Source organism: Amphiprion ocellaris, chromosome 21 (assembly GCF_022539595.1).
Source record: "Amphiprion ocellaris isolate individual 3 ecotype Okinawa chromosome 21, ASM2253959v1, whole genome shotgun sequence".
Taxonomy (NCBI): domain Eukaryota; kingdom Metazoa; phylum Chordata; class Actinopteri; family Pomacentridae; genus Amphiprion; species Amphiprion ocellaris.
The window spans coordinates 27,521,099-27,643,283 of NC_072786.1; the positions used below are offsets into that span (position 1 = coordinate 27,521,099).

Below are 122,185 nucleotides of genomic sequence, written 5' to 3' on the forward strand. Positions count from 1 at the left end.
CTGAAAAGTTGCAAACAGCTAGCTTTTGTGGATAGCTTAGCATAAATACTGGAAACGGGGGAAACAGCTAGCCTTTGCGGTTATCTTAGCTGAACCTAATGGCTGCAAACAGGGTAAAAAAAGCTAGACTTTGTGGCTAGCTTAGCTTAGTGTTAAGACTGGGAACAAGGAAAAGAGCTAGCATCTGTGGTTAGCTTAGCTTCCCATAAACGCTGGACATGGGAGAAACAGCTAGCCTTTTGGTTAGCTAAACTTAGTATAGAGGCTGAGTTAGATTAGCTTAATATAATGGCTGGAAAGGTGCAAACAGCTAGCCTTTATGGGTAGCTTAGCTTAGCATGAGGGTTGGAAACAGGTTTTACAACTAACCTTTAGGGTTAGCTTAGCTTTGTACAAAAGCTGTCCAAAGCTCACTAAATTAACAAAACCTGGAGGGTAAAAAAAGAGTCTTAGTAATGTCTGCTACTGTTGTGCTAGTAGTTTTCCTGTTTACAGTCTTTATGCTAAGCTAGGCTAAGCTAAGCTGATGAGTGCCTGGAGCTTCATCATCATTACACACAAGCACAGTTCCCTCAGATCTTTATTTGTGGCTGTCAGAGTTTGTTGTGGTGTCGCTGCTCAGTGATGTGTTGCTGTTGGAGGTTGGAGCAGATGCAGCAGCTCCTCCTCTTGTCCTTTAGTTGACCCCACCTCGAATAACCTCACAGCAGCAGAAGAAGTCCTCCTCCTTCATCCTGCTGCACCAGACAAACTACCAACATGTGAAGCTGCAGGAGTGAACTGAAAACCCCAAGCCTGCTTTCAGAATAAAACTTCAGTTAGAATTCTGGTGTCCTTCCAGGTTTGTGGAGGAAGTTTTGACATTTACACATATTTTTTTATTAAGCTTAACATAATGAATAGTGATACAAAGGCTGGTGAACCACACAAAATGAACATTAGCATTAAAATGCAGACACAAACCTGTTAATAAGGATTAAATAATAATGTAAATTAAGAACAGGAGTCGATAAGTTTTGTTTATGTTTTATCAAAACTTTGTAGAACAGTCTTTGTTAATTTATATTTTACAAAAAGCATATCCCTCAGTGTTGATAGGCTATAACTAATAATGAGTAACCCAACAAATTTTTATGTTAAACTGTGAATTTTATTTCAATTATTTATACAGTACATAATTAATTATGCCATCTAATCATAGCCACTGCAGATAGAAGGAAGCTGCTGCTACAGAGCCAAAGCGGCATCATTTTAAATTCACCAGTGTTATGTGCAATATATTAAAAATCTAATCCAATGATGAGTTCAGCCCCAATATTAATATTTATATGCAGCGTGAGCAGAATATATGACACATATTTTCAATTTTACCAATTAACTGAATCCACAGTACGGTAGCTACAGGCAGAGGGGCTGCATCACAGTTAAAGTAGCACATTTTAAATTTTATTATTGTATTTGAAATTAGTTTTCAACGATGAAGATAATTGGAAAAATGGTAAATATCAGATCTGACAATCAGCATGTACATAAACCTATTTTGTATTAGTTTTTGAAGGAAATTTAAAATGTATTATACATGTATATATATTGAGCAAGTATTGGATTACACTTTTTTCATTCTCCAAAATTAATAGTTTTTATAGCAAATTTTCCGCAGATGCATTTAATGCAGAATGTTTCACAGATGCTGAAAAACAGTTACAGGAGAAATAAGAAGTGATGGAAAAAACAAAAAATCGAAACTAATAAAACATTAATTCTTTAAAAAAAAAAAAAAAAAAACATATAGAAAAAACACCCAGTAATAATGCCTAATTCATGTACTTCCTCTAAATTTCTCATCAAAAATTACGTTCCTGAAACAAAGCGGCTCTTATTTTGAAGGTGAACATCGGAGGTGTTCGGTTTCACTCGGGTTTGTTTTCGGCGCCGCTTCGTGCCAGCTGAGAGCACATTGATTCAGACTTGTTTGATCCAGCAGGAGGGCGAGACGCTCAGCTGAAACTCAGACATGTAAGTTTGACGTTTAAATTCCACTTTATGTCTCTTTAAATAAACCACTCAGTTCGTCTGTTTAGGATTTCAAACTGTGTGAAAGTTCTCCGCGCTTCGCCAAACTCCCTTCAAAAATCTGAAAGTTTAACTTCACCTGGTTTGTCCTGAACGCAGACGCGTCATAAAAACGAATTTAATGCGTTTTTGGAGCCAGTATGAGTTAAGCTGCCTTTCGGCTTTAATAAAACTTCAATAGCATTTTTAATTTAGCTGCTTTCAATGATCTAAATGCTGCTCCTGCATGTTGAAGTAAAGCAGGAATCGCAGAGCTGTGGGCGTTGCGAAACTGGGGGAAGTTACCTAAACGCACCACCGTGTTCACATAATCACCTAAAGTCTTATAAAACTAACACAATCCAGAACTTACTCGTGCTCTAAGACAGAATAGAGCTTCTAGAATTGTCTGCAAAGGTATCAGATCTCAGGGAATCCTAAAAAGCCAACTTTTTGACTGTGCATTAGAACGGCTTTTCCAGCTGATAAATAAATCATGTTTATGTGCTGCGTTCTGGCTCCCATTTGTGGGTAATTAAGTCCATATTTCTTGTTATTCAGCACTTTAATCTCTTGAACCCACGTTTCCAACCCACGTGTCAGGCTGAATTACTGTCCTCATAATTAAAGCTCCATAGTGAAAACAAGCATGAAAAACACTAAGAAAACAATGTGTGACAGCCATTCATGTAGATTAATGCCTCATAGTTTAACAGTGCATCAGTTTCAATCAGTGAAAACATCATTTAAAGCAGATGGAATCTTAATTTAAAGTGAAAGTTGGTTGAAAATCATGTAAACTGTCGCACAAGTTCCTCAGTTTGTCCTTTTTTTCCCTTGCAAAGCTGTCACAACAGAAACTTAAAAGTTGTGGCTGATTATAGTCACCCGAGTTTATTTCTGATGGGAAAGAACAAAGAACCAGTTTCCTTTTTTCCCCTCAAATTTAAGGGGAGTGGGAGCAGCTTTGTGTAACTCTGACAGTCTGGAACATCTTAAGTCAAAGTTCACTGTGTGATGCAACGCTGCAGATTGTGGCGTTTCATCACTAGAAAGCACAATCAGCTCATTTAAACACACACTTTCTGTCTTAAAGTTGACTTTAAATGTGCATTTTGAAGGTAGTAATGCAAAGTTAAGGCTTTCAGTTTAGTAATGTATATTGAGATTGTAATGTGGTGTGCAACAAATAAAAGACATTATCATTTATTTGCTTTTTTTTGCAGATGTTTGCCTCAATGTGTAAAATTAACCCATTAGTAGTTAATTAAAAATGAATCCCCAACTATTTGTAGTTCTTATTTAAGAAAAATACTTTTCATTCTCTGATTCCAGCTTCTTAAATGTAAATGTTTTCTAATTTCTTTCCTCTTTTATGACACCAAACTGAAAATCTTTGGGTCGTTTTGAGCTTTGTGGAACATTTTTCATTAATTTTCTGACATTTTCTACACCAAGCAACTAATTGTTTCGATGAAAATAATCATGAGTGGCGGCCTTTATTCAAAATCATCATTAGTTTGTTGTTTTTTTCTGTCTTCTCTTGCTCAGGTTGGGAAGGAGGTCTTTGTTCGTGGCTCTGCTGGCTGTAGCCGTTGGACTTTACCTGCTGCCATCTCCAATAGACCCCAAACCACATGTGTGAGTGATTTTGAACCCAATAAACAGCAGGTAGCTGATGTAGTGTTCACTTGTTGTCATGGTTACAGTGACGCCGTGCCGCTATCTGGCAATGATACAGAAATCTTTAACCAATCCGTGGATCCAGTCTATAAGCTGCATCACTGCCAAAATCTAATCACTTGGTCCTGGTGTCATTTCTGACCTTTCCTGGAAATTTCATCCAAATCCGTTGGTCTGTTTTTGAGTAATGTTGCTGACGGACGGACTCTGATCGTCACACAACTCCGCTGTTCCTTGGCGGAGTAATTAGCATGTTGCTAGCTTTTGATTCTTATTTTGGTAAATTAATTGATAATCTAACTGATTCATAAAATAAATTATTGTTAGAATAACTGATAAATAAGTTGTTCGGTGAATCAGCTGATTAAAAAAACAAATGCTCGATTAATTGATAAGTTTTTCCTGTTAGCGTTTTGACAGCTAAACACAGTCAGTATTAAGTATGATGATAATTTGCATTTAGTGGAATCAGTGCAATATCTGAATTTCTACCTATAGAAGAATCTGTGCAATTTCAACAGTACAGGTGTATATTTTTTGTTTATTTTTCTAAAGATGGTCCTGCATTTTTGCTCTATCCCACTTCCTGCTTTAAAACTGTAAATTTCCTCTCTGGGATCAAAAAAAGCCTTATTTTAACTCATCTTACGAAATTTTATTATAATCTTTTGGCAGTTTTCACCTTGAAAAGATTTTCATCCATCAATCATTAAACTAGTTATTTCCACATCTGCACAATATCTGATTTTTTTTGCATTATTTTTCATTTTTCTAGGATCATAGTATGTATATTTATATAATAAATATATGTAAATATGCATAAAAATACTGACTTAATTTACCCTAACTACTTAAGAAGTTATTTCTCTTATTATCTTTGAGCAGTTTTCAACTGGAAAAGATTTGCTATTTATCTTTGATTCAAGCCAAACCATGTCTTCTCTTTCAGGTTCTTCATTCAGAATAGTTTTTGATGTTTCTTTATTTATTTGTACAATAATGCTTTAAAAAAGAGCATAATTACACACAGTAGAAGAAACAACAGCTACTGTAGAGGAGAGGAAATAAGCCCCAAAAGCTCTTTAAACTAATAAAAATATGACTATTCTTTAAAAAACATACTGTACGCTCATTAACTGTGTGTTGGTATTATTTAACGTCATAAAATAATAATCACAGCAGTTTTAAATCCATCAGTATATTAACTTAAAGTGTGAAAGTTGAGTCTTTCAGAGCTACTGCCTCTTCCTCACTGTTTTTATTGTAAAGATTTAAAGCTGGACACTGATATTAATAAACTGCTGTGTAGTTTTACTGCCAGTTTCCTGTCTCCTCAGACTGAAAGGGCCTCCTCCGGCCCTCGAGGGCCCGCTGGCCCTAAACACTCGTCTGCAGAAAGGTCGGAGGCTGTTCTCTGGGAAACTACACGGACCAGAATCCTTCACTGCTGATGAGGACGGTGAGTCGGGTAGATTTTATGTCTCCTCGGCTCTAATTTAACCTCAGAATCATCCATAAAGGTGTATTAATTAGCTTTTTGTTGCTCTGAAGAGAAAAGAACCAGCTTCACATGCATTTCTTCTTTATTCAGGTAATGTTTCATCCTGAGGCCTGTTTCAAGATGAACAATCTTATAAAGACGCTGCTGTTATACAGGCTCCACCTTTAGAACATATCTGATGGTGTTTAGATAATCATCTTCCACCACCGTGGTTAGAAAAAAACTGGTAATACGAGATGTTGATTAGTATCAGCTCACATCAGAGACACATGCAGTTCATCTGAGGGTCTTTCTGTAGATTAAGAGTGGAAATAATGCATTCAGTGGAGCTTTTAAAGTTCACCGTTCCAGTAAAATACTTTCTTTTATAGCATTTTGTTGTGACTTTTTATCTAATTTCTGAAGGTGGCACAAACCGTTCCATAGACTTTCAGGTGTGACTTTTAAGATACAGACAGAAAAGTTTAAAATTAAGGTTCAGGATCCTTATTTATACATAATAGACTATTTTCTGCTCCTCTTATGGGTCATGTAATATGTTAATTATATTATATTATATTATATTATATTATATTATATTATATTATATTATACTCATATTGTAACTTTTCAAAAATATTTGTACAAAATAAATAGACATAATACATAATAAATACAATTCTTTGGTATTTTGTTTTTTATTTTATTTTATATTTACATTTTTTGGTAATATTTCTTTTACATGCACAGTAATACAATGTAATAATAATGATAATATAATAATAATTATAATAATAATAATAATAATAATAATAATAATAATAATAATTATTATTATTATTATTATACTGATGATTATAATAATATTATTTATTGTTATTATTAGTATTAATAATTACAACAGTAATAGTAATAATGAGAATAATTGTTAATATAATTATAATCAGCATTATAATTATATAATAATAATAATAATAATAATAATAATAATTATTATTATTATTATTATTATTATTATTATTATTATTATTAATAATAATAATAATAATAATAATAATAATAATAATAATAATAATAATAATAATAATAATAATAATAATAATAATAATAAAATAATTGTATAATTATTATTCATATGTTATTATTGTCATGCAAACATTGATGATGATGATGATGATGATGATGATGATTATCATTGTTGTTTCCAAACTGGTGTTGCAAAGTGCTTTACAATATATTAAAATACACAAATCAATAAATAAAAGTTTAAAAGAAATTAAACATTACTACATTTTACAAAATGCAATCTTAAAAAAGACAAAGCTTTGGAGACGGAATAAAAATTATATTACTGCTTTTCTGTACAGGTGAATATTTAAAATCACTAGTTCAGAGTCTTCAGTTTTTACTTTTACGTGATCTTAATGCTGTTTCTGGATATTTTTCTCTTCTGAAAAACACAACATTTAAGCCGAAAAATGAAAAACCAGCAGCAGATCTGTGTGGAAGCTGTTTTTTTATCGTGTTTTCTTGTATTTCAGGTAACGTTTACACAGGAACGGTGGACGGGAAGCTGTGGAGGATCGGACCTGACGACAGCCTCACCCTCATCACACACATGGGACAGAATCTACCAGAATGTGGTTCGTAGGTTGTTTTCTGCTTCATCTTCTCTGTTTGTTCAGGGTCCTTCCTTCTGTCCTCTTTGTTCCACACTTTTTTGTGCTTTTCACAACTTCATGGTGTTAAAATCTTCAAAAGAAGCTCAGAATCCAAAGTTCATCTTGTTTTTGTGCTTATTTAGCTAAGAAGCTCAATAAATGGGATCTTAACATTTATTAGTTTATTCCTTTTGAGCACTAAATACAGTTTCAACTGATTTTACTGGAATAATTCCAACAGATGAGGATCAGTTTGAGACTAAAGCTGCATTTTCTGGGTCTCTCAGCACGTTAATAGTTCTTCTGCTCCATTGTTCCCTCTGTTTGGTTAATTACAGCATCTTTAAGGTAAAACTAGAGTCTAGAAACGTGTTTTGTGTCTTCAGGAAGTAGCACAGACTATGAGCCGGTGTGCGGTCGTCCTCACGGAGTTCGTCTGGATCGTCACGGTCAGCTGATCGTTGCCGATTCTTACTTGGGGCTGCACAGCGTCGACCCCAGAACCGGAGAAAAGACGCTGCTGGTGGCTAATGCAGAAGGTAAAGTGTGTTTGTTGAGGCGCTGAATGTGAAAATAAAGATCTGATCTGAAGACAGTTTGGTGTTTTGTTTCTCCTCAGGCGCTGATGGCGTTCCCTTTGCTTTTCTAAACGGCCTGGAGATTTGCCCTGAAACCGGGATCATCTACTTCACCGACTCCTCCAGCCGATGGGGACGGAGACACGTCAAACTGGAGGTGAATTGCTGCTAATCAGCTGCATATCTGAGCTGTAAAGTAGTCTGCTTTTAGTTTAGAAGCTTCCTAAGGAGTTGAGACGAGGGTCCAGTGAAGCATTTGTGTGACTCAGTTTGTTCGTCAGGAAAAAGGAAAGCTGATGAAAGCAGTCTTCGTTCAGGTTTTTCAGCGTTGCTTGGTAACCGTAGGCCTCCAAAAACACACAAGACGACACTCAGGCTTGTTCTTCAAACCGTCCAGGCACTTTGCTAAGAAACAAAAAAAAAAAGTCCATTGATCGCCACCTGTGAGGCTCCAGGATGTCGGTTAACATCACAAACGTTTCAGCAGGACAGATTTAAAAAAGTGACATGGAAATGAGAAATCTGACTTCCTGGTTAAAGCAGGTGAGTCAGATGTTTAAAGAGGAAAGACAGTGAAGATATTAAGATATGGAAATTCAAAACCAACCCAGGAAAGCTGATCAGATCCTCTGACAGGCTGCTGGATTTTCATGTGACTTGTTTTGACATTTTGGCAACTGGATTCATTTCAGAAGTGGCTGAAAAGGTTTGTTTTCATGTGTGGGGTTGTATAGAACTTTCTCTTCAGTTTTGTTTTTTTCCTTGTTAGATCAGCTTTTCCTGAGCAAAAATATTTAGTTATAGGTGGCTCGGTGAGTAACTTTGTTGGTTTCAGATGCTACTGAATGATCACAGAAACGACCTAAAAACTGATTATATTGTATGAAAACTACAGACAGCTGCGTTTCTGTGATCCTCTTCCACTTATCTGTAAGTTTCTGCTGCTACTGGTCACTTATAAATTACAGTCTGAGTTAGGGATCGACCAATTATTGGAGCCAATATTTTGCATTTCGTCAATAATCTGTATTATCGGTTATCTTTATAAACCAATTCTTGATTTTAAAAAAACTGCTTAAAGGTGCTACTTTGGTTCTCTTTCTCTCTCTGTAGTCACTTAGTGGTCTTAAGCTATTTCTATAGCCATAGCTCAATCCTTTAGGTTAGTTTTGGCAGAAAATGTTGCATTTTCATGTTATTTCTGACCATTTAATTCACAAAAATGTCTATTACACTTGCTGCCAATAGCAAACGTGGCTAAAAACGGGTTGACAAAATTCCTCTGTGCAAGAAAAACCTTAAAGACTCGGTTCTGTTAAAATGAGTCAAACAGGTTTCTGAGCAACTTCAGCTGAGCCGTACTGTGTTTAAACCAAATTATCCTGAACTCTTGGATGTTTCAGGTGATCGAGCTGAACCGCCTCGGCCGTCTCCTCTCCTACGATCCCCGGACAGGGAGTGTGAAGGTTCTGCTGGATTCTCTCTACATGCCCAACGGTATCGTTCTGTCGCCCGATCAAAGCTTCCTGCTGCTGGCCGAGACCAGCATCGGACGCGTACTGAGGTAAACGTCATGTTTCCACCACTGTAGAGTCCAGTTTACACCACTGTACAAAAGTTTGGGGTCATCCAGACAATTTCATGTTTTCCATGAAAACTCCCACTTTTATCCATGTGCTAACATAACTGCACAAGGGTTTTCTAATCATCAATGAGCCTTTCAACACCATTAGCTAACACAATGTAGCATTAGAACACAGGAGTGATGGTTGCTGGAAATGTTCCTCTGTACCTCTATGGAGATATTCCATTAAAAATCAGCTGTTTCCAGCTACAATAGTCATTTACCACATTAACCTTGTCTAGGCTGGATTTATCATTCATTTAATGTTGTCATTGAAAAAAACTACTTTACTTTCAAACATAAGTACATTTCTATGTGAACCTAGACTTTTGAACAGTAGTGTGTTCATACAGTGCATTTAAAACAGCTGTAGTTGAACCAAAGCATTAGTAGTTGTTGTTTTCCAGACACTGTTTAATGGTAATCTGTCACTGGCTGCTAGCTCTTAGCCTCGCCTTAAGTACAGTGAAAGAGGCCATTTCCTCATTTGTGGCAATAGATGTGCTTTATGTTCAGTTTCTGCAGGTTGTGTCTCTGCTAGACACAGATGTTTGTCAGTTAGAACAGACTTATAAAGTTCATTTTGCTTTGGAAAGATGTTAGAGTACTCTAGATAGTGCTAGCTGCAAGCTAAGAGGCACAGCAAACCTCTTAGTGATAGCTTTAGCCTAGCACCATCAGAAAAATATGTTCTAGCAGCACTGATATTTTCAGCGTAACAGGGAAACTACACATGCTTGTGGATTATTGTGGTGTTATTACAAGTTCAGCAACATCTGCTACCTCACAGCTGAAGAACAGTTCTGCTAATTCACCCGAGCTACTGCTCTGCTCTGTCTGTAAACAGGAGCTTTTTGTTAGTAATAAAACAACATTACCGTTGGAGAAATTTATGTCCGTACAACATGAATAATGCAGTTACAATCACATACAATAGGACAGATACTGAGTTTAATCTCTGCTCTCAGATTTTGGCTAAAGGGTCCGAAGGCTGGCACCAAAGAGATCATCCTGGACAACATGATCGGTTACCCCGACAACATCCGCCTCAGTGACCACGGAACGTTCCTGGTCGGCATAACAACGCCTCGCTTCTGGAAGTTCCTGCCTCCCTTCCTGGATATGATTGCTCCGTACCCAGCGGTCAAACGCTTCTTGGCCAAGGTGATTATGTTCACCATCAGCACGCTCTCACCTGTCAGGTGTTTTAATCTCACCTTAGATAAATTACAAGACCATCAAAAATGTCAGAGTATAGTATATCATGGAAAACGTCATCAAAAATGCCATACTTTAGTATGTTGTCAAGTTTCACATCAAAAACGTTATAGTATAGTAGGTTGTGAAATTTCTCATATATATATATATATATATATATATATATATATATATATACACGACATACTATACAACGTTTTTGATGTGAAACAACATACTATACTATGATGTTTTTGATGTGAAACTTAACATACTATGACGATTTTGACCAAAAATTAGACGACATACTATACTATGACGATTTAACCAAAAATTTGACCACATGCTATACTATGACATTTTTGATGTGAAACTTAACATACTATACTATGATGTTTTTGACCAAAAATTTGACCACATGCTATACCAGGACTACTCAACTTACCATTGCTCATGGGCCACATAGAAAAATATCTCTGTTTGTGTGGGCCGCAACCTAAAAGTACTAATTTAATATGACTGAATTATGTAAAAGACATTTAAATAATCAAGGTAATATTCAATAACAAAATATTTTAAATGCACTACAATATAAAGACAATTTCATTAGGCTTTTGTAAAAGTAAAATAAGATTTTGTTGAAAATATATTATACTTTGCCTTATAGATCTATTTGTGGCTGTTTTCTGCATTTCCAGTAAAAGCAAAAAGGCCAAATGTCATGACAAAAAAATTGTCATATATATCAAATTACAAAATGGGGCTTTATTCACAAAATATTAACAAAATACATACTTACTCCATATTAGCACTTTTTTGTAACAAACAAAAGTACTGTTTCAAAGTTTTAAAAATATTTTTCAAGCAATGCTTTTTTGAGAAATTAACTAAATTACATCAAAAAACTAAGTAGGCTTTATTCCAAAAGTAAATAAATTAAGAGATTGCTTATAAAAATTAATTGGCCTACTACTCCAAAAAATAAAGTAAAAATTAAATCTTGCACATCACAAAAAAGTTCATCTGTGGCCAAAAACCAACCATTGTAAAACATAGGAGCATAGCTCTTTAGGTGACCTACTTCTTTGAGCAATGAGGTATTACCAAATGAAATAAAAAAACATATAGGTGTGCATTTTTCACAGAAAGTGTGCATCAATAGGCAGCCCTGACAGAAGAGGTCAAAGCTAAAACAATTACACTCAGTTGAAATCAGGACATTGTGTCACATTTCTTAGCATGGAGAAGCAAAGTCAAATTCACGCAGGATTTAAAATAAGAAAAAAAACTTTGTGAAGTGTCTCAGTAACAAAATAGTGGCAGTGTAGATGTTGCCACTGGCAAGTTCACCCAACTACTGAACACAGATAGCAGGTTTAAATAAGACACTGTGCAACTGACTGACCTGTGAACGTAGGTTTGGGAAGTGTGTGAAGTCATTGTCACCATGGTCTTGATAAGGAGAGAGCTTCTCCATGGAAGCAGAAACGTTACTCACCAAGGCAGGCAGCAATTTGTTGTTTCCCTGGAGCTTCAAATTTACGGAGTTCAGGTGCTTGGTTGTGTCAGCCAGAAAAGCTGCTTCCAGTGCAAACTTCTCATCGTTGACATGATACAGATCAGCATGCTTTCTCTGTGCAATGATAGAATCACCATCAGTAAATCCACCAACTTCTCCAGTACAATGCTTCTGCTCAGCCATCGCACTGCGGCCTGCAGCATCAGGTCTTCATATTGTGTGTCATATTCTTCTACTAAGGTGCGGAACTGTCTGTGCTTCAGAGCATCGCCTCTAATGTACCTAACAACTTTCACCACTTTACCCATCGTTGTTTTCAGTTCACCACCTGTGAGTTTGCAGCAGAGCTGTTCTTGGTGAAGAATACAATGGTTGGAAAAAAAAGTGTGGAAATGCGTCTTCTTTTCTCATTAATGCAACAAGTCCTCTTTCTTTTCCAACCATCGACGGTGCACCATCTGTGGTAACTGACACCAATTTCCCCAAATCAATCTCTCTCCCTGGTCCCTGGAAAAAGTCGGCGAGTACCAAACAAATTTCCTCTCCTCTTGTTTGGCCAGTCAGTGGCAACAGAGCAAACATTTCCTCCATGAATGCGTCGCCATTAAAAAACTGAGCCCATATCATAAGTTGCGCCGTATCCGACACATCAGTGGACTCGTCAATGGCCAGGCTGAAGTGCTGCGTTTTCTTTAGATCGTCGATCAATTTTATGAACAAATCATCCGAAATGTTTTCCACAAGTCTATTGAGAGTTGAATCTGAAAGCTGCAGTTTGGATATCTGTCGGGTGATCTCAGCTTTGTTTTTAAACTCGGCAAAAAGGGACTCTATGCAGTCCAGAAAACACTGTTTTTTATCAGCTCTCCCTCAGTGAAAGGCCGCTGACTCCTTGCTACATTCCACGCTACTTTAAATGATGACTCCGTGATTCTGTCACTTTCTTTACAGCTGAATCTCAAAACAGCTTGTTGACCACGAAGATTTCCAATGAGACTGCATATTCTGTCTTTTCTTATATTACTGCCTGGTGGAAAGTCAGCTTTGAAGTCTTTGTGGCAGTTGTGGTCGCGCTGGAGATTCGTTCGTTTTGGAATGGACCGTTTCAGGCAAAGAAGACACACTGGCTTGTTATTTACCTCCACAAAAGCAAATTCTTCCTCCCATGACCGTTGAAATGTCCTGTGTTCATCACATAACTTGTGCTTAACTTTACTGGCGGCAGCCATGAACTCCACTTCCATTAGTCTTCTTTTGAGCCTTTTTTTGGCGGTTAGCAAACTACCTATTGATGCATTACCGCCACCAACTGGTACAGTCCTACAATTGCAACACTTACCTGCCTGTTGTCAGTAGGTCAAACATGTTGCCCTCTGGTGTCAGCATATCAAACTTTTTGTCCTCATTAAAAATAGAAAAAAATATATTTACTGCTAACAGTAAGCCGTGGGCCGCGGGTTGAGTGGCGCAGTGCTATACTATGATGTTTTTGATCAAAAATTCGACGACATGCTATGCTATGATGTTTTTGATATGAAATTTGACAACATACTATACTATGATGTTCTTGATATGAAATTTGACAACATACTATACTATGATGTTTCTGAACAAAACTTGGACTACATACTATACATCATAATGACATCATGATGTTTTTGAAGTGATATTTGACATCAAATTTTAAGTTAAAAAAAACGTATATTATGTAGTCAAATTTCACATCAGACACGCCATAGTATAGTATTTTGTCAACAATTTCGTCGAAAACATCACAGTATGCCATGCAAAAACTTCATAGTTGATTAACTAACAAATCCAGGTGATCAAAGCTTTTTATCACCTTTCATTTGCATGCATTTGCTCCATATGAACACAGTTCTTTATACTGAGTCGGTCAGGAAGCGAGGCTTTGTTCCAGGCTGCTCTGAGATCAGATAGAGTGAAATCTGACAGGACAGGATCAGGACCTTTTAATAGCATCCATACAAACCTGAAGAAATTCATCCAAATGCACAATGTAACCCATAAATGCGTCTGCAGGTGATTCCTCTGAGCGCGTACAACCTCCTGCTGCCTCGTTACGCTCTGGTTCTGGAGCTCGGTTTGGAGGGCGACATCGTGGCGACGCTTCACGACCCGGAAGGCCGACTGACGTGGGCCATCAGCGACGTCTTCCAGCACCGAGGCAGAACCTACCTGGGCAGCACCGACCTGCCATTTCTGCCCGTCCTGGAGAGCTGATCCTGGACCACGGCCGAGGGAACACTGAAGACTCAACATAGGATAGAACACTTTTTTAAATTTTAGATTTTTTTTTTGACATCTGGAGGCTGCGTACATCATTTTGTGGTTTCTGGAGACAGTTTGTGTCCCATCAACCTCTTTTGGAAGCAGAAAATAGTGATAAAAAGTGACTTTTTAGAGCAAAAAACATGAAAATAATGAGCTAAAACTGTATTATATTCAAAACATACAATGCAGTTTAATCATAGAAAGCAGGACATGGATCTGCTTTTACGTAAGAACAAAAAGTGTCACTTTTTCCTGGAAGTGAGCTTCAATTAAATAAAAACTTAAGATGAACTGGTGATAAAATAACTCCATCTAACTGGCTTCACAAGCTGCTTCTGCACTGGATGCTTGCAGACAAGCTGCAGAAGAAGAAACTGGAATAAAAGTTAAAATCTTCAATCATCCTGTGACTTATATATCTAATAATAGTTTAGTTTCAAAGCTACCGCTGAGATTCTGGCCTTTATTGTGAAAATCTACTAACTTTCTTCCTGTAAAATTTAATACTAACACTGGAAATTTTAACTGTAAACTATATAAATGCACACTTAATATCATGTTTGAAGGTGAGACTTGAAAATAAATATTTTCTATTATAAACACGTTTTGAGCCTCAATCCTGGCTAAGAATTTGGGTGCAAATTGAGAAGAAAGTGGTAATTAACTGGTCAAAATGTGAGGATTTTTTGATTTTTGCTGTTTTAGGAAACTGCAAATTCCTAATTGGAAGTATCTAAGAAGCTAGCTTTGTGTTTTAAGTGTCAAAATCTAAAAATATAGACATTTTTGGAATTTTTTTAAGCCAAAAAATACCTCGAGGATAAAGATAACTTTAGATTGCACCTTTCTAAACTCTAAAATCAATTGATGAATTAACTGAACAAGTCTGTTCTGTGATCTCTTGAGAATCTCTTTATTTGGACAAAATCACAAGCCAAAAATACATCATCATCATCAAAAACTACTCTGAAAAATAAAACTAAAGGGTGCCAAAACAACAAACAGTTCTGACAGATTGGAAAGTGCATCAGTGAATTGAAACAAAGTGAATCGGTGTTAAAATTAATCACATACTGTAGCGTAAACGTTCAGTCCGGTGGCCTCGGAAGGAGTTTATTCACACCAAACGTTAATTTCAATCCAGTCATGAGTCGGATCAGGTTGAATCCAGAGGAAGAAAGAGCTGCATTAACATACGATTGTTATCCAAGAACAACGGTAGCAACAGAGCTTCACAGCCGGTTTGTATGTGTGTTTGTCAGTAATAAAAATACTTTTTAACCAAAATAAACACACAAAAACAGATTCCATCGTTTACAACAAATATCAAGCAGATGTAAGTCGAAGAAAAGTTTGTGAACATCACCTTCCTCCGTTTAGTACTCGAGAATTTCCCTCTGAAGTCTTTCACAGGCAGCCTTTGAGAAATAATTCACCATTTTGGGAGACAAACCTCCTACAGATTCACTTTCTTTGATTAAATGTAAAGCTATATCCATGAGACTGTTAGCTTAGTTTAGCTTAGCATAAAGACCGGGAACAAGTTGAAAAGCAGATCTAAGGCTTAGCAGTTATCACTTTAGAGGCTTTAAGGTGCTGGAAGATAAATTTTTGTTGATTGGTGTCACTCATACAAAGCTAAGGTAATCAGCTACTGGCTAGGTACAGCCAGGAGAACCTTAGCTTGGCTTAGCTTAGCATAAAATCTTTGAACAATCAGAAACCGTTCTCCTGGCTCAGACTACTGGCACTTCTACAGTCCACCAATTGTCAATTTCAAGGTGCTGGTGAGAAGATTTTGTTGTCAAACTTCATAATGAGCTAAGTAGCCAATGGCTAGCTAAGGCCAGGAGACTATTAGCATAGCTTAACGTAAAGACTGGGAACAAGGGGGAAAGCAGCGCTAATACTTGCTAATTCACTTTAGAAGCTTTAGAGATGCTGGTCAGGTGATTTTGTTAAATTGTTGACTTTATGATGGGCTAATTTAATTAGCTACTGGGTAACTCCAGTCAGGAGACCCTTAGGTTAGCATAAAGAATGCAAACAAGGGGGAAGAGCTTGCCTAACTCTGTCTAATATCACCTCTAAAACTTGTTAATTGTCTTTTTAGAGGTAATGGTAGACAGATTTTGTTCCCAGTCTTTATGCTATGCTAAGCTAATTAACTACCGGCTAACTACAGTCAGGAGCTTAAAGACTGAGAACACATTTCTGACTATTTTAGATCTAAGGTTCAATAATTATTACCTCAGGGGCTTTAAAGGTGGTGGTAGGAGGATTTTGCTTGAATGTCAGTTTTTATGCTAAGCTAAGCTAATCAGTCAGTGGTTTGCTACAGCTGGGAGACTGTTAGCTTAGTATAAAGACTGGGAATGAGGATGACCAACATAGCTAGTCACTAATTACCATTTTAGAGGTGCTGAAAAGAGGATTTTGTTCAATTGTTGTCAGTTTTCATGCTTAGCTAAGCTATCAGTCTCTGGCCTGCTACAGCTGGGAGACTGTTAGCTTAATGTAGCAAAAAGACTTTCAACGATTAGACCAGCACAGCTAAAGCTCACTAATCGTCACTTTAGAGGTGCTAGAAGGAAGATTTTGTTTGATTGTTGAGAGTTTTAATGCTAAGCTAAGCTAATCCATGACAGATAAACAAGTGTGATGTCGAAATCCTGCATGTTTCCCAAATGTTTATATGGTACCTTAAATCTAAAATATATCAGCTTTGAAAGATCCCCAGCGTTTTGAGTTTTAAAAGTAAGAAATATCAAATTGCGGCCACAAAAGGATTTTAGGAAGTTACTTTTTTTGTATAAAAGTGTTTTATGGCATAAAAATAAACATGATCCAAAGTAAAAAAAATAAGTTCCCTTGAAGTTTGAAGGAGGTGAGCTGACAAAAGATATATATATATATTTTTCTTTATTTTAACATTAAATGTTTACAGATCAATTAAAATTCTTTATTTGGTCTTAAACGTTCCCACATCTGACCTATAAACTAAAATAAATAAAATAATGAAAACCAACTGATCTAAAGCTGAGCTGATTGAAAGAGGACGTCTTTTGGCACCTGTTTGTTGCTTCCTCCTTCCCATTAGGCTGTTCATTCTGTACCAAAGTTAATTTCAGCTCAATGCTAAAAACATGAAATTATTAGTGAAAGACTTCATTTAAATTGTTAGTTTTCCCTAAACATAGAAAGTTAAACTGAAATATATCAGCACACTGATCAATTCAAATCCAGGGACAAAAGATTATTTCAAGAAAAACACAACGTAATGACTATTATTAATCTCATGAATAGCAAAGATGCTTCTGTTTATAAGAAAAATGTGCTAAAATGATATTAAAGGACATGAAAGTCAGTTTAAATGAGCCGGTAAATCAGATTTATACACTTATATTCGGGGTTTCTTTTAGTCAGACAGCCAACAAAGGTGCTTTTCTGAGAGTTAAACTGAAGCCAACCACTTGTCTAATTTAAATGCAATATCTGATCATTTCTAACAAAAATATGTAAAACTCTTGCAGGGAAATGCCGTTTGTGACCTTTATTCTGAAGCCTCCATCACACCTCGTGCTGGCTGCTGTCAGTCTGATGTTAATGGAACAGTAACGGCTGCAGGGTAATTACAGGTTTTGGTTAATGTTGTTTCTATGGGTTACAAGGCACTGATTTCTGGTAGATAATTACAGGTTTCCACTGCAGGAACTCGTAGGTCAGTTTGATGCAGCAACTATGGGACGTTTTTTTTTTCAGGACCAGTAGAAAAAATGGCCTATTTTTGGGTAGATGAGCCTAAAAATCTGCCAACTGAAGCTCAGTGCTGATAGGTTAAACTTGGATAAATGGCGCCATTTTTCAGCCTTCTTGGAGTGGCAGTTTTTTTCCCTAAATATTGCCATCAAGAACGCAATATTTCCAAAAAAGCTTACCCAACAAATGGCAACCATCTTGGTTTTCTCCAATAAAGGTGGACGATAGGCCTTAAGATCAAATGATGCTTTTGTTGAGGTAGAATCACGATAAAAATCTGAATTTTCTCCACTAATATGCTTGACTGTCACTTCAACTCAACGTTAAACTCACCAATCACCGTTGTCTCCCTGATTTTACTACAAATTTCTAAAACTAGTGATTAATATCCATTTTGGTGTTTGCTGTGAATCTGTTTTCATACCTGCAGGTTGTGGTGGTTCTCCACGTTATTCAGCTGCTTCTCCAGTGTGTTTGTCGTCCTACAACGACGCTCCAACTCCTCTGTTTTGGACTCTAACCAGCGATGGTAGTCGACCGGCTCGTCATGGACTTCATGGTGTTCTTGTTCAGCTCTGCAATCGAACCAGTTCTCCATCTACTAGATGGTTCTGGTTGGTGGTTGGTGGTCCTCCAGCATCGCCAGCTGCAGTCCAAGATGGAAGAGTTGGAGTCTGTCCATTGGAGGAAAGACTCCCTGGAGAGGCAGCTGAATTACAACAAAGGCTTCCACTCTACTGTTTCGTATGTGCTCATAAAACATCCAGTAACTAGTAGTTGTTGTTGTTTTAATGCAAAATTATCATCACCTTGAGAGCCCAGCGGATCCTACACCGTAACTAAGCTATAAATGTTGGCTCCTGCCTCGATTTCCTGCAGTGGAAAGACGGCCGTTGATGTGTTTTCTAGTAAACTTCTCCTTCTGTTTCTCTTTTTTATCTCATAGGGTAAGGGAGCTTCTTTCTGGTTCTTTACGATCACATTAGACTTCTGTCCATCGGATATTTGCTTAAAACATCTGCCAAACATCAACCAACAGTGATTGGTAGTGGCGGTCATTTACTGTAGCATTTATAGATTTACCACATTATCACACTACAAAGTGCAGCTATTTGTGATGGTACTGGTCAACGTTTATTTAGTCCCCACAGCAGAGGAGTGTAATCTCATTGAACAGAAGGGTAATGTGATCGTACCAAGCAATTTTTAGCTGTATTTGATTGGTTCTCATCAACTTTGGAGGTTAGAATGTTTTCAGTTGCTTCACACAGGCTGTTAAAAGTCACACATAAATTAAGTTAGAAGGATTAACGGGTTTAGTTACCATTAATCTGTTTGCAAATGATCAATTTGGGTTAATTAACGGCATATTTTAGGTAATTTCTTCTAAAATCTAACCCTTTACTGGTTTATCTTGAGTGTAACAACTTGTATTATTTTGACTGTTTAAAGGTCTTTGAAATAATCGCTTTGCTCTGAAAACCTGTGATTACTTGATTAACTAATAACTGGATTGTTAAAGATATTTTTGTGTTGCTGCCCTTTTAACTGCATGTTGAAAAGCAGTGTTTTAAAGGATAATTTTAGTATTTTTAAATCTAGGCACTGCTCAACATCCAAATATTTTTGTCTCTTTTGATCATTTTGTCTGAAAACGATGGGAAATTGGAGCCCCAGTTTAAAAATACCAGAATTATTCCTGAAGACTGCCTTTAAATTAGTGATAAACATGGCTGCAACTTAAACAATCAATTAATAACAAGTTCCCAGAGCAAAATAATTCCTTTAAATATCTTCCAACAGCCAAGAAAAGGACAGACTTGTTAAACGCAATTACAGAATAATGAGAAAACTATCAAGAATAGTAGTAAAACGTACTTTACAGTTGCCATTTTAGTGCCACTTCCAGCTGTAAACTTAAGTTTCCATTTTTCTGAGAACCACCCAAATGCTCTGAGGATAAACTGCACCAGATATTTAAACAAAAAGGATTTAAATAGAAATGGGTGACCGAGCAGACGTTCAGTGCAAAATGACGCTTAAAAAGAAAACAGGGTTTGAAATCATGGCTTGCTATTTTAAATCAGTCTCGAGTAATCTCACTTTCTTTCACACTTACTGACTTAACAGCGGCCCAAACAGGAAGTTTAAGAGGTGGGTCCTTTACTCTGAGAGGCCTCCCATCTCCACGGCAACCCACCTATATTTCCCTAAAATACGCCCCACTGATCCCTTCTCCATCCATCTTCTGGCTCCGGAGGCCGAAAAACAAGGCAGCAACAGCAGGAAAGGCTGAATGTAAAACACGACACAGCCCTCCTTCCTCCGTCCTTCGTCCGCTCTTCTTATTTCATCTTCTGTCGGAGTTTGCTGAGCCGCCAGCTGTGGCTGGTGAACATCTGTCGAGGGTCGAATCTATACCTGAGGAGAGAACACAGGAGAGGTTCATTAATGCTGGTGCTTAAGTAAGACTTAAAATGTGGCTACAGGTGAGGATCAATATGAGTAAAGAATTAAGATTTAAATGGTTTAACTGGATGTTTTCTTCTTTAGGATCCTATTTCTCCCTAATTCATACCAGATTGTAGGGAAATGTGTTGAAAATTACTGATATTACTTTGAAATTTAAGACTGTAGTTAGCTGTGACTGACACAATCTGAGGTGTTTATTATACATGTTTTAATAAAGTATGTAAAAAACTATCTGAACTAATACATATATGAATGTACACTACCATTCAAAAGTTTGGGGTCACTTAGAAATGTTTTTTTTTTTTTTCAATGAAGATAACATGAAATGAATGACAAATCCAGTCTAGACATTGTTAATGTGGTAAATGATTATTGTAGCTGGAAACAGCTGATTTTTAATGGAATATCTCCATAGGGGTACAGAGGAACATTTCCAGCAACCATCACTCCTGTGTTCTAATGCTACATTGTGTTAGCTAATGGTGTTGAAAGGCTAATTGATGATTAGAAAACCCTTGTGCAGTTATGTTAGCACATGGATAAAAGTGGGAGTTTTACTGGAAAACATGGAATTATCTGGATGACCCCATTTGTCTGTTAATATTCTTTAAATGTTTGCACTATCCCCTTTGAAAGATTAATGAAATGCTAATCTTATCTTACATTCTGCTTGAGAAAGAGGATAAAAAGAAAGTTCTGGAGGTAAATTTGCTTCTAAAAATACATTTGGCAATGCAAGCACGCTTTAGTTTAACCATGACTTGTTTTTCACTTATTTAACTCTCCTGTTATCCTCCTTTACAGGCACTAAAAAATATTGTTTCCTTGTCTGAAAAAAAAACAAAAAATCAGCAATAAAATTCCCCAAATTTGCAAAACCTTTAGGAAGAAAATTACAATAATTCCTTAAAAGTTTACCTTAAAAATATTCTTTAAAAATTTTTAAAAATCCCCCAAATTTGGAAAGAAAATTCTTGTAAATATTTTCCAAAAAAATAGTAAAAATTTTCCAAAAAAATCCTACAAATATCTAAAGTGATTCCATATATCAGTAAAACTTCTAATATTTTCTTTAAGAACATTCACAGAATTTATTTTTTTAGCATTTCTTTTTTCCACCAAAAAAAAATGTTCAAAAATTTCCCAAAAATGTTGAAAATGTGGACATCAGAAGTTTAACTGTGAAAATTTTTATTTTTTTCCCCCATATTTTCAAACTTTAAAACGGATCAATTTTGACCCGCAGGACGACATGAGGGTTAAAGGGACTCTGGTGCATCATTTAGCAGCTTTTTATAACCATCTGCACAGGTTATAGACCTGGTTAAGAGCTAAAAATCAATTATTTTCTGCTTACATGTACATAAAATGTGACAAGAATCCAAGCTAAAGTGCTAAAAATGAAGGCAGCTGGAGTTGGTGTACTGGACAGCATTACATTCTAAAGTATTCTTGATAATTAGCACCACAAATGTATTTTAATGGGGTGTACAAAATATTAGGAACACTTTTAATGTAATCTAATGTAACACATCTACTGTGATGCCAATAGTAAAGTAGAACTCTCACTTTTTTGACATCTACTAAAGCTTCTGAAAGTAGAATTTATAGCAGAGCTATTACAATAGATTTCACAGATGTACCTAATAAAGTAGCTATAAGTGCATATATTGTGCATTAAGCTCCTTCTATAGTTATTATGGGTTTTATTACTGAAGGTAACATCTGTCTTGAGGGTGTTTTTCAGTCCTGTTGGTACTGAACTGACCTCGAGTCGTAAACGCCGGGGGTCCGACATGACTGTCCGGAGCAGGACTGCAGCATCATCAGCCGATGGTTCATCTTCTCCAGTATCTCCTGGTCAATGGTTTTAGCGATGTTGCTCAGCTGGAAGGGGTCTGCAGTCATGTTGTAGACTTCTACAAACACCTAGAGAGAGATGGACATCCAGTAATACTGTTAAAATTTGGAGATAAAGAAAATAAAACCTGCAAAAAGCCATTTACCACAGAGTCATTACTGATTTTACCACCAGATGGCATCGAAATGAGGATTTTTTATTAAGATAACTGCTCAGAGAGTAACTGCAAACCATATGTATTAAAACTTACTGAGCGGAGACATGATGGCGATAATGTGATTCTTACTTACAATGACTATAAAACAGCCACGATCATGTAAAACAGGTCACATATGAACAAAATAAACTGCAAATATAAAAGACAATTTCATGTAAAGCAAACAGCATACTAATAAAACACTGAACTGTTCTTTTAAAAGACAGAGAAGTAGCAAATATATGGAAGAGAATATTAAAAAACACAGGAAATTTGAAACCCTGTGAATTCCAAGAGCAAGTGGTGGGTTTGAAAGACATAAAATATACACACACACACACACACACTTTAAATCACTAAAATTATACCATTTATCACAGACAGAAACTGGAAGAAAACAAAATGAATCTGCTGGTTCTAAGTTGTCCGACAGTACTTGAACTACTCATCTGAGACATGAAGTTGTGTCAGAAAACTTCTCCAAATCTGAGCTTAAAATTAAATAAGATTTCAAAATCCCTATATTTTACATGTCTTATTTTAAAATGTGGCAAAAATAAACCATTTGATCCAAACAGATTCCATAAGAAAAATATAAACATAAAAATTCTGCATGGCTACAACCAATGAAAAAAAATCTGTGAATTTGGCTGAACTGCAGGCTGTGTTTACACAAACCAGACAGGAAGCAAGTATGGAAACCTATGCAAGGTAGAGCCTCCATGCTTTGTTCAATTTTTGTTAATAAAGAAATTTAACTTTTACTTCTCTTTTTTTATGAGTTATGCCATTATAACTGTGTCACATTAAATCCATGTGTGAGTTCCCTCTACTTCTAATCATGGTTGTTCTGTTTCCATAGAGGTGCAGGACTTTACATTGTAGTGAAAAAAGAGCCCACAGAGACCAGGCTGGGGTTCAAAGGGTTGATAAATCTACACAGTAAACACAGTGAGGCAGCAATGAAAAAGTTCTCTGTACCTCATTGTCGTCAAACTCGCAGTACTGCAGGTTGGCAGAAGAGGCCACTGTTCTCACACAGGCGTAAGTGTTGTTGTACGAGTCCTCGCACACACAGTCTGGGAAGCACTCCTAAACAAGAAAGACGACTTTTTAAAGTTTTTTTAGCTCCACAGATGATATTACAGCTTACTTAGTTCATTGTTTCGTACCGACACTCCTGGTCCTAGCAGAGGACAAGCCGGATCAGAGACGTTGCTTCCTTCACCTTCGTATTCCACCAGGATGTCTGTTCTCCAGCTGCTGGCGTTCACCTTCCCCTCCTGGCAAAACAAGACGTCGGTCTTATGACAACAGCCCACTGACTATTTCCAGCTTTAATTTCCTTGATAGTTGAATTTTGGTCCAACAGTTTTACTTCATCTTTGTAAATCAAAATGTGCTCTTTTAACCCTGTAAAACCCACAGTTTTTTTTTTAAATTTTACTTCTGTCATTCATATATATATATATATATATATATATATATATATATATATATATATATATATATATATATATATATATATATATATATACACACAAATATAGAAAAAATGAGCATAAAGCTAAAATAAAATAAAAACACTAAATTATATAACATATATGTATATTTCTATTATATTTTTTTCTATTTATATATATATAAAAACGTGAATAGAATGCATTGAGGTACAGTACAGTATCAAAATAAAAGTTGTAGAATGTCACAAGGGACTATGAGAAATGCTGGCTTTTCAAAATAAAAACACCACTTCATGGCTTCCCCCGTGCTAGACTGTCAAAACAAAATCTCCCTGATGTTCAAAGGAGCTTACAAAACAGAACTTCTGTCTCTTTTTCACGCATATAATGGACAAATCTGTATCTCTATTGTTAACTAGATTTTTTTTAGCCTTACTTGTTCTGCTTCTATCATGCCCTCATCTGTATCCAGCTGCTGTAACATGTACATTTTTAAAGTTTATTATATGCTAACGTGGCCATAATTAAAGTAAAAAAAAAAGGGCTACATGTGTTTTCAGTTTTGCATTAATCAAAATAAACACATAAGCAGAGCGATTTTACCATAACAGGCAGGAAGGACATCCCATCCATCTGGGTTTTGTTGACATTGTAGCCAGCGATGTCCAGGATGGTCGGACCGAGATCGACGTTCGCCACCAGCATCTGACAACACAATAAATTCAGTTCAAAGAACATAAACACACAGCTAGGATAGAAAACACCACAGCAGAGGGGATGCTTTCACTCTTGTAAAAAATGAAAAAATAAACCTGTGAAATACATGTTGTTCTCTATGAATGATGATAATATTTGTTATAAACTTGATAAATTGTGCTATCAAGGTAAGTCCATACAATAATTGAAGTTAAGCACAGGTTTACTGTCAAATTACACTGAGGACATTTACTGAGGAGAAATTCAATTTCAGCTCCAAGTCTGCAGATTCTTCAACGCTACATACACGTTACACATTATGACAGCAAATCTTCAAATAATTGTAAATACAAATATAAATGTAGTGTTTTTTCAGTACACTGGTGAATATTAAGACATTTCTTGTGGTATACTTTTTATTTTTATAATTATTTTGATCAATAAAGATTATTTTCTGGTCTCACTGATTGACTTTCTGCTTATCTGTTACTGTTCTATTTATTCTCAGTTTAGTTATATTGGATTCATTTAACAGACTTTTTTATGGTTAAAAGATAGACGGAAAAGACATTTTCTTATTTTACATGATGCCTTTGCACAGTTTTGCCAACATTTTGACAGCTTTAAATTACACAAACTGTAGTTCTAGACACAGGAAAATTAAAACAATTAGGATTAAAAGTACCTACAGACAATTCTTATGCTGTACAAACTGTACTTTTGTCAAATTTTTGACTATTTTGTTTAATTATCATAAGATTTAGACAGATTGAAATTACATAACTAAACACAGTAAAAATCAGTCATTAAATCCAGACAGAAAACTATTTAATCCTAAGTGCCACTACAATAAACAGCTTCTGATGTTAATATCTGACTTTACTCGACAGCCAAATCACATTAGAATACTGTATTAAGATAAAGCTGGTTGAGGTTTCCTCTGTCAAAACAGATTAAGCTCCTCATTTGTCACAGCTTTTCTGCATTTTGTCTTGATTAATTCAATTTGTGGGTTGTATAGATAATTTATTGTTGGATTTTTTTCCGATAAATAATGCAGCAACACAGGATTAAATATATGATTTAATACACTCTAATGCATCTAAAAAATAATTTACATGAATATACACTAGCAGTAAAAGTTTGGACACACCTTCTCATTCAATGGTTTTTATTTAATTATTTTATACACTGTAGATTAACACTGAAGACATCAAAACTACAAAAGAAGACATATGGAATGATGTTGTAAACAAAGAAGTGTTAATATTCAGTATTAATCTCCAAATAGAAAATAATACAAATAAACAAAAAGCATTGAATGAGAAGGTGTGTCCAAACTTTTGACTGGTAGTGTACATGTGTAAATAGTGAACTTACACTACTACTAATACAAACAGATGTGAAATAATTAGACGGAAAATTTGCATTTTATTGAAATGTAGGTCTATTTTTATACACAATGAAAATTTGTTCATTTAAATGGCAGAAATAGACCTGTATCAGCATTTCAATTCTGCACCTCTTCAGCTGCACAGTTCAAGAATTTCTGCTTCGTTTTGTAAAATGTCACTAAAGCATGTTTTAAATTTAGAATATCTTTTATTTCTACCTAGCGTAAGAAGTTCAAACAAAGCTCAAGTTGGCATGTGAGGGGTTAACTTTAATACACAGACCATCCACATGACAAAGCTTTTCTGATGTTTGGGGGAAGTTTGTGAGTTTTTTAATGCTAATCTGTGCAGTTTGGGCTCTAAGGGTAAAAAATACAGTTTAAATTCCACAGTATAACAGTGTGTGTGTGTGTGTGTGTGTGTGTGTGTGTGTGGGTGTGTGTGTGTGTGTGTGTGTGTGTGTGTGTCGGTACCTTGCTGGTCTGGTTGGGTTTGATGTTTGGTCCTCTGACCATGAGAGGAACTCTGATGTCAAACTCGTAGAGCTGCCTTTTATCCATCGGCAGTGAAAATTGGCCTGAAAGACAAACAGACGGGTTATTTTGACTTCTTTTTTTAAAATGACAAATTAATGTTAATAAATCCTTTAAAAAGCAGCAGATACACACCTGTGTGGTAGCCGTTGTCAGAGGTAAAGAAGATGTAGGTGTTGTCCAGTTCACCTCTGACCTCCAACCTCTTCACCAGTTTCTCCACCAGGTCGTCCACTGACAGTAGAGTTCGCCACCTACAGGCCACAGGAACATATTACACAGAGAGAAAGGGAAATTAATGTCACAAACAGATTAGATTTAGTTTTTCTCAGTAAAAAATACAAGGAGACATTCAAAAGGATGCAGAAAGAGAAGAGAAACAACAATAGAAAGGAGGTGCTATGAAAGGAATAAAAGAGGAAGGGGAGGAGGTGAAGCGACGGACCGTTTCCTGAAGGCATCATCCAGAAACTGAACAGACGAGTTGGTCATGGGAGTTTTAGCCTGTCTGATCAGCCAGTGTTTGTCCTGAAGAAAGAAAGATATGTTGAGGATCAAGCTTCTCCTTGGCTTAAATGTGAACCAATCCCAAGTGTATGAATAATCTAATGCATTTTTAGCCTTTTTGAGACACATTACTACTCTTAAATTCAGACAAACCCACAAATTTGAACTGAACATGTGTTGTGTAATATAAAATAATGCACTAAGAACCACAAGACTAAATCTAAGCTGACAGCACCTCATCAAACTGCAGAAATAACTAACACTATATCGCTTGAACACTGAAAATTCTGCTCAGATGTAATGATATTCTAACTGCAGATACCTAAAATGCATAATGCAACACCATTTTCTTTATAGTTCTTCTAGTGCAACAGCATAATGCAACACAAATATTCTTTATATCTTTAAAATACAATTTTACACACCATGATATGCATCCTATAATTCAGGTAAAATCACCCTTAATGTCATATCTGTACATGTGAACGGTGTCCATAGCCTTTAATCCATCTTTATTCTACTTTTACAGTTCTTATCTTGTTTTTTAGAAAGATAAATAGATAGATAATGAGAGAAATAAGATGGAAATTGTGTTGGTAGACGAACCAAGTTAAGGTGCAAGAAAAACACATGGTGCTGGTACAATTAGAAAGAGTATTGAAAGTATTAAAATAAACAAATAAATAAGTAAGCAAGTAAAAATAAGCATGCTTTAGGTGCTTACGATGTTTCATTTGTATGTAACTGCTGTAATGTGTAGATTTTTCCTGGTCAGGGATCAATAACGTTTATTTTATCTTAAATGTGTTTATTGCTACTCAGCTATTTGTTTCCATATTTTGGTTTAGAGAGGATATGATCTATATTCTTTATTTTTGTTCTGATGGAAAAATCTTCAGAATAAAAAACACACTTGCTATTACAGAAAATCAAAAAGGTAAAAAAAATTAAATGTAAATATATAGTATGTATATTGTTTATGTCCACAACAAATGAATTAGCTACCACTGATAAATTTTAACTTTGTGTGAAAGCTCGGAAAAGTAATTTACCGTTACAATCAATCCTATAAGTGATAATTAATAATAATAATTATTATTTGTATAATAATCATAGTAGATGTAGTAATTGCTGTTGTAGCTATTATGACTCCTCCATTATTATCTATTAATGTAGTTAAATCAGAGGAAAGACTCCTACAAACAGCTGTAAGCGACAAATAACACAAATTATTTTTAAAATGTTGTCAAAACCCAGATTAAAGTCAATATTTGAGAGTCTCATTAATCTGAATGGTCAGTCTGAGTTTTACTTGCAGCAAACTTTTACTATATGCACATTTCAGTTTGTAATAGATGTGAAATTCTAGAGTAAAGTTAACTAAAGCGTATGATTTCAGCACAGAAACTATGTCTTTTGCGCTCTGTGATGTGATTGAATGGATATTTGAGCAGAAATGTGGAAAAAGCTCATGAAGAAAAGGGAGTTTCTATCTAAAAGTGGTTATATTGTCTTGAATTTGTAGCAGTGGTACTCAGAGTAAAGTGAATTCTTGTTCTGAAGTTACTGAGAAATGATCCTCGAGAATGTTTTGCAGCTCCTACCTTCCCGTGGACGTTGAAGTTGGGGTCTCTGGGGGCCTTGGTGCTGTTGTACCGGTCCTGGTACTGGGGAGCTGCTGTCCAGGGGGAGTGGGGGGCCGGAGTGGAAACCATCATGAAGAAGGGCTGGTAGCTGGATTTATACTGGAGGAAGTCCAGAGACATGTTGGCCTGAAGCACAGGAGACAGAAAATTCTATTAAAACTGAATTTTCATTCATAATTAATTAGTTGATGAGTATTTTAAAAAAAAAAAGGTTTTGATATTTGACAATTATTTAAAGTAATGTAATTTATTAAGAAAATCTCTGGATCCAGCTGCTGAAATGTGAGGTTTTAAACTAAAGGAACTGTAATAAACCTTCACTCCACTATTTACATGATGAAGATCTAGCACTAAACGTTACGCTAATAAATGTATTTTTGCAAGTTAGACATTATGCAGGAGTCTGATTGAAACAAATGTAAGAATTTCAGATTCTCGTCAATTTTAAATCATTGTAATTGAATTATCTTTTGCTTTTGGACTGTTGGTCTGGGAAAAAAGCAATATAAACACACATTTTTCCATTTTTTGTGATATATTATGAGCCAAATTGACAAAAATCTAATGAATCAAAGATGGAAATAATAATAATTTGCAGCTTTAGTTATGATTTTTTTCCTACATAGCAAAAATACAGTTAATTGCACTTAATTTGTGTCTTCTCTTGTAACTTTTCTTGAAATTTTTACTACAAATATGAAAATTAACATTAATTACAAAGTTATAAATACGTTATGCTTAAAGTTAGTAACTGCCAACATCAAGTTAAACATTTTACATTTGTAAAAAAAAAAAAAAAAAACTGAAAATGTTTTATTCAATTATACCAAATGTACAGAATCAAACATGTCTCACCAGTACGTCTGTCAGATAGTCTTTGCTGTATTCAGCTCCATGTTTCTGAGCTTTCCCGTTCACAGACAGAGTGTAGTTGTAGTATTTAGAGTTCTTCTCCTGGAAAACAGAGTAAAACATTTTCAGGTTTAAAGATTCCTTCCAGGCATGAAGGAAAAAGTGTAAAAATACTCTGCTGTGAAGAATAATGTGTGTCTGATGTGGATTTTACACTAAAAGGTGTGTTACCTGGATAGAAATTGATAAAACAAAACTTCCTTGTCATTGAAAAATCCAGAATTTCTGAACACTTTTAACTGAAAATCATTTAATTGCTGGATACAAGATGGAAATTTTGAAAAGAAAGCTGGATTTATTGGGCACTGATGTATTTTTAAAAGTCCAAAAGTGTTATTTCAGTGTCACTATGTGTTATTTATTCACTCCACTTACTCTGGGAAGCTGAGAATAAACTAGTAAGTTGAGAAAAGTAATTTAGTTGCCTGTTCTTTAAGCACAATACTCACTTTTCCTTGAAGGTTTGAGTTTTGACAACATTTTGGTTTAACTGAGAGGACTGTCAACATCAATTTGCTCAATAACTGTGGACTAAATTATGGAATGGAATGGAAAAATGTCTTATTTAATTTTGAATCCCAGCTACAGATGAATAGACAAAACAGAAATATGTATGTTAAACATCAATTTCTAGCACATAGACTCCACCCTGACTGAAAAGAAGCAGTGTTTTATTTTTCAGAAACACGCTTCTCTCTCTAAATTTTCAATCTTTGTGCAGAAGGATTCACTTTACAGCTGCATAAGGAGCTCAAACACATCTCAAAGCTTGGACTTCGACATCAACACAACACCAATAAGTGCAGACTTTTGTGGATTTTCTTCCATGGTCGCCTGACCTTAACCTCACTGAACATTTACAGAGAAACCACAACATTCCTGACATGATTCCACGACGAGAAGCTCACTGGAATATTGTCAAATCATGCTGGGATACTGTTGCTTATCAGATTTGTACAAATTTATAGATTCCATTCCATTAAAGCAGAACGAGGGCGAATAAACATCTAAGGTTTTCTCATATTCAAGGACATTTCACTCAAATTTTAAGCGGAATTTTTTATTTGTGATGAAAAATGTAATCAATTTCATGCAGAACAGAATTATCTGCAGTTGTGCTCTCAGATTTTGACCCAGCTGTATTAATATGAACAAAATGGTCCGTTTTTCTACAAAGTGAGAAACATTTAGAGACTAAAACTGCCCACTGATAATCAAGAGTGATAAGAAGAATAAAAGTCAACTGTCCCCTGCAATATATAAGCGAAATGTGACAAAATTCGAAATGAAACACCAATAAAACATAAATATAATCCCAAAAATATTAGGAAAATGCAGGCAAAGAGCAGCTGAACTGGATTTGAATCAATGACAGCTTTAGATTTATAGTGTTAGAACCAGTTTTTGACTAAAAATTCCGTCCAAAACTGGCCCTCGGCATCAAACAAAAAACTAAAATGTGTAGCTAAAATGCTAAAAATCTGAACTTTCAGTCTTACCAGTCCGACCCAGTAGCTCCAACCTGGAGGAACGTGTTCAACCCCACCAGCCTCAGCGTGTCCATACTAGAAGACACAGTCACATTTAATTACTTATCTATATTGTATATTAGTAGGATATTTAATAAGATAAACAGCTTTGGCCCTTGAAAGGCAGGTAAGAAGAAAATGTCCATGAAAATATACATTCACAGGGTTTTTTTGGTGCAGAATGTGATCATGAGGGTGACTATTCAGGACAGTAACCATCGGTCCTCGTACAATAAAGGCAGTGAGACAAACAAAATTCTGTTATATTTATGAAATCAGTTAAAAGAAATGAACAGCGCTGTTGATTTTGATTTGGCTCTTTGATAGAGAGGGGAAAACCCTGAATTAATTAAAACATTTAAGTCACAAGACTCAGTAAAGTTTGTTAATCTGGACCAGTGAGTGTAAAGATGTGAGCAAAAACCCTCATTTTACAAAATTGCACATTTTCACATCATCATCAGTTTTTATTATTTCTTACTTTTATTTTTTATCATACTTTGCTGCACATTTCTGTCATTATTACAATATTATTCCTAAAAAATAACTGTTATGAGTTAAAAACTACAAGCAAGAATGACTAAAATTGATCAATATTAAAAGATGGAGGAGTTTGAGAATACTTTGTTTAGAAAAATGGGTTTGAAAAGTTATATGTAAAGTGAAAAAACACGTTATGTTTCGTTTTTTTTTTTACATAAAAAATTGTTAAAAATGGACATATAATCATTTCAACTACTGACCTGTCACAATGAAAGACTGTATTTATAACAGAATGATTTTAGTTTCATTTAAATTTATTTTTTATGACTAAAATTAAAAACATTTTTTGACTGAAGTTATGAAAATGTTGTTTTGTATATTCCCTGGATAGTGATTTATTTATGTTACTAATAAATTCAGTACACAACAATTACGTTTTTATCTGAATATAAAGTTACAAAGTGAAGCATCACAAACAGACGTTTAATTTTTAAGTCATCTGAAGCAACAAATGTCAGAAAAAACTGAAAAGCAAAGACGTGAGGAGTGAAAGTGAGAAATGAGGAAACTGGTCTTGAGGGACTTTTTGGGAATTCGGATGAAATCTCTAAAAATACGAACAAACGGGACGTCCTGGTTCCTCATTTGACCATCCATTGATCACAAGCAGATTCAACCTGACACTTTATTGTGACATTAAACAGCCTGACAGCAAATCTTATGACTGATTTCACTGTTAATCAGCTGAAATTACCTAATTTAGAAGAATCTTTGACACATAGAGGGTCAGGAATGAGTTTGGGCACCGATGGAGAAGTTCTCTGCTGCTATAAATAACTAAATGAATAAAATATGACCTGATTTCAAAAATATGTAAAGCTAAAGATGAGAGATTACTTTTTAAAAGCCTTTTTAGTTTCAGAATAACCAAAAAAAGGACCAAAACTGTGGGCCTCCTACATGCTCAGTACTTTAAAACATCTTCTTTATGCAGCAGTTAAGAGTCTTTCTCTTCTTGTTTTACGGGTATTTTCACTATTCTTCTTACAAAAAGTTGCTAACAAAGTTTTGGTCCGCCTTCTATGAACAGCTCTTCTAAGGTTTGTCCATGTTTTTATCAAAATTTTCAGGACTTTCAAGCGTCTTTAGTATTATTATCCAGTTGTAGAAGCCATCCTCTTTTCATTTTTAGCTTTTGAACAGATGATGTGATATTTACTTCTCGTATTTGTCCCTATTTAATTGAATCCACTCTTCTGTCTACTAGTGAAATGTTTCCTGCACCACTGGTTGTTAAAAAGAAAAAAAAAGCCCAAAGCATAATCAATCCATCCCAGTGTTTAACAGCTGGAGAGTTTATTTTAATGCATAGGTTGGGTTGGACATATTTTGAACATTTTTCCTGTTTGTTAGCTTTAAATTTTCAGTAACATACAACAAAAATGATCTAATTTCATTCACAAAGTAGCATTCAAAGCACAAATAAAAGCCTGAAAAGCTAAATTAATTGTTCCTCAGCCTTTAATATTACAGTAAACAAATCAAGCCAGCCAGAATTGTTTTTGTGCAGTTTTGTTATTTTACACACCCAGAGGAATCTGAAAGTTAGAATCTGTACAATATAAACAGCACTTATGTAAATATCTCATTTATTTTTTAATTCTCTACTGATGTTCCTACATTTCTGCATTTTCCTCTTCGCAGCTGTAACACTGGAAACTTGCCCAGCTGTCGATTCATATAAAAATGATCTCATTTTATCTTAATTTTTCTTGTGGTAAAAGGCTGTGTAGCAGTGAGATGTAGACAGAGCTGTTTTGGAACCTGACAAGTTGAGATTTTATCAGAATCTTGATGACAATCCTGGATTTTTTTTTCATACTGTAGATGAGTTTTTTGCATCCTTCATACTACATTATTTTGGTCAAAATGGTACATTCTGCTGGTATAGTAAATGGTTTCAAAGCCAGAAAGATTATTTACTGAGCTTTGAAATTTCATTTTCCTAACAATGATTGTCAGGCAGATTAAAGGTCTGAGACCTCAGTAAAAGTTATCTGAGAGCTCAAATCTCCAAACTTTTGCATGATGCGCCCTTTCTTTTTTTTTTGAAACTCTCAAACAAAAATAAGACCTAATTCCTGATGAAAAAAATGCAGAAAAGAATGTTTTATCTTTAACTATAGCCTGTTGGAAATCAATTTATCTTTTATTCACTTAACAGGAATGTCCACTATAGTTTAAAAAGCACAACTTGCCCACTATAAATACATATGAAGTCATAAAATCTCTCCCACATTATAAGATGACGGCATCATGCTTCTGTGAAAAACTGATTTCAAAGCAGCTCCATGAACAACAGGAAGCTAATCAACTCTGATGTTCAACTAGCAAATATAAACATAACTGAAGCTTTACTGGAAATCGTGTCAACTCCCTTCATTCTTCTGATAAAACAGCTTTGAGCTGAAGCCAAATCAATGAAAACTGATCCTTTTATGGCTACAGTTAGTGCAGATTTAGGTGGTTTTAACCTCCCCTCACCTGGTTGAGGTATTTCCCAGCGAAGAAGGTCTGGTATCCAGCGTAGCTCCTCAGCAGGGCGGGGAAGGTGTGGTCCTCCTCGCTCTTCTGCCAGGCTGTGCTGCTGCAGTTTCCCTCCAAGGTGTTGTTGATGACGTGGTGGTTGTGGGGGTACTTTCCCGTAAGGATGCTGGCTCGACTTGGGCAGCACAGCGGGCTGGCAACGAACTGAGGGATTATGGAAGGGAAACATCAACAGAATGACAGAGGCAGTAAATGGTGCTTGAAGAGGCCTTTTATCAGCTTTAACATCATACTTACTGCATTCGTGAACGATATTCCTGCATCACCAATGAGCTTTTTTGTCTTGCTCAGCGGATTCTGAAAGACAAATGAATATTTTGTTTTTAAAAATCATGCAACACCATAATTTATTGGCCTCTCATGTACTCCAAACAGATTAGGAAGCATATGTTTAGCTTTACAGTCACCATTAAAAACTACATATAAGAACAAGAAAAGCACACAGAGAGTGCAGTACTCCACCAAGGCTGCTCATTTCCCCATATGTCATTGTCAGAAATGTAGCATTTGTTTATTAGCTGTTGATGATCAGAAATCACGACAACATAGAATGTGTCCATTTAATATAGATGTACCCACAAACAAAATGATCTTACGCTGAGTTCAGGTGTGTGTTATGCATGTGCACGTTATCAGTTGTTCCTTGGATCATTTCTGATGGATATTGCTGGAATTTGCATTTCCCCATTTCCCAGCTCTCCTCCTCCTGGTCCAACCTGCTGGCCATTTTAAAAACATGCAGTTTTTGGCAACTGTACCCAACCGGCCGGAACAATTATCACAATGCTTCGGCATGTTTACGCAGATGCACATATCTGACGAATCGCAGTCTATGATTACGTGTTATTACATTATTATTATCAAAAATTTTTCTTGAAAACTGCAGAAAGAATTTTTAATGCCATTGAGAATCAAATTTAATGATTTTTAATGCCATTTAAGGCCTTAATTTTCACAAAATCAATTTAATGACTATTAATGCTTTTTAATGCCCTGCAGAAACCCTGTTTAATAAACAGCTAAAGCAGTCAGTGTTCATGTATGTATAGAGCTACTAACTGAAGCAGGCCTTTAAATTGGCTAATTTCTGAATGAGGTTCTGAATGTGTTTTAATCAAAGAGGGCTTTTTTTCTCCAAGGAAAGTGGGTGTGACTGGCTGCTGACTCCGTGAGATGCTAGATGATGTATCCAAGCAGGAGTGTGAACTGTCAGCTTCACCAAACTACTCCAAATGTCAGCTTTAACCCAAATAATCACATTTTCTCATCATTTGGTTCCAATGTAGCTTCAAACAACAACGCCAGGACTCTGAAATAAGCTGTTAAATGAGCAAAAACACGCAGGGAAGTCAGTAGAATAGCAAAATGTACCAACCAGTCCTCCGATAGCGACGTCCAGGTCGTCGGTGAGGATGAGAACGACGTTGGGTCTCCGGTAAGAACCGGACGCTCCGCTGCTCAGGTGGCTCCACAAGGTGACGCAGATGAGGAGGCGGCGGAGGAACGTCGAGCGGAGGAAGCGATTTGAGGCCATTTTTCAGAATTCAGCTGCAAACTGCCGATTCTGTCCGTGTGTGGCCGCAGTTCTGCGCCTTATAACACCGTGAAATGCGGTTAGCGAGTTCCTCCGTGGGGGAAATAAGGCACAAGCTCGGCCCTGGTTCTGTTTCAGAATCCACTTCCCTGTTTGGTGGACATGTGACGCGTCGCTGCGGAAGTCAGCTGACCAGAAGACGTAAGACCCCCACGAGAGAGATGTGAAGGAATAAATGATGTAATAAATTGTTGTTGTAAAAGAATTCATAAATGTTTTTTAAATTTTTTTCTTACTTTATATTTTAGTTTTTTTTATTTACCTATTTAAAAAATAATCAGTCAGGTTAATTTCTATTATAAATATCAAGGTAGGGCCCTAATCTTTTAAATTTTACCTAATTAGTTAATGAAATAGTACGGTCTTAGTCTTAATATTTACATTTCTTTGGTAAATCGTTGTTATGCTGTTAATCTAAATCTTCAAATGAGTCAGGTAAATGTCTGTTCTACATAATATTATAATGACTTAATGTAAATATTATAGTAAGTCAGGCGTATTAAATTAATTAATGAAATAGTACGGTCTAAACATTAAATATTGAATTAGTCAGGTAAATTTGTATTACGTATATTATATGTACTGTAGAATCTTAATCAGAATATTTAAATTAGTCCAATTATTGTATTAAGCATAATATTTTATAGTCTTAACATTACTATTAGTTGGGTAAATTTACATTATAAATAATATTCTTAAAGTCTTAATATTTGTCTTCATATTACAGTTAGTAATTGTAGTGTCTTAAACTTATTAGTTACCACTGTATCTAAATTAATCGGGTGAATTTGTATAATATTTAACAACGTAATCTCTTTACCTTAATGTTTACATCAGTTGGGTAAATTGTTTTATATATAAAATTGCAAATTATTAACCTAAACATTAAATTAGTCAAGCATATTTGTATTAGAAATAAAATTGTAGGGTTTCACCTTGAATTATAAAATTAGTCAGGTTAAATTAAATTTATAATGCACTTTGACTCAATGCCTGTTGTTTATAATGTGTGATGTCGATAACAGTGACTCGACTTGATATTTTTTTCCTCCTATTTTTAGTTTTAATTGACAAACAAGAGCAGTTATACACCCACCTACCATTTTTTAACAATAGCATTAGCTTCAAAAATACACTATATTTGAAATAAATTCAGAAATATCTATTTTAAAATTAGTTAAAATAATGTTATCTAGGGAAAAGAAATTTTGTCGTGACTTACGGAGCAAATACATCAATAAGTTACACCTCAGTGTATTTTAATACCCTCAAAATATTCAGTAAACATTAAGGATTTTATGTGCTACTCTCAGTTAATTGTTTAACCCTCATCAGTACACCTGGGCTCCATGCGGGCCCCAGAGGTATATAACTTGTCATATCTTTTTATTTGCAAGTTGGATTTTTCAGTCGCTTTGGGTAGTTGTCTCCCATCTAGTTTCCATCACATAAACCAAAGCTGATTTGGTTCCAACCAGATTTGTGGTGTAAATATAGAAAAATCATTCGGGATCCATGCATCCATCCATTATCTGTACACTGCTTTATCCTGGTTACAGTCGCGGGGGCGCTGGAGTCTCTCCCAGCTGACTCGGGGTGACAGCAGGGGACACCTGGACAGGTAACAGTCTATCACAGGACTACACATAGAGACAAGCAATCACACCTACAGGCAATTTAGAATAATCAAATAAGCTCATATTTTGGACTGTGGGAGGAAGCCAGAGAACGTGGAGAAAACCCACTCATGCACAGGGAGAACATGGAGACTCCATGCAGAAAGATCCCAGGAAGGCCGGGACACGAACCGGGGATCTTCTAGCTGCAAGGCGACAGCGCTAACCACCACACCACTGTGCAGACCCCAGCCAGACTGTGCATGTTTTATTTATGTCACACACATCTTTAAATGCAAAGTTTTTCTTTGTGCAGTAACTGACACATTATTTGGGCATTTTTTAAAAAAAACTTTCAATCTGAGGGGAAAATATGGCAGCGGTTCAGTTTCTGATCGAGACACCACTTCTCTGTTTGATGGTCACCTGATGACCACTAATGAGCCTGAGCAGCTGATCTGAAGACGTGAAGATCTCCACATGAGTAACATGAAGAAATCATATAGTTTATGGAAACAAGAAGTTTTATCTTATGACATTTCTAAATTAAATTTCAAGTGTTATTTAAGGATTTTTAATTAATATTAATGCTCCATGTCACAAGAACAAATCATCTAGAAACAGGGTTGTTGAACATGACAATGAGTTCACTATACTCCAACGGCCTCCATCTCTCCACCAGATCTCCATCCAGTAGAACCTTTGGGATGTGGTGGAATGGGAGATTGGCATCATGGATGTATAGCCGACAAATCTGCAGCAACTGCATGATGCTATCATGCCAATATGGACCAAACTCTGTGAGGAATGTTTCCAACACCTTGTTGAAAATATATGACATGAAGAATTAAGGCAGTTTTGAAGATAAAAGAGGGTCTAACCTTTTACTAACAAGATGTACCTAATAAAGTGGTAGACAAAGGTTTACTGTAGTGTGGCCTTCCTTCCAAATGCAGCTAGCATGTACCCCTATGTCTATTAAAGATATTAAAGACAACTGCCACACAAGTGAAAAACACTGAACTAAAAAACATACATGTAAAAGCAAAAAATATTTAAAGTTTAAAAATATGAAAATGCTTCATAACATGAAATTTAAAAAACTATGAAATCCTGTAAGTGATGTGTAATTGTTGTTTTTGTGTTGTGTTTAATCTTGTCAGCATTAAACTGAGTTCAGCAGTAAAGCATGGTAGCCTGCTCCTTAAAGCTGGCAGATGAGACAAATCACCAGCTGTAGTCAGTTATCATTTATGAGAAGTTAAGAGGCTGTGTCACTGAGAAAATGTGATTAACACAACTGTCCACATCACCAAAATTGACTGCTGTATCTGCATTCTTGACCTAGCAGATTTTATACTTTTAATTTTTCCAGGAGACCTAGAACAAATCTAAGAAAGAACCAAAATGTATGATTGATTTTTGTGAAAAAGATGCACATGCTCCACTCATTCTGTTGAAGAACATTAAGAGTTGTATGAGTTACTGTAATTTCAAGACTGCCATGACAGATTATAATTTACACTATATGTTATAGGACATTTAAGTGGTTTTGCATAGTTTGCCATTGTTTCCCAATGCAACCAGTACCAACAACCTTTAATATACACCTACACTACCGTTCAAAAGTTTGGGGTCACCCAGGCAATTTCATGTTTCCCACAAAAACTCCCACTTTTATTCATGTCCTAACATAACTGCACAGGGGTTTTCTAATCATCAGTTAGCCTTTTAACACCATTAGCTAACACAATGTAGCATTAGATTAGATTTCAAAAACAAGGACATTTGTAAGTGACCCCAAACTTCTGAATGGCAGTGTGTGTCTATTAAAGATATAAACTGCAACTGCCACCTAAACTAACAAACACCTTTAACTGGATAAACACACAACACACAAAAAAAAGGAAAACATATAAAATTTAAAAGTATGTAGGTGCTACATAAAATAAAATTAAACTTTTTAAATTTTCTATTAGTAATTGTCATTTCTGTATTGTGTTTAATGTTGTCCACAGTAAAAAGACTACAACAGTAAGGCGTGGCAGCCTGCTCCTAAAGCTGGCAGCTGATTGGTCCGCACACTTTGGGCTTCTCTCTGATTGGTCCGCCCCGCGGCTCGAGGCACCTGCCGTACCTGTCGCGCGCCTTGAGCAAAGTTTGTCAGAGAAGTTGAGCGGAGTGGGCCGGACCATTGTTGAGTCCTGGAGGGGGGGAGCCGATACTTCCAGTCCGGAACCTTCAGGAAGGAGAGTGGAAGCCACCGGACGGGGCTCCACCTTAGCGAGGTGAGGAATGGAGCGCTCCAGGAACTCTGTCCTCCTCCGAACGCTCAAAAAAACTTTTTAACGGCAGCGTTTGGTCCAGAAAAATGACAAAAGACGATTAAAAAAACACTCACATGACCTCCAAGTTATTTAACTCGTTTACTGTTAATGACAGCAATGGCGACGGAGCTGAAATTAAACGGGACTGAACTTCTGGAAGTTGACATATGCGACGGCGGGATGGGCTCCGGGGACGAGAGCGGCGTTTACGTGAACTCCGCCGCCTCCCTCCAGGATGACTTCTCCGGCTTCCAGCAGTGGACGAGCCCCGCCGAGTCACCGAGCGACACATCATCATCATCTCCGGGACGACAGGAGGCTCCCGGCGGGCACGGAGCTCCGCCTGGCACCGCTGCTGCCACCCAAAGGACCGATGCGGCCGGTGACAGCGACTCCGAGTCCCTGGGAAATGGGCTGAGGACTCCGAGGACCTCCATCGTGGACTGTCTGCTGGTGGAGCTCTATGAGACCTACAGCGGAGGCAGCAGGAGACACGCCGACAGCTGGGACAGCTCCACGGAGGCGTCCGGCTCGGATGCCTTCCTGGGCCGCAGTAACTCCGGGTCCAGCTTCCTCCAGGAGCTCCAGGAGAGACACACCAGGAGGCACCAGATGAACTACCTGGCCCAGAAAGGTGAGGGCTGCTTGGCTGTGTTCAGATCCTGCTCGTTGACACCAAACTTTCAAAAATCCAAAATCTGTCAACAAACCACTCCAGGAAATTTGTCTCAGATTGGCTGTAAAGGATGCATTTAAAATAGGACTACTGTAGCTCTTTATTTACTCTTCCATAAATCAGTCAGATGTTTAACTCTCCTGCTGTTTTCATTTACAGGCACCAAAAATATTGTTTCCTTGTCTGAAAAAATCCAAAAAATCAGCAAAAAAATCCCCAAATTTCTGAAAATTTGCAAAACCTTCAGGAAGAAAATTCCAATAATTCCTTAAAAATTTCCCTTAAAAAATTTTTAAAAAATCCCCCAAATCTGGCAAGAAAATCATTGTAAATATTTTCAAAAAATGAGTAAAAATCTTCCAAAAAAATCCTAAAAATATCTAGTGATTACATATATATATCAGTAAAACTTGTAATATTTTCTTTAAGAACAGTCACAAAAAAATCAACCAAAATCCAGCAGATTTTGCTGGATTTTGGTTGATTTGTTTGGTTTAGATTTTTTTTTTAATGTTCTTAAAAAACATTTTTAACATTTCTTTTTTCCACCAAAAAATGTTCAAAGATTTCCTAAAAATGTTGAAAATGTGGACATCAGAAATTACACTGTGAAAATATATATTTTTTTCCATATTTTCAAACTTAAAAACATCAATTTTGACCCGCAGGACGACACGAGGGTTAATCACCAATTTGAGGACTTAAATTTGGATATTACATTAGTGTTCAAGAATATTAGAGGGTTTGTTAGGGTCTTGGCACACAATATTTAGATTTTATCCTCTTATATGCACCATTTTCAAGTTATTTCAGTGTTAAATGACTAAAAAATGTTAAATGTGATGCTCTCTGCAGACTAAAGTCACAGTCCTTGCTCCATATTAATGTCACACTGAGTGCAGACTAACCTAACCACTGGTTCTTTATCAGTGTGCCTTGAAATTAGTCTTATTTAAAGTGACTTACACTTATCAAACTAGATTATGTTTAATACTAATAATTTGGGTGGCTGGCCCTGTAAATAGTCCATGAGAAGGGATGCAGGTGCTGATTATGAGAAAAAGTTCACCCTTCAAATCCCCCAGAACCCCACTCATTAACACCAAATCTGCTAACTGTGTAGCTGATCAGTTTCAACCACAGCAACTTGTAAAAAACAAAACAATAAGATGTATTTTCTTTGTTCCTAAGCTAACTGTTCTCATATTTTGTTTATTAGAGATGCTCTATATGTAGTCATGAGGAATAATCCAAACACACAACAGTGTCACTGCTGCAGATATCCTGCTATGAGAATGTGGAGTGCAATTAATTATAATAAAACACCTGACATAACAGAAAGTAATAGGCAATATCGTTTATTTTTTATGAACTATACTGTGATATTTTCAAAATATTTAATGCATAACCAGCATGAAAGATGAATAGATTCATTTTTTATTTAAAAGATAAATAAAACATAGCCTTGGATCGAAGCAAACAACTTTAGATCTATTCATAAAATATTTGGACACCCAGACCCGACACCACCACTGGGTCATACTGATTACCACACTAAATAAGATATAGCTGTTTGCTTTTGTCTAACTGGTTATTGTTTTGATATAGAATGTTCTCAATTTATTTCCTAAAAGGACAAGATATCTACCTCAATACTACAGCAGAAACAGCAACCATGCAGCATTTTTAAAAGATCACAAATGTTGTAGGATTGGCTGGTTTTTCCTTGTTGGAATGCTGCTCTACTGGGACATTGCTCCTATCAGTAGTACATCACAGGTGTCCTCTTTGTGGACACTGTTTCTGCACATGAAGTGCAATGCAAACAGATTAACTTGAACTGAATAAATAGAATCGTAATGTGTCACATTTGCCTGAAGTATTATCAAAAGCCATATATCAAGTAGGTCTGCAAAAATAAAAAATAAAAACCCACATTGTGACAATTTTGACAGATATTTGAGTGAGAATGCTAACATTTGTATTTATTTTCCACTGAAACAAATAGAAAAACGACGATGTTCTTTATTTATTTTGTTTATTTTTACTGCAATCTGTCCCAAACAACCATGTTTCCTCGCATCCCATTCAGAAATGATTGATTAGTGATATTGGAATATAAATGTACAAATGAAAACTTCACTGAAAATATTAACGATGTACTTCATGTTCTCCTAGATGTAAAAAATAATGCTGACACTCCAGGTATTTGCAGATACTGAGAGCCACTCAAAACTGCTTTTTTCTCAACTTAAAACCTGTATAACTGCGTCCACACATGCTTCTTATCATCAAATCAAGTCCTTTTCTATCTATTCATATATATATATATATATATATATATATATATATATATATATATATAGATAGATAGATAGATAGATAGATAGATAGATAGATAGATAGATAGATAGATAGATAATAAACATTAATCTTAAATATTAAGCTTAAGTACCTACAATATTGTATTTACTACAAATTTCCATGACTATTTTAACTATGAAGGTTCAGGTTCTAAAACATTGATCATTTCTTTATATATTGGTATACATAAGACATTATTTTGCACCAGAAGCTGTTGTGGCACAAACTGTTTACCTACTCTGCATAATAAGGTCAGTTCAGGGGATGTTTACATGTCAACATAATAAAGTTAATTAATTATAAATGAACCTGTGCTGGCCCTGATTGGAGGTCATAAATCATGCATGTTTTAATTTACATCTACATATGAGGCAGTGACACAATAACAGTGGTTTCTTTGTATGTTTTAGTCCAAGAGCAGGAAACAGAGGGAGATATTTGATAATCTGTGACTTTTTTTGCACAGGCTTGATTTGCTTGTTTGACAACCCAGATGTTTCAGAATTCATCCACTACAACTTGTTGAGAACAGTGTGTGTTTGTTGAAGTCAGTGGTTTATGTAGACGTGTCACTGGTTTGTCTGCGAGGCTTCAGTGTTATCAGATATTAGAAACAGACGTACATTCTTGTTTCCCAGACCTTTTCATACACAAACACAGGAGAGAATCGGTGTGTTGACAGTTTACTGACGGTTCCTCGGGGAGTCCTGCTGTGTTGCCTCAGAGCCTTGAACGGCATGTTGCTGCCATTGTTTCCTCTGTTAGAGTTGGTGAGTTCAGTGTTTGCCCTCTACACTGTTAAACAATGCAGAGGGCTGCCACTCAGGAAGAGGAAACACTCTGATAATGGCTCAAAGAACAGTAAAAACACAAGAAGACTGTCTTTTCTAATGTGTCTGGTGAGGGATTAATGATCTGTGGTGAAGTCAACGCCTTTTTTTTTGGTAATCTTTCCAAAATATTTATTAATCAGAATCTGTGAGATTTATCACGTAAGCTAATGAAGTAATCCTGATAAAATGCCTCCAAGGAATTGTTTTTTATTATTAAATCCATCTCTGTCACCCTTTGCGACTAAATTCACATCTCTTCTTCTTTGTTTAAATGCTGTCAAAGTATTTTATGCAGCAAGAATTAGCACATATCAATGAAAATGACACGTTTTGACCTTTTAATTTGTGTGAAAGCGAGAAAAATGATGTCAACATCAAATTTAATCTTCATTACAACCTGCATACAGCTCTGCACACCCATTGCTCTTGTTTGAATTACTCATGAACTCCTCTTTGCACTGGTATATTATGGTCTTTTCATGTTAATATTGATGCAATGCATTCATTGAAAAGATATTAAGTCAAGTCACTGTTTTTTAGATAGTACATTTAAAATAACAGACATTGTGCCAAAGTGTTTTCTAGTAAAAAAAAAGACTCTGATTTGCATTTCAAATTCACCTCAAAAGTTTCGATATTGGGTTTCAGGACCCATAGTGTTATTTCTACTGTGATTTTATCCTACAAAAAGTAATTAAAATGCTACTTTACCTGATTATAATGAGACCCAGACCCTACAGCATTAACCTGATGAATTTAGAGCTAAAGTTTTGACCCTACAAAAATTTAGCTTAAAATATCTATGTAATAGTAGGTTAATGTCATATCATAACATAATTGCCTGGTTTGCAAACACTTTATTGAATGACATTACATTTAGTTTTGTTAGGTTCTGAGCAAATATTTTTCCCATTTCAAACAGTTTCCTACCATCATGATTCAGATATTTCCATATTCCAGACAATCTCCTCAGCACAATTAGGAAAATATATCTCCATTATCAGTGTTTTATGGTGAGATACAAAACAAACAAAATATTATTTTTCCTTGCTATAAAGGTGAATATAAAACATCTGCAAGTATTATCATATCAAATGATGCAAGATATGGATAGCTGAGACCGAAAAAAAACCCCAAGATGCAGCATTTCTGGCTATTAATAAAGTAAAGACAGTGAAATTACCCTGAAAATATCTAATATATAATATAATAAGATGTAGATCAGCAGCAAATACTCACGTAAGGGCAAACATCTGTTATTTTACCTTTAAGATTCACTAATTCCAATTGATTTCTATAAGAGGTTCAATAACGGGGTCAAAGGAAAGAGACATAGTTGTTTTTTTGTCTCAGTAAAGAAGGCGATAAGCTCATTTTTAATGGAAAATTGTCTTTGCTATTGTGTTTTAGCAGTGTTTGTATTCTCTCTGCTGCTCTTCTGTTTCAAAGTTTGATTCATTTGGTTAATAGTTACGTTGGTCTGAGTTTAAAAAGCTTACAACATCACCATGCTTTCACTTTGATTTCACTTTAATTCACATTTATTATGTTGCTCAAGGAAGAGTTGTTGTGTTTCTCTTTCTAATATTGTAAACTCTTGACCTGACATGACTTACTTTATCATTTGGTGCCACATAAATATCGTTTAATTGAATTTTATCCACAAAAACACAACAAAACAATAATAAAAACTGTCATGTTGATCTCTTTATGTCTCAGATCTGTGTCACTTTCAGTGCTAATCATATTTTAAAGGTTATGTTTCCATAAATGGGAGCAAAGTGTGTGTTTTTTGTGGAGCGAGTGCTCTGGTTTTCATTTCCTCTTTGCCTGCAGCCTGGAAAATAAACTAATGAGTGTTATTTGTGATCTATTAGTGGAGTGCAGACGCCGCGTGTGATCCAGTTTCAACCTGGTTTATTTATCATATTTTGCACTGACCTGAGTAAAGACGCTGGTGTTAAGACTCTTAAACACATGAGGAAACCTGAAAAATAAAGAGAAATAGAGCGAAGCCAAACAATTAAGCAAAATATTATTGAAGCTACAATATGGACAAGTGCAATTTTAAAATGTAAAGGTACATGTGCCATAACATAACATTTTAAATGAAGCATTGGGGTGCTACAGAGGTGCTTTGGCCTATATATCATATTCTCCAGACTTAAGGGAACATGCAAAACCACAGCACAAATCTGAATTTTTCAATTTATTTTTGGTGCAAAAGAAATGCAAAAAATACCATTCCCTCTAAAATTGTATTTACTGTATTTATCAACAAGTATAGGACCATTTTTTTGCACATTGTTAAGTCCTACAGTAGTTTTATTTTTTATTTTTTTCCAAAAATAAATATTATAAACTTTACTTTTAAAAATCCCAACCCTCCATTTTAATCAAGGAGCAAATTTCTTTCCAAAAGAACGTCATTAAATGAGACACATGTAATCAGTTGCATACATTTTTGGATTTGTGACACAATATTTGTTTTGTCTTTTTTTCATACCACTATTGTGATGTTAATGTGCCAATAGGAAAGTCTGACGTAAAGGTTGTGAGCATGTTTATGTGATATTTCTAACTCTGAAGACATACATTGATTTTTTCTTTCAATTCAACAGAAAAGCTGACAGTCCGAACCAAACAGCAGGAATAAAGTGGTAGAAATGGTAGAAAGTCTGAGACCTGTCTTTGATAATAAGTAACCGGATTATTGTGTGTATTCTTTGTTTTTCAGCCCCGGAGGAGCTTCGTTCAATCATCCAGGAGGTGAAATATCGCACAGGCCTGCAATCGGCCAAACTGATCCGGCAGCTGAAGAGACGAGACAGACTTTTCCACAAACTGCAGAAGAACTACGACATCGTCACAGCGTGTCTTCAGGCCGTCTCACAGAAACGACGTAAGACTCTGCAGAATCTGCAAACACAACACGCATCACAGATTCATCACAAGTTAGCAAAAGTCAACCCGTTAAAAGATCACAAACTGCCTGTTGGGGTTCCAGTTTTTAACTGGATTCACTGTAAAGCAAAATCCTGTTTTAACGGATTTTGAATACAGGAAAACTGTGTGAATGTACGGTCATTCATTATGAAAGAACAAATTAATTGTTATAAGAATATTTTATGTGGACATCGGGTTAAGAGGTTTAACCTGTATTTTATTTAGCCACATGGATTTTACTAGATATCATCTATATCTGTCTATAAGATTATATTATATAAGACCAAAATATAATGAGCCACTTAATGTAAAGTAATTGATGCTTTTTGCTTTACATACAGAAGAAAACAGTGTATTTTATGATCAAACATTGTGAAAAAACTATTTACCATTTGTAACAATTAGTGTTAATTAACATTAAATTATTTTTAACATGTAAATTAATATGGAATTACTAGATATTATCTGTAATTTAACAAAACAGGGAAAATGGCAAAATAACAGTTTAGGAAATTATTTGCCTTTTTTCAGTCTTTAATGTGCACATTTTTTATTTTAAATACCAGCATATGACTGTAAAATAATCATATGAATGGTGAAATTTTATGAGAAATTTTGCAAAAGATACAGAGTTTTAGCGGTTTTTGGTTTTTTTAGATGTAAATTAATATGTTTTTTCCTGTAATTTTTACTGAATGTTATCTGTAATTTAACAAAACAGGGAAAATCTAAAATAGGAGTAAATTGTTTTAAAAAAAAAAAATGTTTAAAGCTGTTAGAAAGCATAACTTTTTTACAGTGTATGCCGTTTTGATGGCAGCATGGTAATGTGGGGATCTTAAAAACATCTTCCTAAAAATACATGACACAGATTCCCTTCATTTGTACCAAAATGCTGCTATTTTATTTTACCTTGCAAGAGTTCTTTGCAAGATTTATTCATATTTTGTAGAGACTTTGTATTTTGTGTGGGGTTTAGGTCAAACAAAGCAAAGTTAGAAAAATATTTCTCATATATTGTGGTGATTTTCCACAATTCTGCTCCTCAAACCGTCATAGCCTCGACCTATATTTGTCCTGGGGTGAACACATTTGCAATAAAAGCTCTGTACATGTTGAAGGCTAAACACAGTAGTTATATCACATGTAGTATGAAAATTACTGTCTCACATTTACATAATAGACTGAGGCCCAGAGCTCAAGGCTACTGGGAAAATACTCATTTTCATATTCCAATCTCCTCACTCTTCAATTTTCAAAACTGCCCCTTAAACAGTTCAGTTGAATGACCTGTTATGTAAGCAACCTTAACGTAATAACACGACTGGCCATTTTTTGTTTGTCCAGCGTCGAGATTATGGATTAAACATCAGCTAAGAATAGTATGTACATGACATTTAATATCCTGACTCTACTAATCAGAAACTTAGATGGAGTTCAGACAAAAAAATCCACATGTGAACACAATTATTTCACTTTTTTGGATATTTAACTTGATTGTTGATTGTTTTTAAACTCTTTTTTTTTTTGCTTTTATTGTTCTTTTCTGTCAACATGCATCATGTTTGCTCACAAGGTGGTAGAGCTATAAACAGTGTGTGGGTTTTCCAGTATTTACACAGTAGTTTATGTGCCACTATTTCCATAAACTGAGCTGCCAGTTCCTCAGCAGTGAATAATAACACAGTGATGTGGAGCCAGAATGGTAACTGCAGTGATTTTACAGGATCCATTTAGCCAAAGCAGCTGCTGCACACCAACAAGTTTCTGCAGCTGAGAGGTGGAAAGATTCAGATGATAGAAAACACATTAGAGTTATTAGTGATGTCACCGGAGAGAAGCATCTGCAGGGACGAGGTCATTTATCACGAAGCTTTACTGCTGATGGAGCATTATCATCGAGGCCTTTATTTATTTTCATCGTCGAGGCTGTTTGCAGACGACCATCCAGGACGTCGCTCAGACTGGATGTCGTTTCCGCTCAGGAAGCTTTTACTGCACCTGAATTGTCATGATTTACATTGCAAACATGTTTTCTGGGATTTGCTGTCCGTGTTTTTCAAGGTGTTCGGTGAATATGGTGATGAGGAGAGTGAGTTCTGCTAAATTTTAGGATTAGATCACAGGTATAAAAAAAGCATGAAATCTGTTGAGCTCCAAGTGGAGTTTCAGTGTTCATCAAAAAATGGATTACAGTTTCATTCATATGTATTTATATGGTGCTAAATGTTAACATAATTCATCTTACGGCTCTTTATAGAAGACATAGGATACATAACATTGCAGCTTCATCAGTGCATTAAAGTGACAGCATTCTGTTCTTTACACAAAAGTCATGTTTACATTAATTTTCCTCTTGGCTTCGTTCAGACAAACTGCCTCAGTGACGGAGAGAGCTGCAGAACACATGCAATATTTATCATTTTTGATAGATTAGACAATGATTTATTATGTATTATGATGCAATAACAAACAAAAGACTAAATCTAAATCAATAGCAGCTTATCAAACTGTCTGGATAAGTAACAGACTCATTTATTCATTATTTCCTGAACAGTACAACTACACTGTAAATAAAATAAAACTAATAATTATGAAATCTAGCAGGATAATATGGTGCCTAAAGATAGAGATAGACCAATTATTGTTGCTGATATTCCGATATTTGGCATTTTTTCCGAGTATCTGCATATTAATTGACCGGTTGTTGATTAATTAAATGCTCTATTTCAGGTCTGATGCAGCCTCCTTTTGTGGTCTCAGAAATGTCTCTCAAGCAGCAAAAAGTGAACCAGAAACACAAACCAGAAATTAGCTTCTCTCACAGTTGCTAAGCTAAGTGGCTATGCTAACGGCTAGCGGCTAGGTTAGCAGGCAGCCACAGATTAACCAGAAACAGTCTGGAAAACAATAATTAATAAAGCTTTAAGATCTTGACCTTAGTGGGCAATAAAAGTGAGAAAACAGTGAAATATTAAGAAAACAGAGAAGAACAGCAGGAGACAAACTGATCGATCCCACATGAACAGAGGAGAATGTCTTAATTTAATAACCTCTATTTCTCTTTTACGTCTTCAGGTATAGTCACTCTGATTAATGAGGAAGAATAGTTATGAATGACAGGTTTTCTGCTATCACATGCTGTTAAAACATTACATTTAATCTATATCGGCTCCAAATATCGGCCTTTCTTGGGCACCAGTAATCGGTATCGATATCCCTTATCCGTCAATACCTGCTAAAAGCTCTTTAACCCTCGTGTCGTCCTGCGGGTCAAAAGTGACCCGGTTTAAAGTTTAAAAATGTGGAAAAAAATACTATATTTTCATAGTGAAAATTCTGATGTCCACATTTTCAACATTTTTGGGAAATTTTTGAACATTTTTTGGTGGAAAGAAATGAATGTTAAAAATGCTTCTTAAGAACATTCACAAAAAAATCAACCAAAATGATTTTTTTTTTTGTGAATGTTCTTCAAGAAAATATTAGAAGTTTTACTGATATATATGTAATCACTTTAGATATTTTTAGGGTTTTTTGGAAAGATTTTTACTCATTTTTTGAAAATATTTACAAGAATTTTCTCGCCAAATTTGGGGGATTTTTTTTTATTAAATAAAACTTTTAAGGAATTATTGGAATTTTCTTCCCGAAGGTTTTGTAAATTTTCAGAAATTTGGGGATTTTTTTTTGCTGAATTTTTGGATTTTTTTCAGACAAGGAAGCAATATTTTTTGGTGCCCATAAATGAAGACTTTGTACATGAGGAGGAGGATTTTTAAATTGTATTCTGGATTTGATACGGAGCCATTGAGGACAAGTTAATGGAGTAGAAACATGATCTATGCTATTCCTTCTTGTCAGGACTCTCACTGCAGCACTTCAGATCAGCTGGAGGCTTTTCAGAGGGAGATTCGGTAATTTAGAGCCAGCAGCATGACTGCAACTTTCCTGGAAGTCACTCGTATTCAACTGGAGGTTTCAGCTGCTGTAATCTTGTTTCTGTGAACACTTTAAAGGTGTATTTTGCAGCGTTACAAAAGAATAGGTGATGTTCTTTACGAGATCTGGTTTCATATCTGAAGGCAATAATTAAAATAGTTTTTGTTTTAAATTGAATAAGACTTCTAGCCCGTTTTCCACAGACCTCCACAGTTAGTTCACATCCTTCTGCTCTTCTTCTGCCAACTATGAGCTGAAATGATCAACCAGTTACCCAATTAAAGGTGCAGTTTTATAGGATTTAGGCTGATCTATTGCCAGAAATGGAAAATACTATTCCGAATCATGTTTTCATCGGTGTCTAATCACCTGAAAGTACGAGTGACCGTGTTGTATTGTGCTCTGTGTGTTTCTACAGTCGTCTGAAACGTACAAACCAGATTCTCTTTTGATTTTTGCATTTTTAGCAACCACCACAGGTTTTCCAACATGAGCTCCGTTTCTTTCAAATAATCACAAATATTTGTAAAATGATAATTGTTTTTCTGATTGACAATACAGTAAAAAAAAAAAAGATGTATTTTACAGTCAAACATAAAAGAACAAATTACCATTTATAAAAAATATACAATTTTGGTATAGATTTCATTGACAGATATTTTTTGTTTGTTTAGTTTTTTTTAAATGGCTAAGTAAAACCAAAAAAATTAAAACGTTTTTCTGTGATTTTATTAGTTATTGTCTGTAATTTAGTAAAACAGGAATTATCTGTAAAATAGATTATACATTTTTTAAACCATTTTTCAGTTCCTAGTATACAGAATTTTGTTTTTCAAATAATGACAAATATCTGTAAATTGTTTTTCTTGCTGATTTAAGTACAGTAAAAATAGTGTCATTTTTAGGCTCAAAGATAATAGAATGAATTATTTGTGATAAATTATTTCCGTGATTTTGTTAGTTAGTCAAAAAAGAGAACATTTGTAAATTAGCTTCTGAGAATTTATTTACCATTTTTTAATATACAGAATTTTGTTTTTCAAATAGTGACAAATATCTGTTAAAAAAAAAAAAGAAAGAAGACATTTCTTCCTGATTTAATTACCACAAAAATAGTGTCATTTCTATTGTCAAAGATAATAGAATGAATTATCCTTTGTAAATAAATAAATAAAGAAGAGTTTTGACACTTCTTTAATTTTTTATGGTGACAAGTAAATTAAAACTTTTTTTGGCTGGGATTTTACTATTTAGTATTATCTATAATTCAACAAAATTCTGTCAAATGTGTCATAAAAATATTTACCATTTTTACACCTTAATATGCAGAAGTTAGTTTCTCAATTAACAACGCAATCTTTAAAAAAATATAGGTTTTCGACTGATTTAAATGCCGTAAAAATAGTGTAATTTTACTGTCAAGTACAAAATTAATTACCATTTTTATAAAAGTAGAATATAGATTTCTGAGATAAAACTTGGCAGTTGTGACTTGTTTCTTTTTTACATTTATTAAAACATTTTGTCTGTCATTTTACTATCTGCCATTTAACAAAACAAGAAAAATCTGTGAAATGACAGTAAATTGTTGAAGAAATTAGGCTTTCAAACTGTTAAAAATCATTCCGTTTTTACAGTGTTCTAGTCTGATACTCAGATGTCAGAGCTTCATGTTAAAATGTGTAAAGCCTCCTCAGTCAGTCTGTTTTTACCTAATTAAATATTTGATTATTCAGTGGATTTAGTAAAACCAGAAATCCTCCCTCCTCTCCCCCACCATTACCTCATCCTCACCGGCCTCCCCACGTGTCCCTCCGTCCTACCGCATCCCTCCATCCTCGCGCCTCCTCCCGGTGACGCCAAACCGGAGGAGGATGAGGAGGTTCAGCATCAGCAGCACCGACATCCCGCCTTCCTCCTCCAGCGACCCGCCGCTGTTTTGGACCGTCGGACCGACGCTTCCTCCGCCTCTCCGCTCCACACCGGACAATAACCGGGAGATTTACGCTTTCTCCGGTTAAACCAGGAAGGAGACACCGCTGGAGGAGATTCAGACATCACTTTAATCGATTATACACCTTGGAGGAGCGTTTGGAGCTGCGGCTCTGATCGTCTGGATTCAAGGGAAGGATTTTAAAACCGGGACCGGAGGATGAGGTGATTGAAGCGGGGTAACGGCTCTGATTCTCCGGGATGAGGCAGGAGAGGCTCCCCGCTGCCGGCAGGAGGCCGAGGGCGGGCTTGAAGCAGCGGCAGCAGGGATCGGGAGGGGTCGGTAACATCATCAGCAACGTCCTGAAGAAACGGAACGGCATCTCCAGGAGCGCACCGAGGCTGCTGTGCACCTTAGAACCAGGTGAGCCGAACACGTCCGGATCAGAACCTCAGGGGGAAATCAATGAATCTGAGTTAACAATAGATGTAATTCAACCTGTATTTCAACACTGAGGTCCGGAGCCCTCATTTAAATGTACACTGTAAAAAACATAAAAAATGTATGAAATATATAAAAATATCTACATTTTTGTTCACAATTTACCATTATTTTACAGAATTTTCCTTGTTTGTTAAATTACAGATAATAACTAGCATTGCAATTTTTTTTAATTTACAGTTAACCTGAATAAAAAGGCTGAAACTCTAAACACTAGAGTTCTGTATTTTTACAAATTCAATTTTTTTCTTTTACAATGATGGTAAGATTATGCTTTTTTTTATTGCATATTTAATTCATCAAAAATATGAATTTGCAGATATTTGATATATTAGAAAGACAAATTATGTACACTGTATAACTAAATCTGGCTGCAAGGGTGCGAGAAAAAGAATTGTAAAACAGTGAAATCCTGTAATATTCAGTACCTCTAAAAACTGTTAAAATATCAGCAAATGTCAGTAAAATAGTGACATTTTTAGCTGAGAACTGTAATTTTATGGTCACACATTATTGTTGTTTTTTTTTAACAGTATTTTAAATTTTTTTCATAGTGTAGGGGACCTAAACTGTATTCTGCCCAGAAAAAAAGTCTTAATAATCTAATAATAATTTTATTGATATAGCCCTTTTAAAAACAAGATTAAACATTAAGATTCTCAACTGCAAAACCCAGCATGTTGGTGAAAATAAACACAACTGAAAAAAGAAAATTATTTAAACCTTTACTATGAACCTTTTAAATTCCTTTCTATGAAAATGGTGTCTAAGAAGCGAGCAGCGACCAGAAAAGCTCCACCTGAGGGTCTGAGGATCTGGCTCAATGTTTCTGCTGCAGCTTACGGCCAGATGCAGACGAGCTTTCAGAGTGATCCCTAAAATATTAAAATCAGTTCTGAAATGAACAGGGAGCCGATGGAGAGAAGAGACGTCGTCCATTAAATCCTTTAGAAAATACATGCATGAACCAGTTTTAGGAAAATCTGAGTTAAGTCTCTGCCCCGTTATTCATTTAATCTCAAAAGAAGTCATCTCTACGTATCAAAGTTTACCTTGTGGAGGTCTGAAGTTGTGTTTTTGAGACCGTCATTGCCAGTTTCAAGGTGGAAATGCTCAGCTGTGGTGTTGACTGCTTGTTTCACTTGTGATATGTTTTCTAGTGTGTAAAAATCACCATGTGGGCTTTTAACGAGGTAAAAAACAAACTTGATTTTCCCGTGATGGAGTCTTTAAACCTGAGTGTCGGTTTCAGAATGGGTTCAATCAACTCTAAATTAAGTTAACCCCGATTGAAATGTGTACATGAAGAGATTAATTGCCCTTATCAATGAAGACATTATTGGAAAACAAGAAAAACGAAGCTTCAATTGTCCTCTGTCATCCTTAATAAGTCAGAAATAGTAATACATGCCATGCAGAATATGAATATATAACTATTTAAGAACAGAAACACGGTAGTTTTATCTAGAAAAAATCCACTTATTTGACATTTATACTATATTGCACAATAAAAAATAGCTTGACATTTTTTAAAGAATTACTGTTATTTTACAGATTTATATAATCAATATAAGCATTCAAGAAAAGTAATAATTCATATGTTGAGCATTAAAGAAATGTGAAGTCATGCTTGCAGACTGATATCTCCTCTGTTATTAGGTCAGTGTGATAAATTATGAGATGCAACCTGAACTACATGAACATCCTGTATTGTCTGAATTAGATTGTCAACTCACTGGAGCTTCACAGGATGATTCAATCTGTTGAAAATGAGCTCATCTAACACTTACAGGCAGTGGATTATTACTATAATAGGAGGACATTTTTCTGAAAGTGTTTTAATATGGCAGAATAAAGTCATTTAGCAGGTTGTGTAATCAGATGAGATGTTACTGGCACTGCAGTAAAGACGTAAAGACACTCATTGTGAATCAGCAGGGCTCTTTTAACAGGGAATAAAATTAATATTTCATTGTCAAGGTTGTAAATTGTGCAAACTCATGATGTAAAAATTGCCTCCTGTAACACCATCAATTTATAAATTCAGTAATTTACCAAATTGCACATAATTGTATTGGATTTTTCCTGCTATGATGCAGCTGTGTCTCCAGATATACTCTAAGCTTTTTGTTTTTTTATCTCTTTTTACCCTCTTACATTACTTCCTGACTGTCTTTTAATGTGTCTCTTTACCAAACATGCTTAAATAACTGGATTAAAGTTACTGAGCTTAGAAAATTCAGTTTTACTCTTAGTGTACTCTGGAAAAACCTGTATTTATATCCTTAGTTTAATCATATTTTACACCTAGCTGCTCTTCTTTTAGTTGATTCATTTAATTTAATTAATGTTTTGACCATTTTCTTAGCTTTGCATGTGAATACTTCTATTGCTATCCATGTTTTTGTACATCTACGTCTTTTATCGTCTTACTCCACTGTAGTGCAACGACTTCCTGTAAAAAATACAGCTAAATGCTAACAGCAGCATGTTGTTTTTAAAATCTGATGCTTTTTAAAGAGCCATTAATGACATTAACAGCAGGATACAGTAAAAACTGACCATGTGAATTGTACTAAAAAACTTTTTCATTAATCATACATTGATGCTTTTGAAAAAATAAATATAACATCCATTGAAAAAAAAATACCCTCCCTTATCCTTTATAGCATTAGGTGTTTCAGTGCTGTATGCATTTTTAAAAGCTGAACAGAGTTCTCAATTCTGCATTATAAATATTAAAGGCACATTGCTATTTATGGTACATGTCTGCAGTTTCTACATTTTAAAGGAAGAAAATGTAATTTACAGGTAACTCCTAGAAGTAGAAGAGCCTCGAGGATGTTAGACTAGATGTTCCTCTCTTTTCTTTTTTACATTTATTGTTGAGTCATTTGCACACAATTCAAAAGTTAATTTGCCAAAACATACAAAAGCAGTCTTGAAAAATTGTATTAATATCTCCCAGATTGTTCAAAAGAGTTCCAATTATAATGCTAAAAGCTATAAAATAATTCCTCAGTATTTTTTTTAAAATTGTTAGTGAATGAAAAAGCTGATCCTGATATGTGGTATACTTCAAATAATGACTTGTCTCTGTTGTGTTTTAGAAAAAAAACAAACTCTACCATGTTATTTCTTTTAAATTACTGTAAAAATACCCCCAAATTCTAACAGTAGTGTACCATTTTGCCAAATACAGTTAGAAGCTGACAAATGTGGTGCTTTTTTTTTAGAGCCAAAGACAAGAATGAGCATCATTGTCATTCACCCTCCCTCCAAGAGACCAATAAAAACGGTTGGTAGCATCAGTTTGAGAAATTAAATTTACACTGAGAAATTTGCCCATAAAATCCACATTCACAAACCCTCACATTCTACAGTAGAATTCAGTCATAAATTTAACGGTTTCAAATGAATTCTGGCATTAATTCTGTAAAAATACAGTAAACTACTGGTGACCAGAGCTGCCAGTAGTTTACTGTAATTTTACAGGGAAATTTCGTGACTTTACCCAAAATATGTTTTTGAGTTATTAGATTCCTTCAGCATCCTGAGCTGTTAAAGCAGAGATTTCAGTTCAGGGGCAACATTCAGAACACGATAATCTATAAATAACCACAACTCCAAATGTTTCCCTTTGTTTTAGTGCAAAAAAGCACATTCTGAAGATGTTCAAAACATTGTGTACAAGCTGAAATTTCTTAAGTACAATAAGTTCAATTTTAACAGCATTATACCTCAGTTAATCATTTACACATTACAACTCACAGATCAGTGTTTCTACAAAGGAACAAAACATTCCGTCACAGGTATCTGGAACTGAACAATGAAATATTTTAGTTTATAATCAAAACAACTTGTCAAGATCTAGAAATGATTTTTAACTTACATTCATTTCTATGTCCGTATAGTAATCCTGACACCAGAAGGTTAAGTTATCCTCCTGCTTTGTAAATGTATAAAATATTTACATAAAAAATACATAAAAGTTGTGGCAGTGCAGTGGACAAATTTCAGATACTTTTATTGAAAAGTTGCACTTAATGTCGTCTCTAATTTTTACACTTTGCAAAGTCGTCCATCAGCCGTATGTTTTAAACTCGTGTGTTAAAGGAACCCCACAAGCAAGCAGGGTTCCTTAAATACCCCCAGAGTTCATTAAAGCTCTCCTGACAGGGGCAGCACTATTTAGAAACAGTTTGTTATTGGAAAGTCTAAACAGTAAATCTCATGTTTTAGTCTCTTTCAGTCAGTTTATACTTTAAATAAAGTCAGATCTCCCTCTAAAGACAACAACCATGGGGAGAAATTTGGGGATCAAAAAGGACATTTTCACAAAAGATTGTACTCAGCATTACAAAAATAACTTCTATGCAAAAATGCATCTTAAAAGAGCATTTTTCGAAATCAGTGACAGAATAATTGCACAAATATTGATTAAACAGTCAATAATGAAAGCTGTTGGAGGTTATTCCTCACATTGTGATTTCATTTCAGTTTGTGTGAAGCAGAAATTGGTAGAAACAACCTTTTCTTCCTTTCCTCCTTTTCTCTCTGACTGGGTTTATTTCCTTTACTTTCCGTGGAGAAGATGCAGTAATGAGGTTTGTCCTGGTAGTGAGAGATAATCTGAACCGGGAAGTAGGAGGGTTTTCCGCGTTAATCCTCCCGGAGCTGCGACGGGACACCGGGACAAAAGGCAGGAAGGATGGCGCAGGGCAACGCGACGGAGAAGGAGCACCGAGCAGGTTAAACACTGTTCTGCTTTCTGTTGGGAGAATATCTGACTTTTTAAAAGAGTTTTATACATCCAGCTGCGGGGGTGTGAAAGAGAAAGGCCGCGGCCCTCCGAAGGCTCCGCTGCGGGGAGCAGAAATGGCCGCAGCCGGAGCTTCAGGCGCACAGCCGAGACGTGTGGAGACCTCAGCGCTTAACTTGAGATCAGGATTTCACTTCCTCCTCGGAGGGTTTCAGCCCACTGCTCCAAATCTCCTCTAGAGAAGTCCGTGTGGACGACGAGAGCTTTTAAAAGATGTCCGAGCAGAGATTGAAACTCGATCAGATTCAGCACCACCAGGAAGGACAGCGACGCTTCCTGCAGCTCCAGCAAACCTCTGAACCACAGCCTTCAATCACGTTTTTATTCTTAGATAAACACAGAAACCTGCCAATACCTTATTAGAACTGTGCAAATTACATATCTAAGTAAAGATTAACTAATACAGGACCAGCGGAGGAGCCACACGGTGTATTTTTCACCTCTTATTTGCTTATGCATGCACTGTAAAAAATGAACGTTTTTTTCGAAATATTTTTTAGAACACATCTTATTTTACAGAAACTCCCAGTTTTAAATTACACATAAAAATGAGTAAAATCACAGCAAAAATAGCTAGTTTACATATTGACCCAAGAAAGGTCAAAATCATAAATAGTGATCACATCTTTTTTTTTGTAAAAAAATCTTAAATCTTTAAATCTTATTTTACAGATAGTTCATGTTTTGGTAGAAGAAATTTGTGATTCATTGAAATACAGCGATTTTTCTTAAATTTGCATCATATCTACTGTTAAATCATCAAAGTTAAATAAATTACCAGTTAAATCAGCAAAAAATATTTTACGCACATTTCGTGTTATTTAAAAGAAAAAGAATATAGATTAATTATTGAAAAATGGTAGATCAAATTGACAATTTTTTAAAATAAAAAAATATAATTTTTATTTTACAGATTTTCTTGTTTCATTTAAGTACAGAAAATATCTAGTAAAATCACACAAAAAGTTATTTTATTTATATTTATTTGTATTATGACTGTAACAAAAAACAATAAAGAGCCTGAAACGGTTTGTAATGCCCACAGCGAAAATCTGTTGTAAAAGTAATGTGCCCTGACAGAGTGTGACTGTTAACTTACATCGGTTAACTATATTTTAATTGACTAAAAATGATATTTTACGCATATTTGCCATAGAATTTCACTATTTTTATTTATTTTTTTGTTCTTTGTTTTGTTTTTACTGGTACCTTTGTTGCCAGATTTTGACATTATTTTCTAGGATCTTTTTTGTTTGATTTGTTTTGCAGTGCAAGTGTGACTATAATCTTATAAAGTTTATTTTTTTGCCTTCTGTCTTAGAATGCAATATCACTTTTTCTGTCGTTTTGCTCCTAAACCACAATTGTCCTTTTCACTAGCTTTGGTGTAGATATATAATGTTTTGTTCAGTGTTTTTGCACATATTTTAGAACAATTTCACACATTTAAACAAGCAAAAAGAAGTCAGCAAACATCAGATAAAGGCTCTTCTAACCAACTGTCTCTGTTTGCTTGCAGGAGTTGACACAAGGCTCAAGTTTACGATTGAACCGTCGCTGGGAAAGAACGGATTCCAGCAGGTGAGGAATACAACCCAGATCTTAACTGCACATCCAACATGTTTAGCTGCTGTTATAAAGTTCTGTTTTTACATGAGTATATAGATCTGTTTTAGCGTGTAAGTGAATGTGACAGTGCTGTCTCTTTTTGTCCGTGTAGATTCTCAGTCATTAAGGTCACTGTAAACCTTTTTGTAAGTGTTTTAGTAGAAAGCAGCTCAACTTGTTTTTGGTTCAAGACTTTTCAGCTCTAATTCAAAAAGCTGAGAACTGTGGGAACATCTTGTAGAACTAGGATACACTTTTTAAAATGTCTTTATTAAAACAAAGTGTGATAAAAAAATCTCCAAGACTGTGCCCATAAACATCAAAAACCATACATAAATCTGGCCACCATCCCCGTCAAAGCGGTCTTCTTAGTGATGCAAGGGCTCCCTGGAAGCCCTGTTATGTAACCATGGCACCATCTGCAATAAGTGATGAATCTCTTCAACTGTGTCAAAGCGGCGACCCTTCAACTTACTAAAATTTACTTTGGGGATGAGAAGGAAGTCACAGAGAGCCACATCTGGTGAGTTGAGCGGGTTGAGAACGATGATTGAGTTGTTGTGGCCAAAAACCCAATGCATAATCATTGCACAGTCACTGGACATGCAACACTTTTGACCACTAAAATGTCATTGTGCCACAGTTTAGCAAGTTTGTGCCGATTGTTCTCCAATGGTCCGACTCTGGGGAGGAATTCTCACTTTATGACCACGTGAATATTGAAGAAAAACTCCTGCTGTTGCTCTTCTTGCCTGGTTTTGGAAACTGAAGCTATTACATTGTGAAAACTGCTGTTTCCTCTCCTGATGGTAGCCGCAGACCCACCGCTCTTCACTTGTGATCATACCCAAAGTTAGGGTTGGATCATCCTGGCATCCCAGGACAAAATGGGATGTTTTCTGTGCAGTTATCTGTCCATGGAGAAATCTCAAACATCTTTAACACAGGTCTTGATATTGATAGCGCAACATTATGTGGTCTCCTGATTCATTAAAGTTGCCGCTTGCACTTGTTGCATCCACATGACCGTGAAACGCTTTGTTCAAGTGCACACTGAACAGTCTAAGAACCTTTGGATTGCACCACGTCAGGCGACGATGTAAATACCACTGTATTGTTTTTCTTCCAACAGTGGTATGATGCCCTCAAAGCTGTGGCCAGGCTTCCTACTGGGATACCAAAGGAGTGGAGGAAGAGGGTATGCAACTTTAAAGATAGCTCTACTGCTCAAAAAATTAAGGGAACGCTTAAACGGCAAAGTATAACATTAACTGAAGTAAAGTTCTGGGATATTGATCTGTCCGGTTAGGAAGTGTAAGTAATTGTGAATCCCCCTCTGTGTGGGTTAGGGTTGGTTTACATTGTGTAATTTATTGAGAAGAAAAAGATGTAAAAATGAAGTGTTCCTTATAATTTTTTTTAGCAGTGTATATGACTTATTTATCCCAAGTGTTAAGAGTCTTTTCTGCAGTCAGGGAGTATAAAAAGAAAACTTGTCCTCAGCCTTTGAATGTCTCTTTAGGTGACAAATATCTTCCATTTGAAAAAGCGTTGTGATAAACAAGACCTTTTAAATTCCTCTAGTCTTATTTGTGTCTGAACTGATGACCCAGCTGTGATTTACAAGGTCTTTAGAGAGACAGAGTAGTCTAAAAGAACAATACGCAGAGGTGCTTTGTCTACAACACTGCATTCATCTCACATCAAGACTTCATCTATTGAGAGGAGAGAGCGAGGAGACAGGAAGTGGAAGCGATTACTTTCACCTTGTCCGAGTAGATGAACAATGAAAACTTGTCTCTTGCGTGAACAAAGTGAGTCACTCTGAACAAGAGGCTTCGTACAGAAGAGCTGCAGGGAAGATAAGTCCTTTATTTCTCCCGACATTGTTACAGCAGCTTATGCAGCAATAAACATAGTAGTAATAATAGAATAATGGTAAAATAGTAGTAATAATGGGAAGAGACACAGAGCATTTTAAATGTTTGTTTAAATATCTCAATGGGGACACTGAATGAAAGTCTGCATTTGTGATCTTCAGTGTTTCTCACATTAACTGCCTTCATTTTCCAGTAGTTTTATGTGGTTTGTGTCTCTGTGCAGGTTTGGCTAACGCTAGCAGACCAGTACCTCCACAGCATCTCCATCGACTGGGAGAAGACTCTTCGTTTCGCCTTTAACGAGCGCAGCAACCCAGACGATGACTCCCTCGGCATCCAGATCGTCAAGGTAACTGGACTGTATTTGTGAGCTGTGAGTTGGGGGTTGAGATGAATGTATGTCCACAAGAGTATACGAGTGTTTGTGTGTCCTGAGTCAGCAGCTTGGTGTCCAAGGTTGAAGCCTCAGCATGTGGACGAAAATAAACAGACGCACGAATGCCTTCTGAAGCCGAGTGTAGAGACCGTGCAGGGTCACGAAACATAATATACTGTATTTTAGTACAGATATCCGCACTACAGCTTATGTAGATTGTATTTTTACCATCAGTGGTGATGTATTCTGTCTAGTTTTGCAAATAAACTGCACATATCAAATATTTTTGCATTTTTTTTTTTACAAGAAAATGTATTAGACTACAGTTATGTTAGCAGAGAACACAACCTGTTTGCTACTGAACCAGGTCTATGATAAAATAATCACTCACACTGATCTTGAATCTGATCAAAGTTTAGCACTTCAATCACTTCAGCTGCCTCCACATCTGCCACAGAGTCGAACCAATGTGGCTGTAAATCAGTTTCCACGAAATGAACAACAAAAGCCTCGTGATGGCAGAAATTTTCCTACACAAAGGGATTTTTGGCGTCCTGCAGAGAGGTTTTAGGCAGTGCCACAATGAAAAGAATTGATTACTTTAGAAAATAACTTAGAATAGATATAATAGAATGATCAGAAATAACAGGAAAATGCAAAGCTAATGTCAAATATACCACAGATTCACTACCCTTCGTGCACAGGGATCCATCAGGCTAGCTGTTGTGTGTAGTCATTTTTTAAAGGCTCTTTCTGAACCCAGAAATCCTCTGGAAGGTAGGATTTATTGCAGGAATGTTGTTAGATCGCATTAGATGTAGGTAGGTGTACCTAATAAACTGGCAAATGAGCTTCTAGCTAACAGCTAATAGCTTTTATCACACATCTCACATCTTCATCAGCAAATATTTGAACTACTAATCAACAAATAATGACAGATTGACATTAAAGCTTCAAAAAAGCTGCAAAATGGAGCTTTAGTCATAAATATTTTTTCAGAGCATTTTATTATTTTTAGACGGAAGACTTTGAGAATGTAAAATCCTTTTTTTTTTAGTCCTATATGGTCCCTAAAGATCGATCCAACTGACTGCTATTTGATGCTGAAGTCCAACAATAGATGGGGTTTAAAGACGCACAGCAATTTCATAAAACACTCTGAACCTGTTGAGCTTTTTAATTGAAATAATCCTCTCACAACAATCATCTTTTCTCTGTATATGAGCTTATCCAACATATAAAACAGTCTGACCTTTGAGAGTGCGTGTGACTGGGCAGAGCAGTGCTTGGTTGAGGATGTTTGCTTGTGACTGTGCATCAGAGAACAGGATGACTTCATGGAAACACTGCAGCTCTTTTCTACGTCTCAGTGACTCACAGATTCAACAGACTAATGGCTGCTTCCGCCAACAAGGCAAAGTCCAGCCATCTGCCTCCCTCTGTTTATCCGCTCGTCTCTGTTTAGCGCATCAAATCATTTATCTATGTGTATATAACTGATTTATCCGGCTAATGCGCTGACTGGTAATTGAATAATTAACGCGTTGCATCCTTGTTGTTGCCAGGATTTGCACAGGACGGGCTGCAGCTCCTACTGTGGCCAGGAGGGGGAGCAGGACCGGGTGGTGCTGAAGAGGGTGCTGCTGGCCTACGCCCGCTGGAATAAAGCTGTGGGTTACTGCCAGGGATTCAACGTACTGGCTGCTCTTATTCTGGAGGTTACCGAAGGAAATGAGAGCGATGCACTGAAGGTACGTACACAGCATTGAATAACATGGAAAATATGACTGTTTACTCCAAAAATTTTGTGTTTTCTGCAGGACAAGATGTAGTTTTTACATGATTTTTGTATCTCACATGTTGCTTAAACTGCCTGGTAGTAGTTTTTTCCTGCATAAAAGAAGTTTTGGACCTTGTTAAGAAGTTTTTGCCAGCCGAAGTGGGAATAGAAATTGGAGTTTCTATTTCTTTTACCTGTTTTGTTAATTGGGCTCATATCATAATACACATTTTTGTTCATAAAATGGCCAGAAATAAAAGAAAATGCATAAATTTCTGTCAAACAAGTCGGCATAGACTCATTTCCTTTATCGTGTGCTGAGTGATTGTGCTTCTTGACAGCCCAAATGTAATTCTAAGATGATTGAAATGCACTGAAGTTAAGGTGTCTCATCTTTTTCCACTCTTCTGCATTCAGGTGATGATCTACCTGATTGACAAAGTGCTGCCCGACAGTTATTTTGCCAACAACTTGCGTGCGTTGTCAGGTAAATACCATAACTCACACACGCAGTTTGATGCATTTTGGAACTGAAGACAACCCTAAAATGAAAGAAACTGATTAGATATTACATGCAAACAGCTTTAGATCAAAACTTAACTACAAAAGGCACAATTTTGTACAAAACATCATAGAGACTGTTCAGTTTGTAGTAGCATCTGGTGCAGTTCTCTGATCTAGAGATGAAAAGATTAACGGATTTGATTGAACAAGACAAGCAATGAAATATGTCAACTTTGTCTCTGGGAAACTGTAATTTGGCATTTTTCTCACAGGCAGATCAAATCAAATAACTGGTAATTAAATTAGATGTTTTAATTTGGGATTCATCAGCTAAAACAGTAATACATGCGGTAGCTGTGATCTGAAATGTGTCAGACAGACATTTGAACATTTACACTGTTAATTAAAACTGGAACATAACAAATCCAGACTCCCTACCAATGTTACATTTAATCTGCTTTTCTGTGGCTTCTTTAATCAGTGGACATGGCGGTGTTCAGAGATCTGCTGCGTCTAAAGCTGCCCAGACTGTCCCAACACCTCCACCACCTTCAGAAAGCAGCAAACCGAGAAGCTGGAGGTACGCTTCTGTTTGGGTGCATGTGTCAGTGTTTTCCAAAGGGTGTCTTGTATAAATGTTGGTGTTTGACCTGCTTTTAATGCTGATATTATGTGAACATATAGCACATTTTAGACATTTGAAACATTGCTGCTTTATCACTCTGTTAAAGTGAGTTATAGATGAAGTTTATGTCAGTGTTACTCACTGATAAAATAACACAAGATAAGATAAAACTTTATTGTTCCAGAAGGATGTTCTTGTGCCAGACAGTGGTCAGAAAAAACAAAATGACATAAATGAAGTGCAGTGAAGAAAAGCAATAAGATGGAAGATAAAACATTACTAAGTAACCTAAAGTAAACTAAAATATAAAATAGAATAGAAATAGAACAATAGACAAGTAAAAAGTAATGCTGGCAATGATACTGAGTAATCAGTAATATCACACATGATGATGAAAATTGTGCATGAAATTGAAATATTGCATCCGAAAAATGAAATATTGCACATAACATTGACATGTTGTATGTGAAATCCAAAATATTGCTCATTAAAACAGATGCTGTACACGATACTGAAAAAAAATACACAGTGGGGCTTTGTTATATCCAGATCGATCCTCTCACAATGCTGGGGGATAATTTATAACTAGTGCACTTACTGATGTTGTTCCACATGCATAAATGTGCAAAACTCTCCCTCCTTGGAGATACTCAAATGGATCCTGCTGCAGTCTAAAGCTGCAAATATTTAATAAACTCCGAGGACAGACTCCTACGAACAGCTGGAAGCAAGAAGCTAAATTTGAGCTCCTGTCTGACCAAACCTGGATTACATTCGTTATAGAAGAGTCTCAATAATCTGACCTGTTGCAGGAAAGTTTTATTTTTATGGAGATTTCAGTTTGAAATAAAATCGTAGAGCAAAATGAGTGAGAAATGTGTTTATCTAGCTCGCATTTTTGCACCAAAATGGTGCTGAAATATGGGAAAGGCCTTTCCCTACATCACTTGATACAACTCAAAGTATATCAGTTGCGTACCAACAGGCAATTCAGGCTTCTACAGTGCTGTTAGTAATACAGAAATGTGACAATATGGTACGGTATGACAGGCCTGCTGTTCCAACATCTAGAGAAATTAGATTAAGAAAAATAGCAAGGAGTGCATGTTTGAAAGGGGCTCATGCTTAAAAACAGAGTATCTGTAAGTCATTTTAATTATACACGTGTAATGCAAAATAAATTGTTCATGTCTGCATGAGTTAGTGTTTTAATCTTGGAGTGTATTATTAATCACTTGTCTAATATGTGTGTGTTTTTCTGTCTTCCAGGCAGCTACGAGCCTCCGCTGACCAACGTTTTCACTATGCAGTGGTTTCTGACTATGTTCGCTACCTGCCTGCCGGCTCCCACCGTGCTCAAGATCTGGGACTCGGTTTTCTTCGAGGGATCGGAGGTGCTGTTTCGGGTCGCCCTCGCCATCTGGGAGAGACTGGGGGAGTAAGTGGATGCTTGATTAAACTCCAGACGGTGGTGAAGAGTTTGAGAAATGATCCCAATGTTTGTATTCGTCAGTGCGCCAATATCCGGCATTTTGTTTTGTCAGCGTTTTCAGGCTGTTTGCTGTTAAATCTGTGCTTGTGGAGATGAAAAATACCCCAGTCATGAACACTAATAGCACCTCTGCTGCTTCCACTAATAATAGTCTTTGAACATGATAGGATATTTTCTGAAAATGCTTGTAATAGGAGGATAAAACACATATCTACGGATCGATTTTTCCATTAAAAAAACAGCTATAATCATGTTTTTATGTGCTATCTGGGTCTGAACTGAGCCAAATAATTGTCATAGATAACTCTTCTTCTGTTTGTCCTTTAATCACAGCCTGCCTCTTTTATTCATGTCTCTCCAGGAGGATTGAATACTGTCAGACTGCCGATGAGTTTTACAGCACCATGGGATGCCTCACTCAGGAGATGCTGGAGGACAACCTCATCGATCCTGCTGAACTCATGCAGGTAAAGGACAAACAGCACACATTTATACCTTTAAATATGTCACAAAAGGTTTCTTAAATCTCCGTCCTCCCCGTCTTTCAGGAGGTGTACTCCATGGCGGTGTTTCCCTTCCCCCAGCTGGCCGAGCTGAGAGAGAAATACACCTACAACATCACTCCATTTCCTACCTCAGTGAAATCCAATGGAAGGTTTGTTCTGTTCTATACTTAGAGATTCAATAGTGCTGTGTAAAACACTCCACATTTCTACATGTGATGTTGTTGTGGTGGTGGACTTTGATAATCATTTCCACAGTTAGCATGCATTGTGATAAAGACAGGAAAATATCAGGACCTGTATAAGATATTTATGATAAATAGTAGGTGACAGTAACAGAAATACGTTTGTCACCAACATATGTTTTATGTGGAAGAAAAGTCACTCCTTTTTTTGTTAGTTTAACCGTCTAAAACCTGATCAGTTTCTTGGTGAATTCTTGTTATGCTCCTGTTGCATTTTTATTCACTGTGGTTCATTTTTGACTACAGTATAAAGTTCTGCACCTCTATGGAAACATAACAACCCTGGCTAGAAGAGAACCTGAAAATGTCTTCTGTACAGTATCATTTTATTAATAAATCTAAGGTTAAATTACTTTTATTACAAAATCGAACCACAAAAATTTAGCAAACTTTCTTCCATTGTCCACCAGCATTAACAATACTGCAAGAATGGGAGCTCCACAGGTTCTAGAGAGGCTATCTGACCACTCCTTTTCAATATTTAACAACTTCTACAAGCTTTTTATTCACTACTCTGCACATCAGCTCTAGAAAGATGTTTCACCATGCTGAATATATCCAACAACATGCTCCTCTGTTTACTGTTTCTGAGCCATGCTGCATTTATTTTATCGATCAAGTATGTTTAATTGTCTGAAAACCATCAGAATTTTTGTCACCTGACAGCTGATCACAATCATATCACTAATGGCTTTTAGTTGTGTTGAGGAGTGCAGAATGTTTTGTTTTTCGCAGGATCTGTTTAGTGCAAATGCTTTATTTCTTGGCTAATTTTTGAAAGAGACAGGTAGAATACAATGATTCTGATGATGTATCATAATTTCAAGCTTAGATTGGGACATTTTCTTTAATTTGACAGAGCAGCACGTCATGGATGATTTATTCAAGGACCTTCTGGAAAGTTGAAAATCCAAAAATACTTTCTGTTTTTACAGTTTCTGGCCCTGACAAATGTTCTAATTTTGGTGTTTTTTAAAAGATTACAAGCCTTTGTAACCTGATGTGGTGTTTTGTTTTGGAGTTCAGACGGTTAAAGTGGCAACAGACAACCTGTAAACTTTACCGACCCAACAAGTCATAATACTGTTGGTCATTTGTTTTTAAGACTGGATTGCGTTCTGTTTTCTCAACTACCAGCAACACAGGACACAAATGATCAATAGCACTGAGGAAATAAGACAGAAGAAAGAAGCTACCGATTAGCTTTCTGGCTGTTAGCCAGAAGGCAATAAAAGGCTTGATGCTATCGACCTTGTTAGCACAATGATCACAATAAATTATCCGCCCTCGTTAACCCACCATCCTGTAGGAGTAGAGAGAGTGCAGGAGCAGACAGGTTGTTTAGATGAATGTGATCCTTTAACTGAATGAGCAAGTTAGAATCTATAACCCTGACTGGATCTGGAATACACTGGAAAAAATGCCCCTCTCAAAACAAGAAAAAAACTTATTTCAAGCAACTTTTACCTTGAAATAAGTGAAAAATCTGCCAAAGGAACAGTTGGAAAATGGCTTGGTAAGATGTCTTGAAATAAGATGTGATATTTAGAATAATGAGATCTCAAAATTAGAAGAAGAAAATTCCAATAATTCCTTAAAAGTTTCCCTAAACAGTTTTATTTTTTAAAAAAATCCCCCAAATTTGGCAAAAAAAATTCTTGTATTTTCAAAAAATTTGTAAAAAATTTCCAAAAAAATCCTAAAAATATCTAAAGTGATTCCATATATATCAATAAAACTTCTAATATTTTCTTAAGAACATTCACATAAAAATCAACCAAAGTCCAGTGAAATTCGCTGGATTTGGTTGATTTTTTTGTGAACCATTTCGATCAGACTGTTTAACAAAAGTTTGTTTTCATGCTACAACTTGTCATACTTTCTCAGTTATGAAATTCAACAAAAATTACTTTCTTTCGTACGTGTTTTGTTTTGTCTTATTGTGAAATGCAACTACACGTAGTTCAGAAAATGTCAGTAGTTGACTTCTATATTATCATTATTTTTTCATATTTTAACTCAGCCAGATTCAGAGACTGTTTGATCTATTTGTCCAATATTGCAGAGGCTGAATCAATTACATAATGAGACATACAGTGAAAATGTCTGGGTTTTATCTTTAATAGTTTTTAAGATGTTGTTCAAAGAGCCTCAAATTTCAGTGCATAAAAAATTTTCTAAAAATGGAAACTTAGAAATGTTTTATCTTGGAAAATACTTGATATATCAAGCTAAAACTTCCCACGTATCATTTAAATTTTCTGTAGTTTAAGATAAAACAGTTTGAAGCACACCAGGCCGCTGATAATTTGAGATTAAATAACCAACAAGAGTCCAGAATGTAATTTGAAGCACCTGTTTGACAAACATGACCTCTAACTGTACTCTTAACAAAGTGCATATTCACTGGAAAAGTTAATATTTAAATGGTGATAATGGGCACAAGTGATAATAACAGTAATGGTGATGATGTTCTTCCAGTGGTGGTCTGGGCAGCTGGGACAGTGATGACGACGCCGACATGGATGACGAAGATTCGGTGGTGACGGCGCTCGGCTGTCTGGGGCCCCTGGGTGGCCTGCTGGCCCCGGAGCTGCAGAGATACCAGAAACATCTGAAAGGTCAGCTCAGACGCATAAAACAGCCCACACGACTGAAAAAGAGAGAACACAGTCGGGCGCCTAGAGTCTCCAGACCCACTCCTGCCCCAGATCCTCATGTTCTGCCCCCGATTTGACTCCAAGTACAGTCTCTGATCTGTTTCCTCCAGACAAATCCCCGCTTCCTCGTCCTTCAGCGACTAACACGAAAAACAGCCCAAGGGATTTAGTGAAAGCCATTGGCTAAGATCTGAAGCAGCACTTGTCACACTGTGGAGAGATTTAAAGAGGACTTCAGATCTGTGTACTTTCATTTAACCTCCTAAGAAGATCCTCAGCACATCCGACTTGACCCGCTTCAAAGAGGGAAACGTCGCTCGTTATCTTTAAGAAGCAAAAGAACATCAATAAATCACTAACGCAGTCACTCTGTGGAGCTGCAGTCAACAAAGCAGAGCAGCAGGCCTCGCAAAAGTGTTTTACGTTGCACAAAAGCAGGAAGAGGTGATGAAAAATAGCCTCCAAAACGCTTTCATCACTCAGGAAAGTTAAAGAGAAAATGAACAGAAATTCACTCAAGTAAAAAACTCGACAAAACACACTTTACCTCGTTTTCTGCTTTGATCTAAAAGCATCGTAAAGCAGGAAAGTGTGACTCACTCTGTTGAGTCAAAGGCTTTGAAAATAGACTCTGAACATCCACAGTTATGTGCAGAATACAGTATATCGTACAGTTAGATGCTGTGCCAGTAAACAACACAGAATCCCCAGATTTTGTTGTTCAAGAGGCTTTTTTCTCACTGCTGCTTAGTTTAATGTCTCGTGTGGTCAGCTGATTTTGATTAAAGTCCAACTCGGGGAGCAAATAAGAAAGAAAAGGAGCTTAAAAAGCTTAAAAAAGGCACATTGGATTATGTCTGATTTGTGTATTTTGCTTCTGCTTTTTGAACCAGAGCATTTGACTCAAATCACTTGAATCTCTCAATTTCAGTGTTTCAGTTCAGTTGGCACGAAAGCAATGATGTTGTCAAAAAATCTAAATGCAGTCAGTCTTTTTATTTAAACTGCACTCAAAACAGCATTAATTAGGACAGTGGCTCATCATTGGATTGATATTCAGCATTTTTCCAACTATCAGTGTTGTTATTTTCAAACAATTCCTGATAAAATACTTTAACCCTCTGGGTGCTTTTGCCTCACTGTCCTCAAGTCTTCATGGAAATTGCACATTCTTGGCTAGTTGTAAAGAGAACTCTTTGTGCAGTATGACACAGTTAGAATGATACAAATCACAAAAAAGGAAAAAAAAAACATGTTGAATTTCTCTGATTATTTATAACGTGCACAACCTTTTCACAAGGTGTTGCCAATACTGGAAAAAATGGTGACTCTACATAATACTGATATTTTACTACTAATATCTTTAGTTTGTTTCCAAATACAGCCTGCAGTTCAGCCAAAAAGTCCCAGAATTTTTGTTATGTGACCGTTGATTGGAGTGGAGTCACTAATGTCTTCACAGTTGCACAAAGGAGCTTAGAATTTTTAGTTTATTTATTTATTTATTTATTTATTTATTTATTTATTTATTTATTTATTTATTTATTTATTTATTTATTTATTTATTTATAAACAGAAATTGATTTTTTGGCAATTCTTAGCAATTTTAATTAAATTAGACATATAAAACGAAATGATTTTGATGAAATATCACAATTTTTAAGCTTGGATTTTGGTTTGTTTTCCCAACAGAGTGGGATTTGGAAAGTAAAAAATCAGATGATTCTGTTTTTAAAAATTTCTGGCTGTGCTTTGATAAATGGTGTAATTTTGGTGATTTTTAAAATGTTTTACATTTATTTTTTGTTAATATGCCTTTCAAACATGCTGTAAAATATGCTCTCTATACTTAACAGCCAGTCTACACTGATGGATAAATGTTGGAAGCTCTTCTTTTAAATTAAACATACACAAAACATAAATAGAGGCACTGAAAACAATGAAGTTTAGGTTGTTATTTGTGTTTCCTAACAGCGTTTTTACTGCAAATCAGTTCCAAGTACTGGTGTTGCTGGTCTTTTTGATAACTAATCATCAGTAGCAGCCAAAAACCAAAAAGTTATCGGTGTATTAGTAATATTCACAGTCTATCTTCTCCATGTGCTGTGTGTGTCCAGGTTGTTTACTGTTACAGTCTTAATGCACACAGTCATGAAATAAATCAAAACATGCTTGTTCAGCTTCATTACTTATTACAGTTGTGGGTCACACTGTCTTAATTACCTTTCATCTGCTCTGGTTCTACTTCTGAAGACATTCCAGATTGTCAGAATAGAAATAATGGTCTGATCCTTCCCTGACCTGTGTGTGGTTTTCTTGCCTCCAGACCAGCGAGCCGAGCAGGGGAACATCGCAGAGCTGAGCCCAGGAGCCGTGGGAGCTGGAGGGGCTGGAGGAGGAGGAGGAGCGAGAGCTGAGCATCAGGCCGCCATCAACAGCATGATGATGGAGAGGATGAGCACCGACATCTACGCCCTGAAGAAGCAATACGCCCGAATCAAGAGGCGGCAGCAGCAACAGGCTATGCAGCTGTACATACGCACAGGTGAGCAGGAAAATAACAACAGTGATAGTAACTTAAACATCAGTTTTTAGTCTACCAGTGAATGAACATAGGTAGGGACGGACTTAAATGTCATCAAAAGCTGTACTTTTAACATGATTTATTGCTCATTTACATTTTACAGCAAAATATATCATTTAGAGATTCTGTCATTTAACAACTTATTTCGTTCAACCACCTGAACCCTGAGCAGTTGCTGGCAGATTTTTGCTCATTTTAGTCCCTGTGGGCTCATTTTTCACTGCAATATAAAGAGCTATATGGAAACAGGACAACCAGGACTAGAAGTAGAGAGAACTCAGAAATGTCTTTTTTTGTGGTATAACAAAGTTATAATACCATAAACAATTAATAAAAGAAAACTGAAATAACTTTGAATCAACATGTACATACATGTTCTTCTACGTGCCTAAAGGTGTTGCCAGTACTGGTCTCTATGTACTATATATGTTCACCCATTTACATTTTCTTCTATTTCCATACTTGTGCTGTGTAAACACAGCCTGCAGTTCAAGTGAATAGTCCCTGAATTTCATCACGATGCTGTTTGTTGCAGCTGAGTCCCTAATGGCTTCATGGCTATGATCACAGAATCTTTAGTTTTTTACAGAATCTAGTTACCAGAAATGTTAGATTATTGGTGAATTTTGAAATTAGACATGCAGGACAAAGTCATTTTCATTAAATACCATGATTTTAAGCTTAGATTTTCCCAACAAAACGGCATGACAGATGAGTAGTTCAAGAACTGTCAGAAAATTGATTATCCAACTCAAATTCCCACTGTTTTTTGGCACACTTTTTAGCCCAGATAAATGGTGTAATATTGCATATTTCTTTAAAGATAACATGCCTTTAAAACCTGCTAGTTGGTTCTGGGGGTCAGATTGGTAGACCCCAGTAACAGAGATGATTTAAAAGTTCACTGGCTATGTTTATATACTGTATATCACGGCCACAGAAAGGGGCTTAAAAGTTTGAAGCAAAGCAAGAACTAAAGAGATGGTACACATGGGAAAAAATGAAGACATATCAACAGAGACGTGCTCAGCACAGATCCAGATGTTTGATGATGCTGTGTGACTCATAGGACCTGAAACTGAGATGGCCACGAGTCCAGGGGTTCCTCAGGATGGTTTCAACAAACACAGCGACGGTTCTGACCACAGCACTGACGGTACTGGTGTCAAACCTGCAGTACAGACCATCTGAAACTGGGACTTCTGGGTCTTATTTGATGGTTTTTATGGGTTTATTGGTGTTGGATTTGAAGTAATTGAATGGCTTTAAACTACTGGTTGTGTTTAATTTGTTCCCACAGCAGATTTCCAATTGATTTTTTGGAATTTTACGATAAATTAAGAAAATAACCTGGCTAATTCAAACACATAACTTCAGAACTTCTGTGTTGAGATTTAAACAGAGGTTGCTGATGCTTATTTGAACCAGTTTTCCCAAGAAAACAATGGAAATCTGCTCAGAGAACTCCTCAAAAATCCAAAATACTGGATTCTTTATGGGTTATTTAACTATAAATCTGACATTAAGTACAAAATCTGGCTTCATAACTTGCTCTCAAAATGCTAAATATGTCTGATTCATTTTGTAAAGCAGGAAAGGAGTCTACATTTAGAAGCATTTTGAGAGTGTTTTTGAAGCTGGTGCCACACTTTACATTAATTTGATTAATTTTTCATCAAAAAGCGGTATGTTTGGTGAAGGGAATTCTACAGCCAGAGCAGCTGGTGGTGGGTTTGTTCTGGTTACAGATGGAAATTGCATAATTAAACTCAATAAACCAGCTGTGATTTATTCCAAATATTTATTTGGAGACACCTGTCGCGACTGCAGAAACATAAATAGCTGTTTTTACAACTAAAGTATTGATCAAAATTCCATAAAAATTTAGCTGTATTAAAATATTGTTAACTATTATATATAGTCATCCAATTTTTAGCATTTTGCAGTTAGGATTATGACATTTTGCTTCAATGCATCTATGACTGGGGAGAGTGTCAGTTTAATTTAACCAAATAATGCATTTCTGCAGTGACAGATGTTTCCAGTTATATTTGATTTTTGCAAATGAGTCCTGTTTTTTCAGCAGCATGTTGGAGGTGTCTGTGATTCAGGCGAACTCCTTTTACTAACATTCATTAACAGATCCTCTCTCTGTTGCTGCAGCTCCTCCATCTCATGCAAACCTCTGATTTGTGAGGCTTGTGTAACAGTATTACTCTGAGATTTGATGTTTTCCTCCTTCAAAACATCTGCGCACACAGTCGCTCCTCTTTCCACTGTAATCATCAGTCACATAAAGACCGTAATCAGCTTTTATAAAGTCCTGTTTATATTAACATGCTTTACTTTACACATTATATAACTGAAGAGGAATCATTAAATACTGTAGGTGTCAGTAAAACAGAGGCTGTGGCGCCCCCTGGTGTCTGCTGCTCTGAACAGCTTCTTATTTCTCACCTGCTGGATGATTGAATCATTTCTGTGATGAGTATAAAGCTGATTTAATTTCATTAAGCATCGACAGAACGTTTATTAATGAAAATTATGAAAGTAATAATTTAATTAATATACTAGTGCATCTCAAAAGTTCCTGCAGAAGTTTATTATTTTCCAGCGCTTATTTAAGAATGTAAAAATACATTTTTTTCTACACTCATTACACATAAAATTCAATATTTCACGTCTTTTTTGATTATAATTTTGATGGATTTGGCTTCTAGCTCATGAAAATCTGAAATCCATTATCTTAAGAATACTGGACTATTCCTAAGATCAGTATATTGATTATCAAATATATAAACATTTACCTTTTTAAAATGTGAAAAAAATGTATGATGTAATTATTTTAAATGTACTACTACATATTTAAAAGGTACAGTTTCTAAAATGTAAGGATAAGAGTTCCCTTTCTAATAATATAAATAAATAATACTTTTTCTAGTAATATCAAGATTTTAGTTGGACAAAGTGAGTCTAAGATGTTATTTTTGGAACTCGGAAAAGATATTTGTCGATAATTTGGTTACTCATACAGACTACTGAACAACATTTAGCCAGTAAGGCGAAACAGAAAGAAAGAAGACTAAAGAAATAAAATTGTAAAAACACCAAAAATGTCCTATGAAATATAAATATAAAGAGAATAAAAAAAGAGGGTAAAATTGTTAAAACTAAGGGTAAAAATAATAAAAGTAATGTTAATAATAATAGTAAACAATCAAAATAAATAAGTAAATTAATAAATTATTAAAAAAGAATAAAACAGACAAATAAAACTGATGACATCACATCAAAGCAAGTCTGTAAAAATGTGTTTAATTCACCTACATTCATTAAATAACTACCTCAGATATCTCTTCTATTCTAGACTCATTGTTCTGTGCTCAAACACCTGAACCTAGGATCTAGAATAAGCCTGTTTCAATGTGTTTTTCTGTCTCCACCTTCACCCTCCCTCCAGACAAATGTCCTGCCACCCGAGTCCTGGCCTCCCAGCTCAACCCTTCCAGTTCAGCGATCAACCACCTCCTCCTGGGACGGAAACCCCGCGGAGCTCCCCGAGGCTGCGCCTCCACGCTGCCGGGGTCCCCACCTCCTTCCCTCTCCCAGGGTCAGGGCTCCCCAGGCAGGCAGCGCTGCGGCTCGCTGCCCTCCACCAGCACCGGATCTCCAGGGAGCTCGGCGGGAGGCGCTGGGTCACCTTGGCGAGCTCACGTCCGGCAGCATCGCAGGAACGTCGCCAGGGCTCGAGCTCAGCTGGGCTTTGGAGATTCAGAGGAAAGGGAGGATGAGGAGGAAGAACCTGGGAGGCTGGGGGACGAAGAGGAGAGGAAGGATGAGGGGAATAAGAAAGATGATGAGCAGAAAGAGAGGAGCGACTCCTCGGTGCCGCCGTCTCCTGATTCCTCCAGTGCTGGGTCAGTATGTGAAGAACCTCCACAGGGTTCGGATGTGATAAAAGAAGCCGAGGTGGTGGAGGTGGTGGTGCAGCTGGACTCTCTGGATCTAGAATCAAACCCAGAACCCACATCAGCCGAGTCCAAACCTGAAGTCCAAGTCCCTCTTCTTCCTCCACCTCCCCCGTCTGGCCGACACAAAGAGTCCAACTCCTCAGGTTCAGAAAGAAACTCTGACAGACACTTTCCCTCCATCGCTTCCTGCATCCTTTCATCCTCACCCTCCACTCCATCCACATCTCCTGTTCCTACATCATCTTCTCCTCCCGCAACCTCCACCCCAAACTCCACATCCCGCCTGCCATCCTCCTCATCAGCCAACGGTTTATCAGCTCTCTCCACTCCTTCCTCCTCCACCTTCTACAAAACATGCTCCCCCTCCACTCCTTCTCTCTCTTCTATCTCCTCATCATCTAAATCTCACATCTCCTCGTCACCGTCCACCCCGGCGTTCTCATCTTCCACCACTTCCACTCCTAAACAGCAGATCTACAACCCGTTTCCTTCTGTGAAGCAGCCGAGGAAATCGGCGGCGGCCAGAAACCTCGGCCTCTACGGTCCCACGTCCAGAACGCCAACCGTCCACTTCCCTCAGCTCAGCCGCAACCTCAACCGGAGCAGCGCCGCCGGGACGACGGGGAGCCGATGAAAAGCCGGAGGCTGCAATCATTCTCCAAACGCACCGCGATGCCTCCTCGAGAATACACCCCACATTGAATCTGAGTGAAAGACTGTGGCTCACCTGATGGAGTAAAGAAATTCATAAGCCATCACAGACAAACATTTAAGAAGGAGATGACTGTTAAGTGTAAAGGGAATTTCTTATTTGTTTGTTTTGGCTGCATCGGTCCTCTACGTCGGAGGAGTTTGGGACAGAATCAAGCCCTTTACAGTGACCTATGCAGGTTGTGTTGACCATAACAGATACATGATATACATAAAAAAAGAAAATATGATTTGTGACAGTAGCTACATCTTTTTAGTAGCACTAAAGAGGATTCTCCAGGACAAAATGCTCCCTTCTGGACTTTTATGGACCACATTTACCAACATAATGAAGTATCTTTTCCTCTCAGTTTGCACAATAGCCATCCAGTTGTTTGTAAGCCAAGTATTTAAAAAAATAAAACTACACATGAAATGACATGAAATTTCTGTAAACGAAGAGTCAAAAACTGTTTGTGCTCAAACACCTACTTGATCTCAGTGATGTCCTGAAGCACTTCTAACAGTAAAACCATTCTGTGTGTTACTGTGTATCTGTCACCTGTCCAACACAAGGAATGTAATCATCAGCTTGGTTGTGTTTGTTCTGACTGTCGGGGTGTGAATACTGTGTAAATGAAATGTGGCGAAACTAAATATAAAACAAGGTTTTCACTCTCATGCTGCTAACTGGGACTTATTGGTTCTCGTATCTCATAGCTCAAACTATGACACCGTATGAAGCAAAAGCAGAAAAATGATTTCATTAAATCCTGCTAGTAGCTGCTATTACTTAAAGGAAAACTTCATAGTGCTTTAAAGATGTTGAATTTAATGTTCACTGCCAGTATAAACAGTGAAACAGCAAAGATCAACCCTAAACATAAGTTTTTTGCTGAATTAATGCAAGCCAAACTTTGACAGCTTTTATTGCTGTTTTAGCACTTACTTGCTCCAGTGACAAACATTCAGGCTTTGCAGGAGGTAAATTGGACCTCAGCTTGATTTTCTTCAGTATCACAACATTCACTGACCAATAATCTGCTTTTAGAATCAGTTTAGCACTGAAAAAAATAAGGCAATAATATATATATAGTAGTATTATTGCAGTAGTTATCTAAACACAGTGAATAAGAAAACTAACAGCCAAATAGTAAAAACACAGGTTAGCATACACAGCCTATAAACTACTGCAGATACTTTCACTGGGTCTGTATAAAGTCTGTTTTTTAAAAGTATTTACTTAACTAGCAAACAAAAGCAATTATTAAGCAAAATTATTTTAAAATGACAAATAGTCTGCCACTGCAGTGCATCTGGTACAAGGCTGGATATTTGGGATTTTTTGGGGAATTCACAGAGCTCCAGTGAGATCAATTTAATGCATTTAGAATGCTGCATCATCCAAATGCCAGCCAAAAAGTACAAAATGCACCTGAAATACAGCAAAAATGAGAATCCTATTGGAACATGTCTATTTAGAGAGATTTAAGTTGAGACGTCAGACTCTGAAATGGCACCAATTCAACAGAAATGAATGGAATTTCATTTTTTTAAAATGACATTCCCAAAGTTCAGCTGCAGTCTCTCCATCACAGACTGTATGTGAAAGAAAAAATGTCTAAAAAAAAATTCATGTATAGTTTAAGATCTGATTCCAGTGAACACAAGACACTAACTACTTCTGATTGATAAAATAGTCCCTATTTCTATAATAGCCCTGACCTCACTGGACAGTGGCACTCCTACTTATAAATCCCAATTAAGCTGTTGAGTCTAATCAATAAAAATCTTTTTATACCTACCTTCCGAGATGCTAAATTTATGTCTTTTATGGAAGAGGACAGGTGTAACAGGTATGACAGGTGACAAACCCCTGCAACGCTCTTTATGTTGGTGTTTCCCAGTTTGTCCTGAACAGCCTCCAGTTGATCTATTTCCTGACGAACACTTCAAGACGTCAGCACATCACCCCAGTCCTCTTTTCCCCCACTGGCTTCCAGTTTCTTTCAGGATAGATTTTAAAATTTTACTTTTTGTTTTTAAAGCCCTCAACGGCCTTGCACCTATTTATTTGGCTGAACTTATTTCTGTCCGAAACCCTAACAGTGCGTTAAGGTCCTCTAAACAGCTGTTTCTGGAAGTCCCTAGGGCCAGGTACAAACACTGGAGTGATGGAGCTTTTTCTAGTCGCTGGACCCAGACTTTGGAACTAACTGCCCCCTGACATGCGCACCATCACCGACTTTGGTCTTTTCAAAGCCCGGCTCAAAACGTATTTTTCAGACTGGCGTTTAATACTCAGTAATGTGGTGAAATTTTAGCTTATTTTATTTTCTTGACGTCTTCTATTGTTGCTTTCTGTTAATTTGTTTTTATTTTAATTTTACTGTTTGATTTTAACTGGAAAGCACTTTGGTCACCTTGAGTGTTGTAAAGTGCTCTATAAATACATTTTGATTGATTGTTTGAACACCCAAAACCCCCCAATTAAGCTTTTTAATGCACTATTAATTTGTCATGTAAGTGAATCTAAAACAGCTGTATGCCTTTATTTTAATTTTCTACACATGTAGAATTTATTTCAAATGCTTAAAAAGTTGTGTTTTTTAAAATATTTTTCTCCTTTGCTGTGAAGGGGGAATGTTTAGCAGTGAACACCAGAGCAGCCGCTTCCTGACAGTGAAATAAACGGTTTAACTTCGTATAAAAAGTAAAAAAAAAAAAAAAAGTCTTGGCTTTAAAGCAAGTGGAATATATTTGTTTCTAGCAGTCCAGAAGAGTCTTAAGAATGTGAACCCGACCTCCAAACGGCGGTAAGTGTCCTCAGTTGATCCGTGTCTTTATTTTTTGTTGGGCTAATTAGCTAACTGCTAGCTAACAGTAGCATTAACTAACAGCGACTAAACTCTAAAAATATTTGGAAACGCTTCAAGACAGCCACACATTGAAGGCTGGATCAGGGTTACAATGTGGTAAATAAGATGCATTGCTATGGTATAGATTCAGAGGTGGTCTATGAGAAGCTATAAAGATGTTAGCTTTAACTGTTTGGTTTGAAGCTGTGGTGTAGCAGCCAGTTTCGGTGTCCTGTCAGAAAGACTCGGCTGGCGGGAGCGCGCAGTTTATACATCACCTTAGCTGCTTTTATTTGGAGGTAACAATGATTACATGCAAATACGCATAAATTTATGTCCGTGAAAATAGTAGAGGTATGTTTCTCTGGGAAGCATTATCCCATTAATTTAGACCAAATAATGTATGCAGATTAAAGCCTAACCAGTTATGAGTATAGGCAATCCTATAAAAAGTGTTTGCTATGATATGACAATATCCTTGTTTTTATGTGCAAACTAGACCATAACTACTGTACTGTATATATGAAATATGCGCCTAATCTCTTGTAATTATCCTAGGACCTATAATCTTTAAAATACAACTGTCATCATGAATTAAATCAAGTCATTTTGAGGCGTTAGCAACCTTTCATTGACAATGTATGGGTTGAAAGTCACATTTTTTGGTAACTGGAAACGGCGTCAGGAGTTAAATTTGTCCTTTTAAACCAGTTAAAAGAACAACTGTGGTTGTAATGTAGAGCAGATGTAGACATAATGCATTAGGGAGCCACAGAAGGGCTATAATGTGACTTCATTAAAGTACAAAAAGACAGTATTTACAAGTACTTATAAGCTCCAAATAAAGTTGGAAGAACAAGAGGTGGTTCAGTCGTCTGTCTAGGCCTTTTCCACAGCAAAGTTGTCTTTGCAAGAAAAGCACAGGTGTAACTAATAACAGTTTTCTAACTGAATGGAATGTCTTTCTTGATATTTGGTTTATTGCTTGGTGTATAAAATATCAGAAAACTCTGAAAAATGTCAGTAGTATTGTCTCAGAGCCCACAAGTCTTGTTTTTTATGACAAACGGTTCAAACCCCAAAGATAGTCAGTTTTTTTCACAGAATACAAAGAACTCACAGACAGTATTTATTTATTTTTTTGCAAGAAGCTTAAACTAGACACTTTTGGTATTTCAGAAGAGGTCTTTACATTTTTTTTGTCCACAGCCCAAAAATATTCAGTTTAATGTCATGAAGGAGTGAAGAAATTAGAAAATATATTCTACAGATTCTATTGTGATATATTTATATTGATGCTACGTTTATAATTTACCATTGTCACGTTTCTTAACTAGTAAAAGCATTTGTCAGTAAGTGTCTGTCCTTGGAAAACATATGGTAAAGTTAAGAGGAAAAAATGATATGGCTATTTCTGTCAACACCTCTGGTTTTGATTTCTCAGTATATATGGTGAGTAACGGTAATCTTGACACATCAGCCCTCTTCCTGACTAGAAGAAACACTGACGACATTTTAAAAAAAACACGCACACTTTATTGTACAGGATTCACAATGAGGAGAACAATAGAAACTACAGCATGCAGGGATCTAAGTACATCATCAATAAAACTCCTGAGATACGATAGGAACACACATGTAAACAATAACCCTGGTACATTAACAGATCTACAGCCAACTGACAGCACTATATATATATCAATAGAACTAGATTACAGTTATTTACACAGAACAGGTGTTTTTCTTTAACATTAGTACTCAAAAAACGTCATGGTATGCTATGGAATAGAACACAGGAACAAAGAAAGAAATAGGACAAATTTGGTGTGTCCAAATTTCGCAGTTTGCTTTACTTGAAGGCAGGAACTTCGTAGAGTATTATGAGGCACCATAAATTAATTAGAAGCACATTTCCAAGTGATAAGCACACCCCAGTAATGTTTTTCTGTTTGAATATTTGGTGTACAACATGTGGGTTGTGTTATGACAGACCAATTACTGTACACGCTATTATAATTACACTATGGGAAGAACTTTTGCTTCTAGTTGACTTAATTGCAGACGAATCACAGTTGACTACAGGTACATTCTCATATGATGTGCATTATTTCATATTTGTTGTGTGGCTGCTTTTTAAAGATATTTAATGTGTGTTTTGTGTGAAAGCTGATGATCCAGTCACAGTCGTGTCTTTCACCTTGGTCACCTCTTAGTGGTTATCGTTGTCGTGTTTATGAGTACAGTTGAGTTTTGTGACATTCAGTCTAAAGTCTGTGCGTTTTGTTTGGGTGACAGTTCAAGTGGTGGTTGTGACCGAGTAGCTTGTTTGTAGGTTTTTATCAGACGGTCAGCGTGCTGCGACGCGAGCCATTCCCGGGTTAACGAAGGAGAAGTTTCTGAACATCGTCTGGTCCACGCTGTTGATGAGTGTGCGGTCGGCACACGATAGTCTCGGTTTCTCGTTGATGAACTCTTTGTCGAAGTTACTGCAGTCGCTGGGTGACGTCTGCAAGAAAGAACAAATGTTTTAACACACACAACGATACGCACAATGCACAACTGAGCAGCTTCGTAAAATGGAGCCAAAAGCTGAGATGGTTATTTTATTGTGTGGCACAAATAATTAGTCTACTTTGCTGTTTGTACATGTTTACCATTAAATATAAACTTCAGCTTGGTGTCACTAAAAGCTGAAAGAGTAAAAGGTTTATGCAGCACTAGAATTTAGAGTAGACGCTGGAAAATAAAATGGTATCTGAGTGCTCATGTTTCATTTTCTCTGGCAGAATGAGTTTGGCCTCCCTCCCGTTCAAGCAGATTTCCACTCAGCCTGACCTATACTGGTCCAATCACAACCTTAAATCTAATATCGGTCGGGTTTGATGCGATGACTGGACAGAGGGATGTGGAGCGACATTTTAAATCCAATACTGGGTCCGTATTAAAAGAGCTGGATGTGTATTGTCTCTAAAAGAAAAAAGCAAACAGATTTATCCTCTTGTTTATCCACCTGTTTACAATGATCCTTGGAAACTAAAAATGAACTGAGTGGTTTGTCACTAATTCGCATTCATGCATTTGTTTGTCGATGTTTGCTCATGTGGATTAGAAAGTCACTGAGAAAGCATTTATTTGCAGATTGATTTGTGCCTCCATTCTTGTTCTACATACTCCCAGTTCTGCTTCATATTTCAGTAGCATTTTACCTTGTGGATCTTAAAAACATCAGCTTCAGGGTTCATTTTAGCAATCTCTTTAACAACCTTAGTCTCATATTAAATGTCAACCAATGACAGAACTTGTGTCTACTGCCTCTTATACAGTATATATTACTGAAGCAGTTATTTACATTTGATATTTCTTCCAGATGTTGTGTAATTTGTTATGCATTTTTTTAAAAATTGGCCAAAGAAATAATTTTGGACTTTGACTAGCTGAGTCATATGAAGAAGATGTAATTACAGATGTTGTCAAGCCTAATTTCACTGTTGATTAAATGGAAATTTTAATTTAGAGAGGTTAACTCATCTAACAGTAAAGGGAAAAACAACACTCAGAAAGCATCCCATTAACTCTATGCTAATTTCCATGTGGATTAAACTGAAATTGAAATTTAAGAAGCCTTTGACAAAGCTGATGTGCACACGATGAGCTGTGTTTTCTCTTCAGACTGAGTGGGTTTGCAGTATTTGCAGGTAAATTATGGTTTACAAAGTGTGGCTAACTTTAGCAGTGCTAGCACTAGCAGCTGCTTTTACCTGCAGGTTAAAGTTCATATGTCTTCTATATGTGGTTACGCATTGTTCCGGTCAAGTGGTTTTATGGCAGCTTATTTTGACACAGCTAACATACAACTCTGTTTTTATTTTCTGGATCAAACACACTGATTTTACGCCATATAGACGGACCCACTCTCCACCCTGCTGGTTTACAAAGTCAGAATGTTAGCTGGTAGTGGCAGATGACTGCAGAACATCTTACGTTCAACAACCGAGTAGTAATTCTGGTCCTGACTAGCGAATGTAGAAGCTTTTCATCGTTAAATTGGCTAATCTCTTGTATACCTACATGCAACAAGATCACATTGTCACAGTATTTCAATGCTGCTCATCATTTTAATTATTATTTTCAGTAAACAGTATTTAAGTTTCATTAAATGATGTTTCCTATTGTCGCTCTTTTTTTTCTTCAGTATTTTGATTAATGTTTAAGCATGTGCAGGTAGCATACTCCCTGTAAATAATCAGGATAAGGTATGAGCACATCTAGCTGGACTTGTTTTATAGAGTTGCATGTACACAGACCCAGCTATACTTACTAAAGTTGGTCTGAAGGGCGGCGCAACCTGTCGTTGTTCCAGAGCGTTCCAGTCGGTGCTGCTGAAGAAACTGTGCTGTCTGATGTTTCCTTTCACTCCCAGTCGCTCCTCAGGTTCCCTCACAAACAGCTGAAGAGCAAACACACACAGAGTTTAATTACTGTGTCCTGAGTGCTGGCATAGCGGTGAAATATAGGCAATAGTAGTTTAAAACTCTGTCAGAAATGTACAGATATTAACATTTCACAGAGGGAATCATGAGTCATCTAGCATTATGGTGTCATGGAGTTTCTGTATTTGTGGCTCTTGAGATTTTCAGTTTTTAAGAAGAATGCTGAAGCATCATAGAAATCACAATATTACCAAGTACAATATCCAAATCACAGGAGTTGCAATCTTATGATAAAGGCAGAATGTGTCACAGTGTACTATTATAAATGAACCATTGTGGCCTTGCCTACTAATTATACACTCCAGCAAAAACCTCATCATCAATTTAACATTTTTCTCAATGGATTTTTCTCAGTGTAAAAGAAATGACAAAAAGACCTCTCCTGATAAAATTGTGATTCAAATCTGTGAAAATAATAGCAATGTGATGCACTGTGATATTTTGTTTGCATATCATTCAGTCCTAATCAGCATACCCAAAAGTCATGCAGTCGTTTTTAGCCAAGGATTTCTTTCTTTTTTTTTTTTTTAGATCTCTAGTGCTTATTTTTCATCCTAATCTCTGCTAATTAGTGATATCTATGATATATAATGGTGCATAAATCTTAGATAGATTTATCTTGTGTTTTTTAAAATCTAAAATACAATGGAAAACAATTACGCTTATCATGTGTGGACTTAATCTTGCATCCAATTATCTCTCGATAACATCTGTATGTGTGACCTTGCTCTTTAGTTTATTTAGTGCTCATAATGGGCTCACAACCTTTGAAACACCTCTGCACACAGTGTCTGACCTTGACTAGTATGTCCTTGGCAGCTTTGCTGAGCCATTGAGGATAAGCAGGGTTGTCTGTTCGTATGGACTGAAACAGCTCCTCTTCATCACGACCGTGAAACGGAGACTGACCAATCAGCATCTCATATAGCAGCACCCCGAACGACCACCAGTCCACTGAGCTGTTGTACTTCTGACCCAGCAGGATCTGAGACACAATTACACACACATATATACTGGAGAACTTAGCCAGAAGACAGGTCAGGCTAGGTAAAACTGTTTTTTAGGATATCTGAACATATATTTCATTAATTGGCATGAAACCTGCTAACATAGTGGCAAAAGATGGCATGTTACAATTTAAAGTGTGTGGTTACCTCAGGGGCGATGTAGTCAGGGGTCCCACAGAAGGTGGAGGTCCGCGAATCATCCTGCATGTTCTCCTTACACATGCCAAAGTCTGCTATCTTTATGTGACCATCTGAGTCTAAAAGTACATTATCCAGCTTCAGATCTCTACCAAGTGCAAAGAAGCGAGAAAGAAACATTGTCAGTGTAACCTATAAATTGCACATCGTAAATTCCAGCTCAGTTTCTTTTTTTTTTTTTTTTTTTGCTATTACTGACACCTACCTATAAATAATTCCTCTAGAGTGCAGGAACTGGAGCCCACAGATGATCTCAGCTGCATAGAAACTGCAAGAAGACACAAATAGAAGAGAGGAAAACATAAATTTGGTGTGTTATTTTTGTTTGCATTTATTTAAGTTGTATTTCTAAAAAGATGGAAATATTAATGATGAAGATAAAGTGAAGCTGTAACAGACAGTTTAAGAAATTAAAGTTGCAGTAAAGGTAAAGAGTTTAGGTAAATAAAGACAACAAAAAATGCAATAAATTTTGCATCAAATCAACAAAATTATTTACTTGCCAGCAATCTTGTATGTCATGAATCACACGGTGGCAGGTAAAAGGAATGATGGAAACACAAAAGCATCCCACCCAAACAGTATAAACCCACAGCTGTGTGTCTTATTACACGTTTAGTCTTTTGATTTGATACGTACGTGGCTCTGTGTAAGTCAAACTTGTGGCAGTTTTGGATGTGAAACATGAGATCACCTCCGTTCAGATACTCCATTACAAAGAACAGGTTTTCCTGGATGTAAAAACACAGAAAAGTCAGTGCTGTAGTTGGCTGAGGAGAAATAGTAGTGAATTTCTGCAGACTTAACGTCCAGGTGTACATGATTATCACCTTGGTCTGGAAGGTGCAGTAAAGATGGGTGAGGAAAGGATTCTCCCAGGCTAAAGACAAAACCCTCCTCTCCACCATGGTGCACTCCACGTCATCATCCATCAGCACCACGTCTTTCTTCAGGGCCTTCACAGCAAAGAACTTGCCGGTCTTTTTCAGCTCAGCTAAAAACACCTGGAAACAAAGGAAAAACAGCTAAAAACCTTTGTGGTCGAATACCATGTGTTCTTTGTCCCCCCCCCCCCCCCCCCCCCCCCCCCCCCCCCCCCCATGCAAGAAGTGGGTTTTCTGTGGAAACTGACTGCACAAACAAGTGTGACCACAAGCCACACAGTGTGGTGTGTGTAAAGGCCTTATGTTGATGAGAATGACTAAAATACCATACTTTGAACGCAAACTAACGGAACAAAATGGCCACAAGAAATTCCATTAAGAATGTGGAAAAAATCTGCTGTTAAGTTTTTTCATTGGTGCTTCCTACAAAAAAAACCTCCTGTTGCATCCATTTTTTAGCTAGTAGATCTATTTCCACAATGACAAATCTTCACCCTCATTGTTCCTTGTGTTGCATAATGTCCAGGATTTTCTATTTGCTCAGCTCTAGTGTTGCTTCTCTTCTTCAGACCTACCTTGCCAAAGCTGCCTTTCCCGAGCATTTTGTGCAGAACGAAGTCATCAATGATAAATTTGGGCTGGTGGTCCTTCCTTGGAACGGCATACAGAGGTTCTTCTGTCGACGCCTTGGTAACCGTCCTACTGACATCTGTTGGTCCCTCCCACGAAACCCCCTGCACATCTGCAACAGGAGGCAGGTCAGGAAACATTATAAAGGTATATTAAAAAGAAGAAATTACACGTTTCATAAAAAGGAAGGTCTAAGAAGTTGTGCACCTTTATTTGCAGGTATAGCAACGGCAGGTAAACCCATTACTAAACCCGATGGAGCTCGGACCATTCCCGGCTGGCTGACAGTCACTGGACCTTCTCGACCAATGATGTCCGTCTCTTTGGTGCTTCTTTCCTAAAGGTGAAAGGTAGGAACAGCAGCAAACTAATGCATTCAAAAGCTTTGATAATGTTTTCCATTTGTAAAATATTAGAATAACGTCTAGAATTTTTAGCCTTTTCAATTCGGTAGGAAAATCACTAAAATCTGCTAATAAACATTTTGTGGCACTAAACCCACATGAGTTTTCATACTATGTTAAGGTGAAATTTGCATGAAATAATTACATTTATAGATTAAACAGAGTACAGTTACTGTAAGTAGAGATAGTCTTAACGATAGCGATGCTTCAGTGAACTGACAGGACTTAGATGGACCCATAGGCTATATTAAAAGGCATATGCATAGATTCACAGAAGATAAAGATATTTAGAGCTTTACTAAGCTGAAGCTATGTCCCAAGTACTCATTAATTCATTTTGTAGGTGTCTTATCAGCCACAGGGTGAATTTAGAGACATAAGAGTTGATAAAGGAAACCTCCACGGTATCAAAAAATGAAAAATTAAAGCGCTTCTTAAAATCTACACAGCTCAAGTACATGAAAGTCTATATTTTCTTTGCCTGACCTGCTGTTTGCTCTCAATGACAGCCAGAGCTTCAGCCATCAGTTTCTGGTTGACCCCACAGAGGTTGGCTACTTTCTTCTGGCATTTATGGTGGACATTCATACTGCATTCTGCACAAGAAACACAACGTTAGCACAGTTCAAATATCAAATAACGTTAAAACTGATGCAGTAATAGCAATATTTAATGTATTTACTAAACTACAATGCTGAATGATATGAGACGATGAATCAAATTAATGATAAATTGTCTTTGAACATCAGAATAGGGGAACATAATGTGACAACCGATGTGACAAATTTTGCTGATACTGTATGTTTCATTTTGTACCACAGGCAGGATCCTAATGGGCATATTTCTCATTGATCTCCTCATATTTTCAGACATTTTGTATGTTTATATATATAAATCAATAGTTTGTAGAGAAGCAGAGCTGTAGCGTATAAACTGGTTGGTATGCTTTCATCTGATCTGTCATTGGTTCGACAGTCACTAGTGCTGTTTTAGTAAGAGGAAAGGCAGCAGGAACAGATGATTATTAAACACTTCTGACTCTCCCAACCTAATGGAGACTTTTAGGTCTAATTTATTCAACGTTTGCTCAGAGTTGTGTCCAAACTAATGGACGTCATGTTAAGGAAGTCAAAACGTCGAGTGTAAACTTTGCAAACAGCTGTTCGTAAATCACAACTAAAATTGCAGATCATCTAAAAGCACTGGTCTAGATTGACTGTATTATGCTTTTCAGCAGTTCTTCTGCTGGGCTCACCAGGTGATGTAGTTCTATTTACAGAAATCATATTAATATGGGCAGGTGCATGATGGTCTGGTTCAAGTCTTTTGGTATAAATTTAGTGTAAAACAAACAGGTTAAAATGATCTAATATGCTGCAAATACTAGCTTTTTATGTTTATATCTCATTTAGGCTAATAAGGCTAACAGAGTGCACTGTGGTCCATTCAGTTAATCTAGAGATAATGTGAAGATTTTTTGTATTTGTTTCGCTGCATTCTTTTTTTTTTTTTTGTGAGAATGATGTCTAAACTCTATGTGTGCATAAAGAGGATTATCCTCTCATCTTGCCAGTGCAGTGCTGCTCTTCTTTACAAAGGAAGTAGCTTTTCCTGTGCTATAAATTCCATTTGACAGTTTGATTCGCTTGTGGCATGCTCTTCGTTGTTGCACATGCTACAGGCAGTATACCCAACCCTAATACCTCAGTCACACGGAGTGCAGCAGTGTGTTGACTTGTACTGGGAATGTGATGGATTTCACAGGGAACACTATACTTAGCACCTGCTGTGGCAGCTGCATGTGTTTCAGTGTATAATTCAGACAGGAAATGATCAAATATCTGCCCTTGTGTCAGCTGCTGGAAGTATATCATGTTGTGTTGTGGGCTAAATTCTAATTGCTATGTGGCCAAAACCATGTATTACCTCATCTGTTCATTCTGATTTTTCATATAGAGGAAAGGAATGATACAAGCTGGGAAAATGATCCTCTTATGTTACGTAAAACATTTAAAAATCCTCTGATATCTGTATATTCTAATCTAGAACATTTCATCTTTTAGAAGTGAGATATCTCTATTGAGCTTCCTTTTACCCTGTTAAATATTTTTTTCCTTATCTTAACTAAGGTTGTCACAGAAGTTACTATTTCATGTATTTTATAGGACAGAGATATATTATTCAGAATATTTACTATAATGTTAGACATTTGTGGCTGTATTTAATACATCGTGTATGTATTATTATGCATAAAATCACAGAAATCAGAAAACTTCTGCCTCTCACCCTCACATTTGAGCCCCTGCTTGGCAAGACCCCACAGCAGAGTCCCACAGTGTTCACAGAAGGTGGGACTTTTGTAGTTGTAGACTTTAAACCTGTGAGGCATGTCGATCTTGAAGCGCTCCTTGTGGATCTGCAACACATTGTGCACATTATCACAGAAGCCTCACAAACCAGTGAAGAGAAACAAACAGTCCTGAATTAATGACTAATTGCTGTTTTAATTGGATAAATTGAGACTGTGTTAGATTTGCTGTAGTACCTCATTGCATTACCAGGTGGAGCCTCTTACTGTTTAATGAGATGGAGTTACAGGTGTGTTTGCTGACCGCTAGTAAGCTTTAAGTGCTACCTACCTGTTAACTGTGGCAGGCATGCCGATGAATTCAGCAGCTTCAAGTTCTAAAAAGGTCTGTCTGGTTTAGTTAGCCACCTGAGGCTAATGCCTTTAATGATTTTAATATGCTAACACCAGCTGTGAGTGTCTGTTAGCAGGGAACAGCTATACCTGCTAATGTTTAGAAACAGCAGATCTCTGATTACATGCTTCTGTGAGTTTAAATACATGTTAGAAGTGTCAGTAAATAGTGACAGAATTCCTGAATTTTTAAAGTTGTTGCAACTGTGTTTGTGGAGAATTAATTTGATATCAAACTGCTTTGAAAAAATTAAGAACTTTACAAGTTATCTACTGGTGAAGGCTGCCGCTCATTTGCTGCATTTAATACTTTTGATTTAGTCAGGCCAGTCGACGAATAGCAAGTTTAAATAAAATCATAGTTTTTTTGCCATTTCAAGTATGATTCTATAAAATGACCTTATGTTTACATTATCTGTTATCAGATTCGTGATTTAACAGAGCAGATTATGCAGCAAACATTAGGTGTCAAACCTTTTCTATTTGCATATGGCATATCCACTGTGTGTTATTTATTTAAACTGTTAATTGATTATTAATTATTAACATGGCCAAGTACTGGTTTAGGAAATTGTTTAAAATTTGCATCCATATTCGTGAACTGTCAAAATCAGTAGAAATGCTTCCTGTATCCAAACAATGTGTGGCAGATCTATTCTTTCTTTATTACGGCACTTTGCTTCTCTTCTAGTAAATGAATATGAACTCAGCTGGAATATGGCTGAGCAGGAAGTGAAACAAGAGAAAAAAGATAAAAGCAGTACATGAGACAAGACAAGAATGTCTGGTGTTAAGAAACCCCTGTAGAAGCTGACTGATTCCTCAGTAAGCATTAGAATCACAGGCTTCCACGTCGTGTCGGTAAATGTGGAGTTTATGTCTGACTGGAAGACGTGACCCACTGTCAGCAATTACTGTGAAACCATTAGTCTGAAAATCAGTGTGAAGCAGTCACTCACCATTGTTTCTTTGCTGTTTATGGCTGAACCTGTGCATTTGGCGATGACTTTGTCGATGCATTTTTTGTGGATCGCTGCGTTGCACTCTGAAATACACAATGATGAGCAGGTTAGACACGAAGGCGCCATTCAAACCCGACTATCCGATAATGTTAGTGGAAAATAAACTCACGTCTGCACTGATAGCCCTGCTTGTTCAGACCCCTGCAGTGGAGAAAAACAGGTAAAATGACTCATATGATGAGGGAAAAAAATGACTAATTTGGTGGTTTGTAATATTGCAGTCCGTTGCGCACCAGACAAACTCTTTGCAGACGGAACAGAAGGTCGGTTGAGGGAAGAACGTGGCGCTGAACTCGTGACATTTGACAACGTGAACCTTGGCCTGTTTGATGGCACCACGTCGCTGGTGGAGGGTGAACAGACCGTCTCGCTCCCGTTCAGACTCCGGTTCTCCTCCAGACTGACCTGGAGCATCTGAAACATCAAACAACCTTAATGTCAAAAGGAAAACGCTTTCAAGATTCAATAGTGCAACACAGTATGCACGATCGTGTATTGTATTCCCTGTAGGCTACTCACAAGAAAAGAATAGAGAATAAATAACTTGGAGGATGAATTAAACAATCTCACAGCCTGAGGAAGCAAATTGTTTTGTGGTCTGACAGCATCAGCAGCAGATATTTCTGCCAGACAACAGTAGGGTGAACAAGCTGTGGTTTGGGTGGGGATTTGAGTATGAATTGGGTTTTGCACAAATTCTTCATCTCACAATTAGATTATTGCATCTTAGATCATCAGGGGCCTCCTGCTCAACCGTCTCCGATCTGCTTAAAACTTTTTTTTTTTTTTTTAATCACAAACTTTGGATATTTAACATGGTAACCGTGAAATATTAGCTTGATATATTGACCCACTTTCAGCATGTTTTTTTTCTCACGTTGAAATTTGAGGCTGTTTGAGTGACTATATCTTAATAACTTTTAAAGATCTTTTCACTGTTATTTCTCATCGCATTATTGATCATTTTTGCTCCATCTGTTATGCAAGTTCAGCAGAAATAAGTTTCACTTCATGTTTGTGACCAAATATTTGATATAAAAAAGTGTCCTCCATATTTTGTTTATATTATTGTGACGTGCCGCTACATATGGTTCAGAAAATATCACTACTGACTTCTGCATTATCATTTCTTTAGCTACTTTGCGCTCAAAGATGAAACTTTTCATAATGCCTTCAGTTCTTCAGTTATGAAATTTAAACAAAAATAACTTTCTTTTAATTTTTGGAACCAAGTATTTCATATTAAACACATGAACTCACCCATAGTAAGATATTACCAGATTCAGATAAGAATATACAGATATCAGTGGGTTTCTACAGATTCTGAACCAATGACATGATGAGAAATAAGAGTGAAAACTTCAGACTTTTATTTTAAATAGTTCCTAAAATATTGTTGTTCAGTCAGCCTCAAATTTTAGTGTGGAAAAGGCGTGCTGATAGTTGGTTGACAGGCATTTTTTGCATACAAATTGTCTCAGAGAATATGTGATATATCAAAGTAAAAATTAACAAATATCTTTAGAAACATCTGTAAAAGTTAGGAAGAACTTGGCACAGGAACTGAACTTTTTTTGTCCCGAGTGTGTGTATATTTTAGTGATTTATTTTTATTTTTTTTTATCTGACACTGCACAAGAAAAATTAATGCACCAGAATCAGTGTTGTTCCTCATCACTGACATATCCCTGACTGTGATAATCTGGGATAATCAAGAAAGAACATCAATAGTCAGATAATTTGGCAGAAGCATATTTTTAGATGCAACAGAGGTGCAATTGTTGTTCAACTTTCCGCACACAGAGTGATTACTCACTGCTCGGAAGGTGGTCAGGATTTCACACTTCAGTTTTGGTTTGTCATCCTCTGTGGACTGAGAGCTGCTTCTTCTCTACATCAGTTTCACCTTAGAATAGGTTTCTGTTGCAGTATATATCCACTGTATGATCCAGCCTTACATTTTTTGTTTTTTAACCAAAAAATATAAGAAACACTAAAATTGTAGAAGTGTCACCAATAAATTAATGAGCCCGGTACATCAAACTGACTCTAATGTACCTCAAAAGATAATCATTTAATGATTACTTGTAGCTCAAATATATAAATGCTGCATTAAATTCAGGCTTTACCTGCCAAAATTGATTACTGGAGGTAGTAAGTTCTCTCACAATCCATTTTTGACAGCATTATTTACAGAATAATCATATATTTGAGTTTGCATATCCTTGTTCAGCTTTGTTGTCCTTCTGGTTGTATGTCTGTTCTTTCTGAATGCTGCTTCTGAAGCAGGAAGTGCACTTTGAGCCACTAGAAAATAGTTAAAATCCACTTTATGTGTACTTACTTTAGTCAAAAACCGGATTGTGACTTTGTTGTTTTATATCAGTGTTACAGAATGTCGGATTCTTACGTCCTTTTTACAAATTACTTAATTTTTATAACCCCTATTTTTTTGTTGTCACACACAGCTGTAAATATTCAAGTGAACACATTCTAAGGCCTGACAAAATTGCCTGATTGGAATTATTTAAGTTGAATGCAATGATCATTGGAATGTTTCATTCACCTGTCTAGAAACAGCAGAAGCTAACACAGATGCCATATTTCTATCAGTATTTCCTTTTTTACACTGTTTGTGCCTCATTGCTCTGCTATGGTTTCATGACACTAACTGTTAAACTCCTTTGGTTTTAAGCCAAATGAAATAGATGTATTAAAATGGTCCCAGAGGTGGCTCACATCCTTAATCTGAGGCAAATAGGTTCATGAAATGAACAGAAAGTCTTTAATATGATAATGATGTGTATAATCTGCTGAGCTGAATCAAACTGATCCCGATGCATCTGATTTTACTCATGTAATTTACTCGACTCATTACTTTTGCAGCTTTTGCATTGTGATGCAGCAGACTGATTGTTTTCAGGCCTCATATTTTACAAAAAATATCACACTGTGACACTAGCTCTCTTTATAGGCTATGGGCCACCCAGAAATTATACAAAAAAAAATGTTCCAAACTTAATATCTATCAATATTAGGCAGCTCAGAACAACTCACCATGTTTTGTCTAAAGATTTTAGGAAACCCAACCAGGAAGACAATAGCTATGGTATCAATGCAGTTTAGATAGTTTTTTATACCAATGTAGGAGCAGAAAATCAATTTAATGTCTGAACTACAACCTCACTGTGACAAGAGTTCAGTTTCCTTTCTGTAGCTCATCCTAAAACTGTTCAACTGTTGTTGACCACTCACAGACATATTTAAGAGAGCTGTTGATCTTTTCTGCTCTTGTGCTTATACCAAAATCAGACAAACACATTTCCTCAAAGGCTGAGCTATGCCTTTTTAAATCATCTGTCTTGTTCATGTTCTAACTTATTTGATTATCCTTCTTTACGAGCACAGTAAACCTGTTTATTACATTTTAACAGGCTGCACGTGTACAATATAAGAAAAAAAAATATGCGTTTGCATGTGGGGGGAAGTTCTCCAGATCAAATGATCACCAGCCTCTATTCCACCTGTTGTTCTGAGCAGTGATTTCCTATTTGTTCCGTCTATATTTAGATTCATGAGATGGCTTCTTCCTTTTATTCCTGTGTGACTTCTCAGGCCTTGGCATGGTGTTAATGTCAGGAAAGTGCCAGTGAAAGCACAAAGCGATCATATAACCACTTGCTGTTCTTAGAGCCAGTAGGGGGCAGACAATCAAAACTCTTGTTTTTAGCTTGAGAGGATGTAATTATGATGGCACAATTAAGGCTGATTAGACACACAAGTGTGCAGCTGCTGCAGGCCTGTGAAGGACAATTTGGACGATTTCCCACTTTTGCAACTGCATTCACTATATTTATGCAATATTTGATCATTTTCTACTTTGAAAAGTCTAAAATATTCCCTCAAATTTCAAAGGACTGATGCATGGACACATTTAAAATAATAAAAAATGGGAACATGAGGGCTAAATGTGGCAGACCAAGTCTAAAGTAAAATATGTCTTGATGGCTGTCAGATCTCTGTGAAAATGTAGTGTTTAACACCAACAACTGACAAACAAATTATTATTTCAGGCTCTCACTTTCATTTAACCACATTTTATTAAGCCAGGTGTTTATATTTGGATGTTTATATTTAGCCTTTTGTGTTCAAGGGCAGTAAGTTGAGCTGTGAGGGTTTAAAACACTCACCGCTTTTCTCCAAGTAGTACCTGGCCTCCATCAGAATGCGACCCTGTGGCTTCAGCTCCAACTGAAACCAAAAGAAAGTAAAGCAAACACTAATATTAGAATTTAACCCTCAAATTTATCAGGAAATTACAGAGAATGAAAGAGGAAGAACTCTGGTTGTGGAGGATGATGATGAATGCACGTCATGCTGTTTGGGTGTCCACAGACTGTCTGGCAGAAGTAAACACACATAAGGACCAGACTGGAGGAATGTATTTGATTTTAGTCATCTGTTTACTTTACAATATTTGTTTGATTCTTAGTTGGTATAAGAGGCAGCTGGCATTAAGCCTCTGGTGTCACTCAAAGCCAAGTTTTTCTGTGGGGAATAAAATCTCTGGTGTGCAAGAAGTGATCTATTTTTAATTTCTAATTAATTAAAGTTGATTTAAGTAAGAACTGGGTAATTAGTATGAGCAGTGATATTCTATGACCCAGATGTAATTGGATGTAGCTGTCAAAAGATGCAAAACTGAACCCCTTTACATGGAAACTGGCGAATTTGCGATTATGTGGCCAATTAACATGCAGCATTCTGGTTTTCACTTCTGTGAGTACCTTACAAGAAGCCAAAAAACACTTCTTGTCAACTTAAACAGGTCGTGGGTGCCTTCATTTTCTTCATAAGAGTGAATTTTATCAGAGTTTCGGTTTGAAAGTTTCATAATGATTTGTTTTTCTGATTAATCAGCTGGCCTTACAAAGGCAAAACAACATTGAATTCTACAGTAAATGAGTGGTAGCCGTGTATTAGCTGTCAGCCGCTAACAAAACCCAGGAGTTCAACCAAACACGTTTGAACCACAACAAGGAGAGATGCTACGTTACACAGTTACCTTTATCTTCTAAGATGCTTGGACTGCATTAAGACTGTTGTATTTACTCTTGCAGCCAACGACAGAACATTGGGCGTGCTTTGTTCATAGCTGAGATGTTTTACAGTCAGCAGAGACAGCTCTAGTAGCTAGGATGTTGTTCTATTTTTGCTAAACTAGCTGCGAGACAGACATTATGGAAATATTTTATAAGGTGATGTATAAAAGCAAGAAAGGAAAATCCTGTTCTTAACCCCTTGAAGCCTGAATTTGTTTACAATTAAATAACATTGTTTGGTTTTTGCTTTCCAGCTGATGCTAAAATAAGTGGAGATTGTTAATTTATCTATTCCATTTAGAACATAGATATATAATAATAATCACAGATATAAAATAATTAGGTCCCACTCCAACTGGTCCTATGAGAAACCAGTGCTTCTGAGGTACGTATTGAATCTGCACAAACTGGCATTGGGGGAATGGATACGCTATCTCAGCTGCAGTCTGAATGAAAGTGGTATATTGCAAGTTATATAGACGTCAAGAGGTTAAAACAAGGAGTTTCAGGCAGTTACGGAGCAGTGTTTTCTGTGAAAGAGAATAACTTCACACTAGGTTTTTAAAGCTATAATGTACTATAGAAGGGAAAATCTCAAAAAAGCATTTATACTGGCTCTTTAACCAATAAAAAAAAAAAAATAAATCTCCAAAAAGTTGCAGTACAAGATTCAGTGCAGACTTTTTTTTTCATCCATAGCAGTAGAATCACAACCATAGTTAGAAACATGAATAATAGCTGCATTCTAGTTCTATGTTCCATTAAAATATTGGTGTTGTGCATGCTGACTTACTCCCAATGCCTACATGATCCAGAGTCATCGTTAATCAACACCATTTTGTGTTCAGGTCAGGTGATGATGCTTACTACTGAAAATGGCGGCTATGATTTTTAATGACTAAAAGGAGGATTACCCCTTTAAACATTTGGTCCTTTGACCCCAAAGTGAGATGGCCCATCTGGATTTTGCCACAACAGCGAAACAGCTGGTCTGCGTGTTCAAACAAACACACACATCCATCCTGCAGCACTAACCCATATCTCCAGCTTGCCGTTCTCCTTCTTGCAGCGAGTTGCCAGTGAATCCAGAGCCACCGTGGCCTCAGACTTCAGCTCTGCCGTCCGGTCCTTCACCATCACATGCATGATTCGCCCACGATGGACGTGGGCGTCGAACGTGGTGCTCCATGGCGGGTACATGGTCGGCTTCTTCTGCTTGTACACTTGACCCTTTTCTATAAAGGAAACAAAAAAAAGATGTCCTCTTTCTTGGCCGAACTGTTCTTCTTCTCAGCAATAGACAGGAAATAAGATGAACCGAAAGCTGTACTTCACTGGCTAGTAGGAATTTTGTGTGTCCTCAGATTAAATGTCTTCTTGTAAGTTGGAAATTGTGAAAAATGCAATTATGACTGGTAGACACCTAAAGAATGTGCTATGAACAAATGCCATGAAAACATCTGTATCTACAACCTGAGAGTTTCTTCCTCTGTGCCACAGAGCTCCACTTGTTGTCCAAAAACTATTAAAAACACATCAGTGAGCAACACTCTCGCTCCCTCAGTGAATTTGGATCCGCATACACTTGATGTTTTGCTGCCTGAGGTACTAACTAGAGCACCAAATGTGGATTAATCTGCAGCTGAAAATAACACACAATATGATTTACTCTTTGAGTTAAAAGAACAGTGCACAGCTGTTTGAGGAGATGTTCAGTTTTAAAACCCACCAGTGAGTTTGACAGACACATTTTCTTTCAATATTACACGATCTATAAAGTCAAGAAACTGTAAAAACAATGTAAGAATCATGTGTTTTACAGCTTTCCAATGATCACTGAACATATCTTGCATGATTTTCATAAGGAAAAAAAGGCCAAATTTAGGCTTAAAATTTTGATATCTTATCCAAGACTTATCCAAAATGAAACTATAGTCACTATATTCCATGAAATAACAAAGAATTCTGTGCTCCTTGGTACAGCTGAGAAGTCAGGAATGATTAAGCTGCAACCAAAAGTCACATTACAAAAATTCTGTGACTCTTCAAGTGAACTGCAGGCTGTGTTTACACAGAGCAGAGCGGAGAGGAAAATGAATTATGCTTGAGCAATAAAATAAAAGCAGTATGCTTAAAAAACATGATATGAACACATACACATAGGAGCAAGTTGTCAGCAAGTTTTTGGAAGATGCATTCAGCATAGTGAAATAGCTTTCTGGATTTCTTGTTGTGTAGAGTAGTGTGAGGAACACTAGTTTGTAGAGGTTCAAACGATATAAATAAACCTTAAATAACCTTTCTATAGCATATGGAACCCATATTTTTTGAGTTAAATATTGTACATACATTTTGCTGTCTTTTTTATGATTTAAGGCATTGTAGCTTTGTTAAACTGCACAAAAGACATTTTTAGTTCTCTCTTCTTCTAAGCATGGTTGTGAAATTTCCATAGAGGTGCAGAACTTTATATCACAGTGAAAAATGAACCCACAGTGAGTAAAAATGTGACAAGAGCCAAAGACATCCAGATACTGTTTTGGGTTCAGAGGGTTATAAAGTAAAAGTGGTTATTTGTGATTTTTTTTGCATCTTTGAAGGAAACAGTTAACACTGGGTCATAGAATGTCACCAGCCGTATCCTCTGAGCATTTAACTTGTTAGCTTTGATTAATAACGTCCGGACAAGGATCCGGAGATTTCCTGCCAGTGTTGAAAACTAACACCAGGAATTAATCTGGGAAAATAGGATGACTGTATAGTGTGTCGCTCTCTGGGGATTAGCTGCTCTCTTTCAGTCCCAAGTTGCTGTTTAAAGCAAGTCCTTTGCTTTTTTTAATTAAAATGTGGTCATCTTATGCCGTGAGCATGCCAGTGTTGTTAAAACTTCACAATATTATTCTCCGGCGTTGCCATGGGTAACACATTTAGTTTGCACTGCAGCATGTTAGATTTTGGAATATTAGACCACACGGCTGGCAGATTTTTATCGAACGTTGAGAGCTTTTCAATGGTATCATATGGCCAGAAAGAAAAAGACCCCTTCTGGCCTTCATAGTTGACATCTGCAGATTTTTCTCTGCAATAACGTCCCATATATCCACTTACGTAACAGCCACATGCCATCCTGCTGCTTCAACAATAAAGCCTGCTAAGCTTTTTACTCCCTGTGTGATCTGCAGCCTTCCTCATCATTGGCACATCGCCTGCCTGTCCGTCGGCCAGCTGCAGTGTGTGCTGATTAAAGCATACAGAGAAGGAAAATATGCGTGTGCCTCCCCAGACACACAGGCTACGTCAGATCATGCGCGTCTTTCAGAAAGTTTCCTTATGGCGCTGTGCAGAGTGTGAGGTGAAATGTTTTGGTGTCAGACAGTACTCAGTCAGTTCCTGTGTTCTCTGAAATGTACCAGTGTGGCATTTACACTTTAGACTCTCATATCTCAGTTTACATTTTCCTCTCTTTTATATGCTGTAGGTGTATTATCAAAGGAGTTGTGTGCAGACACACAGTTATTGTAGTTTCCTACTTTAAGTTTAGGTATCAACACAGCAGAGCAGAGCGTCTCCAGTCACTAAACAAAATATGAAACTCTCCACTAAAACAAGTGTGTCAGCAGCGTTTCAACTTAAAGCCATGATTCATCAGGTTTGCCTCATTTCAACAGAATTCTAAAAGTGGAAGTTAACTAAGAATGGCCAACTGTTTGAATGAGCTGTCGAACAAGATTTTCCATTCACACGAGGATATATCTCATAATGTAAAAAAGGAACTGTGCAATGACCATTAACACCTAAACCTTTGTTTTGACTTTAATCTCATTATAAAGATAGATTCACACTAAACTGTTGGTATTTTTTTCCTCACTGACAGTATATCTCATTATAAGACCAAACTAACAATGATCTGGTCTGACTAACCAGTATTTTCTGTGTATTAAAGATCAGCTATATCTTGCTGATCTGTGTCATTGAGCCTGCTTCAGTGGCTTTTCACTGCACAAACTCAAAGGAGGCTGAAGGTGGCACAAAAGTTTACATCAAGACCTTGACCTTTTAGCCTTTTTACCTCTTTCTGTTTCCATTGTGGTGCAGCTTCATCTCCAAGAACACCAGGCCACTAGAGGTTACTGGATGTAATTCTAGTTCTACAAGCATGCAGTAAATATGGTGATGGAGGTGTGTTATGTTAACCTCGATGGAAAATTAAGTTCACATAAAGGCTCAGACCATCTTAAATGGACCACAAGTTCCTGCAGTGGAAAACGGCATATTCAGTCGATTCCTACCTGCTGCCATGAAATGCTTGCAGAGCATTAAATGTGTATTAATCCACCTCTGAAAATACTCCTGACCAAGCTGCTGTTTACTCCTGCAAGGCTGTGTTTGCAAAAAACTACAGTGTTCAGCACCGTGTTTTGCACCGCGTTTTTTTATTTATTTATTCTTGCACTGCCTTTAAGCTTTTATACTTTTTCTTTGGAGCTGCTGTAACGGTGAACTTTCCCCACTGTGGGATCAATAAAGTTTATCCTTATCCTTTATAGGAAATGATTCTGCTTCTGAAAGCCAAACTCTGTATTTGAAAATTGTCTATAAAGGCTTACATCGTGGGTAGGAACCAATGGGCTCAAGTCAGGAAATGTATACTAACACTTCATTGAACACACCAGTGTTCCAGCTATGAAACTTACAATAATACAATACAATAACTTTATTAATCCCCGAAGGGAAATTCAATTGTCTGGGTTCTCATCTGTTTACTTTAGAATTAAATGGTCTAATTGCTGCAGGACAGAAAGATTTTCTCTTTCAGTCCTGCAGCAGGGATAGGAGCCGTCCACCAATGTTCCGTTGCTCATTGAGACAGATATGAAGTGGATGATCCATGTTTGTCAGAATGGCAAATGAATTGTGCTGGTTTTGACGGTATTTGGGATATTGCATTTGCAGGGACCGTTGAGACATCTGGTTAATCATGTCTCAGACTGAAGTTAGGCTTCTGTTTAATGATTTACTGCATGTTGTTAGCACAGGTGTCTGTGATGTTTACAAAAAAACAGCAAATTAATCTGACATTCTTCTAACTGTAGGCTGAACATTGGATTCATTTGTCTTTGGCTATTGAAAATGAGACCGCGTTAGCTTATAGCAGGCATAGCACTATTAATTAATTCCAACATCAATGAGACGAGAACAACAGACAATGTTAAGCCTCAACTTTGACCGCTGTCACTGAAAATGGCTGCTATCCAGTTATCCTGATGGACTTTAGTGACCACGATTGAGTAAATCTGCGTGTTGTTAAAGCATCTTTTACCAGCTTGAACCATTCATGAGACCAGAAGAAACAACAGTATGAGCACCGGTTCTGTTACTGAAGTGAGTGGCCATTGTGTTGTACAGACTGCACAGATGTGGAGAATATTTGCTGCTTTGTGTTGGCTGAAGCTACACCTGCAGCTAGTTGGCAGCAGCCAGACTCTGGGATAAAATGTATTCAAGTTAGCATGTTTGGTGTTTACAAAATCAATATCTTATACAGGTTTCTGAAATCAGGATTTAATGTTTGCATGGACAAAAGTACAATAAAGGGATTCTTTGAAAACCCGATCACCACCAAGATACTTGAGTCGTGTGATAAATGCAATCATTGATGTTGCTGTTTTCATGGTGTCCATTGAAATTAAAAATATAAAATAAGCCAGCCTCATTCTTTAGGGAGGAATGTGTTTTTATAAGCGGAGATACAGGCACAATTTGCACAATCAAATTAATGCTGTGACTTTTTTTTTTTAAATAAAAATACTAAATATAGAACTATCATACCTTAAACTATAAATGCCAGTTCTGGTCTATATTTTTTAATTAATTTTATAGACTGTATTACTATATTACTTTGAAACAAACCCAAAGAAGGGGATTATAAAACAATAATTACTTGAAGCCCTGCTGAGCTTCGTTGCACTGGAATAGACAGAAGCAGATTGGCACAGAGAAGCAGATTTTTGGCGAATCACGCTTAACTTCATGCCAACACTAATTTTAAAAACAAAACCATGAAAATAGAAAGTCACAGGGCCCTTAAATGTTGCATTTTTGTGCTTGGCCAAGTTGGAAAAAAAAAGATCTCAAAGGAGGCTGAGCACTTGCAACTACAGACGACTTCAAAGCAGAGCTGTTTATCCAGGCTTTCCATCACATTTATTTGAAGATAAAATCGGTTGCAGTGAGCCAAAGTGACTGATGGAAGCTATCTTTGGTGTTTTTTAGGCAGCCTGGGAGTTTCTCATCATCAGCTCTTAATTTCACAAAGTCAGCGTGGTGCCAGCGAGCAACGTCATAAACACTGGAACTGCAAGTTTATTTCATGTACAGTTCTGTGCTTTCAGAGGTAAAATCTAGCATTGTCTTCATATATTGTGGCTATTTCAGTACATTACAGTATTATAAGTCTCCAGTATTTTTACTCTAGTCAGTGTCTCATTCATACTTGAAAAAGATTATTGTCTGGGGTAAACTGAAATGAAACTAAATGACATTGTCCCCCAGTGAGTCACTAATGTGTAAATGAAATACACAGTCTTTCTCCGCTAGCTCGTAATACAAATCTTGTGGTTTCACCAAAGAGAAAAAGAAACAGAAGAGCCCTCCTCTTTCCTTTCAGTGACACTCTGTTTTTAGCTTTGTCCTGCACTCATACTCACCAGTGGTTAAACATAGCCAGATGCAGAACAAAGATATCTGCCGCTCGTCTCTTATCACCCCCAGAAGTTTCCCAAAATGTGACATTGGAAGTGAATCCACAACCCAAATAAAGTTCTTATGATATTCAGGCTTACCATTCTATTCATTTACAGTACTATTTTTATTTCTTGCTAGCAGTCCACTTATATCAGGCTTGCTATCCTATACATCAGTTTCCCTTACAGTGTTAGTTACAGTCCATGCAGCATCAAAGTCAGCATCAGGTTGGATGCCTTTGTTATAAAATCTACATTTACTACAACAGGACATCCAGTGTTTTATTTTTTTTAATGAAAGTGAAGATAGCTGATTGTCTAAGAAAATATTTAATGATAATCTGTTAGAGTTGTGCAATACTTGTTCGTGGCAATTTGCACTGTCCACCACTTACTAAAAATAGAGATACTACTTCTTCATTTCTATTTCCAACTCCCACTATCATTGCTTCTCTGAACATTCTGTACGTCACTTCCTGGGTGGCAGAAGAATAGTTTTTTTTCTAGGAAAAACCCCAGTGAACATAAAATGGCTGTTATAATGCAGAGTTAGGTAGGGTTAGTCATGTCATTATTATGTAGCACATTTAAAACAGCAGAAGTTGACCCAAAAGATTCTTCCAGTAAAGAAATGAGATTAATTTTATGCATTTACCTAACAAGTTCAAATATTAAGGTTAAAACTCAACAATATTGTTTATTAGATGGATTTACCCAGTCATAAACTTCAGGTTAAGTTAGGACTGAATAAGTTTTATTTTCACTGAACTTATAAAGGGAGGAGTTTCTGTGTCTGTTCTTAGCTTTTAGAAGCAACTGTTTATCAGATCAGACTTGGTGAGTGTATTGCTGCACATCCCAAGAAGCGCAGTGTTGAGTGTGAAGTTGTGTCGATGAATGGTCCTTGTATTTTAGCTAAAAGTTATTTTCTGTTACGCTTCCACAACAGTATGTTTTTCAATTAGTTCCTCTACCTACTCCCTGAGACTAATTCAGTCTTTTCCTGGGTTCTGCAACCGGTCTTCTTCACTGCCAGTCGAGTCAGTAAACAAAAACACGATACAAATAATGCCACCATGTCACTGGATGAGATGCATGCCCAGCTCAGGATTCAGTAAACCACTGCTTGTAGCTTGGTGCTGTATAGCTGAGTCACCAAAGCACTAGCAAGAGTCTTTATGCATGAGGCAAAACACCATGCAGCTGAGTCAGACGCAGCACGAGATGCATACAAGCCACAGTCGTCCTGTTTTGAAAGGGCACTAAGGTGTCAGAAAATAACCAGCTGTAATAATCACAATTCCCCCCGAACCCCAAGATGACTAAATTGCTTGTTTTGTCCAATCAACAATCTGTGTGACAATCAATTTTACGGTCATAGCAGCTGAAGAAAAGCAGCAAACAGTAACAGTTGAGACTCTAACTGATGTTTAGCATTTTTCTGAATACATGACTCAGTTAATTAATTAGTAGCTTGATTCAGCTCTGGTTTAACTATGAGACACATAAACCACAGCAGATGCAATCAATAAAACCAAGACATGTTTATCAATACAGATATGTCTGAATGCTCCGCTGGGTGGGTTAATTTAGGGTCAATATCTTCTCATAGATGACCACAGTGCAATCATGTTGATAATTTGCGCAATAAAAATGTTTGTCATAAACCAACAGCACCACAACTTATAAGATACTAACTGGACAACATTGTGATTGTCAACAAAAGGCTGATGTCAGCTGAGATATAGGACATGGTAGAACTTTATAAAATAAATTATGATAAGAATAAATGCAATGCTGAATAGAATATTAATAAGATTTAGATACGAAACAGTACTAAAAATAAGATAAAATAGAGCACAGATCAGTCTGATCCTATTGGCATCACTACGGTTAATTGATTCTGTGATTAGTGGACGAAAAATAAATTACGATTACTGATTAATTATTAAGTCACTGACCTGTGTCAATGGCCTCCTTCATGTACACAGCGCAGTAAGGATTCAGCACCTCTTCATGGTAGGCCAGGCCAGGATCGATCTCGAAGTTGGAGAACCCAATCCGTAGAAACGGAGACATGGCTGCGAATTATTACCGTCTGACCTCCACTCAAGTAACCGAACAGCCACCTGGAAACCTCAGGATGATGTGATGAGATTTGTCAGATGTTTGGAGACACCTCCTGTGTTTCCTCCACTGCAGCAACACACCGACTGCCCCTTTTCCTCCTGGAGGAAAGATGGGTTGGCAGTGGGGAGGAGGAGGCAGAGGAGGAGGTTTTATTTTTCCGCCCTTGACGCTTTAAACAACCTGCGAGAGGAAGAGACAAAGACAGAGAGATTTCATCACCCGTGATGCCTTAACCACAAGATCTGGCTGCGAGCGAGTTTCCCAGCAAACTCAAAACTTTTGTCTGCTCCAGCTGGCTGTCAAAACAGGTTTCGAGCTGAATAAACAACAAAATCTTGTTTTTGGTCCCCCGCACCAAAAACAATAACTGTTTTATGAGGGGACAGAGAAATGTTTGCTAAGCCTTGCAGATATTCACACCTAAAACCCCAGGCAAGATAACAAACCAGCCTGCTAGGACCTCACTGCATCTAAAATAAAACCACCCATACCTTCAGGACTTGTAAACACCAGCTGTAATACTTGGCAAAGCCTTTGAGCACCTTGTAAAATAACATATCTTGCAAGAAACAACGCTGCTTTGTGGGATCAGCCATAAAATATAAGTAACTACAGCAACACACCTGTAGCACGCTTCCTCTACCACCGCAGTTTTGATTGTGACAGTCCCGGTGAGGTCGATGTGATATCCGAGGCCTGCTGGAGAGCTGTGTGTGTGTTTGTGCGTTTGTGTGTCAGTCCCAGTGGCGGTGAGGAGGCCGGGAGGTGACTATTAATAGCACTGAAATACTAACCGCAGATCAGGAATATATGACTGCATGGACCTGAGTCTGCAATACTCGGCGTCACAAACTGGCACAAGTCACCTTCTTTACTGTAAACCTCAGTCAGCTGTGTCATGTGAGCTGTCAGATATAGAAACTTACCAATATTTTTCACCATCCTAACATTAAACAGAAATACTGGACTGCTAATTAACATTTTAATAGTCTTTTTCTGTTCATATTATACCTTTGCTAGTTTTAGTTTGGCGGTTTTAGCACCTTGGGAATGTTTTGCTTCAAATCTTAAAAGTTATTGGCCTCTAATTTTTCATTTGGCTAAAATCAATACGTTCCCACAGTGGTGCAATGATGGCTGGTTTTGCTGCTAAATCCATGACATAAACATTAATACATTCATCAAAAAGCAGTCGTTGAATATTAAAAATTAAACGCTAGTTGGTGCCAATGACCTAAAGCAGAAGAATAGATAGAAATAGTGAAAAACGACATGTAAATAGAGCTTTACACACTGTTTTTACTCAGGTGAAAAGAAACAGTTCTGATGATTATGAAAATCATCAACTCAAATAATAATGGTCAGATGATGATGATGTAATAACTGTGACAAGCCTACAGTTGCATAGAAAGTTCAGAAACCATAGGTTGACAATAATAAAATCCCTCTCTGAACTGCTGCTGTTTAATCTTTCACAGTTTTCATTGTAACTTGCCCATGAGAATGGTAAATTCTAGTTAATTTAGTTCTTTTTATCTGAGCTAATGTCCTACATACTGTTAACCAAAACACTGATGACAAGAAGCAGGTGGTATGAAACTGGGTCACAGCTGTAGATTTGTTTTATATTTAATATCTGTTTTTATTGATGTCGGGAACTTTCCCATTCACTGTTCAATGCATTCTGTTTAAAGGACCTTAATTATGTAAAGATGATCATATCAATTAGTGAATCAACTTAATTGGTAGCTGTTTAGACATCATAACTTGGTTAAATCAAATGTTATATTGAACATTAGATGAAACATTCATATTATCATGAGTTGTTATTGTCCTTTTCCTCATGTAAATATCACATTTTCCCCAATCAAACAAATTGCACACATTGCTTCGTCACTATATGCGACATACTATTTGAATATAAACACAGACTGATATTCTGATGTTGAAATTATCTCACGCCCACACACTCACACCTCCGAACATCTCAGATTCAAAGATTTGAAATGCACAGAGCTGCAGCGCTCCCCTGCAGCCTCCCATCATGCAAGTTGAACCCGCTGTACGAAGAGGAGTTAAACTTCCGGTGCCGAAGTTACGACGATGTAACCACACTTCCTGCCTCTCAGCGGTTTCATTTTTGAAGCCTCACAGGTGGGGCTGTCGCAAACATGAGGCTGAAAAACACCATCAAACATAAAACACTGCTGCTCTGAACTTTGAAAAGGTGGGCAGAGAACAGCACAAGAAATGTAAACCTTTCTGAGTTGATGCACGTTTCTTAGGTAAAATCCCAAAATCTACTATATTAGGGTGGAACCTGATAATTATGTCTACACATACATGACCGTTCATGTTTTCCATGAAAACTCCCACTTTTCTCCATGTGCTAACATAACTGCACAAGGGTTTTCTAATCATCAATGAGCCTTTCAACACCATTAGCTAACACAATGTAGCATTAGAACACAGGAGTGATGGTTGCTGGAAATGTTCCTCTGTACCTCTGTGGAGATATTCCATTAAAAATCAGCTGTTTCCAGCTACAATAGTCATTTACCACATTAACTATGAATACACTGAAAACACCAAAAAATGCTTTTCTTTCAAAAATAACTAAGTGACCCTAAACTTTTGAATGGTAATGTATTTTTTGTGTATGATATGCAAAGAAAAAAAAGGAAGGTAGTGTATATTTTTTAAAAATACATATATGCTCGAGAAATTTGTCTAGCATTCTGTGTTTTTTCAGCAATGGAATTGGAAATTGGAAATCAAACTAAAGTGACAATTTGATTGACTATCACCTAAACTTGTTTGTATGTGCATAAAAGGAAGCTGTAGACTGAGGCTGACACTAAACTAAACTTAGCTTTGACCATAACCCTTGTAATCATGGTGATTTATTGCAGTTATATGTTACTCAACAGCCTAATTCAATGTATGTTAACGTATATTTAACATGGTAGAGCTCAATGTAATTTATTAAGTGATAAATTTCGTACATTTTAACCAGTAAAAAAAAAAAAATATATTGAAAACATTGTGTACATATAGTTTTTTCTCTTTAATATGTATGTTCATATTTGAAAGCTGACTTTATCACTTTTGATTAAAGTTAGATGCACCACTTTTCTGCCATGGTCTTCTTGCAGGAAAGTGTAGTAGATATCAAAAAGTGCAAATTCACAATTTTACTGAAAAGAGGCCCGTTTCCTGTATTGTGCCTCAGTGTTGACACTCAACAGTTGCAAATGTGATGCAAGTACTTGTGTCTGCTTGTTTCTGCAAATGCAAAAGCTGCAAGGGGATTTTAATAGTCTGTTGTACTGTTCGTGATAAATGAACGCCCCCTCTGTCTGTGGAAAATTCTACTCACTACCAAACCAACTTGACAGACTACTTTCCTGGGAAAGCTTTATATATATATGCAGTGTTGCTGAAAGGAGTTGAATGGTTTTTGTCCATTGAAGTATGCACTTCATCCAGAAATAGACAATAAAGCCCAACCGATGTATCGGCCGGCCGATTAAATCAACTGATTAGAACCTTTTTCAAAATAATCATCCTCAGCTGGAGTATTCTTAATTTCTCATTAAACAGTAAATGTTGTTAAGTGTCACGCAGAATGACTTCCTTGCGCCGTTTGTCCAAAACATGTAGCTCTGACTCCATTCAGTTCTCACCGCTGTCTACTCAGTAACGTACAACAGTTAGCTACAGCCAGGTAACAATACAGGAGTGGGCGGAGCCAACAGGTATGTTTATGACGACGTTGTGAAATTATGACTCAACATGTCTCCCGTTTCAGTTTGACTGACGCATGCTTCGTTGTGTCGGTCATGCTTTTCATTAACGTTGCTAAAGTAGTGCTAACCTAGCTTCAGTTACTCCCTGTCTGTTTATGTTAGCAACAACATCACTGTAGTTATGCTAGCCTAGCCAGTAAGTAGCTGTAGAAATAACGTTAGTGTACAAAATATTTGAGAGTACAGAACAACCGTTCATCAGCTGTGTGTTGAGATGCATTTAAGGAGGAGGATGTGAACGCAGAGGGGAGGAGGTTTATTCAGTAAAATGATGAACATTACTGTCTGTCTTCAGCAACTGTCATGATGTCACTCTGAGTTTTACTGTCAGAAAATCCTAGAATGTGACCCAGGCTGTACCAGCAACTCACTGTGTTGTTATGGAGGAACATTAGTGTCGGACTATCAGTCAGTCAGTTGCATCTGACGGTATCGGTGACATGAATAAAGTTCTTCATCCAGCTCCCTCAAATCGCAGGTTGCCCTTTGGCAAGGCATAGCAGCACCCGCCAGCCACCCGTTGCAGGGTTACGCGTAGATCCATTGGGGAAGCAGGGATGGTGATAGCATTGGTGGGTGAACATCGATAGACAGCTGTTTCTGTCATTGATGCCTGTTTGTTAAGCGGACGAACTGTAAGGAGTCAACGGTTAGAAAACTCTGCCCCCTTCAGTGGGGAACTGCTCCTGTGATCGTCTTGGCAAGTCGTCACAGTATTTCTGCTACTAGAAATTCATGATGAATTCAGATTAGTCAGACTATTTGTGACCATTATATATTCAAAATGCAACTCTGTCAAAGACGACATGGCTTCCATCTGAGAAAGGCCTCTCTCGTTTTTATTTTGGTTCATAGGAGTCATGACTTCATGACAAAGAAAATAATGGAGTGGAGAAAATGTCATTTAACATTAAAGGACATCAGAGGGCTGCATAAATAATGTTTCACAATAACTTCACTCATTATGTTGCTTATATACAGCATATCTATATACACTATATCGCGGTTCACTTCTCGTGGTCTCACTATTTCACGGATTTTTAAGCTGGGTTTGATTCCACGGATGTTTTGCTATTTCGCGGAATTTTGCTGTACAGATATTTTTCTGTATTTATTATAGTGTCAAGTTGCATTGAAAAATAACACTGGAGAACAGATGACTGCTTTTTATGCACTATTAAACTGCCAGATGCTTTTATTTTGACAGACTGATATAAATGTGGCAGGAAGTCATCAAACTCACTACACTTCACACTCACGGTCCTGACAAAAGAACACTAACAATGCTGACTAAAACACAAAAACACAATAAAACACAATACTAATAACACTGGAATACAAACATAAACCACAATAATGACATTTAAACCCCCAACACCCAGAACTCCCATGATGCATTGCAGCACAACAGTTCAGTCATAGTGACCAGCTCTGCTATCGCTACATTATTTTAATTCGCTTTACTAAAAGACTGAAAAAAAGTAAAGATTGGGTAAATGTCAGCCAGAAATAACACCGTTTTGTAACAGAGCTGTTTTTCTTTCCCTTCCTATGTGACTGATTGTTTCACAACCCCTCAGCGTTTGCTGGTGACCTCTTGGCCATTAAAACAACAGTAGCAAAGGACAGTACAGTTAAGGACACTAGAGGACAGTAAAGTACAGTACAGCATAGGCTAGAAAAAAACACTACAGGATGACACAGTTTAGCAGAAGGCAGCATGGTTCAGGAAAGAACAGCACAATACAGTAAAATCAACTAGAATACAATAAAGGTCAGGGCTGCACAGTGGTGTAGTGGTTAGCACTTTCGCCTTGCAGCTAGAAGATCCCTGGTTCACGTCCCGGCTTTCCTGGGATCTTTCTACATGGAGTTTGCATGTTCTCCCTGTGCATGCGTGGGTTTTCTCCGGGTACTCCGGCTTCCTCCCACAGTCCAAAAATATGCTGAGGTTAATTGATTACTCTAAATTGCCCGTAGGTGTGAATGTGTGAGTGCTTGTTTGTCTGTATATGTAGCCCTGCGACAGACTGGTGACCTGTCTAGGGTGTCCCCTGCCTTCACCTGAGTCAGCTGGGATAGACTCCAGCCCCCCCATGACCCTAGTGAGGATTAAGCGGTGTATAGATAATGGATGGATGGATGCTGATCGTCACATATCTCCACCGTGTTCCTTGGCGGAGTAACAATAAAATAAATATTGTAGCATCGGATTCATTTGCATTTACTTTATTCTGTTTATTATTTTGGTGTTTATTCATTTTGTGCCTTGGATCGTATTTCGTTGATCATTTGGTCATGTATTTTATTGTTTTGTGTTTGCTTATTGCCCTGCTCGATTTAATTGTGGGGCGGCATGGCTCAGTGGGTAGTGGCTGTCTTGTAACTGGAGGGTTACTGGTTCGATCCTGGCCTGGAGAGCTCATGTCCAGGTGTCCCTGAGCAAGACACCGAACCCTTAACTGCTCCTGATGGGTCATGGTTAGCGCCTTGCATGGCAGCTTCCGCCATGTGTGCGTGAATGGGTGAATGTGATGTATAATGTAAAGCGCTTTGGGTATCGTTTCCGGTATAGTAAAGCGCTCCATGTTTGTTGTGCTGAGCGGTGAGTCAAACCTGCAGAAAACTGTCCTGTCCTGCTGGGGATGTTTAGCATGGAAGACACCAAAAGATGTGAGCATATGAGTGGGTTACAAAATAATTGTAAGCCACCTGACACACAGCCCTGGAGACGAGTGGGTCGACCAATATTTAAGGGTTACAATATGGTCGCTAGAAGTACAAGACAAGATGTATTTCATAACTCATTTATAGATTGACTTTTTTTAAGGTTATATAATTTCCCAGAGGTTTAATGCTCTGTTGCATGCTTTTGTACTTGAAAATTCTTCTCTGTTGTAAAGGTAAACAAATACTAAAGGACAAAGTATTGTAAAACAGTCAAATGTTCTGCCTGTAATTCATATCTTTGTTGTTATAAGCACTAAGGGACCAAAAAAGAAGTTATTTTATTCATTGTGTATTTTTTAAATGAATCGGCCGATTAATCGGTTATCAGAATTTTTTTCTGCCAAATATCGGAATCAGCATCAGCCTTAAAAAAAAAAAATCCATTATCGGTCAGGCCTTAGTAGACAACATAAATATCTTGTTGTGAGGCTTTTCCTGTGAATCTCTGATGAAGGCACATTGTTGCTGAATGATTAGCTTTCTTCTGCTACCTCCACTAATATGTACTACTATTGTGCATACGACTGCAGTTTGGAAACAGTGCTGAGCCCATTTTAGTTTGAAAACTCCAGGTTTGTGATTTAGTCTGGGTAGGCAGAACCTGAGACTTTCAAAATTATGACACAAGACCACTATTTTAGTTTTCTGATCGGGTCTTACCATCACTACATTACTTCCCTTATCAAATGAAAACAAAGATATCAGCTTGGCCTACCAGTGATTAATTTGACTCAATTAAAATAGTTAATTAAGCAAACAGCTGTTGTGCTGTTAAAGAAATCTTACTTTTTCCCCAATGTGTTGTTCCTCTATCTTATTTCCAACAATGCCCTGCTTTATGTTGCACCAGCACTAGCATGTCCAGTGTTGGTGAATGGCCATGTTAAATGCTGTGTTATTATGCACAGAGATTATTTCTGATCGAAGATTGTTTTCCTTTTAAAAATGCTGTTTTTATATAAAGACGTATTAGTGTGGATGTAGACTTAGTTGTTCTCTTTTAAACGTCATGAGAAGCAGTGGCCCGCTGGTGGGTTGGTCATTGTAAGCTGGCTTTAGACCCACAAATAATTAAATAAAATAACAGAGATGAAAAAAATAACTCTTGAATTGCAGTGTACATCCCAACAAGTTAGCAAATATCAGCATGAATGTTGGTAAAATGATGTACGTTGGATATTTATCAGGGATGTACATAGAAACCAAGTCTAGGATGTGAATGTAGGTATGTATTCATGCTGAAGAAACTTTAAAAATTTAAGGAGGAAAAGGTGGCAGCACATAAAAGCTAGTGTCTGATTATTTTAGAATTTAATCAAGAGCTGGAACAAGCTAATTCTGTGAGACAATGAGAAATAAGAGTATTTGAACAACCTTAAAGCCACTTAAGGGGAAACACAAATGGGAGCTGTATGTATTAAGTTGGTTAGATTCAAGGCGTTAATGTTGATTAATGTTTGATGCACCTAGGATGTGGATTTGAATAAGGAGGTGAGTGTGATTAGCCAGTTTCTGATGTGATACTCTGGGGAAAAAAACCCCCCAAACATATTCCCTAGTATGTAAAGTTAAATAACTGACTTCCAAAGACGCCAAACGCTGCGCAGCTTTTGCGCTGATGTAATTTAAAATGTAATGCCTGTGGTGACGTCCTAAATGGATTAATCTGTCCATGTCCTCTTTCTTTTCTTTGTCATAAAGTAACCGAGCTCTAAATGTCAGTGGATTTAGACAGGGCCAACACAGGGGTCATTGTTAAAACAAGCTGCTGAGCCTTACTTTAAACCCTTTGATTCCTATTTTTAACCAAACAGCAGCTCAAATGGTGTAAATCAGCTGCTAATGAAACCTAATGTGTGTGTTTTCCCAACACGTAAAGGCACAAATGCAGGCTTTGTGTTGCAGCGAGGGTTTTTGGTTATTTGATATTGAGGCCTCTGAGCAGAAGCCATCAAATCTCTGCAGCATCCTCTCGTGGCTGACGTTCATCTCCTCCCAAACAGCCAACAGAGAGAACAAACAGACTTCATTATATTGTGTTGTCTTAGAGCACAGACCCTAATGTGTGCAGGCATCATGGTGCCATCTGAGGAGGAGGATTTGCTTTTCTGCAGCCCCCATCCACCGCTAATCACACACAGAGATGCAAAGAAGGTCAAGTGCCCATGTGGAAAAGCTACAGACCTTTTAAAAACCTTTCATGAGAAAAGACAAAGTCAAACAAGCCTCAGTGCCGAGCGCCATCAAAGCTCAGTGTGCGGTTTTGAAGTGGCCAGAAGTGGAGGGGGGAGATCTTTGTTGTTATTGACAGGAGGTCCATGTGGGTGACAGAACCCTTTGACCATAGGTGCCGCTTTGACTCTCAAAGTGTCCCTGAAGTGGTCATTCATTCAAAGACAGAACACAGCACCCACAGGGATGTGACCTCAGCAGCTTACATCCGTCCATTTACTCGCTGCGTTAGGTAACACTGCGTCAAACAGCCGCATATGTACTGTGTTTTCATGTAAAACTTAAATCTCCAGCTGCAGAAGCCAAAGTTTTTTTTTCCCTGAAAAGATGAAATTGAGATCTAATTTAGATCTAATTACTTCTGTAACTGTAGGTGGTGGAAAATGAGTTAAACAAGCCGCTGTCCTGTCTTAATGTGCTGTGTGGGATTGTAATCAAGCACATTTACACAATTATGAAGGGAAATAATGCCTTATTGCTCCACTATCATGATCTACTCTATAGTTTATTAGATATTTTAATGACCTATTATAGCCTGAAAGACCAAAAACACAAACACATTAAAATACTGCGTACATAATTAAATGACATGCACCAGTGACGTACTTGTAGTAATTGTTATACTGTAATATTTCAATTTTTTTCCCTTTTGTTTTCCTTCAACATCAGAGCAATTCAGTAACAACACTATATGTACAGGTTTTGACAATATTTCACACATTCAGGTTATGAAACATGTTGCATTCTCACTGATTGAATTACATGCTGCTAACCTGTTATTTCTAAAGTGATAATATAACTCAAGTGCAGTACATGCTAGAATAAACCTTTTTTATGGGAGACATTTTGACTGTTGAAAAGGAGGGAAAAACAGGTGTAATTCATAACATTAAAACTAACAGTTAATGTAACTGAGCCATGGTTAGCAAAATTTGCCTCACCTGTGCTTTTCCTGCTTTCAGTCAAAATGAATGCAGTAAAAGTCTCTTTTTTTGGACTATGTTGAGTGAAATATTGCACTTGTCACTTATTGTCATATGATCACTTATTATTAGATCAATTATTACTGTACATTATATAATATAGGTTAAAATACCTAAATGTACATAAACTTGTTAATATTGGCTCCCTCTGGACCAACTAGAAGACTAAAATACATCCCTACTTGTAATGCAGTCTGTATTTATACACAAGTTAGCTGATAACAAGTCCAGTCTTTGTGCAGGAATAAAGAGCATGTCGTGTTTCATTCACAAAATAAGTAAAACTCTAAGTGTCCCTGCTGTAGTGACTCAAAAATCCTGCAGAAAACACTCAAAGTACTTCAGAAAATCATAACTTTAGAACTGTAAATCCAGCTTTTTACATGTACTAATCTATGTAGTTTTTTACTGGTCTCTCCATTGATTTTGAACCCAGTGTTTGTTTTTAAATTGAGCCTAACAAGTCAATAAAAAAAACAGAATAAAAAGCACCTGAATGTTGCAGCCTGTTTCTCAAAACTCGTCATTAACAGTCTGAAAACTCAAAGAATAAAAGGTGTACTGACCTTAAAAAGGCAGCAGAGCTCTGTGAAGTTTAGTGTTTGCAGACAGAAGCTTCTCTCCATCCGAACATTTGTCTGACAGACCGCAGGCAGCAGAGTCGGTGGATTTAAGCGTGATAGCATGAGGCGTTCACTGACTGCGGGAACATTCTGACTTCACCAGTGGTCAAATGTGGCTTTGAATTAAACGGTGCAATGTGGAGGGAGGTGGACAGATTTTATTGTTTGTTTGTTTTGCTTGACCCACAACCCGGTGAAAAACAGGATTATTTTAAGTAGCAGTAGCATTAAACAGTGTAACCTATTTAATGCAGTAGATCCTGCATTAAGCTACTAAATGCCTGTTGCACATTAACTAAACCTAATCCCTGCGTCTGCTACAGCTCCATCCTGTTTGACTTTCACTACCTTTTAGTGTCTCTTTTTGTATGTGTGCTAAAATAAACATTTACTGAAACGGTGAAACTTCCCAGGAGACACTGAACGCAACTATGATCCATCCACCCACATACGAAGTGAAACTTACTTGTGAAACAACGAGTCAAAGACAAATACCTTTCAGGTCACCTTTTAGTGAGCTCACGCAGGAAAAGTCGTAGTGTTTTTGAGGCACTCCTTAAAGTAACGTACATGTGAAACAAGAAGTGGCAAGAGTTTCACTACAATTTGAATTTAGAGTTGGTCTGTCTGCTTTTCTTTTTCCAGAAAGTTGAGGGCAGTAGTGAGCGATGTGAGAAAACAGTAGAGGGGTTGTTCTCATATTGTGTTTTTGCTTGTTTGTTTTTTATAGAGCTGTAGCGTTTTCTATAGGCAAAAACTGTGGTCACAAACGATCAAACGTCAAACTAGCAACAGCAGATAGTAGACTGTTATCACTATAACCCACAGGATGGCGACATTGATCGCCTGATAAAGTGAAAAAACACAAGTACAAACCTAACAGCTGTGTCTTATTGTGACATTTTTTCTATTGCATTGACATTTTAAGGTAAATTTTGGTGCTTGGTTGGAAGTTTAAAATCTAATTTGTGTGAAAATCCTCCAATTCTTTTAACAAAAGACACATTTTTCCATCTAATCCCCAAAAAACATACTAAAGAACCAAAACTGCACGAGTAAATAGTTATTATGAGAAGTCCAGCCTTTTTTCTGCCCAGAATTAAGTCATGTAAGTTTACTGGTGCTGTCAAGGTCTTTCTCTTATCTGTCTGATGTTCTAGCACTTAGATTTTTTTTAGTTTTGTTCTAATACTTTTATTGATGTAAAGCACTTTAGCTGCACTTGATGTGTGAACTGTGATATACAAATGGAATTATTATTATTCCATCTACTTTCTATAATGGACAAATTATATAATGACGTGTAAAGCAAATAATTCTTCAAAATATATATAACTTTTTTTAATCAAGAAAATTGTGTGATTTCATGATGAGAAATTCTCCAGAAATTATTATTCTGATACAAGACTGAAGAAGACAAGACAAGTTTGTGTAGCACATTTAGTATACAAAGGCAATTAAAGGTTGCTCACATAGTGTATATCTAACATTAAAATGAATTAAAATGATTAAATACGAAGAAAAACAGCATTAAAGCATTCAAATTGAAATCAAAATAAAAATATCTTTTTTTTTTTTTAAAGTGCAGGCAGTATTAGTAAAAGTACACACAAGTTTACACCAAATTTTATGAAGAGGCACATACATTTACAACAGAAGGAAACCGTGTTCAGCTTAGTTTCAAAAAGAAATGTGACATATTTAAGGCGAGATGATTCCAGCAGGGGACACACAAAAAACGATCGACCAGGCAGATTTTTGTCTCATGAGCACAATATAGTTTTAGAACATATTACTTTAAAATTTAGAGATTTGCTGTAACTATAACAGACGTAATAGTTTGTGATTTCTCCACCAGGAGGTGCCAGTGTTCATGTAATGACCTTTACAGAAAAAACATTTCCAGATGGATGATGTTGGGGGAAGCAGTGATGATTACTACTAATGAAAAAGTAATAAATCCACTTTATCAAGATTAAATCATTCAGATTAAGGTGCAGTTTAAAACTGAACTGATGTCTGTTTCATTTATGTTCATAAAGTGGCACAGCTTGTGTTCAGTATCTCTAGCAGGATTAAAAGCCCAGATGGAAATTAGCTTAAAACTAACTCTGGTGCAATACATCAAATGGAAACATTTATGTTTAATACTGTACATGGTCCCTTTTTAAATAAACTGATAATAATAATAATGTAGTTTTCAGTATCCGTCCATTCATCATCCATCCATCATCCATCCATCCATCCATCCATCCATCCATCCATCCATCCATCCATCCATCCATCCATCCTTCCATCCATCCATCATCCATCCATACGTCCATCCATCCATTCATCCATCCATCATCCATCCATCCATCTATCATCCATCCATCCATCCATATGTCCATCCATCCATCATCCATCCGTCCATCCATCCATCATCCATTCATCCATACGTCCATCCATCATCCATCCATCCATCCATCATCCATCCAAACGTCCATCCATCCATCCAAAATTAGAAGTCAACCAAAACAGACACACACACACACACACACACTGTGTGTGTGTGTCTGTGTGTGTGTGTGTGTGTGTGTGTGTGTGTGTGTGTGTGTGTGTGCGTGTGTGCTAATTGCGTTGATGAGGTCACACTTCCTTCCTATAACTGCTGAGTGTTTAGCACCTTTAAGTGTTTTTTCTGAGTGCAGTAATTGTTCAGAGAGTCCTGCACATACACACAGAAGAAACAGTCCTAATTACTAATTACAGCTTCCACAGGGGAGATTTACAGTACGCATGCTGATGGTGCTCGTCTATACCACTGTTATTTACTGTGTTGGACTCTCTTCTGCTGTTCTGCACTGACTTTAATTCTACTGCAGTATCAATACCGTCCTTGAGCATCTAATACTAATACTATCTCCCAGAATCGTGAGATGTCTTCTCCTGCTTTGACCTTTATTGTCCATCCATCCATTATCTATACACCACTTAATCCTCACTAGGGTCATGGGGGGGCTGGAGTCTATCCCAGCTGACTCAGGTGAAGGCAGGGGACACCCTAGACAGGTCACCAGTCTGTCACAGGGCTACATACAGAGACAAACAATCACTCTCACATTCACACCTACGGGCAATTTAGAGTAATCAATTAACCTCAGCATATTTTTGGACTGTGGGAGGAAGCCGGAGTACCCGGAGAAAACCCACGCATGCACAGGGAGAACATGCAAACTCCATGCAGAAAGATCCCAGGAAAGCCGGGATGTGAACCAGGGATCTTCTAGCTGCAAGGCGAAAGTGCTAACCACTACACCACTGTGCAGCCCTGACCTTTATTGTATTCTAGTTGATTTTACTGTATTGTGCTGTTCTTTCCTGAACCATGCTGCCTTCTGCTAAACTGTGTCATCCTGTAGTGTTTTTTTCTAGCCTATGCTGTACTGTACTTTACTGTCCTCTAGTGTCCTTAACTGTACTGTCCTTTGCTACTGTTGTTTTAATGGCCAAGAGGTCACCAGCAAACGCTGAGGGGTTGTGAAACAATCAGCCACATAGGAAGGGAAAGAAAAACAGCTCTGTTACAAAACGGTGTTATTTCTGGCTGACATTTACCCAATCTTTACTTTTTTTCAGTCTTTTAGTAAAGCGAAAAGGTGATTAGCAAGATAGAATAGATATGGATAGAAGGAAAATAGCTCAATTAATAAGGTTTTTTTTTCTTATTTCTTACGATATACTGAAGACTTCCGCCACTTTAGGCCTCTAAAATTAAACCTAAATTACCTAATTTGAGAAGGGAACTTCTGCTGTAGCCAGGGTTGCATTATGTGGAAAGATTAGCTCAACTCATCTGGAAAAAGCAGAAATTATAACACACTTAAAGAACTGTGAGGACCAGAATGAGTTTGAGGGGAAAAGTTGAGCAGAAATAGACAGTCAAAGAATGCATAAATGATTAAAATAAGGAATAAATAGTTGAAGTGGCTACATAAATCCACAAATAAAGAGTTCAAATTGTTAGATAACTGTAAGGACTAAAGGTGAAATTGCTGGCTATTATTATGTGTTAGCTTAAAGTGGATAAACCGCTACGTAGGTAGCTAAATCTATGGGTAAACAGATGAAAGTGTTTGCTTTGTTGTACATTATAACTGTTAAAACCTGAAAGTAATAGATAGATGCTAAAATACACAACTTAAACCAGTTCAACAACATCCACCAGTATATAATTCAATGTTTAACTGGTTGAAATGAGTTCAGACGGATGCATTTGAACATGAGAAGTGGCATTGAAGGGGTACGTTAGATTAAAAAACGCTGGGACTCACTGATATACTGTACTGTCCTGCTCAGTGTGTGTTTTTCCTGCTGTTTTCTACTATAATGTACAATCCTTTACTGTCTCATAGTGTACTGTTACTACAATGTCTGTGTACGCAAAGTAAGATTAGTCTTTATTATCCATGTACATGAAAATACAGTAGCAGTATGAGTTGTAGTGGGCACTGGAAATCATAATATAGAATATAAGAATGGTATGGTCCTACTGCTTTCTACTACATTACTGTCCCTTGGTGTACTGTCCTGTATTATCCTCTGCAGCATTTCTGTGTACTTCACTACAGTATTACTACTACTCTCTCTGCTGTACTGTCTCCTGAATTGTCCTGCACTGTCCTCTGCATCACTGTATTGCCAGTTACTGTTTTCTACTGTTCTGTACTAGCATGTACCGTGGTGTACTGTCCTCTAGTGCACTCTTCTTCCCTGTACTTTCTAGTTCTTTCCCCTACAGCAGTCCTGTACAGTTCTTCCCTGTACTTTCAACAACTGCCACCTTGTACTGTTCTTTATCTGCTGTCCTCCAGTGTCTTTCACTGTCCTCTACTGTATTGCACTGTCCTGTTATGTCCCCTAATGGGAATCTACTGTCCTCACTGTACTCCAGTGTGCTGTCATTTAATGTCCTCCACTGCGTATGCTTTAAAGTGCTGTCCTGAACTGTCCTCTCTGGTTCTCTACCAGAGTTCTTAAAGTCGTGCTTCATGGTTGCTGCTGTATGTTTCCCTGTGTGGAACAGGGAACAGTAGTTCTTTAAACAGCCAAATATTGTTCTTGGCCTGCAGCCCGTTATGTAGTAGATTTTGAAACTAAGCTCTGCACTGCTCTAAATTTCACAACCTCAACTGTGAGCAAAGAGAACCTTAAGGGATTTGGAGGTGCTGTTTGGCAACAAAACCTTTGAGAAAAAGCCTTTGAACAGGTTCTTGTTTGCGGTTTTAGCCACATGCGGATGTTACAAGACTATATATATTATATAACAATATTATATATATAAACTGTTAAGGTTCTTTTCTAATATATTGAGGAAAAGTCTCCTGTATATACTGATAGCTGACATCAAACTGCTTATTGCTAATGCAGATAACTATAGATATATGGAACAAGTTCCCACAAACAGAATTCGTAGTCTCTGCTTTGTTCCACTGATGCTGTATTTCTCCTGAATCCATTTGGTTTGTGTGTCGCCTACTTTCTTGATGCTTTATCATGTAAGAAATACTGTTAATAGTGATGTTTTCTGAGTCTGTGTTTTCTGCCAATGAACCAAAAAAAAAATTGCAGGTTTTTGGTTTATTTTTAAAGACCAGGACCCCCTTTTCTTTTCTGTAATTAAGCAATTCATCACATTTCCTGCCAAAGCCAACCTGCTTTAGTGCAAGGGTTGCTCAAGGTTGACAGCCTTTACAACACTGCTGGCATTCAGTTAACTGTTCCACCTTTAAACCTTCATTCTGTGAAGCTTTTGCATTCAGTATGCTGCCAGTTAATCATACACAACACCAGTTGCCATCTTGCAAAAGCAAATTTGATTAAAAAAAAAAAAAACAAAAAAAAAAAACACCAAATGCATTAAATATTTTAACCCAGACATCCTCTAATTTGTTTGAAGCCTCTTTAGTGTTTGCTTAGAATGTTCTGCCAGGCATATTCAGAATTAGATGATAATAATAATAGAAGTGTTTCTACACGGATTATAAACCCAGGCTCTTTGTTTTTGAACAAAGGCTGTCTGTGCTGCTGGAGTTTGTAAAGCTGGGTCTGTTAAATGGTAATTTAGTAGATTCATAAAATCAGTCATTTCAACACAAACTATCAAGCTTTGTTTCTGTCAGTTGAGATAATATGACGCTGGCTGCGGGCCAAAGGTGACTTGATGTCATTTTCTGCGGAGAGTCCCTTCTGTAGGTGGTTTTTCAAACTATTTTTGCAAGCAGAACCACAAGCGTCCTTCACTGGGTTTCCCCATGCCTTGTACTAAATTAATCCTCCTGCCAGAGCTGAATATGCAGCAAATCCTGTAAAGGCTTTTCCCCATCTGATCAGTTCTGTAGAGAATATGCCTTTAGACAAGGAGATCAGTTTAACAATACTTGCACATTTATTTAGATTAGTACTGAGCGTCTGTACATTGTCTCTTAAGGAAGCTTATTTTTCAGTGTCTGTCAATTTAAATGTAAAATGTTTTTTTTAAAGGAAGCAGTTGAGATAATTCACTCTCAGTTGGAGCTGAGATGAAATCCAGACATGGAGAGAAAGAGACGGAGTGAGTGGAGGGCATGTGATTGTAAAACGTTATTCTTTTGTACAGAGCATCGATACGGGACTGAGGGATGGAACCCGCACTCTTTTTACACACGTTGCCATGGAAACCAGCCCAGCAGCCAACCAGCTGCTGCTACAATCCAGATAGCTTCCCCCCCTCCTGTCTCCTTCCTCGCAGCCATCCTCTACACCCCCCTCCATCTTCCCTGCACATTCATATTGCATACCGGCACATGGATTATTATAAGCCGACCACTGAGTGTTTTTTTACACTAAAAAAAAAAAAACTTCAAAAAAACCCTGCAAATAAGACTTAAAAAGGAAACCGTCACATGTTCACCTTTTACCTGATGGGAATAAACACACATGCGCACATTTGCATACAGTGCAGAGAGCTGACGCATAACTGAAGTGTGACATGGTTGTGCA

At 37.0% G+C, this 122,185-nt stretch overlaps 4 protein-coding genes across 9 annotated transcripts; 2 read left to right on the forward strand and 2 right to left on the reverse strand.

The window, feature by feature from the left end:
• Window positions 1-1,718: 1,718 nt before the first annotated feature.
• Window positions 1,719-14,689, forward strand: zgc:194209 (uncharacterized protein LOC570908 homolog). Its single transcript, XM_055006558.1, has 9 exons — window positions 1,719-2,016; window positions 3,604-3,693; window positions 5,073-5,194; window positions 6,757-6,858; window positions 7,263-7,415; window positions 7,496-7,611; window positions 8,858-9,018; window positions 10,047-10,242; window positions 13,838-14,689. Coding segments are annotated over exons 1-9 (1,143 nt in total). The 5' UTR covers window positions 1,719-2,014; the 3' UTR covers window positions 14,039-14,689.
• Window positions 14,690-14,986: 297 nt separating this feature from the next.
• gnsa (glucosamine (N-acetyl)-6-sulfatase a) lies at window positions 14,987-35,854 on the reverse strand. The gene is made up of 14 exons (XM_055006557.1): window positions 35,523-35,854; window positions 34,385-34,444; window positions 34,085-34,291; window positions 31,028-31,093; window positions 29,472-29,570; window positions 28,575-28,742; window positions 26,909-26,991; window positions 26,599-26,717; window positions 26,404-26,507; window positions 24,444-24,545; window positions 23,550-23,660; window positions 23,359-23,469; window positions 22,089-22,249; window positions 14,987-20,269 (listed from the first exon to the last, which is right to left on the reverse strand). The coding sequence occupies exons 1-14, from the start codon at window positions 35,679-35,681 to the stop codon at window positions 20,194-20,196; spliced, it is 1,626 nt and encodes a 541-aa protein (XP_054862532.1). The 5' UTR covers window positions 35,682-35,854; the 3' UTR covers window positions 14,987-20,193.
• A 3,759-nt stretch (window positions 35,855-39,613) lies between these two features.
• tbc1d30 (TBC1 domain family, member 30) lies at window positions 39,614-77,300 on the forward strand. Of its 5 annotated transcripts, XM_055006736.1 has the most exons (15): window positions 39,614-40,318; window positions 46,295-46,459; window positions 59,221-59,282; window positions 60,442-60,507; window positions 61,413-61,538; window positions 63,131-63,316; window positions 63,763-63,832; window positions 64,331-64,429; window positions 65,744-65,912; window positions 66,328-66,433; window positions 66,515-66,621; window positions 69,196-69,335; window positions 71,701-71,919; window positions 73,028-73,114; window positions 75,419-77,300. In XM_055006736.1, the coding sequence occupies exons 1-15, from the start codon at window positions 39,793-39,795 to the stop codon at window positions 76,561-76,563; spliced, it is 3,273 nt and encodes a 1,090-aa protein (XP_054862711.1). In that variant the 5' UTR covers window positions 39,614-39,792; the 3' UTR covers window positions 76,564-77,300. The 5 variants fall into 5 exon arrangements, with proteins under 5 accessions (XP_054862711.1, XP_054862712.1, XP_054862713.1 ...); XM_055006737.1 differs by lacking the exon at window positions 73,028-73,114 and having other exon boundaries at window positions 39,617-40,318; XM_055006738.1 differs by lacking the exons at window positions 39,614-40,318; window positions 46,295-46,459 and adding an exon at window positions 52,068-52,801.
• A 3,690-nt stretch (window positions 77,301-80,990) lies between these two features.
• Window positions 80,991-115,237, reverse strand: prkcq (protein kinase C, theta). 2 transcript variants are annotated; one of them, XM_023278452.3, is made up of 18 exons: window positions 115,109-115,237; window positions 104,620-104,968; window positions 96,951-97,150; window positions 95,004-95,064; window positions 91,047-91,227; window positions 90,923-90,954; window positions 90,751-90,836; window positions 89,377-89,506; window positions 87,577-87,686; window positions 86,894-87,023; window positions 86,632-86,798; window positions 86,003-86,176; window positions 85,812-85,903; window positions 85,378-85,440; window positions 85,122-85,260; window positions 84,764-84,952; window positions 83,796-83,924; window positions 80,991-81,983 (listed from the first exon to the last, which is right to left on the reverse strand). In XM_023278452.3, exons 2-18 carry the CDS (start codon window positions 104,735-104,737, stop codon window positions 81,825-81,827), a joined length of 2,160 nt encoding a protein of 719 aa, XP_023134220.1. In that variant the 5' UTR covers window positions 104,738-104,968; window positions 115,109-115,237; the 3' UTR covers window positions 80,991-81,824. The 2 variants fall into 2 exon arrangements, with proteins under 2 accessions (XP_023134220.1, XP_023134219.1); XM_023278451.3 differs by lacking the exon at window positions 115,109-115,237 and adding an exon at window positions 105,412-105,524.
• Window positions 115,238-122,185: the final 6,948 nt, after the last annotated feature.

Coding starts and splice junctions, on each gene's coding strand:
- zgc:194209 (XM_055006558.1), top strand. Junction 3,694..5,072: donor ATAGACCCCAAACCACATGT/GTGAGTGATTTT, acceptor CTGTCTCCTCAG/ACTGAAAGGGCCTCCTCCGG. Junction 7,416..7,495: donor GCTGGTGGCTAATGCAGAAG/GTAAAGTGTGTT, acceptor GTTTCTCCTCAG/GCGCTGATGGCGTTCCCTTT.
- gnsa (XM_055006557.1), bottom strand. CDS start 35,681: ATGGCCTCAAATCGCTTCCTCCGCTCGACGTTCCTCCGCCGCCTCCTC. Junction 31,094..34,084: donor CTGGGAAATACCTCAACCAG/GTGAGGGGAGGT, acceptor TGTGTCTTCTAG/TATGGACACGCTGAGGCTGG. Junction 26,508..26,598: donor TGACAACGGCTACCACACAG/GTGTGTATCTGC, acceptor TTTGTCTTTCAG/GCCAATTTTCACTGCCGATG.
- tbc1d30 (XM_055006736.1), top strand. CDS start 39,793: ATGACAGCAATGGCGACGGAGCTGAAATTAAACGGGACTGAACTTCTG. Junction 65,913..66,327: donor ATCTGGGAGAGACTGGGGGA/GTAAGTGGATGC, acceptor ATGTCTCTCCAG/GAGGATTGAATACTGTCAGA. Junction 73,115..75,418: donor TTCTGACCACAGCACTGACG/GTACTGGTGTCA, acceptor CCCTCCCTCCAG/ACAAATGTCCTGCCACCCGA.
- prkcq (XM_023278452.3), bottom strand. CDS start 104,737: ATGTCTCCGTTTCTACGGATTGGGTTCTCCAACTTCGAGATCGATCCT. Junction 83,925..84,763: donor CCAAGGACATACTAGTCAAG/GTCAGACACTGT, acceptor TTTGCTCTTCAG/CTGTTTGTGAGGGAACCTGA. Junction 81,984..83,795: donor CGCCCTTCAGACCAACTTTA/GTAAGTATAGCT, acceptor TCTTTCTTGCAG/ACGTCACCCAGCGACTGCAG.